General features: G+C 34.2%; 13 protein-coding genes across 13 annotated transcripts in view; 9 read left to right on the forward strand and 4 right to left on the reverse strand.

Annotated features, from left to right (window-relative positions):
• Positions 1 to 2093: 2093 nt before the first annotated feature.
• On the forward strand, positions 2094 to 3039 carry LOTGIDRAFT_112154 (hypothetical protein; the record flags this gene model as incomplete). The annotated part of the gene is made up of 4 exons (XM_009050489.1): positions 2094 to 2169; positions 2427 to 2508; positions 2766 to 2770; positions 2948 to 3039. Coding segments are annotated over 4 exons (255 nt in total), but the record flags the coding sequence as incomplete, so codon positions are not given.
• Positions 3040 to 21214: 18175 nt separating this feature from the next.
• LOTGIDRAFT_157899 (hypothetical protein) lies at positions 21215 to 46868 on the forward strand (the record flags this gene model as incomplete). Its single annotated transcript, XM_009050490.1, has 23 exons — positions 21215 to 21224; positions 22245 to 22329; positions 23727 to 23886; positions 24196 to 24338; positions 25673 to 25823; positions 27314 to 27450; positions 27851 to 28001; positions 33311 to 33444; positions 38780 to 38897; positions 39329 to 39462; positions 39783 to 39915; positions 40192 to 40319; positions 40583 to 40733; positions 41232 to 41439; positions 41753 to 41898; positions 42281 to 42499; positions 42899 to 43119; positions 43326 to 43557; positions 43946 to 44219; positions 44574 to 44833; positions 45134 to 45374; positions 45640 to 45752; positions 46053 to 46868. The coding sequence occupies 23 exons, from the start codon at positions 21215 to 21217 to the stop codon at positions 46866 to 46868; spliced, it is 4365 nt and encodes a 1454-aa protein (XP_009048738.1).
• A 2720-nt stretch (positions 46869 to 49588) lies between these two features.
• LOTGIDRAFT_177976 (hypothetical protein) lies at positions 49589 to 60286 on the reverse strand (the record flags this gene model as incomplete). The annotated part of the gene is made up of 3 exons (XM_009050491.1): positions 49589 to 50792; positions 58787 to 58790; positions 59635 to 60286. The coding sequence occupies 3 exons, from the start codon at positions 60284 to 60286 to the stop codon at positions 49589 to 49591; spliced, it is 1860 nt and encodes a 619-aa protein (XP_009048739.1).
• A 1718-nt stretch (positions 60287 to 62004) lies between these two features.
• LOTGIDRAFT_157902 (hypothetical protein) lies at positions 62005 to 63120 on the forward strand (the record flags this gene model as incomplete). Its single annotated transcript, XM_009050492.1, has 1 exon — positions 62005 to 63120. The coding sequence occupies one exon, from the start codon at positions 62005 to 62007 to the stop codon at positions 63118 to 63120; it is 1116 nt and encodes a 371-aa protein (XP_009048740.1).
• A 1446-nt stretch (positions 63121 to 64566) lies between these two features.
• On the forward strand, positions 64567 to 65997 carry LOTGIDRAFT_157903 (hypothetical protein; the record flags this gene model as incomplete). The annotated part of the gene is made up of 1 exon (XM_009050493.1): positions 64567 to 65997. One exon carries the CDS (start codon positions 64567 to 64569, stop codon positions 65995 to 65997), a length of 1431 nt encoding a protein of 476 aa, XP_009048741.1.
• Positions 65998 to 67985: 1988 nt separating this feature from the next.
• LOTGIDRAFT_157904 (hypothetical protein) lies at positions 67986 to 69452 on the forward strand (the record flags this gene model as incomplete). Its single annotated transcript, XM_009050494.1, has 1 exon — positions 67986 to 69452. The coding sequence occupies one exon, from the start codon at positions 67986 to 67988 to the stop codon at positions 69450 to 69452; it is 1467 nt and encodes a 488-aa protein (XP_009048742.1).
• A 2142-nt stretch (positions 69453 to 71594) lies between these two features.
• LOTGIDRAFT_157905 (hypothetical protein) lies at positions 71595 to 84337 on the forward strand (the record flags this gene model as incomplete). The annotated part of the gene is made up of 6 exons (XM_009050495.1): positions 71595 to 72051; positions 77235 to 77238; positions 80902 to 81784; positions 83014 to 83015; positions 83169 to 83173; positions 83589 to 84337. The coding sequence occupies 6 exons, from the start codon at positions 71595 to 71597 to the stop codon at positions 84335 to 84337; spliced, it is 2100 nt and encodes a 699-aa protein (XP_009048743.1).
• Positions 84338 to 85577: 1240 nt separating this feature from the next.
• On the forward strand, positions 85578 to 87843 carry LOTGIDRAFT_112250 (hypothetical protein; the record flags this gene model as incomplete). Its single annotated transcript, XM_009050496.1, has 7 exons — positions 85578 to 85730; positions 85979 to 86015; positions 86298 to 86329; positions 86652 to 86705; positions 86922 to 87030; positions 87280 to 87402; positions 87716 to 87843. The coding sequence occupies 7 exons, from the start codon at positions 85578 to 85580 to the stop codon at positions 87841 to 87843; spliced, it is 636 nt and encodes a 211-aa protein (XP_009048744.1).
• Positions 87844 to 98865: 11022 nt separating this feature from the next.
• Positions 98866 to 104998, forward strand: LOTGIDRAFT_112151 (hypothetical protein; the record flags this gene model as incomplete). The annotated part of the gene is made up of 6 exons (XM_009050497.1): positions 98866 to 99046; positions 102190 to 102376; positions 102849 to 103015; positions 103632 to 103807; positions 104201 to 104492; positions 104814 to 104998. The coding sequence occupies 6 exons, from the start codon at positions 98866 to 98868 to the stop codon at positions 104996 to 104998; spliced, it is 1188 nt and encodes a 395-aa protein (XP_009048745.1).
• Positions 104999 to 109449: 4451 nt separating this feature from the next.
• Positions 109450 to 113184, reverse strand: LOTGIDRAFT_230826 (hypothetical protein; the record flags this gene model as incomplete). Its single annotated transcript, XM_009050498.1, has 8 exons — positions 109450 to 109624; positions 109945 to 110033; positions 110545 to 110682; positions 111052 to 111159; positions 111685 to 111749; positions 112108 to 112220; positions 112710 to 112811; positions 113178 to 113184. 8 exons carry the CDS (start codon positions 113182 to 113184, stop codon positions 109545 to 109547), a joined length of 702 nt encoding a protein of 233 aa, XP_009048746.1. The 3' UTR covers positions 109450 to 109544.
• Positions 113185 to 113977: 793 nt separating this feature from the next.
• Positions 113978 to 117108, reverse strand: LOTGIDRAFT_157909 (hypothetical protein; the record flags this gene model as incomplete). Its single annotated transcript, XM_009050499.1, has 5 exons — positions 113978 to 114029; positions 114992 to 115134; positions 115657 to 115761; positions 116293 to 116456; positions 117039 to 117108. The coding sequence occupies 5 exons, from the start codon at positions 117106 to 117108 to the stop codon at positions 113978 to 113980; spliced, it is 534 nt and encodes a 177-aa protein (XP_009048747.1).
• A 297-nt stretch (positions 117109 to 117405) lies between these two features.
• On the forward strand, positions 117406 to 121467 carry LOTGIDRAFT_149774 (hypothetical protein; the record flags this gene model as incomplete). Its single annotated transcript, XM_009050500.1, has 5 exons — positions 117406 to 117571; positions 117993 to 118072; positions 118541 to 118617; positions 119383 to 119462; positions 120061 to 121467. Coding segments are annotated over exons 1-5 (449 nt in total), but the record flags the coding sequence as incomplete, so codon positions are not given.
• Positions 121468 to 122693: 1226 nt separating this feature from the next.
• Positions 122694 to 125173, reverse strand: part of LOTGIDRAFT_177979 (hypothetical protein) — a gene marked incomplete at both ends in the record, with an annotated part of 3534 nt that continues 1054 nt past the window's right edge. Inside the window, 5 exons of the mRNA XM_009050501.1 lie at positions 122694 to 122782; positions 123347 to 123422; positions 124038 to 124169; positions 124424 to 124556; positions 124829 to 124908. Of these exons, the coding sequence (XP_009048749.1) occupies positions 122694 to 122782; positions 123347 to 123422; positions 124038 to 124169; positions 124424 to 124556; positions 124829 to 124908 (510 nt within the window). The remainder of the gene's footprint in view (positions 122783 to 123346; positions 123423 to 124037; positions 124170 to 124423; positions 124557 to 124828; positions 124909 to 125173) is intronic.

Raw genomic sequence — 125173 nt, forward strand, 5'->3', positions numbered from 1 at the left:
GACATCATGCTGTAACTTCCGGTTTTATTTTCAATGAACTTTATGCCTATCAAATGTAAAAGATTGGAGTAAAAATATAGAAAGCACCTAGACCTATGGGGTTTTTATCGAAAATTTGAATCCTACCCATGGGTAGAACACTGAATTTCCTACAAATGTTATGACAAGGGATTGAACGAGTGAACAACTGGTGCCAATAATTATGCTACAGACCATGGTCTATAAAAGATTGAACCAGTCAAACTCAGTAGGATCCATGCTTACTCTTTTCGCAAACACTTAATGGTATTTCTCGTTTGAGGAGTCCACTGCATCATAATAATTGCATTCGATTTTGTCATGCTTTGGATGTTATTTGTGGTTCCTGGAATTCTATTGCTTGTACGGATTTTTAGTCTTATTTGTTAACGATACAGAATCTTTAAGGAGTTCTCCTAAATAAAAAAAAAACCTGTGTTCTAGAAGAATAAGCAATCAGTTCGTTTAATTATTCAACACGTTCTAAAAGGCTGAAGATGTAAATACATTTACTTAAAAAGAAATATAATATTCTTTTGTTTCTTTTTCTTTTGCTTCTTAATCTAAAAAGCCCGGAATTAATAATTCAAACGGTATACTCAATACAACCACTTAACAAATTTTCTAAAACAAAGGGAAGGAACCCAGAAAGCTTACTTATTGTTTATAAGATTTCCTTTACAGAAAACAAATTCAAAAGAAAACGAAAAAAAAGGAACAATTAATATTTTTATTGCAAGATTTTTTTCTTCTTCAATTAAGATTTGCTTTGATAAAATCTCGAATGTTCATTTTCTATAAAGTTTTTTTTTCTTCGTTTTTTTCTTTAAAGTAACAAATTTACGAGATGTATTTAAAAAGTTTATCATTATTCAATTAGTGAAAAATTTATTATTGTGATGTGCAATTTTAGAGACATTTTCAGAAAATTTAGAGAAAAATGATTTATTGGTTTTATCTAATTTCGCAATAACAATTGCTTTTTGTGAAAGTTATCAACATATTGCAAGAATTGTTCTCGACAAATCAAGTGAAATAAGTTCTCTATGAAACACCCAAATCAGCAATCATCGGCAGTTTCAGTAAAGCCGAATCTGAATTCTTAGGCGAGACTCTTTACTTCGAGCATCTAGATTTGTCTAGTGAAACTTTCAAGGTAGACCGTTTGGCACGATTCAATAAAAATCCATACAAGCAAGACAACTTTGGTAATCAAAATGCATGGCAAAGTAGCATAGTAGTGGTTCTCCAAAGAGAAGTACGATCAGGTACTAATCGAGTAAAATCAATATTAAATGATATGTTATTCAACTATATATATATATCATTTCAGTTGATCAGGAGAAGAAATGTGATGATATACAAGATGAAAATAAACCAGAACAAAACTTAACAGATTCAGGATTTTCAGGTAAATATATAATAGGACACGACGATAGGGCACTTAGATTCGATTTTCCGTTCAATTTGTTTTTCAACGATCTCTTTGAGGGTACAAAACGCAAATATACGGTATCCTTCACCTCAGGGTTCTATTTATGAACATTTATCTCGTTAAATCTTAGATTAACACTGCATCAAATCGTCACATATTTCTAAATTCTTGAATATCTATAATTAATCATGTCTGCAATAAATCAAAATTCAAATTCTAACCCTTCGCGCAAAACTCCATTTTATATAATTTGAAAATTCCAACAATTAATTATTCCAGACCAATCTGATAGAGAGTGTGACAGTAAACAGCAGATAGCTTTATCAAAAGGTAAGTTATATTTTCATATTTATAAATTTTGTTCCATAATAAGATTAAAATGATCACATTAAATATAAAAACATGTACAAGCAGAACGATTCCGTTAATCAAATCTCGTCCAAAGAATGGCAATATCGAGAGTAAAAATAGTATAGTAGTGGATTCCTCTAAAGTGAAGTACCATCAGGTGTTTCGAAAAGAGTAAGCGCGACACCCTCCACTACTATACTATACTATCGTATCCTCTCGTACAAATGTATGATTGTGTAATCTTTTTACATTAAAAGATATTCATACATATATATTTCCTCAATTTTCAGAAGAACTGTATAACGAGCTTCAGAGAGAAATTGACAGAAAAACCAGAATAGAACGTGAAATTATGATCATGAAAGGTAAGTTTTACTTCTCTAACCTTTATCTCCACACTACACAAATGTTCCTTCCTACTGACGAATTTTTACACAGTGCTGTCTTTTCCAAAGATGTCTATGATGAATTTTGTCACAGAAATGTCTTTTCTAAGGACATCTGTGGCTTATTTTGACCCTTGCCTAGATATCAGTGAGTTTTGACAAGGATTTGTCCTCCCAAAGGCACACTAAAGGCTTGTATGATAATATTAAACTTATAAATGTATACATTGTTTCAGATACATATCTAGAACAGGTGAAACGAGAAAAATCCTACCGAGACGAGATGGCCCAACAGTTACAGTTAGTCCGAGAAACTCTGTCTAATGAACTCGATCAGGAGAGAAAAGTTCGATTCACTTTACAACAGAAACTAAAAGGTAGGAGAATTACTATATAAGGCAGAACCCCTTGTCAACTGTGATACTCGATGGTGGTATGACAACATCTGGCTTACTCTAAATATGATTGTCGAATAACACTCGTCTGTCCATGGGTTTTCAATATTGCACAGGGTGCTTGGCATATTCCACTCGATGGCGATCAACCAGATTGAATAGAGAGATCGTTGTTGTGAGATCTTGTCTACCTGATTCAGATATGTGACAATTAAGGTGATGCTCTTTGTGGTTCCATTTGCATATCTCAGACTTCTCTTGTACATTTTGTTCTTCAATTGACAATAAGGTTATGGCGAGATGATCAACCGCCCGTTTTCCCAACTAATAATTCACTTTGTTATTGCTGTCTATTACAGAAGCCCATGATGCGTTACATAACTTCTCGTGTAAGATGTTGGCTGCTAGACATTGCGAGGACTGTCCCTGCCAGGAACCAGGTCTGGGGAATTAGGGGCTGATTGCAGGAATACAAGTGACACGTGTGTTGGGAGCACGACGTATGCTGAACTATTTCAGTTGCTTCAGAATTGGAATAAGATTTTGTAGGACAATTCGGTTTGGTTGAATAGAAATAAAAGTGTATAGTGCTGTGATTTGAATAAACTAAATTCAAATATATTACTTAAAAGAATCGTTTGGAAGAAGACAGAAGGAGACGTCTATAAACGTCTTATTTTAAAAATAATTTTTTATAAAAACTCTTTAAAATTTTATTATTTGTATGAGGAAGAGTGAACTTTATTGACTGTTTAATGAGGTTGCGTAAGGACGAAAGCTGTAGAGATTCTTAGAGTTTAGATGACCCCAACCGTAATGGACACAAAGTTCCACTAATATGGTTTTGTAACCTAGCAACTTTCCTGCAAGATATTCTCCAACACTGGAATTCAGGAAGATCACTAATCATCAATTCTACTATGAAGACGACGAAACCGGAAAACTTTTAAAAATGTTATTGTATATTATACTATTTTAAACAAATTTCTATTTCTATTGTATGATAAAATAAATAGAAATTGTATGTACTGCTTGCAGATCCTGGATCGATTTCTTACCAAGATTTATCAATTATATAATATATCTCTATGTATGAACTTCAAATTGAAATTTTGGATGTTAGGTTTGTGGGGAAAATGAAAACAACCTATGATTATGCTAGAATACATGGTCCTGCGTGTAGATCTCTAGATGGTTTATGGTATATACTTACAGCCCTATTGATAATGTAATTACTTAATTTGTATATAATATAAATGTGATAAATATTCATAATAAATTATTATTATTATTATTATTAAATGTTTAAATAAATAAACTATTTCTAAAATTCTGTTTTCTTTTCTGACGTTTGCTATCGGGTGGTGATGGTCATAAGCAGTGGCGTTTCTAAGAGGGAAGAGGGGCAGAGGGGAAGGGGGGCGGGGGGACACCTTCCCCAGAAAAGATGCTGGTCTGGCTTTGGCCCTCTCCCCCACTTTCAATTTTTTTTTTATCAATTTACATAGTGAAACAATAGCCAGTGTCCCTCCCCCCCCCCCGAAAATTTTGTGGCCCATGCTCGCCTCCCCCCCCCCCCCCCAACTGATATTTCCTAGAAACGCTGCTGATTATAAGGCACATTATCTTGTTTTCGCATCCCATATTGGTCAACTTGATGTCTAGTCTATGTACTAAATTAGTCATTTAGAAGTTGACACACAGAATATAAAGTGCCAACTACGATTTACACACATAGTCACAACTCAACGGAGTTTTTGAGTGTAAATACTGGACGAAAGCATAGGGTTCCATGCTTGGGTGATTTTGACGCTTGGATCAAATACATTAATTGATATTATGCCCCCATCCGGTAATTGCCCAATTTGATATGGAGTCTGTTATTTAGTCACCCGGCTTCTGTCATCATAATGTTATTCCAAGAAGAAAATAACTGGCGGCAATTTGATCGTCTGCACCAGAACAATTAAAGATTCTGGTCACCTCTTAATAATTCGATAGAACCCATTCACGATGAATTCCACGTCTTTAAAAATCCTCTTCTCAATTCCATTCAGTGTTAAAACTTCAGCTACTATCAGCCAGTAATTAAATATGTTGTCCGTCCCTCGGGCCTTGCAGACAGATGGGGACTAGATCTCTTCAAACAATTAATATTCATACGCTCTTAATCTAACTTTGATGATGTAAATTGAATTGTGACAATTTGCTCCTGATAAAATTAGTCCGCCTAATCACTGTCGCTTATTTATTACAATGGTGACCCGTTGTTGGCGGGAAAATGACTGACGTTTTGCAGACGACGATTTAAAACAGTCTTTATATGACGTCAAATTAATATTTATATTTCCCTGAGGGCCATTAAAGCATCTCACAAAATCTTGAGTGATTTAGGCGAAGATACTTTGGCTAAGACAGAGATTTAATTAAGACGTTGTCCAATACCATTAGGATCGATTTGTAGTAGACGAATTTCTATTACATTCGACATTCGAAACATGTTTTGGGATAGACTGATTTTGTCGTTTCAACAATCTTATCATGATGATTTTATTCTAATGTCATGCCTAACCACCCCCACCTTAAACTGAGACCTTCGGCTATCTACGGGTCTGTCCTCTCTTCTCTCACGCTCAGCGAGCTAGCTTTCTTGAAGCATACTCCTCCATTTATATTTTTTATATTTGATAACAACATAGGTTCAATAGGATTGTTTCTGCCAGTTGGTCCTTAGTCAAACTTTATGGCATTGACATTTCCGGATTATCAGCACCGATTTCTAGTTAGGTTGACTCGAAAACTGAGGAAAGATGAGAAAAGATGACATATTCATGGTCAGCTTGACCAATTCTTGATGGCATTGATCACGAATAGTTATTGAACTGTTCTCGTTTCAGCAACGGTACTCTAGTCTCAGTAATATGAAATAAGAAAGAATCAGCTAAAGCTTAATGAAATGTTTCTTAACATCAAGTAAACTGTTAATTTGAAAGCTCTTGAATGTAACCAGTCGAATTACACTTGTCGACTTGGAGAGAGTTAAACCAGTAATGGGTAATTTAGGAATAAATCAGATTGTTCTGAAAATCATTCCAAACGTGACCAGGAGATTGATGATTGCGTTTCAGACGAAATTATCACGTGATCGTTTCGTCAACGGCAGATAACTCGTGTACATGAAGGTGATGTAGGTCTATTCGTTTGTATCGAAAATAGGGCAAAAGAAAAAGAAAGAAAGAAAGAAAGAAAGAAAAAAAGAAAGAAAGAAAGAAAGAAAGAAAGAAAGAAAAGAAAGAAAATCAAGTTTGATAAATATCACGTGGTCATTTAATCAACGACCGATAACTCTTGTAAGAAAGAAAAGAAAAGAAAGACACCGACGAAAGAATACTTTACTTCAATTCAAGCAAATTCAAAATTAGTAGAATGATTTCATCGAATTATAATTAATTGAAATACTAGAGTCCAAAGCCATTCCCCCCACACAGCAATAACTAAAATACCTGTACATACCGTAGCTTGGTCATATATTTTCATATTTTGTCAGTTGTTGAATTTTAATTTAACGTGTGGTTCGCATTGTTATTCAGTAACCTTTCTTTTACATTCTAATATCTAACAGCAACTAATAAAAACCAAAACATTCTCGGGATTCAAAATTCAATGGTTTTAATCAAGTCTATAATACGAGTTTAATGTTTTATTTATTCAGACGAAATGGTTTTAACTTTTATTTCATTTTTGTTTCGTATTTAAGTTTTCTGGCAAATTAAAATAAGACAAAACCAGACGATAAATGTTCTGTAATTTCAAGCTAATATTAAAAAGAATTTAATGCCCGACGTTCTGTTGACCGCTTTATGAAACAGGTTTAAGAAAACGTTTTGTCTGGTAGTGTGAACATATCTTCACGATTTGAAAATTTACTACAACGATAAACATTAAAAGCTGACACAAATGTTAAATCTAAGTTACTCCGAGAAATTGTTTATGTCGGCTTGTGGTGAAATCAAAACTTTTACTCCTCTGCTCCATTAGGGGTCTTTAGGTCCCCGGTTCCCAACCTGGGTTTTTTTTTTCACCCCTGGGGGTGTGGGAGTAGGGTGTCAGGGGTGTGACCGTCTGATGTAGGAGAAGAATTTGTTTTAAGTTGAGAGAGCACCTCACATCATCACATGCTGAAAATGTGGATGAAACAAATTTCTGGGGGTGTGAAATGTCAAGGTGATTGCACTGGGGGTGTGAAAGGTCAAGGTGATTGCACTGGGGTGTGAAAGGTCAAGGTGATTGCTCCAGGAGTGTGAAGGCTGAGAAAGGTTGGGAACCACTGCTTTAGGTCATCATGGGTGTCTCTGGGACCTAAAAATCATCTAGAAGAACATATTTGAAAACCGGCTGGATTCCTAATTCCTTGAAAGATTTCCAGCAATGGGGACCTTTATCAAAATATACTATACTTAACTTTAATTAAAACAACTGTGTTAAATTGAAAACCTGATATATATATTGTTTCTGTAGGCTCGGGGAAGGGGCTCCATAGAATCATCAATGATTAATATTTATCAGCAGGCTACCTGGGGTTAAATTCTAATCAATTTTATCCATTTTACCTCTTACTGTTAACAATTTTATGATATTTAGTTAGTGTGGACACAAAATCTGTTGAAAAAGGCGGAAATACACAGAGATATGTTTTAGTTTTGCAGACTCTTCCAAAGAGAGAGCGTAGTTGACAACCAAGTCGCATAAGGTGGAATCGGGTGTTTCGAAAAGATACCCGTGTACGTTGGTTTCCTTCTTGAATTGATTCCGGACCTTACAAAACGTCTAGCTGGTCAAATCAGTGTGTGTGTTTAAATACTACGCATTGTCCTCTATGTACAGTGCATTACATTGTGTAATCATTTCATGTAATGTTCAAATAATGGGTTAACTATAAAAAAAATAGTGTCAAAATTGTCCTCGATGTACACTGCATGGCTTTGCACACCCAGTAACTTTAAAATTTTGAAATCATTCCATGCAATGTTCAAAAAATGGGTTAACTATTTAAAAAACAGATTGTAGCGTAAAGCCACTATGCTACTGGTCTATTATTGTGTATGGTGTATATTAAATTCTGGCAGATATGGTTTCTTTTCTCCGGGCGATGTCACAGTAATATGAGATATTCACACTATAGCACCATGTATCCGTCAACTCATCTCAATCGAAGCAAATCTCCGCCATTCAAACACCCTGCAGTGACCTGAATCAATTGGTAATAAATTAATACAATGACACTCTATTAACACTAATCACATCACGTGATTAACACAAATACAAATTGATCGCCGACAACAATCCCTAATATTATAATACGCTGAAATATGTTCAGGATTCTACAGGACAATGGAGTGTTGTAGCGTGATTGATCATTTCCGGTACGTCGTTACGAGTTGTAAGACTTCCGGTATCATTGTTTCTACTTCCTGTTTCAAAACTATTGCTTCATTATTTGATTACATCTGATCATCTGTGAGACTGAACTATGTTAAAGTCAGTGATGTAGGCTGAAACGGAAGAGGATGTGAATCGTTCGAATGAGACAATAAACTGACTCCCTATGTGCTATAGGCTATGCTCGTAAAAGACCCATCGATAGTTGGAAAAGGAGTAGACGTATGCCATGGTCCTGAAAATGTTTCACTCATTGCTAACCGTATGGCATTGTCCATCTTCTTTGGCCCAATCTGGGACCAAATAAGATGGCGGTAACAATCCATTTGCGTTCAGTAAAGCCAGTAAAGATCTTAATGAAATAAATTACCGATAATAAGAGTATCGTCTACCAGCCTGAAGGTGTTTGGTCAACTAATATTTAGAATAGACACAACACAGTCTCGAGGGTGGACCACAGTTGACCAAATCAGCTTCCGGTTATTACCACCGGAGTTTAAATTGCTTTTAGTAAATGAAATTATTACCAACTGAGATCTGACGACCTTTAATTATGAGTGGTCGAGGTATTAATGGCACCAAGGGTTCGAATCTGTTTGTTTTTACTGGAATTAATGAACAGAATAAAGATTGCGCTGACATATGTGAATGAAATACAATACATTAAGTCAGTAGGATTATCAAATCAAATGTCAGTTTTGTCAAGTTTTGACAGAAATCGTTCAAGGACTGAATAGCCATCAATGAAAAGCTCATTTGCATGTGTCAAAGCGCAAATCAAGCACCGAAAATGGTGTACCATGACCTTATCTACAGCTTAATAAGTCTTGAAGCAAATGTCTTATAAGAGATTGTAAAAAAGTTTTCTAAAATTTGTACGTATATCGGGAACACAAATAGCATCAATTTGCACCATACCAATTTTCAGTCAGATGTCTGTGGTTCCTGAATTTCCACAATAAAGAAGTACATGATGACGTCACTAATCGCAAAGTAGTTATGCTTTACCACATAAGGCCATTCGCGATTAGTGACGTCATCAAACACTTAGTTTTAGTGGAATTGCAGGAACCACAAATGTCTGACTAAAAATTGAAATGGTGTAAATTGATGCTATCAGTGTTTCTCGATACACATAAAATTTCAGAACACCTTTTCACAATCCCTTTAAAGGTTGCAGTGTACTTAATATAATTATAAAGTGTTTGCCCTCGGATACATGATTTTTTTTTCATTCAGTTCTATTTTGCATAGTCCTCCACAATTTATCAGTGTGTAGACCGTATGGAACATCCACCTCTTCTCCGCTGTAATTGTTGGTCTTAATTAGACCTTCCTTATTCTTCAAAACTGTTGCAACATTCATTCAAGACAAGGTTTTTCGCTAAAAATGATTATTATAAAAAAGAGAAATAATGATATAATAAAGTAATAAAACTCTATCAAGACTTGGCCTACAGGATATTACTAGGTTTAATTGACTAGAACAAAATAATTTAGACTTAATTTCAAAATCTCTAAGTCCCTCAACGGAAAAAATATCCACAGAAGGAACTCTGACTAGTATGAATGAACTAAGTGAGATATTAGACTGGAATCTATATTTTCAATGTGTTAAAAGTTGTGGGCCACTAAATATGCTATATTGTCCGAAAGATGTCATGATTTTATTTTTAAAGTCGGATTGTTGTAGGCAAATTTATAAGGACATTCTTTGATGACTAATAAAAGATGACTTTCGCTATGAATCGTAAATTAAAACAAAATTCTACCTGTAGCGTAACAAAACCCCTTAGATTCCTGTTTTTGGAGTCCGTTCAAGGCATCAGTAGACTAGTCTATTACACAAGTTTGGACCCCTTAACATTAAAATATTTTTGTTATGACTAGCATTATCCTGGTTAATGGGAGATATGGATATGTGACCGCTCTTGTAATTTTGAATTTTGAAGATTTAAACCCTGACACCAACACGTTAAATAATAATAATTATTGTTGTTGTTGGTAGAGAGATTAAAGGTGGATAGAGATTATCTCCCAGGGTAACGGAATACACAGGTGGGTATAAATACTGGGAGTGAACCTAGGAGAAGTCATTGTTACAATCAGGGGTGTGGAGTTTAGCTCCCGACTCTAGTAACAATCATGTCGCTTCCTTCGTTCAACATTCTAGATACAGCCTACAAATAACACCGGCTTCGTTTTGAGATCGTTTTAGTGGTATCAAAACGTATTAAGTTGAAGTAACACGACATATACTCCGGTCTGACGGGGAAGACTTCTCTCAAGCGGCCACGCCATCACGTGTGCTAAGTGGTAGAGAAGTGACCCCGGGGACCCCAATGGGCACAGGTTGTTTGTAAAATTGAGTTAAAGTTTAACCTCATTCTATACTTGTTCTTGATGGGGTTTGTTTTCTACAACAAGAAGACGAAGAATACATTTTCATTCAAACCAAAATGGTGTGAACGCGTCAATACAAATACCAGATCAACAGCAATTGAAGGCGTGGTCATCATGTATTTGTCAACAATTGTGTGAGGGATGGTTTATCTTCTCTTCTTCGACAAAATATGGTTTAGATGCTCGCTTACCCGAAGATCGAGGGTTAATAGCGGTATATAAGAATATATAGTTAGTCTTCTTATCATTATGTGCCTGGGGAGGACGGGGAAAACACGTCGAAACATTGCATACAACCTAAACCAGTGATTGTTGTGCTATTAAACTGTGTATATATTGTTGGGTTATTCTACAACACTGGTTCGATTTTTAAGCATTTCGTGTTTGTTTTCACCCTCTTTTTAAAGAAACCACTGAAATAATAAAGACATAAAATATTTCACTATAGCTGCAACATTACACATTATTCTCCGGCATGTATCGGAGCTAAATCGTCTTTTGGCTGTAGTGAAATTTATTCTACGAATCGTCCAGTGTATCGCTACCTTTAGTCACGATTTTACCTGTAACATACATCAATGAAATAATGAAATAATATAATCTGTGAATAATTCTGTAATTAAGTCAAAACAAACATGTATCTAAACTGACAATATTCAGATTTATAACTTGCAGTACTGGTATTGATCTAAGTGCTACCCGAAAACAAAAATCGATCAAATATTATGAAATTTCACAGCAAAAACCGCTGATTATTTTCGATTAGTCCATTAAATAAATAAAAATGAACAAACAATGCGTTATTTAATGTAAAACTGTGTTTTTAATTTAATTTGTTAATCGCATTAGAAGTTTTAAGGTACAATGTGGCAGGATAATGCTGGTGATTCTATTTTCTATAGGGCGGAATTCAAATAACACATTAGGACAAAAGCTGGGAGGCGATCAAAATGGTGAGGATGTGGGTGGGGGTATGGGTAGAGTCGTGGGTAATGTCTTAATTCACGTATATTTTATTACAATTTGTAAAATTATTTGATAAAATTACGAAAATTGATGAAATAAACCATTCAAAATGAGTTGGTTCGAATGAGGGCTTTTGAAGTTTGACCGGAAGTTGAATGACCAAGTGTTGATTTCCAAATAACTCTACGTCAATCGCCGATAAAAGACGAGACTGTTTGGTTCATCGGTTTCCACACACAAAAAGATTAAACACCCATTCGCACCTCTTTAAAACATCCGCCCCCCCCCCCCCACCCCCGTCGTCTTTCTCTCCACCCTAATAATATCGCCCGTATTATACAGGTAATGCAATAATTTAGTAAATAAGACAGATATTAATTCTGATTTGTTGTTTGTCATTTTAAATTAAGGTATAGTAATTAATTGTAATGAAGTTGTGAATGGTTTCCGAGTTAATTCTATTTAACACATTCTGATTCAATAGTCCACAATGAATTCAGATTAATCTATTACTATTGTATTAATGATAGTTACAAATCTACATTCGCAACTGTGTGATGACATATACTTCGTAATATATCTCTGATACATCTTATTCGAAACTGTACCATAACATATGCCCCACAAAGGAGGCCGGTCCGGCTTCGCCCATCTATTTTTTTTTCTTATTTCTTATTAGGCAATTCTGTAGCCCCCATGTGTCCCCCACCTAATCATTCATAGAAAAATAGTCTATATTTTTGGTCGATTTGGTTACTTTAAATTGTACAGTCAATGCACGGGGCCTCTGGGTTATTCTCCCTTTCAAAATCTGTCGAGATGAGAAAATATGTTTCTTAAACGAAACTCTACCCCAGGAGGCCAGGCGAGATAATTTTATTACATTGCAGACCTTAAGTTTCGATTGTTAGCTAAATAAAAAGTAATTAAATAAAGTAAAATTAATACAAATAGTGATCACAGTTTGATACAGTATCGAACACAGCAGTAGGCCTTCCTGATTCTAATCAGAGATAAAAGCGACATACACGTACAGGTACATCGGTTAGTTGTACTCTGTATCATTTTCAACTCCTGTTCTTTATCAGACAGGGGATGACGGCAGGGGTAGTAATGGACATTAGGCACTAGGGAGAGGGTTGAAACCGGGATCATTGTCGCTTAAATTTCTCTTTCAGACGGTGGATGAGGGCCGGGTTAGTGACGAAAAGGGGGCAAGGGAGGGTGGCTGAAACCAGGGTCATTGTAGTAATCCTATTGATCTAAATGACAATAGGGTGGAGGGGGGGGGGCTGAAAAAAGGATGGATGAGAGCATAATTATGTAAGCGATGAAACAGAAGGGAGAGGACGGAAACCAGGGTCATTGTCGATTATTATTCTTTTCAGACGGAGGATGAGAGCAAGGTAGTAATGGGTAATGTTCGAAAAGCAGGGGAGAGGGTTTGAAAACGGGATCATTGTCGATCAATATTCTCTTTAGAACGGAGTGGAGGGGAGGGATGAGGACAGGGGTAGTAATGAAAAAAGAGACAGGGGTGTCATTGTCGTCTCCAATTCTTCATGGATATTAGCCTACTCGTTCTCGATTCCAACTGTCGGCGTACAAAGAGAGAAGTAGAAAGTATGAATTATTATGTCAGACAGTAAGTACCAGTTAATTTCTAGTCAATATTAATTGAGAGAGAAAAACAGTGTAAATTATTCTGATTTAATCAATATATATCGTGTTAAAAACCAGCCATTTTCACTCGCTTTCTTTCAGTAAGTGACACATCTTTCCGATGATCAACTGTTAACTTCCGACATCAACAATCGTTAGAAATGGACACCAGGAGTCAATCAGCTCGGGTTTACCAGTAAAACACGACTGGGTGTTAATTCTACAGATAATAACATACAATCACCAATCAACCGACGTGAAAATCCGGTTTCTAATTCACCATATGTCAATTGCTTTTAAAGCTATACAGTCACTGAATTCTGTCACAAAGAGGAAAGTCGTAAGCTCTCTGGATGACATGCTTTTCGCACCGCCGTGCACCATGTTTACTGCATTTCGGTCGAGAAAAAGATAATTGGTTTGTGCTAAACGATCCAATCTATCCAAGACATCTGGCATTGTGATTCAGAAACTCGAGCAGAAAAGTAAGACGTAAAACTCCGTTTCAATACAGGATATTTATTAAAATCATTTCAGGTCTACCTTAATGGCTGTTTTTTTTTTAGTTTATTTGTTTTTTTTTTGTCAACTTTTTCTTTGATCCTGACACTTGAGCAATGTTGTGATTTGAGAAGTAGAAAAGAAGATTTAAAATAACTTCAATTAAATTATTCATAATTTCTGGCTATGTTCTATTATGGTCTTCTATAGTTCTGTCTTTGTTTTATCTCGTAACAGAACTATCGTGTGATTTTTTGGTCATATACTATAAAATTCTAGGGGGACAAATACCTTGATTGTCGCTAATTGAAAACAATAATAATACGTGGTTTATTATAAAAACGTCTCTATGACAGATTTGATTAAAACTAAAGACGGTGGTGATTAGTCTCAGCGGATGAAAATTGAAACCATATTTTTCTTTAGTCTCTGACACCCAGATTTTCTCTTGTCTCTGCTACCAAACATTACTGGATCATAAAGGCTATCTTTTCTCGTTTCATAATAGCTTTAACCCTAATATTCATCAACGACACCAAAATAATCCTTGACTCTTTAATCATTATTTATAACACCATCCGCCATACTAAAATAGTCCCTCATATGATTTCTCATTTCCTGCAAAAAATGATTTTGTTTTTATTAATTGGCACTAAATTAGCTTGACCTTTGGCATCAGTTTCATTCCGAATACTCTGTTCAAAATTGTTTTGACCTTTGACTAATTATTCAAAAAATCGGTGCATCCGGATGATTATGATTATTCAAAAACATTTCATCCGTACCACAAAAATACCCTTGAGGATCGAAACAAAACATCTTCAAACTTTGATACATCGACTCATTATTCAAAAAAGAGATTCATCTTCGTTTTATGCCTCAAATAATTGGACCTTAACAGTTTTGACCTTTGACGTCTCAGATATTTTATCATTATTCCAAAAATCTTCATCCGCCACAAAATAATCCTGGGTTTTAGTGTAACAATGATGATGTATTCTCTCGAGACAAGGGCGATAACTTTCTCTGGAATGATTAGCCTGAGTGGTTTATTTAGATCTAATTAAAAGACGATTAATAATGAATTTATGAGTGAATTAATGAACTAGCAGTAAAACTGAATATTGAATATTAACTCCCCCTGGGGGACGGTGGTCGACTAATAAACGCTAATATTATCACAGACTGTTGTTTTTTAACATTCATTCATAGAGACAGTTTGGTATTTAAAAGGAAAAGGGATTTTCATACCTTCCAGGATACATCTTATTCAAGAAATCTTTACCCAAATTCCAATTAAATTTCTATACTACGTTTCCCGGCAACCATAGCAGCACCATCCGCCTTAAACGTAGTGACAGGATACATCTGATTCAACAAATCTGTCCACAAGTTCCAAATGAATTTCTATGCTACGTTTAAAACATTTTCCCGGCAACCATAGCAGCACCATTTGACTGAAATGTAATGACAATTTGGGATTCGGCCATATTGTTTTTTTCTGTATTAAAAGTTGTGAGGTCTTGACAAGTTTTTCTTACGTTTTATTACGATATCAGAGAAAGGGGAATTAGAAACGAACACAGTGAACTGTGACAGCCCTGTCTTCGCTGGTATCATATGGCAAAAAACAGCAGAACAATTAAACAAAACATCATCGTTAACTTTGAAATAATGGAAGCTTTTTTTGTCTTTTTTTCTTTATTCTATTCTAGTAAATTTTGATTGCCACTCTAGAATCAAAACGCGAGGCGAAAGAGTTAATTGTGATGGTGAATTGCTTGATCAATAACTCAAACACGGCCATGTACTAATTATCGCCCTTGATTTGACTCTTACCTACAGTTTGAAGTGGAGAGAAAATTGTTTGAAATTGTTAATAAATATGACGATGTCGTGAAGACACCTGAGCCTTCTATTAAAGCAATCAGGGCTATAATTTAAAACCGATAGTTCCGCTTGTGTTGATTGGTCTGTTTGCTGGACGGGAATGATCCGGTCTTTTCATCCAGAAACAATGTAGTCTCTTAATATCAGACTGTCTGTGGTCTTTGATGCAATGAGGTTTAACATCGCAACTTTCTGCATCCTGTTTAGTTGGGCTAATGAGAACGATGTGGATTTGTTTAAAATTGAAAAGACATTAGTCGATTTGTTATGTGTACTCAACAAAAGGGAGTCACAAATTGCCTAGCCCTCTCGCCAACCCTGTCGGTCGTAATTTGAATTTTGAAGACCTCATTGGTATGAAAGCACCTGTTAGGGTCACGTGAAGTTGAAAAAGGGAAGAAATGCCATGCCGTGTGTGATGTAAGAAAGTTATGTTTAAACAATGGTATATGTCACTCGCTTTGCGATATCTAACTCCATTTCCAAATTGAGGGATTTGTAACCTGAAAAGCCTGTAGCACTTGGAGCCACGATTTTTCGTCCCATTCGACTCACAAAACAAACGCTAACTTGAAGCTACATTTTTAGCATTGGTTCCTGAACAAATCCAAACAATTACAACCAAACAATGTCTGATATAGTGAGACTATAATAGAGAAAAATCGATGCTGTAAATACAAGAGATTTGAAGAAATTTACACTTGAAGATTTCTACTTAGATTAGAAACAGTCAATTATTTCACAGTAATTAGTCTCGACCAACCAGTCTTGAGAAGTTATCATCGACTTCGTCAATATAATGGCTTATGGACAATAGAGACTACTTGCTACTTTAAATTCCGCATTTTATATCCAACCGGCTCTTAACATTGAACGGAAACTCGGATAAAATAAAAGGAAAATATAAAAGGGTAATTTAGTGAGTAAAGAAAAGGTAATTGTTCACTTAATGACCGGGTGATCTCCCTTGCCAATAAACCGCGGTACTAAATACAAGCAGACATGGACTCTATTCCTTGATTCAAATGTCACCTCTTTCGATGCTATATGAATTTCTAGAACCTTTTCCAGAAATTTTCTTTCCACTTTCCTTTATGTCACATGGAAGCTTGGCCTTGTCAAAAATGTAATATATGATGGCCACTGAAAAATATGATCTAGGAAAATCGAAAGTAGACTGGATATTACACCTGCTTGTACAGCAACTGATAATATTTGTATTTATTAGAAATTAAGGAAGATTTGCACGGGTCATTTATAGAAGATGTTCGATTCATAACCTCATCTTGCCCTCTTGACTTGACTTGGTATTGTGGTATTAAGGGAGAAAATCAGCATTTTCGGGGATTGATATGGGTCTTTATTTTGCTTTAATGGTCTTAAGAAGTACTAAAACACACGAAAATCATATAATCCTTTCAAATATACCTCAAACTAGAAATTTCACTGTCTATTCCTATGTATGTGTTTTCTATATATGGTATAGTCTCACTAAAATTCGAATCGAATTTTTAACTTTCAAACATGAATAATTATGGATACACATGGATTTGAAGGCTCAAATTTTGGCGATGAGCTGTGAACACTATAACTGATTATGTTAGCTAAAAAAAAGTCCTGTTTCTGAAACTAAGGTGTGATTGGTCGAACGGATAGTGAAGGTGCTCCTTTAAGTTAAAATGTGAAAGATCATTCATAGTGGGTTAAATTAATGTCTAGTTCCTGACCCTATCCCTCTCTTCAGACTTGACCGTGGGGCATGGGTGGGGGCTGTAAAATCTTGCCCCGTACTGTCAGTTATTTAGTACTATTCTAAGTTAAAATGTGAGAGATCATTGATAGCCAGGCTCAATTAAAGAAATAGTTAAGTTATGTCAATCAATTGTAACATGTATTTACGAGGTGATTTCTTATTGCTTTTAATCAAAGAAGTTCTCAGCCACCCTTTCTCCATCTTTATTACTAGTAATTATTTCTATTGACACAGAATTTCTACTTCCAATTTCCATTAATACATGTTAAACGAGCAACCTAATCATATAGCATAGAGATCTTTCTTCCATTAAATGAACGCACGTTACAGACAGTTGGAAATCGAAAAAGAGCAGGCTGAAGCCGCTGTCCTGGCTAAATTTCCCTCATTGCACCCCGAACGTCGTTGCCCGTTTTAATTAGCCCACATGATGCAGAAAAGTAGGACGTAAAACTCCATTCATTTCATATTTTCATTTTCCAGTAAATGGTCGGTGATGTGAGGGTAAGTGAAATATCCCAATATGAGTATGGAGTTATAATATTTTCACATTTATTCCCAGGCTTGTTTACATCCATTCCATAGATTGTTTACATCCATTCCCGAGTTTGTTTACATCCATTCCCCGGTTTGTTTACATCCATCCCATGGCTTGTTTACATCCATTCCCTGGAATATTTACATTTATTCCACGGATTGTTTACATTTATTCCACGGACTGTTTACATTTATTTCACGGTTTGTTTACATTTGCTCCTAAAAGGCAGAAAACTACTGATTACGACGTAATTCTTTATCTCAGTTACATTTTGTCGATTCGATTATTACCTCCAGTGCAGTGATTTACAATAGACCAGGTCGGGTATCTAATTAGTCTAAGGGAGAACACTAGTATAGCTGAAGAGACATTAAGACCACAGCAAATTCCTCATACTCTTTAGCCACATTACGTGATATTAAAAATATAAATTTCGAAGAAAATAATTAGGGAATCTGTTCAATAAACTGGACAATAAAGAGTTTGAAATTGATATGAAGAAGGGTTTTGGTCGATGTAATTGGCAAAGCAGTGCACATGAAATATTTTTTTTCAAATTAAGGGAGCCTGTTTCAATAATCGCCCCCGAGCATGACGACGAACTTGCTTTTTTTTATCAAACTGGCACGCACTCTCCATTTAATTTACTGTGATATGTATCTAGAATCAGTGGTTGTCTTCCCTTGTACTGAAATAAGATTTTTTTTCCACATTCCAGGGCGAAATTACTGTAGTCTGTAGTAAGATTAATGTCAATAAGAAAATCCACTCTAACACTTGACCTAACTGACGAGAGTCTTGTTGATTTAAACCTGATTCACTGTCAATAATTTATCAAATGAATATCAAGTCTTTTATACTCGTGTATGTCATTCATAGATTATAATGTTACTGGTTAATAGAGGTTGATCAAAGTATCTGTAAATATCCTATTTGAAGGAGAGATCTGGAACATACATTGATGTAACACTCTTCTGGAACACCTGATGCCCTGATAATGATTTTTTATATACGTATTTGCGTCTAATGTACTCGTGTATGGCGTTGGTCAAGGAAAAGCACACCAAATTTCAGATCGCCAGGGGCAAGTTTTGGGCTAATCCACCTCATTTAGGAATTGAAAAATACGATGTCATTCTAATCAATATTAGAATCACGATTCATGTTCAAACACGATTATTAATCTGTACTTTATCAACATGTTGATATTCATTTATTATTTACATGTATATAGTAACAGTGATGTCCGTATGAGCCGCCCACTCACCTCTGTTATTGTGAGACCCTAGCTGAGTTTGGGAAACAGGAGGGAGGGACATGCTTGGATTCAGTGGCGGAGCCAGAGTTACGTCCGAGGAGGGGGGCGGGGAGGGGGGTATCTGAGATTGCCCGAAAAATCAAAAGTAATTAGACATGTAACGTAAGTAGTTAGTCTGGAATAAATTGTTTCTGACACGCTAGAACAAAACCTGGTACCGTCTGTCCATCATGGTACGTTTTACCATCCTCTCTTACTTCCAATCATTAGCTGGTGAAAATATGATAGAGGGTGATAGAAAGATCAATAAAATGGTCGTTAACCTATACACCAATCAATACAAATACAATCATTATCACTTTCATATTACATGTAACATTAATACTTCTCGTCATGCTGATCATAACTCATGGAGTTTTACGCCCTGCATGGCTGGATGGGTGAGGGTTAGAGTGATTAGACAAATGAAAAAATGAATAAGGGATAAACAGAGCTAACATACTTACAGGACGAAAGAACCCAGTGCGAACGAACCTACAGGGATCGTGTTATCAGTGCAAACGAACTCAGACCGAACCTGTTGATAGTGCGAACGAACATAGGTCGAACGTGTTAATACTGCGAACGAACCCAGGGCGAACGTGTTAATAGTGCGAACGAACCCAGGACGAACATGTTGATAGTGCGAACGAACCCAGGGCGAACGTGTTGATAGTGCGAACGAAAAAAGGACGAACGTGTTGATAGTGAGAACGAACCCAGGGCGAACGTGTTGATAGTGCGAACGAACCCAGGGCGAACGTGTTGATAGTGCGAACGAACCCAGGCTGAACGTGTTGATAGTGCGAATAAACCCAGGGCGAACGTGTTAATAGTGCGAACGAACCCAGGGCGAGCGTGTTAATAGTGTATCAGTAATCATTTAATATCTTAGACCAAACTGTTTCTGGGTCTTCATTCAAGTTATAAATTCTATAAATAACAGAACCAACAACATAATATCAGATCAGTTTAATCAATAAATATCTGTCTATTATAAAGTGTCTAAAATTAGCCAACATGTTGATATTAAAACCAATAATACCGATAATGAACAGATATTAATTACACGATATCTTAATTAACCAAGTCAACACCAGATCGATATTGATAATATTCTACAGATCGATATCCTGATTGACAACTCCAATATTCTCTGTCATATCAACTACTAACGACCAATGACCATTTAATACAATCTAGAAATACTGGAGCCACGAGATTTTATAATATTTCCTCTAGATTCATTTTGCATTTTTTTATCCTCGGCAATTTTCACAAAGCAAATGAGAAAGTATATACTAATACTATACTAAATCCGTAGAAGCAAAATAATTTTTCGTCCTTTGGATGACTTGGACAATTAGCTCAGATCCTTTCAGTAAAGACGGATTTTAACAAGGAATTTGGCTAGATTCACGAGTAACATACATCTTACTGGATATCTTAATAAAATTCTTCTTTGTTTTTTTAATTTTCTCGGGGTAGAACTTTCGCCATGGGAGGATTGCAACCATGTGCTTCCGTAGAGATGCACTATTGTAAATCTTAACCTCGACAGTAAAGTCGTCCCCCATTACGGCCCCCCTTTCGTACTCCGGTCTCAAGAGGCTGGCGCCGCCAATATGTGCACAAAATAGAGGTTTACCCCCTCCAGTACCTCATTAAACTCATGCTGGTGACAAGCTATAATTTGAGCAATTTTGCAAGGACAGCAATAGTATCAAAGATTAATACCATAAACTAGTCATTAATTCTTTGGTGGGCGTTCAATCGAGCTTGTAAATCGAGCATATTTTTGGACATGCTCCACTACATCTAATACTATAAATATAAGTAATTTAGGTGATTGAAAAACACGACCAACTCAATTGAATTGAATAGTCACGACTTTATCAATGACTCGAGCCTCTATATCTTCACTCAATATCTTTATTTTAAGTAACGTCGTAACGTAGCGATGATCAAAACAAATACTGTCAATTGAAAAGTGTCCTATATCTCTACACACAATTTGATGACGTTTTACACATAGCATAACGATTCTATGCATCTATATGTATGCATGATTAGTGATACTCACTCATCGGGGGGATGACGGACTATGTCGAAATATGATGGTTATAAATATACACGTAATTTGAGGTAAATCTCTTCCTGGTTGACTAAGTTGAATCAAAATGGCGGTTGGTAAGTGTTAATTGATTTTTATAATATGTTTGATAGACTAGGTTGAAACGAGAGAAGGTTGACAGTTTTCCTGCTGATTTATATATTTTTTATTATAAATTATTCCAGGATCAAATTCATTAATTTTTTTACAACCTCTATTCTATTTCAATTGGAATGAATGAATGACAATGAAATGAATGAATGAATGAATGAATGAATGAATGAATGAATGAATGAATGAATGAATGAATGAATGAATGAATGAATGAATGACAACTATACGAGGGACGACGACGAGTATACTGCATATGAACAGAGTTGTCCATGTAAGACATTTCCAGTAGACGATTTTGTAAAATGACTTCAACGAATCATAAAAGGGTGTGGTCGTATGAATATCTGTTTTTCAGCTGAAAGAGCTGGTTGATAGATTTTCAGAATCAACAGCAACAGATCAAGAGTTGCTTGTCAAATACTTCTTATATCAATAATTAGATATAGCCTTTGATATTGCTTTGATCCTTGTATTGATATACACGATATTTCTTACTTGAGATGATTTGTTAATTAACTTTACTTCATTATGGTAATTAGTACAGATTCACTTGGACTGTGGTTGACCTTTGTACGTGACCTTAAAGTCGCGCGTGAACGAGGTGAGGTGTCCATTGCGGAGTACGGTGCAGTTGATGAAATGAGCGGATACGCCTGACGATGTGCATGGTACCGTCACCGTATTTCGTCAGCACAGTACCAATGTGCTTCAGGCTGTACATTTCGAAATAGACTAAAGACTGGCCAAAATTGTCCTTTCAGTCATCTACTCCATACATATCTAATTAAAGACTAAACAACAGAGGGCTATCCCTTTTTCAGATGATATACTGCATATTCTGAAGAGTTACAGCGTGCAGGATGCAACCAGCGACTCAGTTCATAGTTTCAGAGACGCAGCCCACAATTGGTGCAGAAATCACAATGAATTGCCAGGACCGATAACTCTATGGCTTGATGCTATTAAATATTTGTCGTCTGTAGTCTGTGTTCCGAATATCCCCGACAGCACGAGTCAAGGCGTACAACTTGTGAAATATATGTTTGGGGTTATCACAGAACAAGTAGAGTAAGTAAGTTTTTTATATGATGATATTATGGAAAGCATGGTCTACTATGCGAAAAGTTATACCATGCCAGGAACGATTCTTACGATATGCCACCAGTAATGAAGGGAAGTTCTAGGAAGCACCCCACAAAAGTAGGTTACCTCTCCGCTCATTCGATCTTTGGTATTCAAAATTCACACCGACACTAATTCTACCAATTCTCAACCATACTAGACCATGCTTGTGTCAAACCTTTGATTCTTGTGGTAAAGTAACATTCTCTGAACTGCAAATCTTGTTGTGTTTGTGTCACAGGAAACACATTCTTTTTCAGAAAGTAAAAACAATAGGAACAATCCATTATGGCATTTTAACTAAACCATTCATTGTGGGACTTTGCTTTCAGCAAAGTCCCAGTTTGTTATCGAAATGTCCATTCTTTTTTTTTTGACCTCTATTATGTAGGAACTTGACATTTGGAATATAACGTAACATGTTGAATATTAATTAACCTATTTAAAAAAAATTGAGGTGGGCGTGGCACTTTCGGGTTAAATTTCTCATTATTGACATTTTTGGGGCATAACTCGCAAAGTATACATTTATTCAAAATGGAACTTTGCACACAATTACCTCAAATTTTGAGCCACTTTGTCTTAGAATTTCAATTGTTTTTGCTTTATAGTTCAAAGAAAGGAACAGGTTTTGGAAATACAAAATTTTCAATTTTTGACCTTGACCTTTGTTGACCTTGACCTTTGTAGGATCAAACGTCATTGGCTTTGGCTATCTATTTATACTTTTATATTTGCTGTCCTATGTCAACTTCCTGTTTTATAGTTGTTAGCAATTTGAAATTTTAATGGCGTATATCTCTTGATCTTGACCTTTTTAGACCTTCTCCTTTACAGGATCAAAGGTCATTGACCTTGGCTATCTGCTGATACTTTCATTTGTGAGGTCTGACGTCCACTTCCGGTATTAGAATCTTCTAAAAAATGAAAATTTATCAACTTTACACTGTTCTTGCGCTTGATCTAATTATTGTCGAAGGTTGATTTTTTCAGGGTCTTTTGCATTTTGCAACATTTGCAAAGTCCCACTCTGTGCCACGAGTGGCTCTAGTTATATTTTTTTTTTCGAACCTCAGTTTTAACTCGGCTATTCATCATTTTGAAAAGGTTCTTTGAACATGGTTACTTGATAAATGCGGAGTCTAATAGCTTTGTCCAATATTTTTCCTAATCGCACACTGCATGGCGTTGCACAAGCCCGACCAAGAACACCAGATTAGGACTTAAAACTCAATTTCATTTTGTATTATTTACCAGATTAGCTGAAAATGGAATCGGATCAGATTTTTCTTTTATGGAAGCTATATTACGAGTTAACGATGATTATTTTAATATTTTAACAGTGATGGAGCGAGGGAGGCCTATTCAGAATCAGATATGAATAAATTTCACGATATGCTCCTTGAAATGCTACTGAAATTCATCGAGCTAGGTCCTGGCTCTGGCCATTGTTTTATTTGGAGAGAAATTTTCGGCTGGAAACGATTTAAAGACTATTATCAGGTAGGTAAAGAAAGCTACTTCGTCAATCTTTACTCTTGATCCTATCTCAGAATCCAAATATAGTGACATTCTTATTTATTCACGTAGCAGAATGATTTTCAGTCAGACGTCTGTAGGTCCTGCGATTCCACTAGGTTAGCAGCTTTTGCGATATTGACGTCAAATACTGATAAGCATTCCTAAAATTGCAAAAACCAAAGTCATTCCTGGCTGAACTATTTCAAATACCTTATTGAACTGTCCCAGGTTTTTTTTCTTCTTTGTTTTCCTCCTCGGCGTAGATTTTACTTTGATTTCTGAATTTTTCAGACAATATCTAAAGAGAAAAACAGTAAATTGTTAAAATCGCTGAAGAAAGTATATTATTATAAAGGTGAAAGTGATATAGATAATAAAAAATATTACGAAGAACTACAGAAAGCCTTGTTGTATATTGTCGACCATGCCATAACGTAAGTCAGTCCGTTATCTCACAACTTCGGTCGCATATAGTCCATACAGTATATTTTTTCCGTTTGAAAAGTATTCAAAAGAGCTAGATCTCTTGCAGATGATTTATTCTATTTAACACTTCAGTTATTAGGAAACCGTGGAAAGTAAACTGGATAGTAGCAGTACTTTACCAATTTCTTAATGGTTACTTTAAAAATATATACTTAGTTATCAAAAGGGCTCTAATACCATAGCGATTACCAGTTGGGTATGTTTGAGAATGAGTATAACGGTCATTAGTTTCATCACTTATGCAACTTGCGTTCGGAACACATGACCACTTTCATTATTCGCAACCAATCGCATCTGGTAATCGCTATCTGGTACCTTTAATGATGGCTGAATTCGGATTTGGGTTAAAAAGTGGAAAGCATAGCTTTAAACAAAATGACGAATGGAAAGAAATTTCCACAATATCTTGAATATTCCCTAGTTTTTATCCACCACTATACATAGTCTAGCTTTCCTTATCTATCATATTTGCATATTCTTCTGATTTGTGGTTTCTAAATGACATATCAGTTCAGGTTAATTCCAAGTATATTACTGTTATCTATTGATTTCTACCGCCCTGCTGATATAAACCATATCTCTGGAATTACAGATTTTGTCTGAATGTGTGTATTACATATCTGAATTCTAAAAAAAAATCCCAGAGAGTCAAAATTATCGATTTGTACAATAGTGATAACTTCCAACTTTCAAATACTAACATGACAGAAAAATGAATTATTCATTCATTGTATAATTTTTCCTCCTTACCATCCATCCCATATCATCCCATAGATCTCATCCCTTTCCATCTCATCCCTTTCCGTCCCATCCAATCCCATCTCATCCCTTTAAATCTCATTTCTTTCCACCCAATCACGTCCCCTCCCATTCAATCCATCTTTCAATATAACCTTTTCCATCTTTTCAATCCCATCCCATCCATTTCAATCCCATTCCATCCCATTCATCTCCATCCCATCCCATCAATCCCATTCCATCCCATTCCATTCCATCTCAATCCCATCTCAATACCACCCCATCCATCTCAATCCCATTCCATCCCATCCCATCCATTTCAATCCCATCCCATCAATCTCAGTCCCATTCCATCCCATTCCATCTCATCTCATCCATATCATCCCATCCATCTCAATCCCATCCCATCACATCCCATCCATCTCAATCCCATCCCATCCCACCCATCTCAATCCCAGTCAATACTACCCCATTTGATCTCATTTGATGTTTGATGCAAATTTCATTGCATCAATGCATTTATTTATCTATTTATTTGTTACAGGGATGAGTTAATTAAACAGAACTATGAGGAATATTTAGATATATTTATGTTTTATCAAACAGAGTTTTGTACAGCAGACCGGGCTGTTTTCAACCTCATGCACACATTAGCTATTAAATTATGGTATAAATTTGGTCGGAAACCGTTTAAGGTAAGTTTGCTCGTGCATTCTGGTTAATGACCTATCCAACTGTAAAATATCAGTAACAAAGTCTTGGACGAATCCTCATGCAAACACTATAAAGGTAATTTTGCACGTAAATTCTGGTTGATGACCTATTAAAATGTAATATATCATTAGACTCATGAACTCACTATTACACCACGGACTGAGATTTTGTAAATTTTTCAAAATCAAAATCAGTTGCACCGTCCGCCATGAAATGATGAAATTTCAAAACGCATCAAATCAAATCACTTACCACTTTGATTATGTAATAAAGGTGTGGGAAGCCATTTTAAAGTAAATTTGCACGTGCATTCTGGTTGTTGACATACAATATATCATCAACAAACTGTCCTGTTTTCAATCTCAAAAATTCAATAGCTATAAAATTGTGGTATACATTTGGACTTTAAATGGCGAGAGGGATTAGAACCCACGACCATCATATCCTCGACGTTATTAAGTCGATAGATATTAATTCCGAACCTGGCGGATCAAAGGTCAGAGGACGACGGCTCGCTCTACCTTTAAAAGATCCTTTGATCTAGAACAGAAATGTGAAAGTCTTCAAACCATCGTAGATCAGATAAAGAGAATTTAAAACGTCGTCAAATTAGTAAAAGGAGAAGAAATGATTTCTGACTTATAGTTATGTATGTTTGACAGTTGGACCATCGATTTTCTGTCAAAGTGAGAATATGGGAAGTTATTTACAACTATTCTGTCATAATTAGTCCGCTACAATCTAATACTATAAATCCACCAATGAATAAAATTACCATAAAATACACCTCATCTTACTATTCGTGATCTAACCTGGAATTCTATGAGCATCATCTTTCGTGCTATAGTTTATAGGATGCCAAACTCTCGTGAAGAACTAAATACTAACTATTAGTAAAGCAATATATAATTTTCTGTTGGAATCAACAGTATATAATTTGCAGGGCTCCATTTTGTCATATTACTGGTGAAAAACTACATGATTAACTAAAGTTATCTGTTTGACTAGAGCTATCTGTTTGACTAGAGCTATCTGTTTGACTAGAGCTATCTGTTTGACTAGAGCTATCTGTTTGGGTTGGGCTATCTGACGAGAGCTAACTGACGAGAGCTATCTATTTGGCTACAGCTATCTATTCGACTAGAGCCCTCTATTTGACCAGAGCTGTCTATCTTACTAGAGCTATAATTCTGACAAGAGCCAGGTATTTGACCAGAGCTATCTTGTTGACAAGAGCCAGGTATTTGACCAGGGCTATCTTGTTGATAAGAGGTATCTATTTGTCAACTAGCTATTTGATTAGAGCTATCTGACAAGAGTTTTCTAGTTGTCCAGAGCCATTATTTTGACTAGCATCTGTTTGACTAGAGCTATCTGACTAGAGTTATCTGTCTACAGCTATCTGACTAGAGCTATCTACATGTATATGACTAAAGCTAAAGCTGAATAGAGTTATCTGTATCCATTTCAGGGAGTAACAGACCCGGACCTATACAGAAAATATTTAAAAGATATGGAACAAATCCTGTGTGATGATAAAGTACCTACAGATGATCACATGATTAAACAACTACGATCCACGTTGCAATACCCCATATTGGGCATCAAGTAAGTAAAACACACTAGACACGTTTTTTTTCTTTTTGGTATTTTAGCACGACACCCCCACCACTAAACACATGCAATGGTACATTTCCAGATAACAACGTAACGGGGCCACAGAGTGGGATTGTACCTCCTTCCTCTATCTCTACAATCCTTACCAGTCTACCCCCACCGCCTTCTGGATATCTCCATAATTAAACTGCAGAAAAGTTCTTTTAAATGTATCCCACTTCTCTTCAAATGATATACATTTATTCTAAGTAAATGGTTATAGAAGAATGCACGTGCAGATTAACTAGGTCAGTGCTGTTGCCTTGCTGGCTCTCAGTTTAATCTTACTCTCGTTTTTTTCTCGGGGCAGTGACAACATCACTTTTCATCCCATTATCACATTTCCTTACAGGGAAGAGTCGGGTGTTTTCAGTGCAATCTATATGGAAGTAATGGAGTTTCTTCAAGTGCTAGCCAACAAGAAGACAGGGGTTCCCCCAGTTCTATTTTTAGAAGATATAGGATATCTCTGGTTCCATGTGAATGCTGATGAGCTGAAGGGGGTAAGTAAAATCATCATTAAGGAAGTATCACCGAAACGTCATTTCTAAATACTATTCGAGCTCTGAAGCACCGCAATTTAAGGTTCTGCGACCCTCCGTTTCTGTGTATCTCGATAGTAATATATCTATTGTATTGCATTTTATTGGCCGAATAACGACACGATATTGATCTCTTCTGCGCTTTGAAATGGGGCGGGGAAGGAACTTAACTTAACGCACTTCAGTGTCCAATACGAGAAAGTTGTTAACCCGATCAACTCTCACTTATTTTATTAGACATTGAAGAATATCTTTTCTCTATAAAAAATTCAACATATTTGAAAGTTCTTATCAACTCAACTGTGATCCAATTTTAGATTGACGAGTAAACTTAAAAAGACATCACCATCAAAAGTAAAGAAATTAAAATCTTATCATAAGACACATATGTGGGATCAATTAGAAAAACCAATAGAATTTGGCATAAATAGTCGTCCATAATCCGGGTTTAATTAAAGTCTCTCCTTTGACGAGCGTCATGGCTATACGGATATATTGTCACGTCAAGTTTTATCTTCAGCACGGTGGGAGACATTCTGTTTGAAGACTTACCAGCGGTGGTTAAGATCTGTACTTCTGATGATTCTTCTCGGTGCATAAATTTCAAATCCCTTTTATTTTATGATATGATGGTCTACTGGCAATGTGGTTAGATAGCAAGAAGACGATTCATCCAAATATTGGTTATTGTGGTTAAACAAAACCCCTTCCCTTCCATCTGCGCCCTTTTTCAGACGGTTTTCTTTTCAGCCTTCTAATATGTTCCCATGTAAGCAACACCGACTACCCCATTTCCCTTAAAGTTAGCACCTTCACTACCTTTTCTGATACCATGTCTTCCATCTTCCTGACAATATTTTCACCCTGCCTATAAAAGCAATAAAATGTATATGTGCCTTAATTCTATCCCGATTCCCCATCCCGATCTAATAACCACCACAATTTCTTCTCTGACAATGTGTCTTCCACCGTCCTGACAATAAAAGGAACCTATCTATATATAATAGAAGACGAGGGGTAATCAGGCATCTATTGGAACCGATCCAATCAATAATAAGCTATGAATAAACATACATCGTAATCAATATTCAAATTCCCTGTGCCATTAAGTCATATCTTGTCTCCAACTTTTAATTCCTTTTATTCTGGTGCTAAACCCGATATATTCTTCATCGTATCTGACACGAATTACACTGTACTTGGGCGTTATATTTCATTTTTTTCTTCATTTTCATGTATTTGTCCTAACCGACATGTTTGAGACCTTCATTCAATCCTATTTCAATTTGCTTTTACCTGAATATTTATATTTCTTCTTCGTATCCGACGTGAATTAGACTGTACTTGGATGTAAAAGTCAATTTCATTTTATTTCTACCAGTATCCGACATGGTTGAGACCTTTCTTGCATGTAAATTCTATTTCAATCAGAACTAACATGGAAATATTTTAGGATGTATCAGGCATGATTCAGGGATATAAGGACGTAAAATGCATTTTTGCATATTCTTGATAAAAAATTTTCGACAAAATGCCAAGATGTACAATTTTAAATCTACCGATTATATCATTTCATCTCGTACCAAGATGTACAATATATTTCAAGTTTACCGATTATATCATTTCATTTCGTACCAAGATGTACAATTTATTTCAAGTCTACCGATTATATAATTTCATCTCGTATCAAGATGTACAATTCATTTCAAGTCTACCGATTATATCATTTCATTTCGTACCAAGATGTACAATATATTCCAAGTCTACCGATTATATCATTTCATCTCGTATAAAGATGTACAATTCATTTCAAGTCTACCGATTATATCATTTCATCTTGTACCAAGATGTACAATTTATTCCTAGTCTACTGATTATATCATTTCATCTTGTACCAAGATGTACAATTTATTCCAAGTCTACCGATTATATCATTTCATCTCGTATAAAGATGTACAATATATTCCAAGTCTACCGATTATATCATTTCATTTCGTACCAAGATGTACAATATATTCCAAGTCTACCGATTATATCATTTCATCTTGTACCAAGATGTACAATTTATTCCTAGTCTACTGATTATATCATTTCATCTTGTACCAAGATGTACAATTTATTCCAAGTCTACCGATTATATCATTTCATCTCGTATAAAGATGTACAATTTATTCCAAGTCTACAGATTATATCATTTCATCTCGTATAAAGATGTACAATTAATTTCAAGTCTACCGATTATATCATTTCATCTTGTACCAAGATGTACAATTTATTCCAAGTCTACCGATTATATCATTTCATCTTGTACCAAGATGTACAATTTATTCCAAGTCTACCGATTATATCATTTCATCTTGTACCAAGATGTACAATTTATTTCAAGTCTACCGATTATATCATTTCATCTTGTACCAAGATGTACAATTTATTCCAAGTCTACCGATTATATCATTTCATCTTGTACCAAGATGTACAATTTATTTCAAGTCTACCGATTATATCATTTCATCTCGTATCAAGATGTACAATTTATTCCAAGTCTACCGATTATATCATTTCATCTTGTACCAAGATGTACAATTTATTCCAAGTCTACCGATTATATCATTTCATCTCGTGTCAAGTTGTACAATTTATTCCAAGTCTACCGATTATATCATTTCATCTCGTATCAAGATGTACAATTTATTCCAAGTCTACCGATTATTTCATTTCATCTCGTATCAAGATGTACAATTTATTCCTAGTCTACTGATTATATCATTTCATCTTGTACCAAGATGTACAATTTATTCCAAGTCTACCGATTATATCATTTCATCTCGTATCAAGATGTACAATTTATTCCTAGTCTACTGATTATATCATTTCATCTTGTACCAAGATGTACAATTTATTCCAATTCTACCGATTATATCATTTCATCTCGTATCAAGATGTACAATTTATTCCAAGTCTACCGATTATATCATTTCATCTCGTATCAAGATGTACAATTTATTCCAAGTCTACCGATTATATCATTTCATTTCGTATCAAGATGTACAATTTATTTCAAGTCTACCGATATTACCATTTCATTTCATTCACATTTTTGTCAAGTCTACAGATGATATCACTTACAGAATAAAACTCATTGCGACAGCAGAATCAGTACACTAGTCTTAGAACAATATTTGACAAGTAGAAATAATTCAAATGAGATAGAAAAATCTGGAAGAAAAGGCCAATAAACAGATTGAATTACAAATATCCCGGCCAATTGGAAGCTGAAAGTGCAGACAAAAACATAAAATTCTGATAGTAATTATTCATAGTTTTTAAAATGAGATTTTGTCGATTCAATACATCAAAATGTGTCATTTTATTCTTTTCTCTTGTGTTAGTTATATTTCTTCTTCATTTTATAGTCACCTACATTTCTCGAGGTGTTTATTAAGAGTGGCAAACTGACCGACTCACGAAGGTGCTGCTCGTATATGATAAGCATATTTAGCTATTACTTATGTAATCAAATACTTAGTTTTAGTGGAATTGCTGGAGCCACAGAGGTCTGATTGAAAATTGGAAGTTTGCCCTGATACACATAAAAATTTTATCAAATCTCTTTACAATCCTTTTATATTTCTGAGATTTTTAAGCTATAGTCGATAACTGGCCGACTGCCCAAAGACTTAATCATGGAATTGATATCTTGAAGCATTTTAGAGTCGAAAGCATTGGTTAGGGCATCTTATATTTTAGTAAATCTTAATAGCACTTATAAATGGTGAGATTTTCATGAACGTCAAAAGTTTACCAACTAGAAAATATCACATGGCCTTGGAATTAAATCTAAAGTTTTTGAAATGGAACTTCATCAGGGATTCAATGTAGTTGAAATTGACATTTGGCTCCATGCATTCAATTCGTTCAATGTACTGCAGGAATTCTTTACAAATAGCCATACAGTCTAAATCCACAGGGACTGTGTAATTCTCTTGTTTAAAACGGAATGAAATTCATATTGATAGTCTGATAGCCAAGTCAAGTATCTCTGTTAATAGTCTTTCTGACACAACTTGGATATATCCATCAAAACCGTGTGTCGACTGACATCATAGCTATTCTGATGTATTCTGCCAATTTTTAAGCTAATTGGACGCAAAAAACTGCTCTTCTGTCTATTTGCTAACTAGTTGGACACAGAAAACTGGCCTCGTGCCACTCTGTCAGTTAGTTGAACACAACAAACTGCGCTTGTGCTAAACTACTAGCTGGTTCGACACTGAAAACTGGCCTTGTGCCAATATGACAGCTAGTTGGGCACGGAAAATTGCCCTTTTGCAAATGCAAGCTAGTAGAACAGAACAGTGCTATTGTGCAAATCTGTTAGCTACTTGGACACAGAAAACTGCGCTTATGCCAATCTGCTAGCTAGATCAGCTAGCTGGGTGGACACCAAAAAAGCTGTCGTTTTGCCAATCTGCTAGCTACTTGGACACAGAACATCCCTTCGTTCCGTAGTCCCCTGAAGATACTAAACATTCAGATTCCACGCCCAGTTTTGTCGAGAGCTTATGCAAAACACCTTCCCACAAGCCACTCCGGGCTTTGACGTTTGTTGATAATGAAAACGCGCCTTTTGAAACATGTTATCAATGGTTGAAAGTAGGCACAACCGAGACACCGTGTAATGTAGTAGTAAATATTACAGATCAATATTGTGTATGGAGGTCTCGTTCCAGGCTCCAAGAAAATATACTTCAATATTGCCGTCTTATAGAACCATTTCACGATCTATATTCAGCCTCGTTCTCGTTTCAATATCACTTCAATAACTACATAGATCTACTACCAATCTCATAGCAACCATATACGGTGGTATTCTAGTGGATTCCTGATAGTCTTGGACACATTGGAACCGGTTTATAGTATATACAGCGTACTGGAGTGTTTGTCAATATAGGTTATAGAAATTGTATGGATTAGCTATATACATGATTAGACACGTTGCACTAGTAGTCGAGTTTGGCGCGGATTGAGGAACAGGCGGTCATAATTTCTCCGGCAGTTGAAGCTCGTTGCAGTGAACTCAATGACTAATGATCGAGAAAAACTGACATATTCTGATACAGTGGTAGCGGAATTGGGTGAAAATTGCAGAATAGTAAATTTACTATTTACGACGGCGATATGACGGACTATCGATCAATAATCGCGAGATTGAGGAACATAGTTATATATTATAGTCACACTTCAATATTGACTAATATGGCACTTTTCAGAATAAGGCGTTTATCTTTGATGGAATGGCACCAAAATTTGCAGAATTCCTGGAAAACCTGACAGATTTTAGCTATTGCGATGTTCGGCTCGTGAAACCTGCATTAAACAACATTCTTGGACCTGTTATGAACAAGTAAGTAGATGTTAGTATTATATTTTTGAAAATCATTGCATTTTAGAAATATACTCCATTTCAATTACTATTTGGGTTAGGATGATTTCTAGATCTCAATCTGTTTTACTATATATCTGTTTTACTATATATCCAAACCAATCAAGCCTAAACCTCGATCGACCAATTCGACTCTTCCATTATGTTATATTTTAGATGCTTACGTAGGTCTTCTGCATGTTAATGATAATTCTTTTATCTCCGGGTTGAAGGCTAGGTCAACATATTGTAACTTCTGAATATATCTAAAGCACCCCAGTGACTGACGTCTAGGCGTCAGTTGAGTGATAGGTTAGGGGTCATGTCGAAAAATAGGTTTGCAAAACCATGATATTTAAATACCAATGGTCATGACGCCCTCTCAATCTTAGTAGTGCAGAACCTTATATTCGGGAAAGGTGGCTGCCGAATGACACAAAGAGTGATGAAGTGGTTCGGCTTCACAGTCCATTACATGTTATGGTTTTATGACTTCCCTGTGGGTTATAGTACAATGTTCACATCGTTCTCGGGATTGAGATTTTGAAACTCGTACGGTGGTTATGACGGATACGTTTTATGACATGCACAATTTTTAAAATTGTACAGTGGGCATAATTGTGCAATTCGGATCAGTCAGTACAGAAGAATATAGATCAACATTAATTCGTTTCGTTTTTATCTGTGTGGATGCTCTTTTATATTTAAGAAACGAGACAGATTGAGCGCTTTTTATGCGATAGGAAAAGTAGGTTTTTGTGTATATTGATGTTTTGGTTTGATGTTTAGCTTGACTTTCATTTTACTACTAAGAGAAATTAAAATCAATACCGATCTTCTCCTTTCAAATCAAAATCCTTACACTGGAAAAAGGCTTACGTCTGATCGATTAACTTTCATCTATTTGCTAATGTCCGTCCGAAAGGTCAATTGCGTATTCAAGATAATTTAACGGGACGTAATCTGGCAGGTTACCAATCTAGGATACTATAATAGGGCACCATTAGGGATACTCCTGGACATTTTTGAATCGTAGTATTTGTAATGTATATGTTTATTAGCGGTGAACAATTGTATTTTTAAACATTTAAAAATATATATCAACATCGTGGTTTAATTTCACCCACTAACCCAACTTAATCTTACTTAGAGGGTGCAAATATTTTTTTCAAAAATTTAGAAATTTACATAAAAATCATTGAAAACAGTATCGTTTCTACGGGGGAGGCTGGCCCGGCTTTGTCCCCCCACTTTCAATTTTTTTTTATCATTTTGCATGGAGAAAGAATGACCTGTTTTCCAGAAGCGCCACTGATTGAAAGACCAACGTGAAGCCTAGATGACTTTAATCGATCCTGTGATATGTTAAGAATTGTGCAAACTTTGCATTATTAAAAAATCAATATGACCTGGCACTAGTAGAAACCTGGAACTCTTCTATTAATAGCAGGAATAATTATGACCAGAAGGGGCATAGTTATTGATATTATATGGCCAATACCCCCGAGCTGTAGGTGACAATTCCTTACATATTGATATTCTTTATCATAACAAGGTTCATATTATTGTCTAGTGTACGGCTGAAAAGCGGTTTGTTTGTTCTGATATAGGTTCAAAGAGTACTTCGGAATTTTAGAAACCGGTTTTTTCTTGTCAATAATGCCGGATTGGAGTGAGAGAGGGGGCTAACATCGAAAAACATGTTTATTTGTCTTGATAAAGGTTCGAAGAGTACTTCTTTTTTAAAGTCAGTTTTCCTTGTGAAGCAGAATTTGAGTGAGAGGAGGAAGGAGACAGGTTTGCTTTGATTGTACTGACATTCAGCACTTATACTGTTGTAAACCAGTTTCTACCCTAGCGATACAGGATTGAGAGAAATGGTTGAGGGGGGCTAACGTAGAAAATTAAGGAAGTTGTACAGATGCCGGTAGCTCAAGCCGTGTACCGTCGTATAAGATCCGTCAACCCGTTCCTTTTTTTGGCAGATTTTAGCTCTTTTCCCAACATGGAGTTGTCCGTCCTCACCTACCCAATGTTAAAAAAACTCTGTTATAGTTGATGGTGATGATTGAATTGTTGATATCATTATTGATAAAAGTATGGTGCAGAAATAAATAAATTAACGATCCGAACCGCAAAACGAAACTCTAAATCCAAACAACAAACTGCCAAAACATTAATAACAGCTAATGAACTTTTCACATGAAGAAATATATCAATCATAGGTCAGTAAATATAGAAGGATAAAGTATATAAGTAGAAATTTCAACGCTTGCTTTGTTGGAATTAAATCCTAGCCTTTGAGATGAATCTGATAATAAAATGTGAAGTATAATGCCATGTAAATAAGTCGACCTTAAAAAATGTCATCAACCTCCTCGTAGACTTTCTCATCGATCAATCTGGATTTTAAAATAGTTTCAGTTTTAGTGGGTGACAACATGACGAGGTCCTCCAAACTAGTTCTTCATATCTTGACCTATTTTTCCTCGCGTAGGGGTCAGACGAATCGTCCCTTTGACAAAGATGCTTAATCGCATACTATGTTACAATTTACTATCTATTTTTGAAGGTTTTTCAGTCATAAGTCTGTGTCACAGTGCTAATATAAGGTCACTTTCGCTGGAATATTTTACGGTAAATCATGGTTTTAATTTGAAATTTTCATTCTATTGTAAACGTACTGTATGCCGGATTTCTATTTTTGAAAAATTATTAAGTCATAATTTAGTTTTGAGTTGTGATTATTAAACTAATGTGTCTCATGATATATGCATGCAGGCTGTCATGCAAGCAAACCGGATTTCGGTTTGGAGAAATGCACTGGAACAGTAATTCGACACCATGCTCTCTACCCCAACTCCACTCAATATCCATTGGGTTGTAAGATCTGAACATCATTGCATTATTGGATCTCTGTATTACGTGTTGTTGAATTTTGATTCTGCTGACGTTGTTTTGACTGACGAATTGGTTTTTCTTCTATTACAATAGTTACTTCATCACCATTTGGACTAGAATTTCAAGAAAATCAATTTCTTTATTAGGTCAACGACCGAGCTGAGTGAAGTTTTCTGTTGGCAATCGATCGCTAGAAACAAATAACCTCTTAAAGTTCCGTTTTATCATCGATTTCACAATTAGTTACACTATATTAGAATTCTATTACATGTACTGGTGGAATACACCAATATAGTCCTGGATTTCTTTTACATTGACTGGTGGAATACATCAATATAGTCCAAGATTTCTATTACATGTACTGGTGGAATACCCCAATATAGTTCTAGATTTCTATTACATGGACTGGTGGAATACCCCAATATAGTCCTAGATTTCTATTACATATACTGGTGGAATACACCAATATAGTTCTAGATTTCTATTACATGGACTGGTGGAATACACCAATATAGTCCTAGATATCTATTACATATACTGGTGGAATACACCAATATATTTCTAGATTTCTATTACATGGACTGGTGGAATACACCAATATAGTCCTAGATTCTATTACATGGACTGGTGGAAAACATCAATATAGTTCTAGATTTCTATTACATGGACTGGTGGAATACACCAATATAGTCCTAGATGTCTATTACATGGACTGCTGGAATACACCAATATAGTCCTAGATTCTATTACATGGACTGGTGGAAAACATCAATATAGTTCTAGATTTCTATTACATGGACTGGTGAAATACACCAATATAGTCCTAGATGTCTATTACATGGACTGGTGGAATACACCAATATAGTCCTAGATTCTATTACATATACTGGTGGAAAACATCAATATAGTTCTAGATTTCTATTACATGGACTGGTGGAAAACATCAATATAGTTCTAGATTTCTATTACATGGACTGGTGGAATACACCATATAGTCCCAGATTTCTATCGGTGCCCCCTTCGAAATCACTGGTTTTGTCTTAAGGCCGGTTAAGCGAAGCAGCGAAGGGCAGGCAGGTTTTTCTTCGTTCAAGCATAGCAAGCTTCGAAGCTCAGCTATGAAGCGAAGTTTTACCTTCAAGCTATAAAAGCAATAAGATGTGGCCCTACTTCTTCGCTTGGTTTTTGTCTATGCAATCATTCCGAGACAGAGGAAACAAACGGGCACTGACAGATTCGTCTTGACATCGTGTTAGGTAGCGGATCAAAACTTCGCTTAGCTTATTCTCTCCGCACTTTCTCTTACTGGAATATAAACCGGCCTTATACACGGTCTGTAACAATGATTACAGTGTAAACTGATACTTTGTAATACAAGAACGTATTACAGTTTGAACCTTGGTAGACTAACATTCAGACAATTAAACCATTGGGAATCATGATGTTTGGACATGTTGGCACCGTCTCAAAATCAATATTCTGGTATTGTTACATGATACCCTTGGCACATTGAAATATTGCTAATCAGCTAAAAAAAAAAAAGACGAAGATTAGTTTGAGAAAGACTTTATACCTTGAAAAAGCCTTCTTTTCATAATTCCAGTCGAACCAGCTGTACTTGCATACAGAAATTCCAGCAAAGATTAATGTAAGGAAGTTTGTTAACCGAAGTTTCTTGCACATTAGTCTTTAGGGAGGGGGGGGGGGGTGTCGTGGCACAAATGGTTGGACTTGTTCAATGTCAATGTCTGACAGCAATGGATAATTTTCGTCTTTTTGTACTAAAAAAACAGGATATACAGAAAATATATAAAAGATTAATGTCTGGAGGTTTAGTAAGAGGTTTTCTCTGAAAGAAACCCTCCGACCACTGAACATTTTAGTTTCTTTTCATTTCTTGCCACTAAGGATGATTCTGGACTAAAAACACGAGTAAAGCCAAGATGTCGACTTTGATTAGTGAAAGAGGACAAGTTTTACAGACTACTTACTATCTAAATTATCTCTAAGTGTGTCTACTTAATTTCATTGTAACAAATAATGGCGGTCATTCATTCACTTTCTCGCTGGAAATCAGGATGTCTGTTAAAATATCACACGTTGACTTAGCGCTAAAATTCGGTCAGAGACCAATCTGGTAAGAATGTAGAGGCCAGGAAATATAAAGGTTTTCGTTAGATTGAACACAAAAGTGTAGAAATGCATACTTATAATTTACATTTAATGATTTATGGTGTAGTAAAAAAGAAGTCGATAAGAATAGAAATTGCGAGATACCTCCTTCCAAGTCGCTATATTTATTTTTAGAAGAATTATTGCCTCGCACTTCTTTTTTTCTGTTTCTTTTTAGGTTTCATGTCCTTTTTACATGAATTTTCACACATTCTGTAGAATGAGTGCTCTTCTTCTATTTTAGTTCCAAAGAACATTGTGACCTGTGGATAAGAATACTAAAAGCTGCCCTGCCGATACAAGGTTGTGCTGAAGCTGTTTATTACGCTGTTAGAGAACAAGCAAAATTCCTCAAATGGAAGGTCAGTATATAATTGTATTCACCATACACCCAGTGTAAGAATAGTGCCATCTTTCAACTATCCATGAATTCCTGAGGTTTTTTTTTCAAACCAATACACTTAAATTTTAAACTATTAAGAAAGGCTTCCTAAGAAATAGGTGGTGGTAGGTGTAAAGTTAACGCCCAGTAGCAAACTAGCTTTCAAGTCCAAAGAAATACCAAGATCGATCTATATATTGCAACATTTTCGTCCAGTGCTTCCTATTTTCCTTTTACCCATCCATGATAGATAATCTAGATATTGATACAAGTTTGATTATGCTTTAAAAATTTATATTAGTCAAAAAAGAACAAGAACCCGATGAATTGTGCTTTCCAGCTTAGTTTACCACTTACCTTTGTGCCGAATTAACCCCCTTTGTTTTTTACAAATGATTATGATTGTTACAGACTCGTCAACAAGAAGCTAAAGAAGTTTTTATAGCACTGACTAAGATTGATGTAACCTACCCAGAAGAACGAAAGCGAAAAGATACTGTAGATTATTATACTAACTTTGCACAGTATTTTCTGGATCAGTTAAAGTAATTTACATTTCAAATTCAATATTTTATATCCTTGCCTTCTTATTCTCTTCGGTTTCTCCCTGTCAGTGATGCAGGTAGGAGGGGCTGACATGGAGAAAGCGTCTAGTCGTTCGGATGGGAAAATAAACCGAGGCCCCGTGTACTACTGGCATTGCACTTTAAAGATCCCCCGACAGTCGGAAATCGAAAAATAGTAACCTAATTCCACTGTTCTGGCAAAATTGACAATAGACAAATCAGGTGCAGAAAAGTAGGATGTAAAACTCTATTTCTTGTAATAAATGGCAGATAGTTGAATATTATTGATGTTATTGTAGGAAGGCTAAAGTTATACCGGAACTGCTTGAGGAGTTATCGGACTTCTGTCTTACAGTCTTGGAGGAACAGAAAGTCGTCTTGTATGACCTTGCCTACAGAGTCGCTGACTATTTTGACGATTTAAATTTTAAGGTAGGTACTAGAACTTCTTTGTATCTATAAGGAAATGAAACGAAATGAATGGAGTATCTATGAGGAGCAGAAGGGAAGAATGCTTATTGGTTGGATCTCATGATCTGTTCTTGATGCTCATTTGTAATGTACAGTATTATTACAGATCTGGACCGCAAAACGAAACTTTTCGTGATCTTTAATGACCTTTAGGACAAAGATCCACCAGCAGAGTCATTCACCCAGTGGTAAGAATATGAATATCTCACAGATTCATCAAGTTTTGATTTTTTACAGAAACATAAACCAATGGTAATGAAAGTGTTAAAAAGAGTAACAGCTTTATTGCGTGTGGATCATGAGTTCGACATTAATAGATGCTGCACCTTACAGGAAATACAGTGTAATTCATTCTCCGCTATCACGTAATTATCTCCATTTTATATTTAAAATGAGGTGATAAAAATCCGTAACAAGTAAGACAATGCCATTAATCAAAATCTCGCCCAAAGCTTGCAAAATCGAGGGTAAAAGTATAGTTGTGGACACCTCCAAAGAGAAGTACCATCAGGTGTTTCGAAAAGAGTAAATATGGTCTACTTCGCGCGCAAAACCCGCCACAACTATGTAGGTCAACAATATGAGATAAAATTCCATCAATTCATTTATTATTATTGATCCATTCTAGGGATTTTAAGAGTTTGGAACCAGAAGATTTCGATGTATTGATAGATTTATGTGATGCTGCCGTATCCGGAGAATTTCTTACTCCAGACAATACACTCGGCACTGAACATTATAGAATTAGCTTCGTGGCCATTTTGAAAACATTTCAACTGGTAAGTAATTCAACAAAGACATTTATTCAGATTGAATTACACCCCTGTTTAAAACTTCTGTAACCAATATCAATTCAGCCGCTTACTCGCTAACCTGAAGGACCAGGGCATTCGGCTCAACCTTCGCCAATGTCCGTTAGTTTTCGTGGTAACTAGCAGCATTCTAGTCCAGGGTTCAAATTTGTGGTGTTTGATGTCTTGCTCAAAATTAAGTGTATGATTGTGGTGGGTTTGGTGCGCTCTGGGACAGAGTTTGAAATTTTGGTCTCTATTTTGGGAGTTTAAGGGACTTTTTTGTTTGGAATTTTAGTATCATCCCAGAACTGTCACTGGGTTTGTGTCCAGAACATGGATGTTTCCTTGGCGAGGAATTCCATATTTATTGAAACCCCCAGTGTCTAGTGTGATGGGCTACAATGGTAGCTTGAACTCAGATGTTCAGTGGATCTGACAGTAGAACCCTCTTCAACGAGTTAATATGTTATGGTATTATTCCAGATATCAGGTTCTACAGATGTCGGTAAAATCAAAGATCTAATCAAGAAAGTGGTTGACCTATTGGAACACGAGGAGGATGAGGTTTGCAGCATGGCGACTAATCAGCTGTATTTATTGTCGACTGGACAAGGAGGGGTAACTGCTCTGGGTCCACATCTTCCGAAACTGATAGAATCATTTATAGAGAAGGAAGAATGCATGCTTTTGAGTAAGTATTGTACATAGTCAAACTCTGTGGATTTTGCAATTCCACTGTACGGCGCCATAAACGGTTAAGCTTTTCTATTACAATTACAAGAACCACAGACATCTGACGGAAAAATGAGTTTGAAAAATTTCCATACAATGCCCTTTAACTCTAAATACATTATCCAAATAGGATGCTACTGTCACTAAAAGGACACAGATAAACAATGTTTGTGTTCCATATTCACTTGGGATATATTCATCTGCGTTTACTCTTTAAAGGGATGACTTAGTTGTCGTATACAATAGGCTGTAGCAGTTTTATCACTTTTCAGATACGATAAATGCTGTATATCCCGAGAATGGCGAGTGTATGGAGAAACATTTCCAGGGACTGTTCGAGTTTGTAGACTCGGGTGAACAGTCTATAAAAAGTATCATTCAACAATTATTGATCAAGGTGGCAACTCATCAACCTCAGGTAATTACAATTTAGAATATTCATTTTGGGTAACCTGGGTAACGTGTCATGAGAATTCGGAACAGAGTATGGTCACAACGGACCTTTACAGGTAAAAAATTGATCCAAATTGAGATTTGAGAACTAACCTCAGAAAGAAATGAACGCAAAACTATTTTCACAAGGATAACAACAAAGTGTCGCGATGATCCGTGCTACCATCTCTAACCGACGATACTACAGTCCTCGAGGCAATTTGTTCACCCCAAAATTGTTCAAAATGGCTTCATGGAAATGAATTTGTAGTACTGTTGCTGTTCAATTTTAAAGTAATGCCACACACTGTAACATATTAATTTAAACTCATGTTGATATATAACATGATTTAATACACACATTTTAGCTGTTTACTGAAGAAAATGTAGATAAGGTATTAGAAGTTATGTTTGAATGTGATCCTAACTATCAAGTCTCGTATCTGATGATCATTGATTCACTAGCAACGAAAAATATCAAAATCCTGATGCATACACTTGATACCCTGCTGACAAATGAATTCAGTGAATATTGTTTCTATTCGCTGTGTTCAGTCCTGAGAAAAATAGCATCTAAAAGCCCAGAGGTAAATATTATTTTAATGTACACGGTAGTATTATAGCCATTTGCAAAAATGCATTGCTAGAATCCGGACGTTAAATCCATTCAGCTGTTCAACTGATTAATTTTATCATCTTGTTGGACTCGAGGTGAAAATCAAAAGCTAAATTATAATCAGGTTCATTCTCTACAATGAAACATGTAAAGTACTTATAGACATTGCCAAAACCCAGAACGTAAATCTAAAGATGTAATATAATGAATAGCTTATTATATCTGGGACCAATATGACACACCCAATGTGCGTCGTATTTCATTGCATGTGTTAGACAGCATGTGTTATAATCTACACAAAAGCGGAATGTTTCATCTGTTTTATTCACTTTAACTACTGGAAATGTAAATGGTATTTGATTCTTTTCAGAATAAGGCAGAAAAAGTAATGAATAAATTTGTGAAATTCTTGTCAGAACCAGAAAGTCAAAACACGATATTGGTGATTACTGAAGTAAGGAACCTTTTGGTTTCCCATAAAGCATTAGTAGAGAGACATAAACCACTGTATGAAAAAATCAGAAATTCGGCTACTGACCAAAATCTTCGAGATCTTGCTACCAGTTTAATAGATCTTTTGGAAGGAAGAACGTATGTATACAATTTTCATATAAAATTAACTCAAAAGGTTTTTCTATCGGATTTCTGTCTATTTTGATACAATTAGACCAAAATAAACTTGCACTGTGATCTGGATATACAATAATACAAAGAAAATATGGAATCTCGACTAAATCTCAGGCTTTGTTAGAGGACATCAAAACATGGTTTACAATATTTGATTCTCTATTTTCCAGTCTGTTAAAACTGGCTGATGATATAGAGTATCAACAAGGTGAAATAGACAACCTGGATGTTCGTGTCACAACTAATGAGAATACAGTAAATGAAGTGAAAGTAGAAGTAGGAGAACAGAAGAAGGATATTAAAATTATCAGAAAAGATGTTGATGACCAGGGTGTAAAACTTAATGAAGTTGGAGAGATTGTTGATGTGACGGTTAAAAAAGTTGAGGAAATTGATATGAAGGTGTGTAATCATCATTAATATCTTATGTTATTTCAAAGCCAACACGAGCGATCTGGTAACCTTTTTAACTGATTTTTAACTTTACTCATTTCTAACATAAGTGATAGGTATATGCATAGACAATTGAAAACTTCTTCAGAAAGTGATGAAAACCACAATATCAAATCCACTAATTATCACGATGGATACAGAAAACTTAATTCAGTTGTATGCAGCTGAGACATTTCTACATTGACCATTCCTTCACTAAATACCGAGGTTCTCAGTGGAAGGCCTAGACTGCTAGCTTCTTTTTATATCAAGTTCTATAATATATAATATAATAAAGTGCAATTAACTATTCAATAACCACTCACTCATATCTAAGACTTCCCTTTATATGTTCCAGACATTATCACACGCCCCCTATTGGTCCCGAGATGTATCTAAACTGCTGAATCCGAAAGACGAACATGATTGGAGACTGCTAGCGAGTCGTCTGGGTTATTCTAATGATGATATACGAGCATGGTCTCAGCAATCCGATCCCTGTATGGCAATGTTAAATGAATGGTACGCCACCCACAAGACCAGTGAGGCGAATTATGGCATCATGAATAACCTGATTGAGATGAACAGAACGGATGCTGCGGTTATTGTGGAGAATGCCATGAAAGCTGCTGGTGGGTTTATATACAATAACACATTTCTTACAAAAGGAGGAAGGGAGGGGGGGCGGGGGTGGGGGGGGGGGGGGGGGTGAGTTTCACCTTTATCTTAATTGGGCAACACATTGCACCATGCAACACATTAATAAAACTAATTTCTTGTACAGTTTAAAGAGTAAATGATTAAACCAGTTCTTATGAAATAACATAACATAAGCTGCTGATAGGTATTGTAAAGTATAAACCCTGTCTTGTTAGCAGGATGTCGGTGTAATTCATTGCTCCGTGGGCAATTTTATATTTTCAGAACATCTGATTGGGTTTGGTTTGAACTCCTATATTATAATACCTAATTGGGCTTCTTTACAGAGCAAGTAGTGGAAGACGAAGATTTTGAATACGTCTCTCCGCCTCCGATATTCCTCAGTTATCAATGGAGTCACCAAGAGGAGGTGAAGCTTCTGAGGAAACATCTGGAGATGGCTGGATACGATTGTTGGATGGACATCGGCCAGATGGGTGGTGGTGATAAATTATTTGAGAAGATTGATCGAGGTATTCGAGCTGCTAAAATCATCATCAGTTGTACGACAGAGAAATATGCCAAATCACCGAATTGTAATAGAGAGGTAGGTCTTGAAACTCTAACTTGTAACTTAGAGAGCGGTTCACAGCCGAGGGGAAAGACGTGTACTACTTTTTATGTGTACCGAGAGCTCTGATAGAATCGAATTGCAACGTTCCATTTTTCAACGAGACGTTTCTGGGTTTTGCAATTGTATTCAAACTAATCGTTTTGTGGCATCGCTATCGCAAACGCGGCTAATGTACAATTCTGCTGCTTGGTTTGTCAACTCAGCAGGCCCTTTGAAGAGTCCACATAGCTAACCAATATTGGCGTATTTCAATAAAATTTCAAAACATTTCAGGTGAATTTATCAGCCAATCTACGGAAACCAATTATACCTCTTTTACTAGAGAGTTGTCCGTGGCCACCAGAAGGCAGTATGGGTCCATTATTCAGTGAGTATCTCTATATACAGTTTTATCAGAACAGTAAGGAAGAAGAAACCAAGGACGATCGATTCTGGCCGATTCCAAAATTCCAGGAACTGTTGATGCAGCTCAATATGAACGGTGTGGTACCAGATGAAAAGAAAGTCCATAAAAGTAAGAATAGTCATATTATAATTTTTGAATCACTTTCGCTACATCTTTATGTTCGCATGCATGAATACAGAAATATACAAGTTCTCTTATATCTTTTTTTAACAATAGTTACTCTCGAATACACTTTTAACACATCTTCTACCCGCAGGTCGAGGCAAAGTTACTGAAAATGACAACTCTCGTCTCTCACTTGAACATCAGTGTATGACGGTTGCATAGTAATATACCAATACTTAAATATTAATCCCTTCCATATTGCTTACAGTGTATAAAAACTGGTGGATGCCGATAGTAGAGGAGATCAAGGTTGATAAATCAAAAACGTTTGGTGGTGGTAAAAATAAAACAGCTGTTACTAGTTCTACAGAAAAGAAGGAGGTATAGGCTAATGAGTTTTTTTCAATCCTGAACTCGTATTTAACAGAGGCGTTATGTATCTTTGTAGAGCAATATGGCAGCCTTATTGGATTTTGCTATCTCACAGTTCGTCTTGTATTCGAAGAAGCTCTACATGTCAAGCTTTGATTGGTTAAAAATAACGTTATAAGAACGGTACTGTGGTAGAAAACTTCAAAGATTACACTGGAGACGAACAATTTCAGAAATTAAGAAACGAAGTTTTACTATTTATTAATAAGATTCACATACAAATATTCTTTTTCATTGTTTTTTATCCAGGATGACAAATCACCGGATGTGTTTATCTCGTACCAATGGGATAAACAGAAGAATATTATGTTATTATATAAGAAATTAACAGAGCTGGGTTATCATTGCTGGATGGACATCTATCAGATGGGCGGTGGAGATTCTCTGTATGATAAAATAGATCGCGGAGTTCGTGGCTCTAAAGTCGTCATATCCTGCGTCACGGAGAAATATTCTCTCTCAGCCAATTGTCGTCGAGAAGTCAGTTTATGTGATTCTTTAAAACGACCAATCATACCTCTTCTATTAGAGAGTATGACGTGGCCTCCCAGAGGACCAATGAGCATGGCTTTTACAGAATTGTTATACATTGACGTTCATTCAGATCCTAAAATTCAAGACACGTGGTCTGGTTCTAAATTTGATGAGCTACGAAGTAAGATTGAGAAATATGTCCCTGACCAGGAAGTACAACAGTCTCAAAAGAATGACGAGAAAGAAAAGCCAACGGAGCAAAAGGCCAGAACTAAAGAAGCAAGTGACCCGATTAAGAAAGAAAAGGCTGAACCAGTTTCCAAGAAATTGGAAGAAGATCCAAAGGTCACCCAGGAACAAGCTGCTCCGCCGAAGAAAAGTAGCTTCGTCAAGAGTGCTACTCCAGGATCTAAAACACAGAAACCCCCAGAGCAGCCCTCTTTAAGACCTGGACCTTCTCCCGAGCCGAAAGGATCCCCTACTCTCTCGCCAGCACACACTGGAGCTCACAACAATCCGCGAAATGTTCGTCCAACTAGCGCTGCCTCTAAACCTTCTAAAAAGTCCTCAAAAGCATGTATAATTGTCTAAAGGTATTTCCTTACACCTCGTTAGTGAGTCCTCTAAACAGGACAGGACTCCTCTGACAGGTAGCAGCAATGTCCTGTATTGCATCAGGACACCCAAATGAGAGTTGGCTTTTGTATTATTTATTTTTATCAGCCATTTGTATAAGTTATCAAGCAATGTTCTTCAAAATACATAATAGAACTTATCAAAGGTGTTGGGTAAGTACTTCTCATTTCCAGATAGAGAGGGCATGTTTGTATATTTATTAATAAGATAATATTTCATATCGTTTAATCACCTTCTATATTAACTTTGCCATCATAATAATCTCTGGTCAAGGCTTTTTTAATGATTTTAGTATATTTTCGTTTTATTGTTTAAGGGTAATTAGTAGATCTGAGTGTAATAAGACAACTTTGTATATAGTATAATTTATAGGGTATATCATATTTTAAATTTTTCATTAAGCAAATCATGGAAATAGAAAGAAAGAATTGTGATATCAGAAAACAGGAAATGTGCCATTAATGAAAAACGATAAATAAGTGTGCCCTGGTTATATTTGTAGTTGTTCATGATTATCACAATTAAAGGCATAAATAAATGCCCAACTGCCTTATTACTAGTAGGCTTAGTGCTATAAATTATTAATACTGGTACAATATATTTATATTCCTCTCTCTATTTTATTTATGAATAGATGGATGTCACCCTGCCTTATTAGTTTGTTTATAATTACCAACAAATTATTCGTTATATCCTTCAAGCTTCTTTTTCTATAAATTTTCAAATTTTCAGGGATGTGATATTAATGTTTTTGGTCAACTTTATTCCAAAATGTGCCATAATTTTTAAGAAGATTTGTAATCGTATTTGTTAAATTTTAAGATTATATAAAAATTAATTTGTTATAGATAATTGTTTATGTAAAGTAATAAATTTATCTTTTCAAAAGAATTATGATTATTCTTAATAATATTGCTTATTATTCATTTATTCATTGAATGATCTTATTCATTATCATCATATCGTCATTATTATTATTATTATTACTATTATTCATTATTATCGACGACGTCTCATAGGTTACAGTATTTATGATGGACGTATTCCGTATGGAACGAAAGAATATACCTGCTGGAATGGTGGCCAATGGTGCGTTTACTTAGTGGACGTACCGTACCTACTGATAAAGAAAACACCTGTGAATTTGAAGCTGGAACAAATGTGTCTTGGTTTGCTAGTATTTTGTATGTGCCTATATTTATATAACTATAGCACCATGAAATGCTAGGAAAGCAAACACTACCATCAACAACTGAAATGCTGGGAAACCACACACTACCATCAGCAGCTGAAACACTAGGAAACCAAACACTACCATCAGCGACTGTAAATGCTAGGAAACCAAACACTACCATCAGCATCTGAGACACTAGGAAACCAAACACTACCATCAGCGACTGTAAATGCTAGGAAACCAAACACTACCATCAGCATCTGAGACACTAGGAAACCAAACACTGTCATCAGCAACTGAAACACTAGGAAATCAAACACTGCCATCAACAATTGAAATAATAGGAAACCAAACATTGTCATCGGCGACTGTAAATGCTAGGAAACCAAACACTACCATCAGCATCTGATACACTAGGAAACCAAACACTACCACCAGCGACTGTAAATGCTAGGAAACCAAACACTACCATCAGAATCTGAGACACTAGAAAACCAAACATTGTCATCAGCGACTGTAAATGCTAGGAAACCAAACACTACCATCAGCATCTGAGACACTAGAAAACCAAACATTGTCATCAGCGACTGTAAATGCTAGAAAACCAAACACTGTCATCATTAATCCGAGATGTAATGCCTCTTACCAGCTTCTTGTAAATCCTTTCAGGCATTATCAAATGTAGATATAAGAGCTGTAAACTACAGAGTGACGTTTCGATGGGATAGTGGAGGGGTCAAGGGGCAGGAGGCAGGCCCAGCTTTGAACACATGCAAACATTCTCCAAATTTTATTAAATTGTGACAAAATAATTTTCTTAAGTCAATAAAAAAAAAATACATTGAAATCTTCGTGAATAAATGTGGAAAATGACTAATTTGGTAAATAGCTTAGATAATAGGTATACATCAAGTCCTTGCTTCTCAAAATCAATCAATCTTAGTTACAATAAGACCTTATTTCTGAATGTAAAACTCCCATACTTATTTAATTTTCATTATAAAATATTTTCAGAAACAAAGGTCTGATTACAACAACATTATATAATAATATTATCTATGTATTATTATAATAAGGTAATAAACCTACTATTTAAATCACAGATTAAACAAAACAATTTATCACAAACATTGCTTATATAATCTTATAAAACTGGAGAGGAAAATGATTTAAATGAGGTAGAGCGGTATTAGCTTGCAACATAAATAAACCTCAGGAGTCCCTTCTTCAAAAAGGAAGACCATAAATATAAGATTCATATTTCTAAACGTAATGTCTATCATTAGATAAATGAGTCAAAAGCCCAGCCCCTATTCTTATAAAAGGTCTTCAGCAAATATTGGCAATTGACATTTGAAAGAGCACATATTAATGACAAAAATTTATGGTCAATTTGGTATTTTCTTTTAGAAATGAAGGCCTGATTATACTCAACTTTGTCATATTTCTGTCATTTCAAATCACAGATAAAAGATTATATAAAAAAAATCACAAAATTCATTTATAATATTTCCTTCAAGTGTGATTTTCTAATATGTCTTTTTAGATTCGAACTGGTTATGTAAGTTTCAGTACAAATATCACATTTATAAGGTCTTTCTTTGGTATGTGTTCTCTTGTGAACTGTCAATGTTCCACTTGTAGTAAATGCTCTATTACAAACATCACATCTAAAAGGTTTCTCATCAGAATGAGTGGCAATATGACTAGACAATTCTCCATTAGTGAAAAATGATTTACTACAAACATCACAATCAAATGGTTTATCTTCTGTATGCCGTCTTGAATGAACTTTCATACTCCACAATGACTTAAAGGAATTACTACAAACATTACATTTATAAGGCTTGTCTTCAGAGTGCACTGCAGCATGTTTCTTCAAATTATTTATTTTAACAAAAGATTTGCCACAAATGTCACATAAATGAGGTTTCTCTCCAGTATGAATACGTTGATGACCAGTCAAATCACGATTTGTAAAAAAAGATTTTTCACAAACGTCACATTGAAATGGTTTCACACCAGTGTGTTTCCTCATATGTTGAGTATGATGACACTTTTGAGAAAAAGATTTACTACAAATATCACAAACATAAGGTTTCTCTCCAGTATGTGACCTTATATGTCTGACTAATTCACTGTGAGTACTAAATGCTTTACTACAAACATCACATTCATAAGGTTTCTCTCCAGTATGTATTCTTACATGTAATACCAATTTACTATTTGTACTAAATGATTTATGACAAATCTCACATTTATATGATTTGTCTTTGGGGTGGCTCTTCAAATGTGTCTTGAAAACAATGTTATCGCAAAATGATTCTCCACAAATGTGGCATATATATGTCTTCCCTTCAATATGTGTCTTGATGTGTTTTTCAAAAACATTCTTTCTAATAAAAGATCTATCACATAGTTCACATTTAAAAGGTTTGTCTCCAGTATGAACCATTATATGTCTTCTCAAGTCATTACTTCCAACAAATGATTTATCACAAAAGTCACATTTATAAGGTTTCTCTCCAGTGTGTGTTCTAATATGAATGATAAAGATGCTGTTGGTTACAAATGATTTACTACAAACATCACATTTATAAGGTTTTTCTCCTGTATGTGCCCGCACATGTCTAATCAAATTACCTTTTGTAGTAAATGATTTATCACAGAAACCACATGTGAAAGGTCTCTCCCCAGTATGAGATCTAATATGTTCAGTTAAACATCTGTTGTTGGTAAATGATTTATCACAAACATTACATTTATAAGGACTTTCAACAGTGTGAGTCATCACATGTTTTATCAAGTTCTCACTCTTAATAAATGCTTTACTACAAACACCACAAACGTAAGGTTTATCTACAGTTGGAATATCTTTGTGTTCACCAACATGGACTGATAGTTGAGCATAGGGTAAAACTTTCCCACATAATCCACATGGTACATCAAAACAACTTTCACCAGGTAACATTTTATAACCCTAGATTCCGAAATGTAGTTCATTAAGTAACTCTCGCCACTCTGTTCAATATTTTCATTCAGTTTAATCTTTTTAGAATTCAAACAAAGTGAATGTTTATTCTCCTTTCCTGCATCTTCATTCAACTAATGAAAGAGGGAATAGCAATTCCAAAGTAAGGGTTATTTTGCAATGACAGACTATCTTTTACAATTTCCGAATGACTATGTCTCTATTTATAGGGCTCAACTCATGTCATGACAATTTCCTTACTGCACTATGGTCTAAAACAAAGTCCAAGCAAAATCATTGCTCAATGTCCAAGGGGACACAACTCTTATAAGTTTCAACAGAATTTGTTTGCTTCTTCTTCACTTTTGGCATTCTTCAAACACAAATCCTAAAAATGCAAGAGTGTCTGAAATGAAGATGAACATAAAAACTGTTTATCATCCATACAATCACAACCATTTTGTTCCCACAAAAATGTGTTCCATTATATATTATATTTAAAATGAATTTTTTGTTGTTGTTCAATTTGGCTCTAATACTGCAAATCTCATACAATAAAGTTTATTTGACTCGACAGTGTATAATACTTTTTTGTGAGGTTTATAAATGTTATAGTTGAAATATAGGAGAGATATGTTTCACCTAAAATACCTCTAATATGGTACAATTGAGTAAATACACGCACCAACACAAATCGGGAATTATAAGTTGATTTCGTAACATGCTTCGCCGATCCATGGATCGGGACTTATATGTAAAAATTTTGATAAGAAACTTACAAACTCCTAATGATAATATTGATGGAAAATGAAATTTAAAGATGAATTTGAGGGTTACAACAACAAAAGTTATTTTCTTTGTTACTTACCGCCATGTTGGATTTTCTCTTCCGGTCAAGGACATTTGGCAAAACGCCACCTCGTCAAATCGACCACAATATCACTATTTAGATAGGCTTGTCATTCTTCGCACTTGAGAGTTTCACCATTATCAAAATATAAAATGGTTTTTTGGACAATGTTAATACATCAATTTATATCAAAGAAAACTGGCAAAAATTCAATCCCAATTTATAATTCTCGTCAAAAGAGTTGTTTATCGGGTATCATTTAGTACCATCGAGTTATAAGACGCACCTTGGCATACATACAACAAGACGTCCAAGTTGGCATCTTTTCCTACTCGATGATCTATTTTTACAGATACTGGTTAAATTCGATGGTTTTAGAAAATACTATTAATGAGATTTGAGCTTTCTCAGAAGTAAAGTTTTCTTAATAATTCTTCGGTCAAGGTAAATAGTCAAATCGGACAGGTGTCTAATCGGAAACTTGTCAATCTGGCAAGAGAAGTCAATAATTGAATTATTCTGAGTTATATCTGACAGATAGTCATATCGATCAGATATTGTCAATGACTTGTTGTTAATTACGATTTGAATATGTCAAGGGGGGGGGGGGGGGGGGGGTGCTGATTGCTTGGGTCGATCTTGTTACTGTTACTGTTAGAATAAAACTACAATTGGTTTAACAACGACATCTAGCCAGTGCCGGCGTCTAAGAGATCCTTATCAATAGATGAATTTGAGTGCTACATCCATGACTGAAATACTGCAGTTAACATAAGTTGTTCATACTTTTCTCAATAATAGTATCTTTCGACGACTGAGTTTTGAATGTGGCTATTCAGTTGATCTCAGTTGCCAGTAAATCTAGTCTTGTCGATTCGCTTCTCAGTGTTCTAATTCTAACGTCGTACTAAATAATTCATATAAAGGATTAAATAAAACAAACTACATGTACTAGCTGGTCCGAAAGCTCGAAAGCTACAAATTTGGCCTCTGATAATTAGGTGCCGATAATTGTCAAAAGCAAAGAATGGCTATCAGAAGCCAGGAGACAGCAGCTTTGAGAAAGAGGTAGACCTATCTATTTATCCACTGGTTAAAGAGTCAGTGGCTTAAACGACTTTTTAAATAGTTATAGAGGTTAGGAATAACTCCACAAGTTTCCAACTGACAGAAAAGATTGCCAAAGAGCTATCAGAGGCTGGGAAAGAAAGACTTTGTCCTATCATCACTGAACAATGCTGTATTATGCCGTGAGGTAATTTATGCCAGGTCAGTGAAGTAACCTATTCTTTATTTGCGGATATCCAGACAATTTATTATGCTCTCCGACAGATGTAAACTTTTTTCAAGTCAGTGATGCAAAGCATATTTTAGTATCCACAGCAAGTTTCAGACAAGTATGATATCTATCAAGGAAAAAAGGTAAGCGTTAATGTGTTTCTGAGGCCAATTTATGGTTAAGAAGTTTCGGACTGGCTGACAGTATAATTATGGATTAAGCCATAATGTATTTAGTGAATGGGACGAATTATTATTTATGAATTATCGATTAATTTTGATTGAATTGGTGCTAATTAACCTTGGTTAGAATATCGATCTGTTTGTCATGTACCACATGTCATTGCCACTGATTATAGCTGTTCTTGTGATACATTATAACACTAAGCTTCATTTTCTCTTATAAATAGTTCTTGTCAGTGTCGAATCTGGCGAGTCGGCGTTTCAAAACGGGCATTGCGGCCACATGGAACTACAGTTGTACGCATCTTTCATCATGATTGGACGTTATGATTGCGTCTGTAAAAGTGGTAGACAATGGCCGTTAGGTACGGGAGACAAGGTACGTTTTCCGTAGACGGTGGCCTGTGCCAATGTACGAAGCGAGCGAGAAAGTCGATATACAGATACCAAATACTTAGTGAATTCAAAGGTCGTAAATTTGCAGAAGACAAATGGATAAGAATTTTCGTCTAATTTACTGTATTCTGTGAGCGTTTTTTTTTTCAAAGTGGTATTAATATTACGGGACTTGGACAGGGCAATTTTGCAATGACCATTACCCACAATAGTTAGGTAAACTAGTCGGACTGATAGCCCCTGATATTGTGATTCAAATCGGGCAAACGTTGAGTCTGCAGCATCTGGTCCAAAAATTGGATGAGCTTGTTCCACATCAATGTTTGGGCCACTCGCGATTTAGAAGGTAAGACGACCTGGTATGTTGCAAATGTTGGTAAACTAAATGCATAACAACTTATATTACCTTCCCAGATGAGTTAATCCTTTGAGTGGATTAGAGACTAGGGATTAGTTGTTACTAGGACAGTTGCTATGGGTCGGTATATAGGTGCAGTTATGGTCTTGATATCGGCAAACCACTATTTCGTTTTAGTCACTACAACTATCAGCCTCTTTTGGAAGCGGACGTTAACTTATCATCCATTAACCAACCAACCAACCTTGATATTGGAAAAGTGTTAAAAGCGGCAGTGATTGGATTTTCATCAGAAGAAACAAACTATACATCATGCATTTATTTATATTCGCCACGTTATAGGTAACATACAAATTGTGCTTCAAGGGGTATGAAGCAGATTGTCGGGGAAAACCAGATATCGAAACGACATAGGGCATATCTCTACACAAGGTAAAGGCAACGATATCTTACTAGTTGGGTAAAAAAAAAGATAGCGTCAAGAACAGTGTTAAGGGTCTTACTCGTGGAACAAGTGATAGTTTTTAAGTCTGGACTTAATGAGCGGGTCTGTTCGATAAATTCAGTGATTGAGGTTTGCTAGTATTTTGTATGTGCTTATATTTATAGAACTATAGCACCATGAAATGCTAGGAAACCAAACACTGCCGCCAGCAACTGAAATGTTCGGAAACCAAACACTACCATCAGCTACAAGGGACTTGCCTTCAAAACTCGTTCTTATTTGTTTTCAAATTATCCGACAAATCGCCCACTTTGTATTCAACATTCAAAAAAGTTGTACCATGTATGTGAGCCCCAAGTTGTATAGCCCGACTTTCCAGTTTTGTGTTTCTCACTCCAGACCCTTGTACATTGTAATACAAACCATGCTTTTTGGAAATTGAGGAGTCCACTATTATACAGCCATTACTCCAAATTTATTCATGCTTTGGACAAGATTTGATCAATCAAATTGTTGATTGCTTGTTGACTTTTATTTATATAATGAAAATGGGCACAGGATTCTGAGTTCCAATGCTGCTTGTTACATCTACAATTAAATAAAACAAGCTGCTTTAGAAATGAAAGTGAGGGCAACCAGAGCCTTTTTTTATGTGTATCATTGTTTTGGTTTCCTTTATTATAGAATTTCTGAACCTATATGACGTCATTCTCGCTTAAGCTGTTGATAATCTTTAGGCCCTTATGATAGGTGCCATTAAAAATCAAAATGTGGATTAGTTTCTAGTTGATTAGTAATAAATGAAACTCAGTACACATCTAAAGTTTATTCAAATACAAACTTAACTAGTATGTAACAAATCTGTATGTGACTTCATGTGAGAAGTCAAATGATTTATTAGACTTAATGATTTACCACAAACACCACATTAGCAAGGTTTATCTTCCAATTGACTATCTAAATGAGTGCTAGATGTAAATGATTTACTATGAACATCACTTCCATTAGGTTTCTCTGTACTATGTTCCTTCAGATGATCAGTTAATTTCTCTTTTGTTCTAAACAATTTACAACAGATAGTGCATAGTAAAGGATTTCCTACAGCATGAGCTTTTACATGACTTGTTAGTTCACGCTCGGTTTTCATAGATTTAAAACAAAAATAACATTTTAAACTTTTTCTCCCAATGTGAGTCTTTAAATGAGCCTTCAATTCCATTGCTTGGACAAAAGTTTCATCACAAACATCACATTTATGAGGTTTTAAATGTCCCTTGGCATGTCTTTGACAAAGCCAATTGGTAGTAAATGATTTATCACAATAATCACATTTGTAAGGTCTATCAGTATGCAGTGAGATATGTTTAGCTAGATAAAATTTAGAAGAAATTGACTTGTTGCATATATTGCATCTAAAGGGATCCTCTCCAGTATGAGTTCTTTTATGATTTTCAAGTTGAATTTTCTGGCCAAATTTGTTACCACAAACATCACATGTATGAGGTTTTTCTCCAGTATGAACTCTCATGTGACTAATTAATTTACATTTGGCAATAAATGACTTAGAACAAATACCACAAGCGTACGGTTTCTCTCCAGTGTGTTTCATAACATGTCTTCTGTACGAAGCTCTCCATGAAAATGACTGATCACAAACATCACATTTGTAAGGTTTCTCTCCAGTATGCATCCTCAAATGAGATGTAAATTGATCTTTCTGAGCAAAAGATTTATCACAAACATCACATTTATACATTTTCTCTCCTGACAGCGTTCTCACATGATTAGCTACATGTCTTATTAGCTTATTTGGACTGAAGATTTTCCCACACACTCCACAAGTGGGAATGAGGTAACATTTCTTTGGCATCTCTTTTCTAGTGGATTTTTCACTAGTGTATTATCAATTTTCTGTTGACTGATAAAGCATTGCAGAGTCAGGTTTTCTTTTCAGATCCTACTGGAAATAAGATTGAAAGAATGAAACCAAAATTATAACTATCAATCAAAATATAAAGGATTGCAAGGAGGTAACAATTGGAATGGGGCGAATAAAAAACCTGAATTACTAACAATCCAAACTGCATAACAAACGAAAAACCAATTTCCAAAATAAAAGTTTCGTAGGAAATTGGAAGCAGCTTTGATATATTGAACAGGAAGCTATGGTATCCCTAATATTCATAACAAGTATCACTTATTCAACACCAGTTGAATGCTAAATTCGGTGCAATCGAGTCATTAGTCAAACCTTATCAAAGAGAATATTGACCTCGTAAATGTGCGTTTATTTAACCAGTAGAAAATATTAGGTTCCTATTTCCTTTTTACTAATGATGTGTATTTCATAACTGACTACTACAAACCTTGATCTGATGTAAATTCTAACCATGCATGCTGCAAATTAGGTACCAGGCTTCGCCTTTGTTCGATCAGAATCATTTCTTAATTAAGGTCATGGCCGCCGGTCAATTCGCCTCTTGGTCAAATCGCCCACATAATAATCGTTTTATGTCAGAGGTATATTGAAAGTACATGTACAACAAGATGTCTCTGCCAAGTTGCTACAGAATGATTAGAGAGAGTAAAGAGGTTGGCTAGGTCATCCATTTCTACCAATCCGCTATCCCATTTGATGATTGTAGGTCTGTGATTCTAGTAGAACTTGACCAACTATGAAACCACTATCTCAAAAAACCATTTAAGATCCCTATATATATGACAGATGTGAGCATATAAAAATGCCCCCTTCCTCCCCCCCAAAAAGGCAATATCATATTATAATATCATTACTTTATTGGTAGACAAATTTATGGATTTGTATATTTCCAGGGAAAAAAAAAAAAATTATTTCCACCCATGCTAAAGAAATAGCATTAATTTTCAATAACTACAGCATTTTTGTCTATGTGTACCTTTATATGTATAGTCAACTGTTTTATTATACTAAATGATTTACCACAAACACCACAAGTAGAAAGTTTCTCTTCAGATTGAAGTATAGAATGATCCATGGCTAAAGTAAGTGGTTTACTGATAAAGCTGCGTTTATTAAACTGATCAGAAATATGAATCCTCACATGGTTTTTTAAATCAGGGTTTCGTTTGAATGATTTACTACAAACATCACATTTATAAGGTGTATCACAAGTATGTTTAGTCCTATGTCTTTCCAATTGAACACTTTCATAAAAAGATTTATTACAAACATCACATTTGAAATTTTTCACATCAGTATGTGTTCTTTTATGTGTATTTAAAGTGCTCTGTTGAGCAAATGATTTACTACAAACATCACATTTATAAGGTTTTTCTCCTGTATGTGTTCTCATATGAACTATCAAATCATTGTTATTAATAAAAGATTTATTACAAACACCGCATTTGTAAGGTCTGTCTCGTGTATGTGTCATTAGATGACTCCTCAAATCATGGATTGTAATAAATAATTTATCACAAACATCACAATTATACACTTTATCAACGGAATGGGTTCTCATATGAATAGTGAAATGAGATTTTGAAATACACAATTCACTACAAACATCACATTTATAAGATTTCTCACCAGTATGCCTGGTCATGTGGCTTTTCAAATGACTTCTTTCATAAAATGTTTTATCACAAATATGGCAAATGAAACGTTTTTCTCCAGTATGTATTCTCTGATGCCTTGTTAAATGACTTCTTTCATAAAAAGATTTACTACAAACATCACAGGTTAAACGTTTCTCTCCAGCATGTATTCTTTTATGAGCATTAAGATTACCATTTTCGGCAAAAGATTTATCACAGAGATCACATTTAAAGGGTTTCTCTCCAGTGTGTGTTCGGGCATGTGTAGTTAACCTATCTTTAAACATAAATGATTTACTACAAACATCACACGTATATTGTATGTTTGGTTTTTCTCCAGTATGTATCATAGTATGTCTACTCAAATTACCTTTAGTTGTAAATAATTTACCACAAACATCGCATGGAAAAATTTTCTCTTTCATACTGACATTATGTTTTTTGTCGTGAGATTTATAATATCGTTTGAGACTAAATGATTTATCACTAACATCACATGTATGCTGTTTATCTTCTGTAAGATTGTTAATATGGTTAACAATATGTCTAAATAACTGATTAGAAATAAATATTTATCCACAAACTCCACATGGGGCATTGAAAAAAATTTTATTTGGCATCATTTTCATGCAGACTTCTTACTCTTCTGTGGCATCATTTTAACACAAGTTTACTCTAGTGTACAATCAAGTCCATAGCTATTTTATTACTGAAAAATTTGATCAGTCGGACTCCTGTTTCATTTTATCAGTAGGGGTCTATCATGAAGTATTGGTTCATAACCTAATCGAGACATTCGGTTTCATCCATTGCAAATTGACGCCATTTTATGAGTCTTCGGTCAAGGTCATTGGACAAATCGCCCATTTGTCAAATCGACCATGGAAAAGGAATTAAATTCAATCTTTCTTTCCTACATTCAATGGGGAATGTGTCTGTGCTTTAAATCTATTTGGTGATACAAGAACAGTGGCTTTCCTAGCCTAGGTATAAGTTGGAAGTTGGTAATTGTGAAGATTCCTGTAGGAAAGCAAGCAAGTTTCTAATGCAATGAAAGTCATTTGAAAGAACAACAACAGTTATTATGAAATCTTTTCTATTTTATAGTCTATTAGGTTTGCTTTGGCCTCTGGTAACAAAACAATATCTCAAGGACGAAATATATAAGCAAAAAAAAAAACAAAACCACAAAGTCACAAGTTTTTAATTGTTTCTGAAATTCAGAGTGTTTCACTAAACGAGGATATATATCTTCCACATTAGATAGCATTAGTATTTGTCAGATTTCTGAAAAATTTAACAAAATAACTCCCTTTGCCATTCCATTTACATAACGTTTACTTACTTAAATTTTGTAAAATGTTTGAAACCCAATCGGAAACAGTAGTTTAAATGCAATGTCTGAACACAACATGCATGAATAGTAAAATAAGTTTTTTTCTATGAAACTTTTTCTTCACTATGTATCTTGCTATGCTTCATAACATAACCTTTGGAGGAAAATGATTTATCACAAACATCACATTTATAAGGTCTTTCTCCAGTATGTGTTCTAAGATGCCTGGTCAACTCAGTCTTTGTAACAAATGCTTTACTACAAACACCACATATATAAGGTCTCTCTCCTGTATGTTTCTTCAGATGTGAATTAAAATCACTGTTTGTCACAAATGTTTTACTACAAACATCACATTTATAAGGTCTTTCTCCAGTATGTTTCCTCAAATGTACCTTAACTTGACACTTCTGAATAAATGATTTATCACAAACACCACATTTATAAGGTTTCTCACCAAGATGAGACCATTTATGTGTTGATAATTCACAGCTTGTAGCAAATGATTTACTACAAACATCACATTCGTAAGGTTTTTCTCCTGTATGTGTTCTTATGTGTAACGTTAAATTGGTTTTCATAGCAAACAGTTTCCCACACAAATCACATTGATATGGTTTCACTCCACTGTGGAGCCGTTTATGTGAAGTCAAATCACTGTTCGAATAGTAGGACTTATTACAAACATCACATTTGAAAGGTTTCTCTCCAGTATGTGTTCTGTTATGAACGGTTAAATCACTATTTGTAATAAATGATTTACAACAAATGTCACATTTATAAGGCTTCTCTCCAGTATGTGTCATCATATGTCGTGGAATGTGACTTTTTCTAGTAAAAGACTTACTACAAATTCGACATTTGTAACTATTTTCATCCACGTGTGTTTTCATATGCCTGGTCAGTCCATTAACTGTAAGACATGATTTACTACAAAATTCACATTTAAATGGTTTGTCTCCTACATGAGTTCGAGTGTGTACCACAAATTCATTATTTGTAGTAAAGAATGTATCACAAACATCACATTTATAAGGTTTCTCTCCAGTATGTGTTCTAATATGTCTAGTCAAATTACTATTTGTAGCAAAGAATTTATCACACACAACGCAACTATAAGATTTCTCTTCCTGATTTCTTTTCATAATATGTTTAGTAACGTGCGTGTGCAGTTCATTTTTATAACAGACTTTTCCACAAACTCCACAAGGTAATGTGGCAAGATGATTAACCATGGAATAACTGTCACTCTGAATCGACCACATTCTGGAACGTTACATAATGACCAACGTTCTAAAATTAGAGAGGACATGATTGAAATGTACAAAATCCTGAACCATAAATATGATAAGGACACCACAACATTCTAGCTATGGAAAGATGTGACATCTAGAACAGGTGTACGAGAGAACAGCTTGCAGATATATCCACAGAGAGCTATAACAGAACTACTATGAAGGTAGTTCTTGTAAATAAATAGACTTTCTGACAATATTTTTGTTGACGAATTGAATGGCAACAATTTGAAGACAAGATACCTGGTTATCAATACAAAACCATTCAAGAAGTTGTCTAGAAAAGGATTGTTTATTGTTATATTAAAGCACAGGCATAGCCATAGGACCTTGTATATGGCGAAATCGGGCAAATAGACGCACCAGTCAGCAGTGCAGCAATGAAACCCAATGTAAAGGGCTCACTGTCATATGTACTTAAGCTTCACACCGTGTCCTTTGGAATCTTGTAACATGCTAAAACTTGCAGGAACAAATTCAGATCACAAATTCTGAAATTTAGCCATTTAGGCCATTTTCGTCTTACCTCCCCAGTCATTGGCCCATAGGTGATTCCTAAAGACGTCATGGGGATTTCTTTTTCGGTGAAAATAAATCAGTTTATTTCCGGTGGCGATTTGACTAATGACCTTGACATTACATCAATCTTAATTCTGGCAAAAAATTCCCCTTTACAAGCTTTCTAAAATGTTTCTTTACTTAAGAGCTAAGAATGCTATCAGATAATTTTCAAACTACAATAGTCTTTAAGTATGGCTACAGGAAAGTAGCTAATTGCGACGGGAACTAGAAATATCGATTGCAGGTAGCGTTGAATTTTTTTTTTTACTTTTTGGAAGGGTGTGCCTAATTACTCAATTTCACCAGAGTTAAGTAAACATTCAGTGATTTATACGGATTTTACGAGGTTTTTAAGCTTTTTATTTGTACGCTTTTCACCATTCAAACTTTCATTAAGACGTCTAAGGCTCTTGAAACTCAACTAAAACTAACCATTTAAACATGTAAATTGCATCAATTGGCCTATAGCAAATGCTTAAACTGATAGAAGGGCCTTGACTCATTTTACATTAAAAGATAATGCATCATTGATGCTTTTCTATTTCAGTCAACGATGACATGACATGAGTATACAGCTCTCTAATGATAAAGTTTTGAATGACATAAATGATCACTGGAGTTATCTAACCTGCAGAATTGAATTAAGAGTTACCAAATGAGATTATGATATGTTGCCCAGTTCGATTCATTCTCAAGGTGGAGTTTGGGGACAAAACCTTCCATTCAATCAACAGCTGGAACATATTTGTGATCCCAGAAAGGCAGAGAAAGCTCTAAAACTTGATGATTGTAATAAGTCATTTATGGAACCTGCTACAGTTATCAAGCCGAACTGGTCTATAATAGATAGACCATACAGTTGTGATGTTTGTAGTAAATCATTTTCTAAGAAGTGTCATCTGACTAGACATTTTAAAACACATACTGGAGAGAAACCTTATAAATGTGATGTTTGTATTAAATTATTTACTACGAACTCTCAATTGGCCAGTCACATGAGAACACATACTGGAGAAAAACCTTTTGAATGTGGCATTTGTAGCAGATTTTTCACTACAAAGGCACAGTTAACTGGTCATATCCGAACTCATACTGGAGAGAGACCGTTTGGTTGTGATGTTTGTGATAAGTCATACACTACAAGCAGTGCTCTTACTCAGCATATAAGAACTCATTCTGGAGAGAAACCTTACAAATGTGATGATTGTATGAAATTCTATAGCACACGAAATGCTTTAACGAAACATTTACGCACACATAATGGAGAAAAACCTTTCAAATGTGGCATTTGTGATAAATCATTTACTACAAATTTTGTGTTAACTAATCATGTGAAAAAACATTTAGGAGACAAACCATTTCAATGTAATGTTTGTGATAAATCCTTTACAACTAATAGTGATTTAACTAGTCATAATAGAACACATGGAGAAAAGCCTTATAAATGTGGAATCTGTTTGAAATCATTTGTTACTAGAATGGATTTGACTAGACACATTAGAACTCATACTGGAGAGAAACCCTATACATGTGTTTATTGTAGTAAATCTTTTAACAGAAACAGTAATTTAACAAAACACATTAGAATACATACAGGAGAGAAACCTAAAACAAATAATGTATTAAGTAACTCCTTTACTACGAGCGACTCCTTAAAAATGCGCTTTATGCCAAAAACTAAGGAGAAAGATTGCACATGTGGTGTTTGTGGGAAATCATTTATGACATTTAAACAGTTGATTTCACATATAGGAACACATACATCTTTATATCTAGCAATATAGTACAATGTAATACAATTTGATACATATAAGAAGGACATTTAGAAGCTGAGAGCAAATATGACAAAAAAAATCAAGGGAATATATTATGGAATAAGACACTTCTTACCTTATGTACTTTGTTATTAAGAAGTGTGTTATACCATAATATATTCCCTTGTTGTTTTTTTTTTTTTTAGATATTGTATATTTTGAATATGATAAACTATTTATAAATAAAGAACTACTTTTGGGTAAAATTTTATTTCTTCTACCTACGTACCAGTGGCAGCTCCAAATTTTTGTGGAAATATGCATTGTTTCGTTTTAAAATTGATAATTGCATAAAAAATAGGATTTTGATATTCATTTTTTTTCACCAGACGACCCCATTGACCTCCCTCCTAGAATGCATTCTAAAAATAATTTAGCAGTGCTCTCCAACATTACACCCTCCCCTCCATTCCGTAAGTCCGTCCATAAGCAGACTTAATCATAGATGAGGTAGACATCTTAGATTATTCAGGACAAAAATGAACAAGAAGTGAACAGATCAGAATGCTTGATGTCAGACAGCAGAGAGCTGGTGATCACTGCTTTTATGGGGCCTAGGGAAAGCTCGGTCATTAGTGACTGATGATTATGGTTTATATTTCAAGTTCAAAACACAAATTTAATTTCTGCATTCGATGGTCGAAATGGTGTTAAGGACAGAATGTCCATCGAAATGGGCGATTTGACTAATGACCTTGACCGGAAGTGTCAATAAAACATGGCGGAAAATAAGTTTATCAGGAAGAGAACAAAGATAAAACACCGAATTTTCTCAATGAAAATAAAATATTTTCAAAAACTTAAAGCGAAATTTCTATATATGAGTCTATTATAAATCTTTTGGAAGTCATTTAAAGGTACAGGAGAGTCGTCTGAGAGGATAAAAGCTACGCCAAACTTACGATTTTTTTTTTATTGGGTGCGTCTAAATACTCAATTCAACACACTAGTAAGTAGTTTACTTCATGTTAAATCTACTTTGCAGCTTAATGGTTCAACTTGTACCTTTGAGGACTGTGCTGTATGTCATTGTTGATTTAAGAAAAGTTCTTGTCCAAACTGCTAAAAAATCTGTTATCTAAAACAACAGTTTGGCAATACATTGATAGATGCTAATGAATATTTCTTTATGATGTGACATAATGATTTTGCTGGAATTGTTCACATACTCAGTGATTGTATATGTTCATTTTCTTTCAGAAATTGTTTGATTTATTAGAAATACTAGTAAAAAACAAACTTAGAATACCTAATGAAATTCAGAACTAGAGATTTTAAGCTTAAAGCACAGAGACATGGTAAACTGGAAAGAAAGGATTTAGATGAGGTACAAAATGGCAGCTTCAAACAATCTACAAGAGGGAAACAGCCTTTGAAAAGGAATTTTAGCAGTAGTTTTGAATCATTAAACATAAAATGCCCAAGATCTGTTATTCTGCTCCACCATGTGCCATTTGTGGTAAAATTGTGGCCAGTTCTCGGCTGCAAAATCATGTTCTGCAGCATAAAAGGAAATTTCCATGTGGAATTTGTGGAAAAATGCTCCATAATTATCAGATGTACAGTCATCTTGCTACACATCAAACTAAAACCAGGAAACATAGATGTGAAGTTTGTAGTAAAAAATTTATCACAAAAACTGCTTTGACTGTACATAATAAGGTACATTATGATGAAAAACCTTTGGCATGTGATGTTTGTAGTAAGTCATTTTCTTCCAGTAGTAATTTAACGAGACATATGAGGATACATGCTAAGATTGATCTTCCCTTTAAATGTGATTTTTGTAGTAAAAGTTATTATACAAACAGTGAATTAATAAGTCATATGAGGACACATACTGGAGAGAAACCTTTTCACTGTGATTTGTGTAGTAAATCTTTTAGTAGAAAACAAGATTTAAAGTCACACAGGCGAACACATACTGGAGTAAAACCATATCAATGTGATATTTGCTTCAAATCATTTTCCAGAAGACAGCAGGTAACTGAGCATACTTTGACCCATACTAGAGAGAAACCCTTCAAATGTGATGTTTGTGGTAAAGCATTTACCTCCAAGAAGAATCGTTTAAGGCATTCAAAAATACACACTGGGCACAAATTTTACCAATGTGAATTATGCAATAATTCTTTTGACTATAAGATTCACCTAACAGACCACTTAACATGTCATGAAGCTGAAAAAATGCACAAATGTGATGTTTGTAAAAAATATTTTACTACAAGCCTTGAATTATTGAAACACCTGAAAAGTCATGGCAAAGAGGGAGTTAATATTCATAAAATGTTGCCAAGTAAAAGCCAGTTGTTTCCCCCTTGTGGTGTGTGTGGAAAAATCTTTCCTAAAAGTGAACTTGCTGCACATGTAGAAACACATTTCAAAGGGAAAAAAAAGGAAAGTAAATTTGCTGGTGACAAAGTTTTATCTCAGACTGGAGAGAAACCTTTCAAGTGTATGTATTGTGGAACTTCATGTAAAACCATGCGATATTTAAAAGCCCATCTACAACGACACGCAGTAAACAAACCTTTTAAATGTGATGTTTGTGATAGATCTTTTGTTAAAAACAGTGAACTGAAAAGACACTTGAGATCTCATACTGGAGGAAAACCTTTTAAATGTGATGAATGCAATAAATCATTTACAACATTACATTATCTAAACTGTCATATTGCAACACATTCATCAGGACAGAGATCAAATAGACCCTTATATTGTGATATTTGTAATGAAACGTTTGTTAAAGAGAAAGATTTTGAAAGACATTGCTGGACACATTCACTGAACTTGGCTGTAAATAATTTACTACAAACTGGTTTTAATAAGATACATCAGGAGAAATAGAAGAGAGAAACAAGTATTCCCAAATTACTAATTGTCATTCCAGTGATGATTGATTTCTTAACTCCTTTTCTTAGCTCCCCCTGGTTTGTTAGGTCACAAGAAATTCAACTAGGGCTGAAAGAGCTTTTCTAAAAATGTATTTGTATCAATTTGTACCATTCTAATTTTCAATCAGACATATGTGGCTCTTGAAATCCTACTAAGAGTAAGCTTGTTATGTCAGGAACCACAGATGTCTGACTGAAATGAAATGGTGCAAATTGATGCTATCAGTGTCCCCATTACACACAATTTTTTTAGAAAAACTCTTTCAACCCTAGTTGAATAACTTGCCACCTAGCAAACCAGGGGGAAGCTGGCAGGGGGGAAACCAGTTGTAAACCAATACAATACACATATTTAATTTAATAAACAAAATCACAAGTTATCATAACAATTAAATATCTCAGGTTTAAATTTTATATTTTACCATATTCTACTGTATATTGTCAATTGTGAATAAATCACTCTGCTGTCTTATTTTGTCTGATATGTGTACTTATAATCTCGTTATTTTGTGTCTGCTTAGCTAGCTTACTGGACATCACCGGTCATCCAGCCATGGTGGATTATTTAAGATCCAAATAAATAATGTCATAAATTGTATATAGCCAGAGCAATGCTTCTGAGAAATTGCTGGTCTGGAGTGTTCCTTCTTAAAGGTACAATTGAGCCATTTTTTTGACCAATCATACCAAATAGTACCAGTATTCACAGCTCACCTTTGAAATTTCATTATTCAAATCCATGTGTGTCCAGAATTACTCGTGATTGATATATATAGAAATAGGAAAAGAAATTACTAGGATATTTTTGAAAAATTTAGTGATTTTCAAACATTTCTAGTACTTTTGAAAACTATTTACATATATTCAAGACTCAAATCAACCCTTGAAATGGCGCACCTCTTCCTTTAATGGGATTATAAAGAGGATTTCTTTACTTATATGTCAGATACATCTGATTCTTTTTTTAACTACTAAAAATTTATTAACAGCTTCTGGTAACTAAACTAAAGGGACATCATAAATTACCTAGTTTTAGTGGAATTGCAAGACCCACAGACATCTGAGTCAATGATACACAGTCATAAACAATGTAAAAAACCTCTCCCTTGGTGTCTTAATGAATTGATCTTGAAGATATAACAATTTCAACCTTTGAGCATTATTGCCTTATAACATATTCTCCAAGAATGAATTTATGTACATACTCTAGAAAGTGTTGGTTGAAGAGGATTCTCTCGGTCATAGATTGATCACTGAATTAACATAATATATCGATAGATTAGGTTCAAATTCCTTCAAAACAAGACAAAATTTGGGATTCTACACCAAACCTTCGATGATCGACTTGCAAATATGGACAGATTGTCAATAAAAGTGGACGATTTGTCTAATGACCTTGACCGGAAATGTAAATAGAACATGGCGAATAATGGAAAGAGAACAAAGATGAAACGCTGAATTTCAAATTTCTTAATGAAATTGTACCATTTTGTAATGCCCCGAGCTCGCGTTTTAGTGTTTGATGATATCCTGAATCATTAGGAATTCATCATAAGATACTCCGGAATCACAGAGAATGACAGAAACAAGTTTATATCAGCTTTTTATTTGGTGCGTCTAATCACTCAATAATACTCAGTTCAACACACTCAAGTGCTGAAATAGATGATGTACTTACTTATTGTATATGTTGATTTTTTTTTGCAGAGATTTATGAAAATTCGGAGATAGAAAAATTTAAGAAAGAGAGGTGAAAAATTTGTCGCCATTCAGACAGGAATAGTGAACAGAGTTTTTCCAATTCTGAAATAAAGATCTTAGTGAAAACAGCACTATCAAAGGGTTCAATCTATGAGAGGAATAGCCTGATGAGTTCAAAAAACTCATTAAGGAATGTTTGAAATGAAGTAATAACACAAGTTTGGAATCAATTATCTTAAAATGCCTAAGGTCTGTTATTCCGCTCAACCATGTGGCATTTGTGGCAAAATCGTGCCCTACTCTCTCCTTATCAAGCATGTTTTAAAACACAAAATGAAATTTACATGTGGTGTTTGTGGCAAAATGTTTCCCAGCTACCAACTATACAGTCATCTTGCTACACATCAAGCACCTAGAAAAAAGAAACCTTATAGATGTGATGTTTGTTGTAAAAAATTTGCTTCAAAGACTGGTTTGACCATACATATCCGTATACATTATGATGAAAAACCTTTGGCATGTGATGTTTGTAGTAAGTCATTTTCTTCCAGTAGTAATTTAACGAGACATATGAGGATACACGCTAAGATTGATCTTCCCTTTAAATGTGATGTTTGTAGTAAAGGATATTACACCAATAGTGAATTAATAAGTCATGTGAGGACACATACTGGAGAGAAACCTTTTCACTGTGATTTGTGTAGTAAATCTTTTAGTAGAAAACAACAGTTAAATTCTCATATCCAAACACATACTGGCATAAAACCATATCAATGTGATATTTGCTTTAAATCATTTTGTAGAAGGCAGCAGTTGACTAAGCATGTTATGAACCATTCTGGAGAGAAACCCTTCAAATGTGATGTTTGTAATAAAGCTTTTGTCTCAAGGCTAAATTGTTTGAAACATTCAAAAATACACACCGGACGTAAACTATATCAATGTGAATTCTGCAGTAATTCATTTGACTCCAAGATTCATCTAAAAGATCACTTAACATGCCATGAAGCTGAAAAAATGCACAAATGTGATGTTTGTAAAAAATCTTTTACTACAAGCCTTGAATTATTGAAACACCTGAAAAGTCATGGCAAAGAGGGAGTCAATATTCATAAAATGTTACCAAGTAAAAGCCAGTTGTTTCCCCCTTGTGGTGTGTGTGGAAAAATCTTTCCTAAAACTGAACTTGCTGCACACGTAGAAACACATTTCAGATTGAAACTTTTCAATTGTGAAATTTGTGAGAGCACATTTGCTGGTCACAAGGCTTTATATCAGCATTTAAAAACACATACTGGAGAGAAACCTTTCAAATGTAGATATTGTAGTACTTCGTGTAAAACCATGCGTTACTTAAAAACCCATTTACTGCGTCATGCAGTAGACAAACCTTATAAATGTGATGTTTGTGATAGATCTTTTGTTAAAAACAGTGAACTGAAAAGACACTTGAGATCTCATACTGGAGAAAAACCTTTTAAATGTAATGAATGTAATAAATCATTTACAACATTACATTATCTAAACTGTCATATTGCAACACATTCATCAGGACAGAGATCAAATAGACCCTTATATTGTGATATTTGTAATGAAACGTTTGTTAAAGAGAAAGATTTTGAAAGACATTGCAGAACACATTCACTGACTCTTGCTGTCAATCATTTATTACAAGCTGGTTTTAATAAGATACATCAGGAGAAATAGGGAGTGGCTCCTGTATTCAATTATCACTGATTTTTACTAAAAGAATATCCGAGGCGGAAGTAAATAGTGTGTCAGTCATCATTTGACTGTTGACACCACTCATTCTCCAATGAACTCTTCCATGCATGTGCTTTTCCTTTTAATATGATACAGAGTTCAGAAGAATTCATTTATTAACCAGGTGCTTGTGAAGATCGTTAGTTGTTGCAGAAATCCAATTATTTGTTTGTGGACTTCGGCGAAAGAGAAAGGTTATAGTGTACAGAGATTTAAATGAAATGTTTAATGTCCTATTGCACCTAAATGCTAATGAAGACGGGCAACGCCATGCAGTGTACAGTAATTTTGCCAGGATAGTAGCATTTGCCTGCTCTTTTTCGATTTCCAACTGTCGAGGGATCTTTATCATGCACAGCCTGTAGCACACAATGCCTCCCCTAGAAGCTTAGAAAGAATTTATACTGATATATTATTATTGTCACAGATGAAATTGATTCATGATTGACTCATGCTGTATACTATACTATACCTCCTCTCAGACAACAGTTACTTATTTCACTATCTATTTACCCTGGGATTGCAACTTTAAATTTTTATTATATTACTTGTTCATGATACATACAGACAACAGTTACTGATTTCACTATCTATTTACCTTGAAATTGTAATTTGGTTGAGAAATTTCATGTTACCTGTATGTTTATATCATTTAATAAGACTCAAATTTTTCCCATCTTTGTTCTCCATGTTTTCCTTTAAAAAGGCATCATGCTTCTATCACTCTAAAGGTAGCGCATAAGCAGAAATGAAATAAGATGGAATTCCTTCTTTTCTGCACCTTATGGACTAATGAAGATGGGCAATGCAATGAAGTTAATTTTGCCAGGACAGCAGCATAAGCCTGCTCTTTTTTCGATTTCCACTGTTGATTGATACTTAAAGGATTATTATCCCATCTAGACGCTTTTTCCATGACAGATCCTCAGACCAAGAGAAAGCTACCTAATTTAAGACTTCAATTTTGATCAACACATACACATAATCATAAAACCAGTCTATTGTGAGGAAGAACAAGCGATTAATTTAATCTTTATCAATTCAGAACATTACAGCATGAATTCAATATATAAGCCCTAAAGTTTTGGATTAATGTGGATGGTCGGTTTGACTTACGTGGCGATTTGTCCATTTGGCGATTTGTCCGATGACCTTTAACACAATTAAATATGGCGGATATTACTGCCAAACCGAACAAAATTTCTTTGTCCTAGGTTAGATATTGATTTTATTGAAGACTTTCAGCTGTATTTTTATTGGAATGTATTGCAAAATAATCTGGAGAATTGCAAGGTACAGTGAATGTTGAAATACTGACAGATCCACGAGTTAAATCTGAATGCAATGCGAAGATTTACACCAGGTGCGTCTACACACTCAAAATTCGACCTGGTTGGATCCTACTCTTGTTACTTTTAGACCTCCCTGGCACTTGCAATTAAAACTTGAATTAACTGTTGGATTATCAATATACTGACTGACTACAGTTACAACTGAATATCATTAATCTTTTAAATATTTTTTTACTGAGTTTTTATTTTGAAATGCATGTTATTTTTAAGTTCTATGTTTGAAATGGAATTATTAACCCCAAGAGCCCATTACCAAATTTAAGTTTGATATTTATGAAACAACCCATTCCAAAATGTAATTCATAAATAAAAGGTTAATGACTTTTTTGTATTTCAGTAAACATGATAAACCTAACAGAGACAAAATAATAAAATGGAATTGAATTGAATTCTCTCTACAGAAAACAGTACGATGTCTCCTGAAAGCAGTTGTCTCCCTTGTGGAGTGTGTGGACAAATTTTTGATTATTTTGATAAACTTTTCTGGCATGTGCATTCTTATCATGAAGCACCATCTGAATTGTTGGATCAGAAACCTGTAACAAGTGATGTTTGTGGTGAAGCTTTTGTGACAAGCGATAAATTGACAAAACATATCAACACTGTACATGCAGGAGAGGAATCCAATCATTGTAATGTTTATAGTCAGTCTTTTAACACAAAAGGCATACATAAACCATACAAGATTAATCTTTGTAGTAATTCATTTGCACCTCAATCGACAAAGCAGACAATGTCTGATGACAAACCTTTCAAATGTGGTGTTTGTAATAAATCATTTTGTAAAAAACAGACTTTAATTGTACATCTGCGGACACACACTGGAGAAAAACCTTTTGAATGTGATGTTTGTACTGAATCTTATCCCACAAAACAGCAATTGGTAGTACATCAGCGAACTCATTCTGGAGAAAAACCCCACAAATGTGATACCTGTAGTAAATCATTTAATACAAAACAGGCTTTGACTGTGCATATAAGATCGCATACTGGAGAGAAACCTTATGTATGTAATATTTGTGGTAATACATACTCATCAAATAGACAATTAACTGTGCACCATAGATCACATACTGGAGAAAAACCTTTCAAATGTGATTATTGTTGGAAGTCTTTTGCTAGTGTACCAGCATTGACTGTGCATACAAGAACACATACTGGGGAGAAACCTCATGGATGTGATGTCTGTAGTAAATCATTTGCTAGTAAATTTCAGTTGAAATTACATAGTAGGACACATACTGGAGAAAAACCCTATGAATGTGATGTTTGCTTTAAAGCCTTTCCCCGAAGACAGCATTTAAATATACACTATATGCGACACAGAGGAGAGAAACCTCATATATGTGAAGTTTGTAGTAAATCATTTTCTAGCAAACCAGAGTTAGTCCTGCATTTGAAGACCCATTCAGGAGAGAAACCTTATGAATGTGATGTTTGTAAGAAAACATATTTTACTAGAAGTCGTTTGAATAGACATATTAAAGTGAATCATAAAGACAAAGACTGATGAGAATGCAGTTAAAAATTTTGTTTTGTTTTTTTCTATGGGACAATTCAGTCATTCGAAAAATGTATTGTAGTCTGAGTAAAAAGTGGTTATTGATATGTTGTGTTTGTTTCTGTTTGCACAATTTATTTAGAATGGAGACAAAATGTCTGCAAGATTATATCCTTTGAGTCTGTTTCTGATATTTTTTATGAATCTGAATTATTTACATGTCATGTGACTTCAGTATTAGTCATACAACTTTTGATTTATTTATAGTCCATTGTACAAGAGGTTAAGCAATGATATCTGTCCCTGACATTAAACCTTTTTAAAACCCTTTCTTTTGTATTCTGATATTTGTTACTATATTATTAAAATAGTTCCTCAAATACTTTCTCTGATAGTTTTTTCATGTCACCTTTAAAGGGGATGTGAGTGCCATTTTCATATGAACAAGTAGTGTGGCTGCCTGTTCTGTCTCTTAAGAGAGTACTATTTGTGCAAAGATAAGTGATCTATTTCTAGGTTTTGATATTGAATAAGACATTTTGCAGGATTTAGATCATTAGGGTTTTTACCTTGTTATGAAGTATCCCCATGCTTGAAATTTCTCCTTGCACTTATATCAAGTGACGTTAATTTGTTGTTCAAGAAAAGAGATTACCAAAAACCTATTCTTTTATTGTGACAATGATATTACATCAAAATTTTCTCAGAAAAGTAATACCATTCGATCAGTAAGGGGGCGAGTTGGCAAAGTGGCGATTTGCCTTATGACCTTGACCGTGTTTAGAAATCAAATATGGCGAAAAATGTTAATGTCGAATCATTTGTTTAATTTTCACAATCTTTCTACATGTAATATAGATCTACGTAAATCATTCAAACTATTTTAATTATATACTCATACATTTGTTTTGTTTAATTATTGTACAGATAAACCAGGTAGTTGTAACGGTTTGTTTATGGTCATGGTGCGTCTTCTCAACGCAATCCAACAATAACATTTATTTAGAAAAGTAGAATTTACGTGGAATGTAGGGTTCCAAAGTTTAGCTTCTATATCCCAATAGAGAAATAAACAACCATCACAAGGAAAACTAATTAGGTTCTTAAAGGGTCCTTCTACCAGCTAATCCCCGGCCAAACCTCTTGGTGTTGATTTCTCTTGGATTATCCCATACCCAATTACAGCTGGGTCACAGGAATAATGAAGAAAGATGACTTATTCTAGGTCATTAGACTTTAACACCTACAAAGATTAGAAACCAAGACCCAGAGGTAACCAAGCAAATAGTTGCATGTAGTAAACCGAGGGTCAAAAATTTTCATTCTAAGTCAGCTTTGAATTTGACAAAATCCTCAACCAGTGATATTTGGCTTCTTTCATTTCAGGTTTTTTCACTGTGACAGATTACATCTGAAATGAAATGGTAAAAAATTAAATAAAGAAGAGGAAGAAATATACATGAAAATGATGCCAAATAAAATGTCTTTAAATGCACCAGTTGGAGACGGACAGCTTGAAAATGATGTTAGTGATAAATCATTTACTACAAAGGAACTTCTAGAATCACAATCACTGAATCACACTGGAGAGAAACCTTACAAATGTGATGTTTGTAATATAACATTTACTGAAAATAGTTCTCTTACTGCACATAAAAGAATACATACTGGAGGAAAACCTTACGAATGTGATAAATGTGAAAAATCATTTTTTCTCCAATGGAATTTTGAAGCACATCTGAGGCAGCATCGCATTAAGACTCCAAAGCAGAAAATCAAAGACACAAAATGCAATGTTTGTAGTAGATCGTTTCGTTCAAGAAAGCAATTTGAGGCACATACAAGATCACATACTGGAGAAAAACCTTTCGCTTGTGACATTTGTTATGCAAAATTTGCCACAAATGGTACCCTTAACATGCATACAAGGTTACATACTGGAGAGAAACCTTATAAATGTGATGTTTGTGGTGCATCCTTTGCACAAAAAGGTAATCTAATTAGTCATAAAAGAGCACATACAGGAGAGAAACCTTTCATTTGTGATGTTTGTGATAAATCTTTTATGCATCCAAGTAATCTTAACACTCATAAAAGAATACACGATAGAGAAAAACAATTTGAATGTGATCCGAATACTGGTGAAATAATAAATAACAGAGAGAAGAGCTTCATTTGTAATGTTTGTAGTAAATCATTTTATGAAAAAGCTCAATTGAAAAGTCATATGGTCATACATTCTAGTAATAAACCTTATAAATGTGATGTTTGTGGTAAATCATTTAAAAGGAGGAATTGTTTGAAATATCATGCTAAAAGACATGAGAAAGTCATGAGAGATAATTTTGTTGGCAAATCTAATAGACATGATTCTGAAAGACAATATTTGTTGGTTATGATGCCTCAAACTGAAGAATGGAAACCTCCTACATGTGGTGTTTGTGGTAAATTATTTATCTTTATTGAACATTTAACAAGACATATCTGTGCTCATACTGTAGAGAAACCTGGTGTTCGTGACACTTGTAGTAAATCATTTACATCTGACTCTGTTTTATATGAATATTCTAAAGAGAAACCTTGTACTTGTGGTGTTTGTGGTAAATCATTTGATCTACGAAAACATTTGTCAAAACATATCAGAGCTCATACTGTAGAGAAACCTGGCTTATGTGACATTCGTAGTAAATCATTTATCTCTAACTCATCTTTATACAGTGATTCCAAGCAGAAACCTTGTTCATCATTGGCCTTGTTAAAACAATTAACTGAACATATCCAGAATTATGTTGAAAATTGTTAGAATTTATTTGTAATAAAGGCCAATTGTGTTGTCTTGTTTTATACAGATTGAAAATATTCTGTATTCATGAATGGGAATATTAGGGATATCATTGAGTAATTATTATTTTTCCAGCTGTTCTAGTGTCTGACATAGAAAAGCTTGTAGGGACTATAATCTGACAAATGGAAATGGAAAAAAGAGTAGGCTAATGCTGCTGTTTTGGCAAAATTTCCTCACTGCCAACTGCATGGCGTTGCCCGTCTTCATTAGCTCAATGAGTGCAAATAAGAAGGATGTCCAAGTCAAATTTATCTTAAGACTACTTGTTAAACTTCAGCAAAGACTGAAAAATGTCAGTTGTCTGCAAATTTCAAACATGAATTTAATGTTTTTGTATGACTTCATTCATAAACTAATCCGCTAAATAAATTTGAGTGCTGTATAATTATCACAAAAGTCCATTCTCAGTGAGAGGGTCGATTTGGCAAAGTGGCAATTTGCCTAATGACCTTGACCGTGCAAAGAAATCAAATATGGCGGAAACAAAGTTTATTAATGAGGAAGCGTTGTGTAAATTTTATCCACCTTGATGCCTTTAAACTTACATTGAAATATAAAGCAATCAATATATTGTAATGAAATATTAAAACTCTGTTGTTTCCGAATTATTCTGATAGATAATGAAGGCATTTTTAACGGTTTGCTTATAGTTATGGTGCGTCTTGTCATCGCAATTCAACTGATATATTCAATATGTTTATTTTTTGTTATTGAATATGGTTCATTTTATATCTTTTCTTTTATGCTTATAGAGTTAGAGTTATGCATAATGAACCAATAGACGTCTGTGCTTCCTGCAATTCCACTTAAACTAAGTGTTCGATGATGTCACTAATCACAAAATATGCTTTATCACATAAGGCACTTCATGACATCTTAAAAAGCTTAGTTTTAGTCGAATTGCAGGATCCACAGAATATAGGAATGATGCAAATTAATGCTATCAGTGTCCCTTATACACAATATACTAATTTAGAAAACTCTCCTTTGTTTATTGTTTTGTAACAAATGATAATGGGACTTTATTCATTTCAGGAGACTGACTGATAAAGAAGTTACTAAATAAGTAACATTTCACAAACGAATAAAGAAATCTACCTGAAATAATGCCATTATAACAACCTTACTACAGAAGAAGTAAGAAATCTACGTGAAAATAATGACCATGTAACGAACCTTACTATAGAAGAGTAAGAAGTCAACATGAAAATGACGCCAAATAAAATTTCTTTCAATGCCCCATGTGGAGTTTGTGGAGAAATATTTACTTCTAATCAGTTATTTAGACATATTGTTAACCATATTAACAATCTAACAGAAGACACACAGCATACATGTGATGTTAGTGATAAATCATTTACTACAGAGGAACTTCTAGAATCACAGAATCAAACTGGAGAGAAACCTTACAAATGTGATGTTTGTAATATAACATTTACTGAAAATAGTTCTCTTACTGCACATAAAAGAATACATACTGGAGGAAAACCTTACGAATGTGATAAATGTGAAAAATCTTTTTTTCTCCAATGGAATTTTGAAGCACATCTAAAGCAGCATCGCATTAAGGCCTCTAAAAAGAAACAAGGCTCTTGTAATTTTTGTGGTAAATTCTTTTCTTCGATAAAGAAATTTGATGCACACGTGAGATCACATACTGGAGAAAAACCTTTCACTTGTGGCATATGCAATGTATCATTTGCTACAAATGGTACTCTGACCTCACATACAAGGATACATACTGGAGAGAAACCTTATAAATGTGATGTTTGTGATACATTCTTTGCACAGAAAGGTAATCTAAATACTCATAAGAGAATACATACTGGAGAAAAACGTTTCATTTGTGATGTATGTAATAAATCTTTTGCTCAACAGAGTACTTTAAATAACCACAAAAGATTACATAATCGAGAGAAACGCTTTGAGTGTGATGTTTGTGATGAAACTTTTTATAAAATAAGTCATTTGGACAAACATAAGGTTATACATACGGGTGTGATACCTTTTAAATGTGATATTTGTAGTAAGGTATTCAAAAGAAGGCATGGTTTGAAGCAACATGCCAAAAAACATACAACTGACAAAGTCACTAGACAAAATATTTTGGTATTGAATGGCTCATTGCATCAATTAAAGGAGAAGAAACTTTCTACATGTGGTGTTTGTGGTAAATCATTTAGTTTAATAAAACAGTTGTCAAGACATATCAGTGCTCATACTGTAGAGAAACCTGGTGTTTGTAACATCCGTAGTAAATCATTTACATCTGACTCTTTATTTATTTAAATATTATGAAGAAAAATCTTGTACATGTGGTGTTTGTGGAAAATCATTTACCTTGTTCAAACATTTAACTAAACATCCAGATTCATGCTGAAAATTGTTGGAATTGGGTTCTAAAGGTAAATAAAGGTGATTTACTTACTCTACGAAAGTCCTATAATCCCTTAATATACCTTAAACTAGAAATGGCATGTTATATTTCCATCATCACTGGTTTCTCCCCTGCCTAAATATTGCAGTCTTCTCTACAAGGTCTCTAATAGGAGATACTGTGTGCACATTCATACTGAAGTATGGGTCTGAACCCTTTCAACCTCAACAGCTGGTTTACCTGTCACACACTTATGCAATATACCTGAGCATCTGGTCAACTGGCCACTAATAAGAGACCTTACACAACATTAACATCATTTGCTTTTACTATATTACTTGAGAGTTGAGGCCGAGGGTATATGACGGTTTTGGTTAATGGAATCCAAGTAAATGTTGGTTGATATATTGAAAATAACATGATTACATATTATACTGGGGACATTTAAACAATGGATTCAACTAGCAACACAGCTAACGTATCAATTAGCTTAAGATAGATAAATGAAAGTCAAAATGTTTTTGATTGTGTATCAACGTAGTTGATTTTCATGGTCGATTTGACAAAGAGGCGATTTGACCGATGACCTTGACCGAATAGTAAAATTCAAAATGGTAGAAATTTCTAACGGATGAAACGAAAATCTCGCGTTAATTTTGCAATAGTGAAGTCTTAATTCAACATATCGTTAAATTCTATGCCTCTCTGGTCTTTTGTCTCCTGCACATTGTGTAGTACCGGTATATAGAATACGTGGAAATTCCGATTAGAACTGAATATATTAATGAGGCGACGAGGTGTGTCTATGCACTCAAATCAACCAATATAGGCTATTTCAAAAAACCTTACCACTACCAATTTTAGCTAATCCACCACACGAAACAGAAACTTTAATTGAAATAAATGCAACTAAACAGTAAAGATAATATGTAATAATACCCGATAGACAGTAGCCCACCGTAGGCCAAGTTGAATAGAGAAGCCAGCTACAGATTTTGCTTTGTCAAGCTCAACAACATCAATAACTGGGCACAAAGGACACCCAATGCGTCCTAAAAACAGTTTTTTCCCTTGCGGAGTTTGTGGGCTAATTTATGATTCATATGATCAACTTTTCTTCCATGTTTATAAATTTCACAAAACATCACAGAAATTTTTAGAGCCGGCATCTATCAAATGTGATGCTTGTAGTGATTCCTTTTTTTCGGAAACTGAATTGACTAAACACATCACTAGTGTTCATGTAGGAGAGAAACCCTATCAATGTGATGTTTGTAGCAAGTCATTTACATTAAAGAAATATTTATTGGGGCACAGTTGGACACATGTGGATGAAAAACCTTTCAAGTGTGATTATTGTAGTAAATCTTATTATCCCAGATCTCAGTTGACTTTACATATGAGGATACATACTGGAGAGAAACCCTATAAATGTGACATTTGTTTTAATTCATTTTCTAGTAAATCTCAATTAAATGTTCATGTTCAAACACATGCTGGAAAGAAAGCTTTTGAATGTGATGTGTGTAGTAAATCTTTTTGTAGAAAAGCACATTTAGATAGACACATTTGGACACATACTGGTGAGAAACCATTCAAATGTGGTGTTTGTAATAAATCATTTACCACAAACCAGCAATTGATGATTCATCTAAAGACACATACTGGAGAGAAACCTTTCGATTGTGATTCTTGTTGTAAATCTTTTCCAACAAAACAGCAATTGACTTATCATATGATGACACATACTGGAGAAAAACCCTACCAATGTGATGTTTGTAGTAAATCCTTTCCTACCAATTATAAACTAAGACTGCATACAAAAACACATGCAAAGAAGAAATCTTAAAATATGATGTTTGTAGTAAATCCATTAAAATATTTATATTTAAATCTTATTAAAAGAAATCAAAGATTTGTTTTATTTTTCTCCATCTGACTTCCCTTTTGTTACAACAATACATTACCAGCATTATAAAATTTGCCACTTGCTTTCACTTCTGTGTCATACAAATCTGCAAGGCTGGACACAATTTGACAAGAAACATCCATCCCCATAGTTACGAAATAGTTGTTCCAATCATACACTGTATATTGAATGAAAGGGTGCATGTGAGGAAGAGTTCACTAAAAGTTGAGTGATGTGGAATAGATGACTGGAACACTATAGGCCTATCTAGCCTTGCTGATGTGACAAATGGATTAATAACTGGATAAGCTTTCAGAACTTTTTACGACATATTATATTTTAATTAACAAGATCTTAGAAAATTTGATGCAAACATTCAGATATCGGGCATTGATTAGTAACTGTTTAGTTATTGATTCTTTCATAGCAACAGATTAAAGGAATATTTTTTTTCATCCATGCATTGCTGTTAATGTAAACAAATATGTTAATTTACTTATCAGAGATCTCAAGAAATGTCATTCCCATGAAAAGACAAAAAACGTGTCAGATGGTTTAAGGGAATTCATTGTAGAGTTCGAAGGCGATTTGACGATGGACGAATTGGCGATTGGACAATTTGACCGTTAAATTTTAAAAATGGCGGAAGCTGTAGCGGACGATAATTTTTTTCTGAAATCTTGTTGCTAATAACAAACATACGGCTGCTCAATAATGAAAGTGTTACTATAATTATCCAGTTAACTAGAATATGCCTTGACGTTTGGGTAGTCTTCGATATTGAGCAACAAATCAAAATTCACCACTAAGAATTTTAGGTGCGTCTATTCACTCAATTTCAACCAAATTGAGACGGAATTCCAATATAGTAAAAAATTAAAAACCTTTGGTAATCCAATATACCTTACCTTTATTTTATTTATATATTCATGACATAAAATGAAAATAAGTTTCATGTCCTACTTCTTTGCTCTAGATTTCAGTAATGTAAAAAGGAGAGGTTGATATCAAGTTTTAGAAACAGACAAATATATAAACCTAACCTACCTACTTGTCTTGTGTTAGGTAGTCTAATAGAGGTGTCTTGTGCTATTGTTAGATTCCAATGGTATTTTCAGTATTGCAGAAAAGAAAAGAAAGCAATAATCTGGCAGTGATCAGAAGAAACAGCTATAATAGAAGCAACTAGTTGGAGTGAACAATGATTTAAGTATAAACAGAATGTAACAGGATAGAAAATGCTTCCCAAGAACAGTAGTTGTTTCCCTTGTGGGGTGTGTGGACGGATTTTCAATTCATCTGACGAACTTTTCTGGCATGTTTATTCACTGCATAAAACAACTTGTGAACTTCCAGTGCAAAAATCTACTTTTCCAGTGAAGAAACCTTTAATATGTGATTACTGTAGTAAATCATTTGGTACAAAGACTGAATTGACCAGACACATTCGAAGTCATACAGGAGAGAAACCTTATCAATGTGATGTTTGTAATAAGTCATTTTCAAACACGAGTTCATTGAATGTGCACATTAAGACTCATACAGGAGAGAAACCATTTAAATGTGATGTTTGTAATAAATATTTTTATAGAAAGTTTGAAATAGTTATTCACATGAGGACACATACTGGAGAGAAACCATACGAATGTGATGTTTGTAGCAAATCATTTTCTCGTAAACAGTTATTGACTATGCATTTAAGAACACATACTGGAGAGAGACCTTATGAATGTAATATTTGTTTTAAAACATTTTCTAGAAAACATATATTGACAACACATTTTAAATCTCATAATGGAGGTAAACTCTATAAATGTGAAGTTTGTAGTGAAATGTTTTTAACAAAGTTGGAATTTTGCAGACATTTGAAAATCCACAGAGAAAAGAAAACCTTCATTTGTGCTGTTTGTGGTAAATCTTTTAATTACAAAGGCCATTTTACTGTACATCTTAGAAGTCATACTGGAGAGAAACCTTTTAAATGTAGTGTTTGTGAAAAAATATTTACAACAAGTGGTCATTTGTCTGATCATTTCAGAACTCATACTGGAGAAAAACCTTACAAATGTGACTTCTGTGGTAAATCATTTATTACAAGTTCTAAAAGAATGTTACATATACGGGTACATACTGGAGAGAGACCTTATAAATGTGGTGTTTGTAGTAAATCATTTCCCACCAATTCTAAATTAAAAAAGCATACTAGAACACATACTGGAGAGAAACCTTATAAGTGTGATACATGTGGTAAATCATATACAACAAGTAGTGGCTTAGTTAGGCATATTAAGGTACATACTGGAGATATGCCAATATAATTAAATGATGTTTTGTGATTGTTATTTAGTTTATCTATTGGTCATGCAGAGATATTTGTGTACATTTGGTTAGAACTCTATGTCCATGTAAAAGGACAGTCTAGCATGGAAAAAATAGCAATTGAAACAACCATTACATTGTGTTCATTTATACCCAAGACATAATTCAGAATTCATTCTACCTCAAAATACATATTTGATGTCTGGTATTCTTGCTATGAGTTGTGTGTTTGTACATGTATTTCATTTCTATTATTGTTCATTTTACCTTGTAGACTGCCCGTTAAATTTTTTTTCATTGTGCCAAGATTTGCAAATATACTGTTATACTGTATTAAGTTAAAATGTTTTTCATATTTATATAAATAAATAGTTTGGAATCAACAGAGTAGCTAACATTATTACCACGGGCATGTTTCACTAAATATTACCAAGATAAAATCAATATTTGAATAAATGCAGTTATCTGATTGGTCAGCAGAGCTAGCATTTTAATGATTGATAAGTCAGATGACTGAAACACTAACTTGTCTCATTACACCCTAATAAAAATCTGCACAAGCAAGACAACTCCATCCATCTTAAACCTGAATCAAAGAACCGCAAATTCGAGAATAAAAGTTGTTATAAGCGGACTCCTCTAAAGAAAAGTACCATCAATTGCTTCGAAAAGTGCAACCATGGCCCACCCTACAAGCAATACTACCTATTTATATTTCCGAATTTTCATCAAACTAAATACAACCCCTGACTAAGTCTAACTGAGTCTGAAACCACACTGACAGTAGATAAACGATATTTTTTAGGAATATGAATATTTTGCCAGAGTGGACGATTTGACATTTGTCCGATTTGCCAGATGACCTTGACCTTCTACAGAAATCTAAAATGGCGGAAAGAGAATAATACACGAGATTCCTCGAATATTTTCTGCAATTCTTGACAAGATTATTTCCCGAACTTATATCTGGGTCGATCAATTGGTATATCGTAACAACACTTTTCTTCAAATTGAAAATGTGTTGAATTTTTTTGCGGATAAAGGAGGTAATACGAATATTTCTTTTCCGGTGCGTCTTGTCAACCAAGTTAAACTGTCTTATCATTCGATTCATTGTGTTAGAGCATGAACTTATTCCTTTGTTTTCCAAAGGAATATTATTACTCAGTTGGTTACCATACAGTCACGATATTGATGTTAGGGGTATTGATGCCAGATTTCAAATGTTTTAACTTGTAGGCCAATTGCCAAAATTGCAAGTCTGCAACCACAGCTAATATTCCATCTTATAAGTAAATATAAGTTATAATTATTCATTGACATTGATGATTTCATTTTTGGCTTTTTTTGTTTCAGGGTTGGTTTTTTCTCTATGACAAAATAAATCAGAGAACTGAATGATAAAGAAGATATAAGGAATGAATTAGTAACTGGATTTACAACATAGCAGTGAGAAATCTTATGTGAAAATGATGCCAAATAGTTTTTCTTTCAATGCCCCATGTGGAGTTTGTGGAGAAATATTTACTTCTAATCAGTTGTTTAGACATATTGTTAACCATATTAACAATCTAACAGGAGATGAACAGCATACCTGTGATGTTTGTGGTAAAGTTTTTTGTCGCAAATGGTATTATGAAGCTCATATAAAGAAACATCTCAATGAGCCTCCGATAGAGGAACAATTTACTTGTAATCTTTGTGGTAAATCATTCACTGAAAAAGCAAATCTGAGTCGACATATCTTAATGCATGATAGAATAAAACCATTCTCAGAATTTCGATGTGATGTATGTAATAAATCATTTGTTTCAATTGGGAAATTGAGAACTCATATAAGAACCCATACTGGAGAAAAACCTTACAAATGTGATGTCTGTGGTATGTCATTTGCTGAAAATGGAAATCTCACTTCTCATAAAAGAACACATACTGGACAGAAACGCTTTCCATGTGAATTTTGTAATAAAGCATTTTATGAAAGAGGTCATTTAAGAAGGCATCAAATCATACATACTGGTGATACACCTTATAAATGTGATGTTTGTAGTCAGTTCTGTTCTACCAAGTCTCATTTGACTATACACATGAGACAACATACAGGTGAGCGACCTTATAAATGTGATGTATGTAGTAAATCATTTACAGCAAACAGCCAGTTATTATTTCATAAGAAGATACATTCTGATGATAAACCATTTAAATGTGGTGTTTGTGATAAATCATTTATTGCAACAAATGACTTGAAGAGACACATGAGAAAACATACTGGAGAGAAACCCTTTAAATGTGATGTTTGTAATAAAGCATTTAAAAGCAACAATGGTATTAAGAAGCATTTCAGAACACATTTAGCTGACAAGTTCAGTACGATTAATAGTCATAGTTTTGATAGTGGACCAAAGTTTATAGGAACATTGTACAATGAACCTCCAACTGAGGAAGAGAAACCTTGTACATGTGGTGTTTGTGGTAAAGCATTTACCTTGATCAAACAATTGAATAAACATATTAGTTTACACTGAATGTTATATGAATGTAAATCTGAAATTCTGATTTTAATATCAGTGAATATCGAGAAATTTGAATCTTGAAAGCGAGAGTTGAATATTAAAGGTACACAATTATGACTGAAAATCACCAAATAGGTGTGCAAGAAAATGCTCGTTCAAAGTTTCCCGGTGTGACAAATTTAAGAAAAATAAATGTATTTTTGTATGTTTTGATTGCTAAAGTTTAAGCAGTTTTTTTGTTATATGTGTCCGTTTTCTACAGTGTTTTGATAGCCCTAGTTTATATGTTTTGAGAATATTAATGCTCTTTTTATGACAAGCATTTTAATATTACAGATATAAGTCTATCTGTGATGGAAAATTTAAAAGTGTAAATCTACAATTTTTTGTTGTAATAAATCTATCTATTGTGAACAATGACTTTTGTTTTTACTAACGCACACTTAGGGTCAACATGAAATAAGTGTTCATTAGCGGTGGGTATTAACTACCAAATTTAATAATTGATAATCGAAATTTGAAATGCATGGCGTTGATAATTAATTATTTTATCCAACCCTTGTTGTCATCCCAATAGTGTGACCCACACCGCATCAAATTTTGTAATGTATTAAACAATCCCATCATTGTACCTAAGCATTATTAAGTTCTGTATCCTTTATTGAGTTTTTAAGACAATGATGGCTAAGACAAGTAGACAGAATATCGAACTTGTCCAGCATTTCATCAATATACACATGTAAAGTATGAACACCAAATATCATTTTTTTCACATGACAATTTCAACTTTCAAGAGTTTTTTAAGTTCTGGTCTAGCAAGCTGTAAATGGGTAGATAAAGGAGCTTGGGTCGAACGATGATGGTTACGGATAACCCGAGGAAAGGGCAAGGTCAAAGGATTAACTCAAGGATTATCTCTAAATTGAGTGAGAAGCTGTCAAGGTTTATAGTTATTATATTGCCTGTATTTAAGCTATGCGCGTGACAAAGGGAAAGACTTGACATTAAAGACTACAAGCACCTGTTAAAGAAAAGACAACTCTTGATTATGTAGAGGCGCTACGATTTGTTTACATGTCGTGAAGCAACTTGTTCGTTTACACTCTTTGATTAAAATTAAATTTAAGTGACTTAATTACCTAAAATCTTTTCAAAGCGTTCTAGGTTTATTTTGTGAAAATCGGAACTCAAAATGTCGGATGCAGACATTGTCGAACAGGATCCCGATGCCGTGAAAGAGGTGAATCAAAAAATGAAAATTTCACGTGGTGTTCGACAAGAAACAGAAGTAGACGAGTTGGATTTAGTATCAATTGGAAATCAAATTGTTTTTGATGAAAATGGCAATAAAATTAAGTTTGGAGATGTTTATAAAAAACAGAAAACCATTATAGTTTTTACAAGGGTGAGTAACATGTTACTGTTAGTGCCATAGCCTCCCATAAAGATATATGTAAGGTTTCTTTTCATTGGTTAAACGATGTATTTATTTCAAAGTTTATCTTCATAGTATTATAATTCTTTGACATAGATAAAGTCAACCATGCATGATATTCTGATTGTCCATTTGGCTATAATCAGACACTTTACTTCAATGACTTTCTCACTTGAATTGATAAAACAACAAAGCTTCAACCATGTTCTATATTTCAGCATCTATTGTGTTTTATGTGTAAAGAATATGTAGAAGGTGAGTTAATTTTTTGAAGAGTTTGTGGTTCAAGCTCCCCTTTTTATGCATGGCATAGCCCACACCTACTGTTTCTCTTTCCTGAAAGATATTTGAGAAGCAAAAGTGTGGGGAGTAAGTGTCGATCTCTGTTGAGTACAAAAGTGAATCTAGAACAGATTGGCACATGGGTAAGAATGCCCTGTCTTGCTTAATGAATCTAGCCACAGTTGCAGTACAAGTTGTAGTAGAAATATAATTCTTTTAATTTATATTCAATATAAATGTCAATTTATTTTTCAGATTTAGCTGTGGTACCATTGGAATATCTTCAGGTTTGTAGTTATTATTGCAAATATTATGAATAAACTTATCTGTTAGCTTACTAAATATACCTGAAATAGGTTTTCACAAGGATGAATTGCTGTACAATTCTTGCTATACAAGTTGTTAGAAATTTCAACTCTGAACCCTGGGTATATATTGGGTATTCAATAGGGGAGTGAACTACTCTTTTTTTAACTTGTCTTTTGGGGTGTGCTATGTGTATCCATTGAATGGCTTTGCATATCTTTTAGCATTCTCCAAAATATTCCGTTCCATTTTGTCTGTGTATAAGAAAGATGTTCAACAATATTAATTAATTTTGTGTTTTAGGATGCTGATGTAAGAATTGTAGTTATATGTCCAGCACCTCATAAATTTATTAAGGTATTTAAACCTTTTAATTCTATATTATGTAAATGCATTTTCACAGTATTTTGTCAAGTCACTTGTTGAGATTGCATGCCAAGGTGCCAGGCAGCTCTATATTTATGGTTTCATTATTTTTCAATTCATTCTTTACTTGTCCATACTTTATAAGGAGTTCTGAGCCCATCATTTCATGTAGAAGTTAAATGAGGTAGAATTATTTCTTTCTTGTAGCCATTTCGTAAAGTAACAGGGTATAACTATTCTATGTACAGTGATCCAGATAGAAATATTTATAAAGCTTTTGGTTTTAAAGAAAAGTTGACCTCCACTACCTTGTCAAGTAAGTATCTGAGTAGAGTCATAATTTACAATTTTCCATCGGACAAGTCTGGCAAATATTGCCAAATCAAAATTTTGCTCTACAATGCTTAAGGGAGTTTATAAGATCTAAATTGTAATAATATGTGGCATGGTTTTCCTGTTCTTTGTAATCAAGGACCATTCATGAAGCATTTATTAATGATGCTAGTGAGACCAATATTTAATTTTTATTTGCTCTCTTTAAGTCTTTACTAATTATTATTTGTAGAAAGTAAACATGTAAAGTCAGGGTTTATAATGGGAGTTTTGTCAAGTACATGGAGAGCTATGAAAGTACAGGAATACCAGGGTGATGTTAAACAACAAGGGGGATCACTCATCATCGGGCCAGGTAGGTGTTATGGCTTATCATTATTGAGTAGAGCGGTATCAAATTGAATTATTACAGTTTTGTTTTGTTTCAAGTAACAGTATGACACCATTTGAGAAGGGAATTGATTAGACAGGGAGAACTCCAAGAAGAAAGTTGGCCTGGCCTTGCACCCCATTCTCCAAGTTAAAATTTCTCATCATTTTGAATAGGAAAAGGATTGCTTGTGACCCCTCTTGCCCCAACTTGCCCCCCTTAACATGTTGACCTGTGGAACATTTCACAATTTAATTATGTTGTGCATATTGTAATGTATATAATTTTATAATTTCAGGCAATATTATTCATTATTCACATCTAGATCAGAATCCTACAGATCATATGGCAATAAATGATTTACTACAAATATCAGGTGTTCAGACTGTTAGTTTTCCTAGAGATCCCAGAGTCATACAAGTTTGATAGATGAGAGTTAATAGACAGAGACAGAGTTTTAAAATAATACAAGTGTTTCACAGTAAATAATTTACTACAGTTCAAACTGTTAGTTTTCCTAGAGATCCCAGACCCAGAGTTATACATGTTTAATACTCAAGGGTTATACAATAGTTTTTCTCTATCTTTGATTGAATATGAATGAGATAAAACACTAACTTTTATATCTGAGTAAGAGTGATATATCAATGAGTTTTCATGAAAAGCTCTGGCCTAGAAACAAGGCATGGACTATATTTTCAGCTGATTTTAACTATGTTTATATACATTGAAAAGAAGGAAACTGAGATGAGTCGAAGAGATGTATAATAAAGTCTTAATATATTTTTCTATATTTAAGCCTGCATGTATGTTCAGTTTGATTATGTTTTACTTTGTGTTACTATGTTTAAATATGTGTTGGCAATATGTGTTGGCAATATGTGTTGGCAATATGTGTTGGCATGTATTTATTGTCAAGTAAGCTCATTTGTGCATATCAGGTAACAATTCAAACCATATAGCTCATTATCACTCACTCTTGCACTTGCAAATGCATTGAATTATTAGCTTGTAAACCTTGCATATTTATTATGTAAATGTTATTATTTATACAAAGCTGTTAGTGGATGTATCGTTATTTGTATGCTTCACCAAGCTCATATTTCACCATATATTATATCTTGTATCTGTGATATCTTAATTTCATTGATTACGCCTTATAAATTTGTCTCATTTCATTAAATACATGCAGTGGCCATGTGAATGTCTGTATTCCTTTCTTCAACTGTAGTTTATCTGTGTGTGTGTGCAATAGATTATTTATAAATAAACATATTTTAAAGATTGCTACTGGTATACTTTATAAAAGGATTATAAAGCTAAGAGTTTTATGACTGCTTTTCATACAGTGGCCTTTCCACAGGGGATCCATGGAGGCTAACCTGGCTTTGCTCCCTGCTGCTTCCCCCTCCCCTCAATCAAATTTCTTATTATTATACATAAAAGCCATCTCCCCCACCTCCCTTGAAAGATCTGAGATGCCTATTCGTCCCCTCATCTAATGATCCATATATAGGGCACTGACTGATATTGCAGAGCCTTTGCAATAGCTAGGCCTCTGCAATAATACATTTAATTTTAGTGGAATTGGGTGAAATGTCTTGCATAAGTGAATCAACCCATAAATTATAATAAATTTACCAAATATTATTTTACCTTTTTCAAAATAGGCGGCACCCCCACATGATTTGAATTCATTGGAAAAAAATATCACACTACATGCATTGTAATATTTATTACTAGTTGATTTATAGACCACGCGTCTAAGATAGTAATCTTTACACCATGCACTATTGTTAAATATTGTCCAAGAATTATCATGGTCAACAACGCAACTTTCAATTGTCACGCCCACTTTCTGACAGCTCTACTTTCGATTGCGAAATATTAGAATTGTTAGAGTTGCGTCCCTTGATAGAAGAATGTGGAATAATAACAAGAGTCGATACGACGACTAAACAGGTAAATTAGGAATTTTTCTTAACATTTGACACGATTTTTGAAATTTCGATTATGATATTGCTTATGGCTGACCATGTCCTTGATTTCTACAATTCAAGAAATCGGTTATTTGTTGGGAAAAAGGCCAAACGGATTGATATGATGTACATTATTATTTTAATGTGGATGGGTGCGTCTTCAGACTCAAATTCGGTCAAATATACCTTTAGACTATACCTCTAAGCACCTCTGGGCACCTCTGTGGACATAAAGCAAGTGATATAGACTTTAAAGATGGGTTTCCTTATTTTCATTTATTATTGGTTAATTATATGCAATAAGAAGATAATGGTATGATTAAGAATACATGATAATTCATTAGATACACCAATTAATCAAATAGTTCGCTTAATTTGACACTAGAAAATCAGAAAACCCATCTTTAATATCTTATTTTTCAATTCTACTTTCTTGATTTGGTTTATTTCAAGTAAAGGGACAGGTTTAGGGGTAGGCCTACAGTAGTTTTCTTAAGCTAAGATAATCAGTAATAGTGTTCACAGCTCATCATCGAAATTTTAGCCTTCAAATCTATGTGTGTCCAGAGATATCTGCGTTTGAATGTTAAAGTGACGACTCGTCAATTTAAAATCTGTGATACAGATATAGAAAAAACATATATAGAAATAGTGAGTAAAATTCCTAGTTTGAATTTTTTTTGATGAAATTACTCGATTTTTGTACATTCCTTGTTCTTCTGAAGACTATTTACATATATTCATGCAAGACCCAAATCAGCCCCCCAAAATGGCGAACCTGTCCCTTAAGTCAGTCATAACACAAGAATAATTTACATTTTAAACTGTATGGTCATGGATCTATGATTGCTTGTTAGTGCATCTTTTAGCACAACACAGTCAAATATACTTTTAGCCCAATTTACTGGTCTTTTTAATGGCAACAAAAAATAGACAAGTTTTTGTATTATTGCAGACTATATTTGAGTACGTTTTCATCACTTTTTGTGTTATTGTAGATTTAATATTTTGTTTTGTGATAAACTTGACCTAGCTTTGTGTATTTTACACCAGAAACCATGTTATAAACAAGCTACGTGCAGTTATTGTAATTTGTAGGGAGCCGGGTATACTTGACTGGTTTTTTAATATAGGGAAGGCGACAGCTGTAAGAGGCTATATCCTGTCATATACATAACAACACAGGCATACGTACTGCTATCTTGTCATATACATAACAACACAGGCATACGTACTGCTATCTTGTCATACACATAATAACACAGGCATACGTACTGCTGTCTAATCATACACATAATAAAACAGGCATTCAAATTGCTGTCTCATGATTGTATTGTTTTAGTACAGAAAGGTGGGAGGTAGAAACTACCTATAGTATAGAAAAATCTGTAATAGTTGTTACTAGGTTACTACCCACTATCTAGGTCATTCTATAGCTAAAATAGCACTGTTAGTACAGTTAATAGGGGAAATTTTTCTGTAATATATCTATATATTTAGAGACACAGTTAGAATCTTAGGCAATATTATGATAATATTTGTGATCTTGAGGTCTTGAGGTATAAGTTTCAGTTCTAATAATATAAACTTTACGCTTGTGAAAAATACCCTGAGATGAACTATGAATAAAGACCACATATACAGGTATTTTAACATCAAAGCAATCTTCATGAGGCATTTGAAATGAACAGATTGATAATTATGTACTAATGCCTGTGTTGTCAATAAAATATGTTACTTAATAGAGTATATATTGAAGAAAAGAGCAGTGCAGTCTGAGTTATTAGTAATATGACCCAACACAAAGGCGTGAGTATAATATGATCATGCGAGCTCTATCAATTTTCACTTGTTAATCGTCATTTAATGAATATGTGTTATCAGCTTTCCTTTGTCAATTGTTAGTAAATTTGTTTTGGATTACAGAAATGCTTTGTGCTTGCAATATAAACTCTTTAGAAAGTGTATGTCAACTTAAACTTACTGTATTATTGCGAATAACAAGCATTGTTTAGAAGTCAAGTCTTTTTTTACCAATTTACCAATTTAATTTCAATTTCAGAACAATTCTTCATTTTTCCATAAATATCAATAAAGGAGTAAGGAAGATGTACTTAAAATACATTGATTTGTACTTTAAAACAATAAATTAAGACTAGCGCACACGAGAGCTCCTAGCTGAGCAAAATTTCATTCGTGCCTCTCAGTTCAACTCGCAGCTCTCCTGTGCGCTGAGTTTATGTAAGGTTTTTTTCATTCGAGGCGTTAAGGAAATTATCTGTGGTGTTTGATGATTTTTTCCTCAAATGAAAAATACCGTAACGTGTGCACTCGAAAGCTCTTAGCTGGGGCGCATTTGCTAGCATGTGATCAAACAAAATGGCTGCGCCCATGGGTGAATGTGAGTTTGTATCTGAAGCAATTATCTAAGACAAGTTAGTGGACATATGGCTTATGAGAGCTTGCAAGCATTCTTCGTCGTCGGCGACGCAAGAATAAAAGAAGAAGTAAAATTTCTTTATATTTTTAATCATTCTAAGGGTTGTCGACGTCCGTCATTTTGTTTAAGCCACGTGAGAATGTCAGGTGCTCTAGTTATTTTTAGATGTCTATGACTCAACATCCGGTTTACGAAAGCTCCACGCTTAGCGTGTGCGGAGGAAACCGACGAAAGCTGCTAGCTGAGCTGGGAGACACGAATGAAATTTTGCTCAGCTGGGAGCTCTCGTGTGCGCTAGCCTTTAGCAAAAAAAACTAAGTCAAGAGGAATTAGAGAGTTTCTTATGTCCAATCAGTCGAATGGAAAGAATTAGTGTACTGAAGCATAAATATATAGGATTTGTTGGCTTAAATGGGAGAGCTTAATAATTAAACCATCTTTCTTAAATGAAATGGAAAATTTTATTGTAAGAAATTGAGATACGATGATGAAATTTAACCCTTTGAACCCTGAGTGTAAATGAAATACGTCATATACCCTGAACTCCAAGTAATAAAAGTAAAAGCGTATGCCGTTGATGTTGTATGACGTCACTTAGCAACGGCCGGTATACCGGCTGCTCGGGTATATATTGCGTTAGTGTTTGGCTGGTAAGCCCGTTGCTAGGGTTGAAAGGGTTAAGGTAAGAATAAGTTACATGTGAGAAGCTTTGATAATTAAATAAAGATTTGAGAGTATTTTGCCTTTCTGAACTGAAGTAACTTAGATATTAAAGTGTTAAAAAACATATTTCTAGATGAAAAGTTTGTTAGAATATATCAGATCAGGACACTATAAATATATCTAAGGTAAGGATTAAGTAGCTAAAAGACAAGGTACAGCATTCAATACAGCATACAGTGTGGTATTATTGATACAGTTGAAAATAGTACAGAAGTGAATTGTGTCTGCTCCATGTCCTGACCAGTACTTTGTGCGTTCACTTCTTCAATTCTCTTCTGTATCAATTATTCCTCACCATACACCACACTGGACACTTTGCTGAACACGGTACCTTGTCTATTGGCGACTGAAGTCGGATACTTTCAGTAAAAAAATCTTAAAACATTGTGTTTTTATGGACTTTAATAATTGTGATGTATACGTATCTTTTGATTAACATATGTAAGGTTGGACTTATAACTTTCACCAGAAAGATATGGTTTTATAATTGAAATCAGCATGTAAAATATACTAAGGTACTCAGTACTTACAAAAGTCAACACCAACCATGTAAATAAACAACCAGGTAAATAAACAACCAGGTAAATAAACAACCAGGTAAATAAACAACTAGGTAAATAACAAGTTTCACTATTAATTTTGTCAACTCTTTTCCTCATGGGCCATATAGAAGGTAGTTTTATAAAAACTGAGGAAGTTTAAAGTCATGATTATTAAATAACTAGACACAGTTTTATAGACCAGATATTTATCACCCAATTACTAATTGCCACTTAAGGAAGTCATGATTTTTCTTGCCTTATTTGAGTTAAGGTTAAGGACTGGCCGTGTGAATATATATGGAGATTTTTATCAAATGAAAATTAAAAACTGCTATTTTTAATTGTGTGTCTTGAAGACAAGGTATGTACAAAATTATTCTCAAACTTGGTCAATAAGAGTCTACATTCATCGTAACTATAACAGAATCATTCCATAAAAGAAATAGATTATTCAAAAATGAATATTCTTAGATTTAGTATACCTGTAAGTACATGTATGTCATAGTCATAACATGCAAATTTCTGTTGCCTTTATTGTAGGAGACCACTGTTTTACCTGTACAGTCATGGAAGGATTGACCAGTAGGGCTTATCAGTTCCTATCAGTGTTTGTATGGCATTTAGCAATTGTGAGTCTGATATATAAACATAGCTCTATGGAACAACAATAAATGGTTTAAGTTTTATGCAGAGTTTCGATGTGTTTCCCCCGTCGTCCTCAGGCACATAAGTTCCTAAGAAGTTACTAAAAAAGCTCCAAAAACAAAATCTACGAATAATTTAAAGTCCATGGGTAAAAGCCTTGAGCATGATATTTTGAAACTTAATCCGATTTTTTGACAGACAGACAGACAGTTAAGGTGTCAAAAAAAACCACAAATATGACAAATATCCATAAAAATGTTGTGTAGGATAAATAAATTGTTTATTATAAAAAAAAACATAAACCACAAAACTTTTGTGTCTTAAGTTGTCAGTCCCCCTTGATAATAAACAACTAAACTAAATCCTAAACACAAACAATCCAGATTATCTTAAGGTAGGATAAGTAGAAAGGATAACTATTGGACTCATTTCATGTCTACCTCATTGATTGTGTCATCTTGAATGATCCAGGATGGACTCATTTCATGTCTACCTTATCAATGCTGTCTTCTTATAAAATTTGACTTTGGTTGAATGGTTTCCCCTTGTTATTGATAAGATCTCTAGTCTAAAGTGCCTCTTAAATTATGTAACCAATGGATATACTATTTTTACATTGGTCTGATTACAGTGTAACACTCTTCTAATAATCTTAGCCATTTCATGTCTTTCAGTTTTACAGACGTAAGCTCATTTTGATTAAGAGCAGACTGTATATCAGTGTGTAAGGGTGTTGAAATCTTGAAGTCATTTATTTTGAAGTACTTATCCCCATTATCATGGCCACATGAAAGTCTGGTCTTCTTGAGTAAGTCATCTTTCCTCATTATTCCAGTCAACTCAGCTGTAAATTTATTTATTTTCTAATTTGCTAGTTATGTCCACCTCGTATCTTTTCTTAACAGTTCAGTCCCGTGTGTTGTTTTAATTTTCATTTCACTATTGATTTGATAAATTCAGAAACAATGTACTGTCTCATGTTTTCTTCTAGCTATAGTTTATAGTTGTTTGGGGAATTCAGGAAATGTAGATGTTTAATTATTTCTCAGAAAGTTGTGTTTATGTGGGAAACAGGAAGTTATAAATTTACTGTCATATTAAAGAGATACTACCACTTAAAATGGACATGATTTCAAATTTTATCAATAATATTTTGTTTGTAGACTTACCTGGTGTCATATCTATAAATCTAGGTGAAAACACTAATGAATATTAATTAAGGTACCTGTAGTTTTATGAATAATTAGTTGGTTTTATGGATTTATTGGATTATAGAGGGATTCTGTTGTATATTAATGACACCAGGTAAGTCTACTGATGAATATATATACTCTTATTGACCAATATTGAGAATCTAAATTAAGATAATATTCCTTTAGAGGGATTGTAAAGAGCTTTTTAAAAAAATGTTATGTGTATAGGGGACACTTGTATCATCCATTGTCACTGTAGTTCTTGTAATTTAACTTGGACTATGTTTCTTATGATGTCTCTATAGTAAAGGTTCTTATATATCAACAGCAACTTTTGCCATAGTGACCCCAGACACTGAATGAAAGTTAAGTGGTTACAAATTGATACTGTTAGTGTCACGAAATACATTAAAGTTAAGAAAATCTGTTACAACCCCTTTAAACCAAGAAATGTTTAATGAATGAAAGGAAATATGTGTAAATTGTGTGACAGCTTTACATTTTATCTATTTGTGGTTGTTTGTTGACTAGTTAAAGATTATCCTAGTATACAGTCTCCAGCAGGTTGGATCAATTGTCATCTTCCATGCAATTAGGTGTTTGGGGTTTGAATACTCATCTAGGTAAGAATAATTCTGATGCCATGGCTTATGAGAGTTTATCTGTTCAATAATCAACAAAATTAGGTAATTGCACTTGTGGCAGAGCCAAAGGGGCAGACACCCCTGCTCACAGACCTGAAAGCAAGGTTTTAAGGCAAAAATCTCAGGCAATCTCAGATATTTCGCCCCCTTCGACATAAACCTGGCTTTATATATACTTTTATAAGAGATACTCTCCTATATAGAAGCACTGGCCTAGGTCACAGGTAGAGACTGTGGATTTCAGCATGAGAATACATCCATTTGATAGGAAATTACCTACTTCAGGAGAGATTTTTAAGATAAACAAATAATTAAAAAATTCAAAGCGATTGCTTCAGGGAGTTAATGAAAGGGGATCTAATAACTGTGTATATTATGTTTTATCAGTTACTACATCAGAGTTAAATTGAACTGATATACTGATTCCAAATGTCAGAAATTATAGATAATTTAAAATATGAAACTATGATTTGAGGTCATGCTATAAAGTACAGTAGATATAATTGATTACTGAATGATTAGTAATAGTTTCAGTATGATAGAGAAATAAATATTGGTGTGGGATGAATATATCTTTGAGTAATCTGATTATTTTGTCTAAAGTCTATGTATCCTGTAATTTTTATAAAATTTGATTAGAATGTTTCAATGTTGTCATTAGTATCATAGGGGACAAAGAGATCAAAGGGATTTAAGAGTCTTTGTATACATGTATATTGTACACTACCAGATTATTCTATTCAAATTGAAATTATTTTTTGATTTAAGAACAATCAAATATGCTGAAATTGTGCTCTGAACGTATGGCACTATTACCTAGTGTGAACGAGGCTTAAAATTAGAATTAACCCATTATTGGCCAATTTTTTCATTGACAAACAAATTTGCAGAAATTGTGCTCTGACCCTATGGCTGCATTTGTCACTTATTGCAATATCCTATAACCTGTATGTTATAGCTAGTAAATTGTGAAGCTCATGTCCCTTAACTTCTAATAAATGGGACAATTGCAGCCCCGTCATTAGGGTGGGATCCATGGGTGCTGGGACCCAGTGAGTGGGAATTAAGCCCCAGCAAAACGTTCTTCAGTTTGGCAAAGATCGATTTATTGACAGTGTCTTTGTACAAAATCAAACAGATATATTTTGATACATTTTTTGGAAATGAGTTCTCTGGGCCTTTAATTCTTCAAATTTCTGGGTATGAAATCTGAGCCCAAGCACCAATTTCTTCCTGGCGACGCGGCTGATCAATAAAAGATGTTATTATCGTGATATGGATGTATTTTGTGGCAATATTATCTGGAGCTGATATTACGCAATCCCAGTGAGTGTAGTAGCCTATATTATAGACAGGAAGATAAAATAATATAATCACATTGTAAACAAAACTATTAACAGTTGAGCAATATCTAGTTATCACTGGAGTGATTAGTCAGTGGAATGTACCTGATAATACAACACACATCAGGAAATAGTACTTGATCCAGCAAAGGTAGGAGGAAGTTGTCTTATAAAGTAGCTCATATTTCACTGTTATTTTATAAGATATCAGCATTTTTATTATTCTAATGTATCAGGATATTTATTTGTGTTTAGAAAAAACAAAACAAGTATGTTGTTGATCAATATTTTTTGACATTTTCTTCTAATTTGATATCTCTGTGTCTGATCTGTACTTCAGAAGGATTTGACCATTCATTGGTTAGTGGAGTACTATTCTGTATTTAACCCATCTATCACTATGGCTACTGCACCAGCCAAAAATTTCGTCTGATGATGGTTGGAGGAGCTTACATGGAAAAAGGGTCTAGTTGTTCGAAAAGGAAACGTCAGATTCGGAACAATGGGCACCAATGTCATCAATTATCGCCATTGAGATAGCCACGGAATCGAGAATGTCTTTACACAATCGTTGTAACATCTCCATAAAGCCCATAGATTTTATTGGAAATGCACCCTGGGAATGCATTATAGCGGTATATATCACAGACTGATAGCGAATGTTGTAGAATTTTCTGATTTTAAGGGACTTTTTCTCTAAACAATATACTTTTAGTGTAACCAAGGTTTATGACAAAGAGTAGACTAATATTGAATATGGAATATCGTTCAAGTCTCATATACAAGACTTAATAATAACTTTTATTAATACTATAGCAACATATAGAGATTTTCATACACACAAATAACATATATTTATGGACTTGGAAATGTAGATTACAAAGATTTTCAAAGTGTGAATGAGGCTTAAATGTAAAATTAACCCATTATTAGCCAATAAATTAGGCAGGTGTTCAATGAAGTGATTTAATTGAGGGTTATTGTTTGTATATCAGAGTTATATTGTGGCAGTGTAATGTTTATATCCCTCACAGGATTAAAGGGAGATTTAAACCAGTGTAATGTTTATATCCCTGTCAGGATTAAAGAGAGATTTAAACAATCATATAAATATACCAACATGTACTATTTCTTTATATATCATGTAATTGTATTGTAAAGGTAAATGAATTGGAAATGGATGAGAATAATTTTTGGCTTGTTTCTGACACCACAGTTTATTGATGTAAGTGTATACAGCTTGTTTCTGAAACCATAGTCTTATACCTTGACTGCGATAACCACTATTTTTGTATCACAAAGGTTTTTAAATGCAGTGATTTGATTGGATTGTAAGCTAGCGAAGACAGTCAATGAGAGGATTCAACAGAAAGTCTGTAAACAATAAACCATAATGTTTACATTCATTTTGTCGATGGCTGGAATTGGCTGTATTCAGTTAAGGTATAAGATGAAACTTGTAATAGCTTGACATTGTGAAGATGTTGAACTGATGGTGTATGTGTTTTGAAATGAACAGGATATGCAAATATCTGTGCTGAACTAAAATTGAATGAAGTTGATTATATGTATTGAAAATGATATATGATGCGGACTAGAAATTGATTTTTAGATAGTAACTCAATATGTGTTTAAAGGCCATTCTATTTCTATTGTACGTGTGTCACAGATGGATGATGTTACATATAGAAATATCATGTTACTTTTATTTTTGTACCCAGGATTCTAAAGACAAATTCTTAGCTTAAATTATTTATATTTATATCAATTTCTTTCTGTCATTTTAGGTCAGGATATTACAGTGTGTTATTAAAGACTAACAGTGTTAATATTAGTGTTTAAAGTGTTTTAAAAAGTGTGAGAAACTATGCCTGAGAATCTTATGGCGACCGTACGACCCCATGACCCCGTTAACTTGGAAACCAGTATAGAAGATCTGATGTTGGAACCCTCATACTCTGACACTGTGACCCTTGAACCCTATCAACACCAGGTCGGAGGTCATTCAGTAGTTCTCCATTACGACAAAACAACAATTTGTAAGCCTTTGAATAAACGCGAGCAACATTTTTACGTAACGCTGCCTGAGGATTTGAAACAATTTACGGCCGAATATAGAGGTCAGTAGATTTAGATATTTTTTTATATTCCAGATTTTTAATTTATCCAATCAGCATTTGCTAAATCTGTTATTAAAGAGGAATTCTTAATTGTTTATATGAATCAGGAACACTGATCATGAGCATCATTTAAATTTCAGTAAGATGTCTGATCAAGTGAACATTTATTTTATTAAGAATTTCTCAATCACGTGACATTTTAGTGAACGCTAACGTTAGGTTTTAAATAAGCTGCATCATATTAAGTTGCTTCGCTCCCTTTATTCATAACCAGGAATATATTACAGAATATGGTTACGTAATATGTAAACTATTATCAAGTTTATGTTATGGAACGGTAGGTTTGACAATTGTTCTGCTAATGATATTTATCAGTACACAATATACATGTAGTACCATTCACTGTGTTTGTTTGACTGTTATTCTACACTAGATGGGAATTGATTGTCAATAGTTATATTGGGCCTGGCCCAGTTCACAGAACGCCATTGTAAACAGACGTTTTGATCCGGGCCAGGCTCTCTTTATCGGGGCCTAGTGTATTAGATTTTAAAATAAAGCGATGTTGCAATACTCCATGTCTAGTTGTATAATACTAAATACAAAGGGTTATTTCCATTTGATATCATGATGAAATTACAACAATATATTTGTCTAATATACCTCTGTCTGAGGATTATAATGTGATGTCACAATATCTTCTTAAAGCAGATATTATAGGAGGTATTCACAAACATAACCACGAATAAATAATTTATGTCTCTGTCTAAATGATAAAGGTGGAGGGGCCTAGAAATGTCAAGGGGGGCTGATAGCACCAAGCATTAAAGAACTTATGAAATTGGAAACTTGGGAGGCAAAGCTGGGCCTTGGATTTGAAGATTGCATTGCATTCTATCAGCAGATATCAATATTTCCAAAAATCTAGACTGTTTTTATCTAAAAAAAAACCCCAATAAAATGAAATATAGATACCCAGATTTTATCACACCCCTATTATATGATTTCTATTGATAAGGTTGTGTCCCTGTGACATATTTCAATGTTGCAATATTTATCTTTGACGATGTTATCAGATTAGCAGACTTTAATATAAATTAAGATAAAATTCCATTTGGACTATTGATTTGGTTCCAGCAAGGCAAGGGCAACTGTAACATCTTATAATCACAAGCAATGACCACACTTCAAGTATATATTTCAATTGAACATCAAGTGTCATTGTGTTCTTAATAATAAGCATTAATGTATATATAGTTTGCCCATCACTTCTTCTCATTATGTGCTTGAGGACGACGGGGGAAACACGTCGAAATGTTGCATAAAACTTTAACCATTGATTGTTGTTCCATAAAGCTGTGTCTATATATCTTACTCACAATTGCTAAATACCATTGAAAGACTTTAAGTGTCATTGATGATGATAGAAATTTGAAAATTGTTTTGTGAATGCTAAATATTCACAGTATTTTTGATGAATTAACTGAATCAACTTTAGAATAAGTAGAAAGTAAAATGTGCACAAAATTAAAAAAAACTAGGTGTACTTAAATGAGATGACAGGTTGTTGCTATCTGTTATCTACAAATTGATTTATTACATGTCATTATTGTAAAAGTTTGTTATGAATCAAGATTATTAATTTCAGTTTTTATCAGCTAGTCGTTTACGTATCTTACGAAATCTAAATAAATTACGTTTTAGTTTTTTGATTATGTAGGACACCAATAGATCATTGTCTCTGACAGTGGATCATCTTCACCATGTTTTAGGTACTGCTTCTTATACCTTGACAACATTAGGCACTTTCTTGTATCATATCGATGTATAAAAGCATTGATTTGATTGGATTGTATGTTGCTGATTCAGTCAATCATAGCCTTAGAGAGAAAGACTTAACTGCATGTTTTATTGAGGACTTTGATTTGATACTGTACAATCAAACCTCTGTTGTTATTTTCAAACTTCCATGATACAAGAAAAGTGCCTAATGATGTCAAGGTATTAGACAAAGTTGGTAATGTCTTGACATTGTGAAGATGAGAGCACTTGTGAACTACTTTGTGTCAGATGTTATTCTTTAACCTTTTAGCTTCAAACTCTTTCTATTAGTACAAGGATGCAGAACACTGAGTTGTAAAATTCCATTGCATTTTGTTGAACAAATAAGGTACCATAGAGTACATTTTATTTTGAAGTAATTTAGGAAAGTGCAGTATTACACACACTCCATTTCCTTTGTTAATCCAAAAAGACACAGGGCCCCTGTTCCACTCAAAACCTTACGATAAGAATTTGTCATAAGAGCAGAATTTAGCTTTGAAAAATACCATATTTATAACAAAAGTTGTGATCATAAGATTTTTTTGTAGAGCTTGGCTCAGAAGAGTAGGATGTAAAATCCCATTTCATTTTATCGAAGTAGATGTAACACTTAATCTAATTTGATTAAATTATTTTTATAATTAGTCCAATAAGATAGAAATAAGTAGGACACAAAGGTCCATTTTATTCTATTTCTGAATACGAAAACATCGAAATGGTCAGTAGAGGGAATTGCTAAAAATTATTTTCTATTCATCTTCTGTAGAGATTGTTATGTACAACGCTATTTATTATTAGCTATGATTTGTCAAGGGAAATAAAACTTTACTGGCTCCCTTTTGGTTTCCGTTCTTTCAAGTTATTCTCCTTTCATTCAATTCCACTCCACTAGACATAACAATATAACTTAATACATCCCCAGTTGAAATCAATAAAATAGGCATTTTGAAAGGTGTTTTTTTGGTCTAAAAGATGAATTGATGATAAAGTTGATTGATTATTTTGAGTTAGAAATTCAACATCGTTTAGCTCAAATTTAAGTTCATTAATTAATTAAACAGCTTTTGAGTCATATTCTGGAGAGGATTAGAGAGATGGGGTTAGGTGGGGGTGGGGTTGTGTGAGGGGGGGAGGGGGGTGTTAGTGGGACACCACAAACACAATGATAGTGATGAAGGCATGATGATGCCAAAATGCTTCCACCACTTTTAATTTTTCATTGTCTGAGCCATTCTTTGTATTTATACAATCTAGACCCAAGACATCATATTATACAGCTGTGTTCTGTGTTGACTAACTCTATATTGATATTATTTCAGGTGTGATAGATGTCAAACTAGCAGAGAATGACCACGGTTTATTATCATTCCTGGGATTCCGACGAAATATTAAAAATGAAAGTTTATTAGACCCTCTGAGTGGTTCCTCATCACCGGCTTCCAGTGGGAGTGAGAACGAACTCTCTTCTGATACCTCCCCTCAAAAATACAGCAAACAGAAACAAAGGTATGGTATTATTCTCAAGCAAAGAAACAGATACACATCTGGGTACATACCATTAAAAACAAAAACACATTTATGAAAAAAACATTGTATTAAGAGATTGTAAAGAGGTTTTCTAAAATTTGTACGTGTATCAAGGACACTGATAGCATCAATTTGCACCATTCCAATTTTCAATCAGATGTCTCTAGTTCCTGCAACTCCACTAAAACTTCTAAGGTTTTGTGATTGATAATGAACACAATATCAGTATAGTATAGGTATAGTTTCAGTTACAATCTATTCTACCTAAAAATAAAGAAACAACTATTTTTTTTACAGTGATAGCAAGTTAAGCTCCTTAGACTCTTTCAGCTGTCCTTGGCTTTATGTCTTAACATCTTGGTATTGATTTATCAGTGCCCACTTACAACTGGGTTGAAGACAAAGACAATACTGTCAATATATTTTAGAAATAAATTCTTTATCTTTTCAGAACCAAGATAAGTTTTAAGCATAGGGGTAGTTTAGAGATTAGTTGTCATGCCGACCAAGGATTTGAATCAGCAGAAACTGGTAAATTATGTAGTCACAGTGCCTGGGGACTTCGTTGCCATAAAATGTTGGTTTCAAAATGGCGGAAACAAGGACAGACCATTTCTAGTATCCTTTTGATACACAGTTGTCAAATAAAACCACAATATTGTCAATCTGAAATGCCTGGTTTGTGAAAGACTCTTAGGTGTTGTTTTTTTTATAAATCTACTCAATTATTTTAAGGAGGTTTTCAAAACCGTCTAATTGTTGCAGGACCCTTTGTGACTTTGGGTTGAGACAAATGGCCATTTTGAACTCTTAGAATGTTCAGATTGATATGATGATAATGCCTTTTTATTTCAAAGTAGACTTAAAAGATATTGAAGTCAATTTGCCAAAATCCTGTTTTAACATCAAAACATCGAAATATTTTCTTTATTCTATAAAATTATGAATTGATAAAGTAATATTACTGAGATTGAAAGGAGTAGGTCAATAATTGAAAGTATTTCTCTGGAATCCAGTCAAAACCTCTTATCTTTGTCTGGTTTAGATACACTTCTGATGAAGAAAGATTATGCCAACTTCAAAATAAGAAAAATTTCTTTAAAAAAACCTTGAACACAGATTTATAAAAATTGTTAAACATTAGTTAATCATTCGGGAAAAATGTTTAGTTTTAAGTCTTTATATATTGATATACTAGGAACAAAATAATTAAACTACCTTAACTGTTGATTAGAATTTATCCTGTTAGAGAATGTAGCTAGTCATTTTAAACAACCCTGTGTGTTAGATTTAAAGATGGGCACAAGACAACATGGTGATGATGCTTCAGAGAAGAAACAGAGGGAACATACAGCTAAATGTTTATCATCAACATCCAGTAAACTAGGTGTTAGAGTGTGTGGCATGCAGGTGGGAATAAATTTATAAGCAGTTATTGTTCCATATGCATATTACTTAAAGGATTTTAGCCTTGAATATATGTAAATAGTATCAAGAAGTACTAGTAATCATGAAAAACACATAATCCTTTCAAAAATATCTCAAACTAGGATTTCTTTTCCTATGACTATAGATGTCTTTTCTTGACAGTGTCTCAAGAAATGACAAGCCTTTTTTAAAACTTTCAGGTAATTCTGGACACCCATTGATTTGGAGGCTCAAATTATGACGGTGAGCTGTGAACACTATTACTGATTGGCTTCACTACAAAATTCTGAGATTAAGTAATGATTGGAAAAAAAAATTGGCGCTCTATCCCTATAATGATGAAATTTTTCTTAATTTAAATATTTTGTATTCAAGGTTTATCAAGTAGATACAGAAACCTATATCAGTCAAGATAAGTATTTTGGACGATCTCTCGATGTTGACGGATTCCACGACTCTATACAACAATTCCTTCATAATGGACATCGTGTGCGATTAGATCTTATACAAGATATTATAGCAAAATTAACCAAACTTAAAAAGGTGTTAAAAGACCAGGATTCGTTCCGATTTTATTCATGTTCGTTATTAATAATGTATGATGGGATTGAATCAGGAACGAAAATTTTCAACAATAACTCAGGAACTTATTTCAATTCGGCACAAAGTGCTCAACAGAATGATTATAGTGATAACAATTTTAAAAGTGAAATTCCAGTGTTACAAAATACCAGTGATACAAACCATGTGTCTAATGGACAAAATGGCGTGACTGTTTTAAGTAGTAAAGCTAATATTTCTAGCAACACCAGTGAAAAATATAAAACTCATGGACATTCAACAAATGGACTTGATGATGTTTCTTCTCTAAGTGATGATATAAATGGACTTGACGATGTTTCTAATAGACCCAGTGATATATCTAATGTATTATCCTATTCAAACCAACTGGATAATGTTTCGAATGAACTTGTTGATGATTCTACAGATCACAAGCAGTCTCAATCATCCAATGGTTCTGTTGTTGTAAAAATAATAGATTTTGCTCACACGACACATCGTGGCTTTAAAGATGATGAGAAACATTACGAAGGACCTGATAAAGGGTTTATATTGGGATTAGGAAACCTTATTAAAGCCTTTCACTCAGTGGAGGAGAAATGTTTAAGATGATGTTGGAATAGAAAGGATCAGTTTTAGTCTGGAGCTTTATTCTCCAAACCTTAACTTAAATATGATTGACCAATCAGATGACTGGAATACTAAAATCATTCTAAGTTAAGTTTTCAAGAATAAGGCACCTGTTTTACTATCATGTTTACTATGGCAGTCCAGTTTAAAAGAGATTGTAAAGCGGTTTTCTATATTTTGTATGTGTATTGGGGACAATGGTTTCTGCAATTTAACTAAAACTAAATGTTTTGTGACATAGCTATTGCAAAGCCCTTGAATATTATTAGCAGCTTTTGCAATAGTGGCATATGTATAATTACAGGAACCACAAACATCAGAAAATTGATATGATTCAAATAGAAAGCATTATGGTACCTTGTACTCAAAAAAAAGGGTAGAAAACCTCTTTCTAACCTCTTTAAAATGAGCAGATTTCACCAGTGATTTATTGAGGCTCTGAAATGGCTGGCTGTGATATTTGATTTTTAATTTCTTCAACTTTCCACAAATTTGCAATTTTATAGGATATATTCTTTTACTTGTTTGTTTTGTCATAAACTTTGTTCCTCTTACTGTATAGTTTTCTTAAATGGAACTCTGACTCTGGTTTTTGGGTCATAATTTGTGAAAAAAAATTAAAGAATTTTACTAAAAATTTGAAGTACCAGTATTCAAATGTGATAATTTAATAACTATTTTTGTACTGGTTATGTTGTGAATATGTTACTCTATATTGAAGAGTTCTGAACAGGTTCCGTCTGCTCTGAAAATGGCCCCAATCGAACAGATGTTACCAAATTATGTCACATTAAAAATTTACCCTTCTATTCTTTTCTCTGCCATTTTGAATTCTGTCTGCACTAGTCTCTGCACGTACTTTTAATTTGGGACAAGTGGACTCGTTCTGAATTCCCTTCCGTTTTTTTTTAACGTCCAGTTGATTTCATAAATTCCGAACATGCAGAACTCTCTAATCGAGATGCCCTAATTTGTTTTTGACGAGCAATATGCTGTGATATATGTTGGATTGTTTATGATTTGTTATCTTATTATTATGTTATGATAAAACTGTATATGATTCAACGGACTACAAAAGTCATCTTAATTTTAACCTGATTGGTTTTAAAGGGATTGTATTAAAGAGATTTTCTAAATTTCCATGTGTATCAGGAACAATGATAGCATCAATTTGCACCATTCCAATTTACAATCAGACCTCTGTGGATTCTGCAATTCCACTACTACTAGGTGTTTGATGACAACACTAATTGGTGCAAATTGATTCTATCTGTTCCTGATACACATAATAAATTTAGAAAACCTCTGTACAATCACTTTAAGTTGTTTTAATGAAATATTAAGCACAATTTTATATCTTGCACAACTTTTGTTTTGTTTTCAACTTGCCGCAGCAGAGATAATCTGCTTTATAATTTGCCTGGTAACTGGCCTGTTTCATTCAAGTGATTAGAAAACAATAAATAGGTCATCTACTTTCCAAACAGTAGACTAAACAACCCAGTGTTAAATATCCAATAACTGGCAATATATCAAAGTTTGATGAGACCCACAGTTAACAGGCTAATATTTAATCAGAGTATTTAGAATTCGTATTTATGGGTAGCCTTTTTTCTTGTCTACATTCCAAACATTATTTAAGAGAAGTACAAAAGAATGACGTCACTCCTGAGCAGTTAGTCAGTTGGCTTCCTTTACTTATTTGCTGTAGGAAAATCAACCGCCATTTTTATGTTGGATTTATGTTGGACCTATTTCAGCCTGCGTGCTCTGACAACAATGATATAATTGGAAATATAGAATTATTAAAACAGAACCTCAAACATGTTGTTACTCAGAGTGTCTCGCTGTGGGATCTTCAAACAACTGACCTATTTCAGCCTGCGTCCAAGTTAAAGGGACAGGTAGGCCATTTTTTTGACCAAACATACTTAAATCTCAGAAACTGGATCTTCTAACAACTGACCTATTTCAGCCTGCGTCCAAGTTAACAACATGTTACGGTTCTACTTAAATATATCTCTACAAAAATTATTCATTGTTACGAGTATAATCAAGGAAAGATAATCCAGGTCTCATTAAAAACAAGGAGTCCATTATATTTAAAGGTAGAAGAAATAGTAACAGACTTTATTTACATTGTATTAGGGGAGTTAAAGCTGAGACAGGGCCGATTCTAGGAAGCACAGGCACAGGCATCAGAACAGTTCTTACGATTCGAACTCACGGCACCTAATGGCCTAGCTTTATTTATTTACATTAATAACTACTTACATTTCCTAAAACTAACCTGGACTCATCGTGTTTATGTTTAAAATCAATCCTGAATGTCCTGGAAAATTTTATGGCCCAGCTGGGCCCCCTCCTGGTTTACAAAAAACGCCACAGAAGCTTTTCTGTCAATGAATAGGCGTTTTTGTGGGCCGATTCGATCAGGTAGTACGATTTGGTTTAGATTAGCAGTGGTCCACAAATGCAAAATTCAAATTTGGCAAAAAGAAAAAAGATTTGGCAATATGGCTGCCTCCGCTGACAACCAATGAAAGACCGTTATTTTGATTACATTAGCAACTTCCAAATGTCGCCATCTCGGAAAAGCCTAAGCCTCCTCGGACGGTTAGGATGATTAGTCAAATCAGTTTAGGTAAACTGGCTCACAAATGTACCGATTAGCCTAATCGTCCTGGCTCACAAACGCACAAAATAGCTAATCTACCTAATCGCATCGGCCCACAAAAACGCCTTTTATCTTCAACAGAGAGCCACCCAATGAAAAATAAGCCAGAGTTGACTCAAGTTAAGTTTTTGTGAAATTGGCCACTGATAATGCCAGTAATTTGTGTTTTAAATATATATATATATCTATCTTGATGGCCTTACTAATTGTAATATACTATTTTCTATATCTGTTTTGTTGATGTTTTTAATATGATTATAAATTATATATTTAACTGCTGTTCTGTTTTAGTTTTGGGTTTGTTTGAGAAATAGGGGAGGGAGAGTGTATTGGGAGTTAAAATATCCTAACAATTGACTCCCATGATTGGGCTGGATTTTGTCCTTTCACTGATGGTCTTTGAGCTCCACTGCAAGAGCAGTGTAGTGGGTGTTGTCATTGAGTCATCTGTGGCTTGGGTTAGCAAGCAAGTGTCTAACTCACTGAGCCACCATGGCTCCCATTTTTATAATTACAATCATTACATGAAGTGAAGGTAAATTTAGAGGAAAACAATTATATTTACATACAGAGAGTAAGTACAGTACAAAATGATCACAATAATATACAATAACAACAATGGTACCAAGATATCTATGTCCAAAACTATTTACCTTGATTTATATTAAGTTTTTATAAAATTATTTTGATTATATAGTTTTAATAACCAATTATATTGTCAAACAAAGATTTTGTGTCAACCCAGTACGATTCAAATCATAAATACAAAAGGTCTACTATATCTTTAGGTAGTTTTAAGTACTTAAATGTAAGGGCACACGAGCAGCCTTGGTCGGACATTTTTGTCGCAGACTAGAGTCTTGTCAGGAGATTTGCGGAATGGCACGGGCAAACGCGGAGACCTAAATCTCCAGTCGGTCGTTTTCCACCATGTTGATAATCATCTGCTGAGCATGCAATTGAAAGGAAAATGAATCTGATGGGATAATGACAGTCTGTCTTGCAGATGATAAAACAATCAGAGACAATTATCAAACTTGTTTTATATTATAAATCTTGTCAGCATCATGATAATCTTGTCATGGAAGCATGGGCACATTCGAGATTTTACTAATTTTAATCGGTGACAAATATCTACGACCAAATACCCGCACCTTAAGTAGACAGAGTTTCGAATCACTGTTTTTTTTGTGCCTGAAACTGAATATGAGTAGGTTTTAAATCGTACCCGATGTTCACAAATACCTTTGCTTGACTTGATCAAAAATCCAAAAGGACACTGAGAGTGCAAGAATTTCTTATTATTTCCATACACAGGCCTTTCTTAATATTAATAGACATAGTCTGCAAAATCCCAATTGCCTGTCAATGTCAACCTCAATCATACATGACTGGCTGAAATATGGAATAAGGAGCTTTATCATCCATTGATGCTGTAAACATACGAGGTTGAAACAACACGAGGTCGACGGGAAGGTGATGAGGAGACAGAAGTTGATTGGTTAGAATTGGTCTGTGATGTGTTACTTCCTTCAGTAGCTGGTATACCTACTTCTTGACTAGAGAAAATAAAAGTAGAAATCTATGTTCTATTTCTATTTCGATACAATATATAATATAAAACCAAAGAGGTAAATATCGCCAATTAAAAACCTAAACATCAAAAGATATTAATATTATATGGTTGTTATAACAACATTTTGGACAAATATTACAAATCTGTTTCTTGCATCTTTGCTGTTTTATTTTTGGCATAAATTGATCTGGTTGTATTTCATGATTTTGACATATAGTATTGGCAGGTATCATGTGCCAAGCAGATCATGCTTATTCTTTACGAAACACCTGATATTACTTCTCTTTCATGAGTTCACTACTAATCAACAAGTAGGTGTTGGTTCTATAAACAAGATATTCAGATACACTGATGGCTACAATTAAAAAATACACAAAGGACCACTAAAATAAAATGGAAAAAAAAAAGAGAAAGACACACAACAGATTGCTAAAAAACATTGAAGCCAAAACAAAATGGACTGAAAATAGAAGACACACTGATAGATTGCTCAATACATGAAACAGTGAAACTGAAACAGAATGGAATCGTTCTCAAGCAGGGGACAGTTATTAACATGTACAATTGGGTACATTTGGGTACATTTCGATACTTCAATTTGTACCCAGAGCACAAATCAGTCTCCTGAAGGAGAACGACTCTCCAAAACACTGCCACAACATCGATTAGTCTCACCCTTTTTCGAATGTTGTGATGTTGTATTTTTCGATGATTTTCCATCTCGACATTTTTTAGGGGAGCAAGGACATGCCGAGAGTATAGTACTGCAACCAAATAAAAATTAAACATAAATTATTAAGTCATGCTGCTAATTAGCTTTTTCAGAAATTGGTTAAATATTTGAGCAAAAATATTAAAATTATCTTTAAGCCAGTATATGTATATTCACTGAAGCCTGGACGTCACACGTTAAAATAAAGAAGAGAAATATGTCCAATGTCAGACGGCTTAAAAGACAAGAAACACCAAGTAAAGATTAAGAGGGAGAGCTTTGTTAGTAACTTCATTGATTTGTCGTATGCTACTGGCTCCGTGTGGGACAACCTCTGTGATTGGCTGTATTCACTGGAGTACAATCCAATCAAATTGCTGCATTCCATGATACAAGAAGGGTGGCTACTGCAGTCAAGACAAAGTTTGTAATAGCTTGACATTGTGAAAATGGCAGGAGTCATGATCCTAAGTTTGACTCCATATAACACAAGACCCCTTTTTCGGTTATGTTTTAGGTGAAAAAGCACTTGACGACAACTAAAACCACAACAACTATCTTACTCTGGAAGTTGTTCATGTCCACTCTGACCTAATGAACTGTCTGTGCTGTCAATCAATGGTGTTGTCGTTGAAACAGGCGATGACATCAGAGTTGTATCAGAATGTTTTGGAGAGTACATCCCAGTTCCACCTGGCTTTCTAGGGAAGTTAAAGGATACAAAGATGGCGTATTCGAGCAACTACTGAAATTTCAACGAAGTTGGTGCAGCCTTATTGAAACACCTTCAAGACAAATACCATTAAAATCCACTACCAATTAGACTCCTGGTGCTATGTTTAATATCTTTAGATCCCTACTTAAGTAGCTTTATTCAGATTTAAAGCAAAAACAAAAGAAATGAAAATTTGGTCTAAATCACCGACTTGTTGCCAGAATTTTTGTAACTTATAATTACAAAATCTAACCTACTTCTAGACAGGTGATTGGTCAATATTAAAAGGATTGTTGAGGTTTTCTCACCCTTTTTGACCAATCATGAATATTAATTAGAAATAATTATTCTTTACCTTCTATTTTCTTCATAATCTATCTGCTGTTTCATAAACATGGCGTTCTTCAGTAAATCCTGAATATTGTGAAAATGGGTGGCGCTACCATTCATAGTTTTAACAGCACTGTAAAACAGAAATCATGTAAACTAAAAGACAAGGTATGGTACAGACACCTGATATCACTTTTCATTATGAAATACTTACTCACTTATAATTGATATACTTCCTCAAGTGAAAAGTTCATTAGCTGCTACCAATATCTTGCAAAAATGTTATTTTGTATTTCCGGTTTCGTTTTGCAGTTCAGATTCTTAGTACTTGGTTTATTTATATTCAACACTTATGTATTCGCTTGTTCTATTTTCAGCAGTATCAATAATTCTGCACTGAGTAAGAATAAGAAGCGAATTATCGTATACAGTGTAGGATTATCATAACAGTAGAAAATAGAGCACAAATCAGGTAAACATTTTGATGTTTGATGAGATAAATCTTCACAGTGAGATTGTGTTTGATGTATGTTCTGTGACTACACTTTGTCTTAAAGGGGCACGTTTGCCATTCACATTTTTTTTTGACACAAAATTATGATTATAAAGATTTATCTCATCAGGGAGCTTTGAAATAACGAACAGTAAAATAACCTACTTGGTAGCATACTCAGCATCAAACCCAGCACCTTGAACTTTTTTATGGATATCTTGAACCTCGTGCTGTAATGAAAAAAATAGTAAAATTCTAGATGATAATGAAATGTCTTTTCTTACTCAAGCCTACAATAAGTTACACAATATAGAAGAGAGAAACAAACAACCATCTTTTTAAAAGGCTAATAACTAAGGTTCACAAAGATGCTTTCTACCAGCTGATCCTTGGTTAAATCTCTTGTTGATCTTTGCCTGTACCTTTATACAGCTGAATTGACTGAAAAAATGACGCAAGCCAACTTAAGATCAACGTTTGTAGTTTGATTATATCCAGAAGTCATAACAACCATTTGTTTGCTTAAATCAAACATATGATGTCAAGATTTCAACACTATAACTAACTGAGCTACAATATTCTACAAACCTTTTGATCGACAAGCTGTGGTAATGTTTTACGAACATGTTCCTGGATCCTGAAAAATGCCAGTGAGGCATCATTAGCTATAATATTCAGATTTTCTGATACTTTCTCAGCAACTGAAAACAAAATCAAAATTGTTAGTTTTATTAAACCATTTTATTGTGATTTCTATAAATAAAATAGAATTTAAAACTCCATTCATTTCATTTCAATACCAATCATTTTTTATAAATATAACAGGAAATGAAATGAATGGAGTTTTATGTCCAACTTTTCTGCACCGTGTGGATTTGTTATTGTTATGAAGAAATAAGAAACGAATCATGAAAAGCTCATCACATGATAAGTAACTCAGTTTATTCCCATACAATGTTAAAGTGACAGATTCGAAATATTTTGGGGTTGATTTGGGGGTTATATATGTAAATAGTCTTCAGAAGTATGGTTCCGTACTAGAAATACTCCCATTTTTGAGACTAAGGTACAATTAGTCAAACGAATACAGAACCTGTCCCTTTAACAAGATTCATATTCATTATCTATCTTATATTTTTGCAAAGATAAATAAACACATGTAAACAACAATAGACTCAAGTAAGTCATACCTTTATGAGTTTTATCATTAAGTTCCGGATCCACAAAATCATCGAATATTTTACTGGAACTTGTTGCTGCTGTCATCCGACCATATCTTCCATCTACTCCGCCTATAACAAAGGAAAAGAGTTTTAAACCCCAGTTTTCTGCCCCTGATATGACTATTGATGATTTAAGATGGCACCATAATAGGGTAAAGTGCACCTTATTCATCACCCATCATCCTTCATAGCTTATACTAGGTTATACTAGGTTATATGCATATGTAAATAAATATAAATATATATAGGCCTAAAAAAAAATGTCAGAAGAAAGGTTTTAACATTTTCTCTTGTCATACGTATATATTTCGCCATCTGTATATTCAGGATATCACAAGGAGGCTTGGTTGGAAGTTTGGAAATTTGAGACACCAATTATTTTCTTTTTATGATGTCCAATCGATTTCGTCTCAATTACGATTATGAATAACAAACCTTGCATTTTGTTTTGGTGATGAAACCACAAATAATTCATACCATTTTCCATTTGACTTACTAATCTAATAGATTTCGTACATTTTAGATATTTTCGAGAATATCGACCTGTCAATTTTGTCAACAAAGAAAAGACAACTCTTGACTGATTCAATAATTTCAGACCACAGCAAACTCCCACCTGAGTCTTACAATCATTTGTCTTGCCATCGTGCGCAAGTGTGCTTAAAATTTATGATTATGTAGTTCTGCCTTAAGGCCCCTTGACAGATCTGTGGCCCCTACACTACATCTAAACTATTGTATGACTCTGGTCTTGGATTTCATTAGTTTGATCATCTGATTGGTCATTTGAAAAAAATTGAGGTTTAATTTTTGAAGAATCTGGGACTGTAACAATTGGATGACAAATTGACAAACCCAGGGTGAGTTCTGCAGGCAAGGGATCTATGGAATCAACAGAACTTTCAACAAAACAAGTTGAAACCGAGTTCAGAAGGCATTGCATGTGTCCTGAAAAACAGCAGGTGCAGACAGACTTCAAAATAGCAGAGTACGCAATAGATGGTAAAATTTTAATGTGACATATCCGCTTTCATACCCATCGATTGGGGGCAGAATTGGGACCTCCAATCAAGCGCCACCCCAGTAACAGTCTTGCATCAAGGCCATGTAAATAGTGCCAGGGGCAGATCAGGAGCAGGACTAAAATTATAACAAAACAAGTTCTAAAAATTTCAGATTTTTTTTTGTTTTTTTTTCCAATTTATCACAATATGAAGAAATATTCTCGATTGTCTCTATAAATTAAATCTTCCTGCTTCTTTTAACACAATAACAATTATATATTTCCTGAAATATACAACATACAAATTATTAACTCCCTTGTTATATCATTATTTATTAACTCCCTTGTTATATTATTATTTATTTACTCCCTTGTTATATCATCATTTATTAACTTCCTTGTTATATCAATATTTATTAACTCCCTTGTTATATCATTATTTATTAACTCCCTTGCTATATCATTATTTATTAACTCCCTTGTTATATCATTATTTATTAACTCCCTTGCTATATCATTATTTATTAACTCCCTTGTTATATCATTACTTATTAACTCCCTTGCTATATCATTATTTATTAACTCCCTTGTTATATCATTATTTATTAACTCCCTTGTTATATCATTATTTATTAACTCCCTTGTTATATCATTATTAATTAACTCCCTTGATATATCATTATTTATTAACTCCCTTGCTATATCATTATTTATTAACTCCCTTGCTATATCATTATTTATTAACTCCCTTGTTATATCATTATTTATTAACTCCCTTGTTATATCATTATTTATTAACTCCCTTGCTATATTATTATTTATTAACTCCCTTGTTATATCATTATTTATTAACTCCCTTGCTATATCATTATTTATTAACTCCCTTGTTATATCATTATTTATTAACTCCCTTGATATATCATTACAGATATCTACATTTTTTATGTGTATCAGGGACACAGGGAATTTACATCATTCCAATTTTCAATCAGACGTCTGTGGTTCCTGCAAATTCCACATAACTAAGTGTATGATGATGTCACTAAACAGGCTGTGCCTTATGTGATAAAGAAAATTTTGTGATTAATGACGTCATCAAAAACTTTATTTTGACAATTTATCATATAGATGGCACCTGTGTCCCTTTAAAGAGTAACCAGGAAGTCTTCATGTTTTAACCTGATAGGTCATAAATATCCTTGCATCACAAAACTCACCTAAGTTAGCCATTGTTTATTTTTTATACATGTCAAAAACATCTACAACTTCCTTTTCTGGTTTTTCATATCCCATTTCTTCTAAACTAGAGATTCCTAGTTCTTGCATGGCTGGGGTAATTTCTTGCTGGATGTATGCCCATAAATTCTTATCGAACCCCTGGGCTTTGTGCTGTAAATAAAAGAAAATTCAAATCATTCTTTATCATCACTAGATCATACAACTCAGTTGAAAACTATAGAAATATCTTAAACATTTGAATTTTGTGTCATTACTTCATTAGCGTGATTAATTGTATTTTTACCTGAAGTTTTTTTTATTCTCAACTCCATGGTTGACGCAAAGTTCTAATGATGGCTAGATCGTTTTCTGAGAATTAGATTTAACATGATAGAAAACCGAAATGTTAAAACAGAACCTAAAAAAACATGTTGTTGTTACACAGTTTCATGCTATGTGATCTTCAGACAACTGACCTATTTTCAGTCTGCGTCTCTACTGAAGTTGCACATGTAAAACTTATTCTCATGTCTATACTTTGACTTTGAGACGAGTTCCGAATATTCGAAATTTGTATTTTTAATGACTATGAGATGACAGAAAAATGTCAATAAGGAAATCCTTGCAGTTGGAGATGAAATCCCCGCAGGTGGAGGTGAAATCCCCGCAGGTGGAGGTGAGTGAAATACATACGTGGATATTTTCAATGAATCTGATAGCTAGGGCATAATCATTCAGTCTTCTACAAGCAACCAGTCCTGCTACCATGACTTTAGGGTCTGGTATGGAGTCATATCCCTGAAACAATAACAATCAATATATCACAGACATCTTGAAATATGTCAGTCATGTATCAGACTTATTTCTAAACATATTACCCTTTTCAGTATACTTGATCAATTACATAACCCCCACCCCAACCCCGACCTCTTCACCTTGTAAATCCTATGATTTTCTCTTATATTTTCCTGAAATTTTTTTCCAGATCAGTGAATATAGCCTGATTGAATGAAATAATCTTCAATTGTTATTGTCCAAACTTGTTATGCTTGACTGCGGTGTGCCTTATTACCCCCTCACCCCAACAAAATGTCAAATTTACCCACAGGTTAAAAACACCTGTGATACATGTTATACACATTGTGGCAGACTTGATCAAATTAGGATGTCAAGAAAGATGTCCATTTTCTGCCTCATTACCAACTCCTACCACAGTCAAGCTGGGTAAAATTTGACAGACAATAAGGAAAGGCCCAGATCAAACATAACCCACCACTAACCCTCTTGTAACATCCCCTATGACAATATAACTGCAGTTCAGACACTTACAGCAATTTCAGAAAAGACTTTTCTTGTCAGCCAGCTGTCACTGTTTTCAAGAGCTCGGAAATTTAGTAAATCTGCTCCTTCAAGACCATCTTCTGTATCAGCCAATTTTCTGATCTGGGAATCAACGTTTGATTTTAAACGTAAACTTGTTACTTGTAATGGTGCTGAAATTAACAATCAAACATAAACATTATTAGTAAATCAATGCAATGCTTCCTGATTCATAGCTTGTGTTCCAGTGGTTGACATTTTCATCTACCCAAAGGCAAACTAAAACTCTCAGCACCAGTAGTATTCTGAAGTGAACATTCCAATTCATATCCAAATTATTGCCAAAATTCAATTCAGAGAATAGTGTGGTCAGAGAGAAGAATTAAAAACTTGTAAAGAGGGAAACCACTAGTGAGGAACTTGTAAAGGGGTCGGGACCACTACATACCCAACAGTAAAGTGGTGAATTAATAACTAGTCATTGGCACCAAAGATAGTTATAAATGTCAAAGGAAACAGGTTAACGGTTTTGTTGTTTTGGGTTGCAGACATGCTATAGGCATATTTCATATATTACTTTATGATTCAATCCTTCATAAACTTATTAACAATGCTAATGAACTGCAATATATAAGCATGGATTTGCAGTAATTTTACAGTTACACTTTGTTGACAATTTTGTGGAGCTACAACTTGAACGATTAGGGATTAGGCCTGAAATTTCTGAGATTTGGTGATATTGGAAAATGTTTTACCAGGTTGAAAAACCATTCGACGAGTAGAATTTGCCACAATAGCGCCAGCTCTCCTTGCAAGGCCAAACATTTCGAAGTTTCCACTTAAATTTTGTAGTGACCTTCCTTTCTCTTTCCCCGTGAAAAGAATCCTATAATGCACTGGAGTTGAATGTAAAACAGTATTTGGATTTTTAATTTTAAAAACTATTTTTATATTTTTTCAGTCGAACGAAGTGTTAGTGTATGGTTTGGAATTATGCAAAATGATACTATATAGTTCGATTGAGTTAATTTGAAACTATTTTGATCACAGAAGACATTTATCGATTTCTTCAATTTTAGTCCGAATCTAAAGTTTACAAAAACAATTTTTTTAAGTGTTTCCGGTTGTCCGCCATTATTCCGGTGATGTGTAAACAATCACGTAAATTTTATTTATGAAGTTTTCTCAATTATGATGAGTTGAATTTTAAATTCGTTTTCAAACCGTGAAATATGATTGAGTTCTGTACCAAGCGACGGATGGTAGGAACGATTCTGCTTTTAACAAGGTGGGTAGTTACTAGTTAGTTGTTCTGTACTCAATCCCAATTGAACTGAAGAAATTTAAAAGGCTGTTACAAACTTACAGTGTTAACCTTGCTAGCTAATGCTAAACTGATCCCCCAGTCCATAAGCGAACACAACAGAGTACCAGTTTATCATTCTTGCATGACCTTTTGAGTCATTAGACTTGTCCAAAATACAGCTTGGCTTCATGAAGTTGGATTTTTTGTTTGTTTTTTTGTGCTTTCTATGCTTCTTTAGAATTAATTTGAAGTGAGTTTCAGATACTGGCAATAGATTCAACAGTTTATCAAAAAATGAATTCCAGTTTGCATAATTTGCTCATTGAAGGAAGTAATAGTGGAAATGTTAATATTCTGCACCATATTTTAAATTGATCTGAATAATGATTTTCTTTGCTTGCAGTGTGTCAGTTATGATGTTATTTTTTGAAAACAGATGGTCAAGTCAGCATAAGCTGAAAAAAGCCAAATTAGCAGCAAAAGGTAATGAAAGAATATGTTTTTAATGGATATTGTCATTTATAGACAAAACATCTTAAAAATATATACTATTCACCTATTCAAGAAAGTTATCAAAATGTTCACAATCAGTTTTAATGATATCATTACATCAACAGACACTTTAGAGTATGGGATTGTTTATGAAGTTAAGGCTGCATATTCTCGAAACAATCTCAGTATTAGGGTGTCTTAGGGTCTAAACTACTAACAAGTTTTGTAGGATATCCTAACGCTAAGATCATTTCGAGAATACATGGCCTGAAGGTTAACAGATTACAAGGCTACGCTGCTATTGCAAATATTTGACACAAATCCTAATATTCAGGAATTAAAGAAATTCAGGAAAGCAGAATATACTTGCCAACATATTCTATTCCAGTATCTCCTATAAACAAGAAAAAAAAACAGTACTCTTTAGATACCCTTGAAATTCTATGATATTTTTTTCAGCCTTAACAAATGCAAGTTGCAATCCTGGAACAGTAACAGTTATAGAACCTTGTAAAATCTGTCCTAGAGATGAAAATGTAAGTTTTATTTAAATTTATGCTGCAATAGTTATTAAATTATGATAGAAAAGGATCTGAAATTGTATGGAAGTTGATGTTCCTCTTTCAACTTCATTTCATTGTTAAGAGGAAGGGAACAAAACTTTTGCTTCATGTTGGCAGTTTTGATACCTGGTTTAAACTCAGTCATCAGCTTTTTGAGACTGGACTATTTTGTCTACTTTTTAAAAAGAAATGGTGTATCCAGTCCCTCTCCTAGCAAGTTGCTTCCAATATGTAAATGAAATTTGGTCGCCAGTAAAATACATGATTTCTCACAGTAATTGAGGGCTGGGCAATATTGAGTCTGGTGGATATCGATTGTGATATTTCTCATTAATCACAATACAGGTATATGACCGAGCCCTACAGTAATTTTTGTTGTAAGAGTTTTTGAGAAATGTACCCAGCATCTTCACAATATCAATGTATTGCAAACTTTGGAACTACGCAAGTTCCTAAAGATCATCTTATTTTTCTGTAACTGATGTGAGATTTGAAAAGTATAGTTAATTATTTATTTATGTAGATGACAAACATACAGGACGATGTATAAAAACCCCGGGTAACATTACAACACAAACATATAGATGAATAAGATGATGATGTTTACATGGCAGCAGCCACGCTACCAAGTGAAGTTCCTGCTCGATCTCTTGGCCCAGTATCTTTTCCGTTTCTGGTTATTCATGCACAATACACCATATATATTGTATGTCAACAAGTTTGTGTTTATATTTGTAGAGAAAAGAATTATCATTCTGTAAACAAACAGGTTATAAAGAATTTGTCCAATGTAGTAATGGAAAACAAATATTCAGAGGGTAAGTTAAATTTGTAATACTACTTCTACTGGACCAACTTGATTTACCAAATGATTGCCCCACTATATTTGAAACTAAACTGGCCATTTTATCACAAATAAGGATATTTAAAAGCTAAAACGAAGCAATATAAGACGTAGCAAAGAGTTTTATAAGTAACTATGAAGCTAAATGTAAATGAGTCAGCAATTGTTAGTTAGAAATGCCGCTATATTGTAAGGGGAGATAACATATATTATTATGTTATTGTAATCTGATAGTAGGTTAGTTATGAATTCTCTTGGGGGAGCTGCATCATTTCGGGCTAAATATTTCTGGAATTGCAGAAACCACAGGCATCGGACAAAGAATTGTCCCAAATAGAAGTCAAAGGTGTCTACGGTACAGATTAAAAGGCTAAAAAACCCTTTGCAATCCCTTTAATTTGATTGGTGGAAGATTTAATTTTCAACCAATCAGATTCAATGCCTTATCTTAGGGAAAAATACAGAATGAATACAGAACACTATGACAAAAAACTAGTTTCATTTCATTAATCCAATAACAAGTACAGGACATAAAACATACTGAAAAATATATTCTTTCTCTTCCTTTTCAGTTGTGATATAGTTCCTGCAGTGGAACAAAAGACATTTTATATATTTGAAAGTATTTGTACGGTGATAGCAGTAATATCCTATACAGTTGTACGACATCGGCGAAAACATCTCGATAGACTTGTAGCTGATAAAATAAATAAACAGATAGCTTCAGGATTATGATGTAAAGTGTGTCGGTTACCTGTGGTTTATTAATGGCTTTGTGTAAATAAAACTATGTATTGTTCTCTCATGGAAATAACAAACTTGAGCATAGTTCACAGCCATTTTGAATCTCTTTCTCGTCTTAATAATTAGAATTTGCAAAATATTTCAACAAAATCTTAAAATAATATTTAAAGCCATATTTAAAGCTTAAAATGCAAGGCTTAGTTGAAATATAATAACCTTATAACAAAAATAATCTGATTATGACACGTGTAAATTTTGTTGAAACGTTATGTGCTTTGTTATTAAAGAAGTGAGTTATACCATAATATACCCCTTGTGTTTTTTGTTATATCTACTCTCTACTTCTAAATGTCATTCAAATCTTAAACCTTAACCTTTATCTAAATTTGACTTATTAAGTCGAGGAAGGGATTCAAAATGGCTGTGAACTACGTTCGTTCGTGTGTTATTTTCATGTAAGAACCATATATAGTGTTTTATATGCAGCTTGGTTATATACTGGTTGATAAATAATTTCACCTCATCTTAAAAATATATTGTCATATTGTGGATTATTATCAGGATATACCATCAAATTTTTGTCCAGATAAGAACATTTACACAATTTCAACAAATAACTTTGTTGTTGTTTTGACTAATGAGACATTAGTCTCAGAAACGGAAAGCTTTTAGCCAAGTCAGTAAGTAATAGTGTTCACAACTCACCATCGAAATGTGAGTCTATAAATCCATGTGTGTCCAGAATTATCTGCGTTTGAAAGATAAAAAGACGATGTAAAGATATAGGAAAAGAAATTCCTAGATTGAGTGAGATATTTTTGAAGGAATTGTGTAATTTTTTGTACATTTCTAGTACTTCTGAAGACTATTTAGATATATTCAAGACTCAAATCAAAATGGCACAACTGTCCCTTTAACAGTTGAGACACTTGAGGTATTTGGAAGGAATTATGTGGTTTTCTAAACTGGTCTCTATTTGACATGGAAATTTGGATGGAGTTTTAGTCTTTACTGTTCTGGAATGATATAAGCTTACTAATGCTATAGGAATACCACTGTGTTAAAACACAAGATGTTATTGTCTCTTAAAGTGAAACTAGAATTATTGAAATGTGGATATTAAGAATATTTTTAGCAACGTAATGGTATAGCATGGTAGGCTTACATTATTGATTTTTCGTCTGTGAAGCATTTAATTGAAAAATTACTTTTTACTTTGTTTATACAATAGAATGAAAGTAGGCGTTGTTTTAATCCTTGCAGTGGCGGAGCCAGGTTTACGTCTGAGGGGGGGGGGGGGGAAATATCTGAAATTGCTCAAATTTCTAATATAGTTGTGAGATGTTTGCCCAAAAAACTTGCTTTCGGGGCTGCGAGGGGGGGCGGCTGCCCCCTCTTTGGCTCCGCTAACTGAATCCTTGCTGTAGTATTGATGATGGTCCAAGTGTCTGTCTCGATGTGGTATATACGTGGCAGTAGTCGGGGTTCACCGGTCGCCAAGAGAGACGTTAGTGATAGTAAGCTCGCTTTACGTAAGGATCATCTTGATAATACCCACAACCTGTAAAAACACAGTTCCTCATCTGACCACAAGACGTATTTTCTTTTTGGATAGTCAGCTCAATTGGCCTAAATCGACAATTTTCATACAAGAGAGGTGCGTGAGTTTATATGTACAAAACAAAGCGTTTTTTGAGTAGCATGTTGATTGTCGGTTTGACATAATATGTGTGATATCTTCGCGGTTATTGGTAGGGCTTGAATATAGATACATATATACTGAGTTATCTTTCCTTATATTCCAGTGAAAAAAAAATCCAGGTGGAAGGATAAGAGGATGAAAACTTATCACCATGAATAAAAATGTTGAAAAATATCAATGTTTTAATCTCAGCTTGTTCACAATGAACTAGCAAATACAGTAAGAACCTGATGACTATTGGTGTTGACATAGTTTAGACTGAAACACCTGCCTCTATTTCAGCCAAAATAGATTGTAGCGGCCAAAATAGATGCAGATGTTTCAGTTGAGCTGTGTATCTTTAGAATTTTCCACCAACTAAAGAGAGAACCCAGTAAGGAACTTTGATGAAGCTGGGTGTTATCTGGGCCAGTCTTTCATATCCTATAGATCGGAACCAGAGATTAAACTGGCGGAATGAATCTATTGTTCGACCTGAAACATACAACCCAGAACATTTTAAAAACAACTTGCTATTAGGAATAACTATAGGGAATCTATACTAATATTATAGGATTTGAAAAGAGGTTTTCTAAATTTGAATGAATATAGAGACAATAATAGCACTGATTTATTCCAATTTTCAGTCAGACGTCTGTGGTTCTTGCAATTCCACTAAAACTAAGCGTTTTATATTATTTTTTTTGTCATATTTTGCAAGGGAAATGGTGTCAATTAGATCAATCTTGTATATGTAAATGAGCGCTACAGGTTTGAATCCTACCTACCATCAATATCTGTAAAACTGTACTCAAGACCTAAATCAGGGGTCATAACAACACGACCTGTCTTCTTCATAATATCAGGGTCTTAAATTGAACAAAATTAGTCAGTCAATCACCAAAAACAAGTTCTAACATCAAATAGAAATAAAGATTTTTACATCCTACAAACCAATCAAAAACTTTAATCTCTAGTGTGTTTACTGTGAGCTGTGGTGGCACAGCGAATTAAGACACTTGCTCGCTAACTTTAAGGTCTAGGGTTCAATCCTGGCATAGGTCGAAGTCCACCTGTTTCTCCCTGTCAGGTTAGAGGGGACAATAAACCAAGGCCCTGTGTGCAACAGTTGGAAATCGGAAAAAGAGCAGGCTAATGCTGCTGTCCTGACAAAATTCCACTCATTGCACATGGCCGTCTTCATTAACCCACATGGTGCAGAAAAGTAGGACGTAAAAGTCCATTCATTTCATTTCATAACATTTTCTAGTGTGTATACTAACAATTTACAACCTTCTGGGCTACAACAATATACATCCAAATTGAAATGTTGCTTTATAATATTAACTATTCATTCCTCCAACATTGAGTGTGGCTAAAAACACTTCAGATTTCAAACAAAGAAAGGTCTTTAAACGTATCTTTCAACTGACCGTTTGCTAAATAAACAACACATTTTCCTGCGAATTCTGGAGTTTCACCATTTTCAAACACTCTGGCTAGCTGCATCTAAAAATAAAATTAATTAACATGATTTTGCCATGAACCACCAAACTTTAGTGGAATTACAAAACTCACAAACGTTTGACTGAAATCTGAAATGTTGCAAATAAATGCTATGATTGTCCATCATACACATAAAAACTCAGAGAAGCTCTAGTTGAGAAAGTAATTTATGTATGTTTGTGACACGATCAACAGTGTTTACACACCAATAATGCTAGTGAGACCAACGTTTAATTCTTATAGTTATATTCAGATATTTTTATTAACACAATTTTCACATTTTTATATCATCCGTTCCTTGAATTTGCCACAAATCTTAGATTGCGTCATTGTTGTACTCTGACAACGTCATTGTGTCAATTGACAAACTACAGTTTATGGAAAAATAAATGCCAGTTTGCGTAATTGGTTCATTGAAGGAAGTGATAGTGGAAATGTAACTATATACATGTACTCTATAACTTTAACCCTGTGCCAGTGCCTTATATTGAATAGTAACTTGTTACTCTTCAATCACCCTAATCTCTTTTGCCTCTGCCTGTGCTTTCGTAACATTGCTTAACTGCAATGTTACAACCTAAAATTCCTAATCTCTACTAGTTATTGAAACAAACTTACATGTTTTTCCCGTTTATTTGTTTTCATGATTTGTGTAATCAGTTCTGTTTGAACGGCACCCGGCCATAGACTGATATAAGCTACATTAAATTTCTTTAATTCTTCTCCGCAATCAGCAGCCATTCGATCTACCTGTTCAATTATATATAGTTCAGTACATTAGTTTATTATTTATTTGGAAGAGCCAAATCTTCCATTCCCCCAAATCTTGTGCCACATCCCCTTGTATCTTCAGACAACTGACCTATTTCAGTCTGTGTCCCTACTGAAGTTTGACAAGTAGAGATCTTCAGACAACTGACCTATTTCAGCCTGCATCCCTACTGAAGTTGGACAAGTATACTGTATCCCTTCTAAATTTAACAGAAAAGTAAAAAAATACTCACAGCAGCTTTTCCCACACCATACGGAACATTGAATAAATATTTTAATCCCCCAGCAGAGGAGATGTTTACAATTAACCCTTTCTTTCTCTCTGTCATCATTCTCGAGGCATAGACAGAACACACATAGTGGTTCCTAAAATACCACAATATTGAAATTGTAAAGAGGCTTTTTATGTGTATAAGGGCCATTGATGTTTTCTATTTGCATCATTCAATTTTCCCTCAGATGTCTGTGGTTCCTGTAATTATGGAAATGCACAACTATTTTTGGTATAAGTCGTTTAACGACACAACATTTTGGATTTTTCGAATATGCTGTATGCTCTCAGAAATAGTACTTATCTCCCTTACTTATTTCATGAGTAATCCCTTTTTTCCAAAAAACATATTAATTTGTAGACTAACCTCAATCCAACATTATTGGAGATATCCCACATGTCAGGTTCTAACTCCCAAAATTTCTTCCCCAGATTGTCAAATATTGCCTGTAATAGCAAAGATAGATTCCAATATGACAGAATGTTTCTGAGGGTATTAAACTAACTTGATAGTTTTGTATAAATATCTTTGTTGAAGTCAAGTAGATGTTTTTATTTCATCTGAAGACAAAATAATTTGAGGAAGTGGGTAGGGCTAGGGCTAAATTCAAGAATTGAAAACAGAGGTCTTAAAATTTGTCAAATTCCTTGTGGATTCTCCCAAAGTCAGTCTGCGAGAGTCCTCTGAATGCTGTACTTAAAATTTGAATAC

Source organism: Lottia gigantea (genome assembly GCF_000327385.1).
Source record: "Lottia gigantea unplaced genomic scaffold LOTGIsca_15, whole genome shotgun sequence".
Lineage (NCBI taxonomy): Eukaryota > Metazoa > Mollusca > Gastropoda > Lottiidae > Lottia > Lottia gigantea.